At 43.4% G+C, this 144,179-nt stretch overlaps 2 protein-coding genes and 1 long non-coding RNA gene across 8 annotated transcripts in view; 2 read left to right on the top strand and 1 right to left on the bottom strand.

Moving 5' to 3' along the window:
* Positions 1-13,561: 13,561 nt before the first annotated feature.
* On the bottom strand, positions 13,562-91,280 carry TTLL7 (tubulin tyrosine ligase like 7). 4 transcript variants are annotated; one of them, XM_081914155.1, is made up of 21 exons: positions 91,164-91,280; positions 64,052-64,229; positions 63,104-63,235; positions 61,122-61,243; positions 59,161-59,228; positions 52,765-52,923; positions 50,760-50,976; positions 49,787-49,951; positions 49,153-49,311; positions 45,389-45,483; positions 43,004-43,151; positions 42,830-42,903; positions 40,231-40,366; positions 39,057-39,143; positions 37,037-37,226; positions 35,633-35,820; positions 32,383-32,511; positions 29,363-29,443; positions 24,497-24,657; positions 22,536-22,709; positions 13,562-13,871 (listed from the first exon to the last, which is right to left on the bottom strand). In XM_081914155.1, the coding sequence occupies exons 2-21, from the start codon at positions 64,074-64,076 to the stop codon at positions 13,757-13,759; spliced, it is 2,625 nt and encodes an 874-aa protein (XP_081770281.1). In that variant the 5' UTR covers positions 64,077-64,229; positions 91,164-91,280; the 3' UTR covers positions 13,562-13,756. The 4 variants fall into 4 exon arrangements, with proteins under 4 accessions (XP_081770281.1, XP_081770279.1, XP_081770280.1 ...); XM_081914153.1 differs by having other exon boundaries at positions 35,546-35,820; XM_081914154.1 differs by lacking the exon at positions 91,164-91,280 and adding an exon at positions 80,147-80,365 and having other exon boundaries at positions 35,546-35,820.
* LOC309371543 lies at positions 22,717-25,352 on the top strand. Its single transcript, XR_014169174.1, has 2 exons — positions 22,717-22,897; positions 25,140-25,352. It is a non-coding gene; the product is annotated as an uncharacterized lncRNA (long non-coding RNA).
* Positions 91,281-101,538: 10,258 nt separating the features above from the next.
* PRKACB (protein kinase cAMP-activated catalytic subunit beta) overlaps positions 101,539-144,179 on the top strand; it is a 51,302-nt gene continuing 8,661 nt past the window's right edge. Inside the window, exons 1-4 of one of the 3 annotated variants that reach the window (XM_081914259.1) lie at positions 101,539-101,976; positions 138,303-138,364; positions 139,829-139,957; positions 144,078-144,176. In XM_081914259.1, coding sequence (XP_081770385.1) covers positions 101,931-101,976; positions 138,303-138,364; positions 139,829-139,957; positions 144,078-144,176 — 336 coding nt within the window. In that variant the 5' untranslated portion in view covers positions 101,539-101,930. Of the gene's footprint in view, positions 101,977-122,877; positions 123,144-127,847; positions 128,162-138,302; positions 138,365-139,828; positions 139,958-144,077; positions 144,177-144,179 lie in introns of those variants that run through there. The other 2 variants (XM_081914258.1, XM_081914260.1) reach the window with 2 other exon arrangements.

A 144,179-nucleotide genomic window follows, 5' to 3' on the forward strand; every position in this document is an offset into this window, starting at 1 on the left:
TTTATTTCTTAGTGAATAGCTGGTGGTTAGCTTTCATCCTCTCTTCAAAGAATTGTTTTTTACTCCTTCCCCCTACCCTCTGTCAGCTTCTTTTCTGACCTAAAACACCCTTCTCCAATCTTTCCTCTTCTCTCCTTTCAATTCTTTTAAAAGAGCATCTTAGACTAAGAATCTCAAATTATAATGGGCATTCAGACCACTGCAATACACTATCAAAGTCCAGTGCTTTTGGGGGGGGTACGCAGGGGGTACACATACGCCTAAACATTTTGTGAATCTAAGTTTGGACTCATTGAGGAGCAGTATTTCAATATGAGTAGGAAAGTGAGAGCACCCCTAAACACTTTTTTAAAGTCCAATCAATCCCTTTATACAGATCTGTGGGGTCCTGCGTACATTTTGAGTCACCTCACCTCAAAAAGAATGCTGTAGATTTGGAAAGGGTTCCGAAAAGAGCAACCCAAAAACAGTCAAGGGGAAAGAGCTACAAACCCTATGAGAAGAAATTGGAACCATTTGGGGCTCTTTGGTTTTGAAAAAAGGCAGGCAAGAAAAGACACGAGAGAGATGCATGAAATTATGCATGGGAAAGTGGATAGAGAAATGTTTTTCTCCCTCACAACACCGTAACTCACAGACATCCACTGAACCTGAATGCAGGAAGATTCAGGACAGACAAAAGTACCCATTCACAAATACACAATATGCTACACAGCAGGCATTGCAAGTGCAGATTTCAGCATCACAAATTTCTTTAGAGGGCCTTGGCTATAGATGGTTGTGATGGGACGATGAGCTGCTTGTGCGTAAAATGCAAGTCCCTCAGAGTTTGATCAGGCTTTCAAACCTCTGCCTGTGACGGAGCCCCTCCAGCATGGCTGCGTCAATCACTAGTAGAATCCGAAAGTGGCTGCTTTCGGAAACGTTTCCAACATAAAAGCTCCTTAACGGAAACACGTCGTCTGGCCTCTCGGCGTGACAGTTTCCGTCGAGGTGTGGGTGTCCCTATAGGAGGTCCTGAGACCTCCCCACTGGTTTCGCTTGAAGCGTCTCTGAGCCATCCCTCCGACTCACTTTCCCTTGGAGTTCTTGCTCGCCCTCTACTGGTTCCCTCTTCCGCTGCTACTGCTCTCTCACCCTCAGTGAGCCTTTGCGCCTCCGGCGCTTTAGATGTCAGTTCCCTGACATCCACCTCCCCTCCAGGGCCCCCTTCACCCCCTCCCGTCTCCTCTCCTACTGGCGGTGAGGAGGTAAAACCCTTGAAAGAACCTCCCTCATCTTCCGACGTCGCGAACACTTCCTTCCACTTGTTGCTGTTCCTACTCTCTAGGTACTCTTCGTCATCAGAGTCCACTCCCTCTTCCAACTCCGACTCCGCGAACCCTTCCATTTCCTCTTCCTCATCGGTGGTGCCGAAATACTCCCTCCTAAACCTTGCTATCGGCTGAGGTTTCCTCGGGAACCTTTGATGGAACGTTTCTGTTAAAACCTCGTCATTGACTTCCTGCACACTTACCCAGGTGTTTTCTGACTCCGGTTCCCCTTCCCACGCCACTAAATACTCCACCTGATTTCCCTTCCACCTGGAATCGAGGATTTCCGCTACATGGTTGCGGCGTTCCCTCTCTTCCAAGGCTGGTCCCCTGACGTGCTCCCCTTCACCTCCTCCCCTGTATGGTGACAGTAACGACCTGTGGAACACTGGGTGCAATTTCATGTGATTGGGTAATCGGAGTTTGAAAGCTACCGGGTTGACCTGCTGAATCACCTCAAAGGGTCCCAATCTTCTGGGCCTCAGTTTCTTACAACCCCCTTTGAACGGCAACCCTTGGGTTGACAACCACACTTGATCCCCCACCCTTATGGTTTCACCTTCCCTTCTGTTCTTGTCTGCCTGCTTCTTATATTGTGCCTTAGCCCTTTCTAAGTTGAGCTGGAGCTGCTGATGGATGGCTTCCATCTCTTCTACAAAATGTTCAGCCGCTGGGACGCTCCATCTCTCCCCTCCTTCCCCTGGAAATGCCCTGGGGTGACACCCGTAATTAGCCAAAAAGGGACTCATCCCTGTGGACACATTCTCCGCATTATTGTAGGCAAATTCTGCCAACGCCAACTTTTCGACCCAATCGTTCTCTCTGTCATTGATATAACACCTAAGATATTGTTGAAGAATGCCATTTGCCCTTTCCGCCTGCCCGTTGGTTTCAGGGTGCCGGGCAGTTGAAAAATTGACTTCCACGTGTAACAAGCTCATGAGCTTCCTCCAGAACCTGGAAGTAAATTGTTTGCCTCGATCTGAGATCACCCTCGAGGGAGCCCCGTGCAACCTAAAGATATGTTCCACAAACAACTTCGCCGTTTCTTCCGCTGTGACTGCATGTGAGCATGCTACAAAGTGGCACATCTTAGTTAACAGGTCTACTACTACCATGATGGCTGTTTTCCCCTTGGACCTTGGCAGATCCGTCATAAAATCTATTGATATCGCTTCCCAAGGCCGTTCTGGTGTGGGTAAAGGTTCTAATAACCCTGCCGGCGCCCTTCTTTCCCCTTTGGCTCGCTGACATTGGTCACACCCTCTTACATACTCCCTTACATCTTCCCTCACCTTAGGCCACCAAAATTCCCTGGTAACCAACCACATGGTCTTGTGTTGCCCAAAATGTCCCGCCGTGGGGCTATCATGCAACTGCTTGAGTACTCTCCCCCTCAATTCACCTTCGGGTATATACAGTGCCCCTTTGTAATACAATGCCCCATTTCTTTCCTCAAAACCTCCGGGGCTCTCGCCCTCCCCCCTGAGACCTCTGAGCTTATCCTGGGCATATTCATCATTTTCCGTTTCCTCCACCAGTTCTCGTTGCCCCACCATCGCCGCCCCACACACCCAGCGGTCCTCCGGGATGACATGTCTCTCTTCGATCACCCCCTCCCCTTCCCAATATTCTGGTTTGCGTGAGAGCGCGTCCGCCCTGACGTTTTCTGGGCCTGGCACATAACAAATCTCAAAGTTAAATTTGGAGAATTCCTGTGCCCATCTCACTTGTCGTTGGTTGAGCACTCGAGCTGTTCTCCAATACTCTAAATTTTTGTGGTCGGTGCACACTTGCACCTTGTGTTGTGCCCCAATTAATAAATGTCTCCACCTCCGGAATGCTTCGTGAATGGCAAGTAGTTCCCTGTCATACACCGTGTAATTCCTCTCGGACTTATTCAGCTTCCGCGAGAAGAAGGCACACGGTCTCCACTCCGACGCACTCCTCCCCGGTTGAAGAAGGACCGCCCCTACCGCCCGGTCGGATGCATCTGTTTCCACTCTCATGGGTTTTCGTAAATCCACATGCAGAAGTTGTTCTTCCGAGGCGAAAGCCCTTTTCAGTTCTTCAAAGGCTCGATCCGCCTCTGCCGTCCAAACAAATTTCTTCTTGCTGCTGAGACAGTCGGTGATGGGCGCCGTCAAGTGGGCAAAGTTCTTGATGAACTTCCGATAAAAGTTCCCAAATCCCAAGAATCTTTGCACGTCCTTCTTGGTCTTCGGTGTCTTCCATTCCAGTACCGCTTGGACCTTGCCTGGATCCATGGCCAATCCCTTGTCTGACAAGCGGTACCCCAGGAATTCCACCTCCTTGGTATGAAACTGGCACTTCTCCAGTTTCACCCACAGCTGGTTGGCTTGCAGCCTGCCCAACACTTCTCGAACGTCCCTCACATGCTGTTCCTCATTTTCCGAATACACCAACACGTCGTCTAAAAAGGCCACACAATTCTTGTAGAGCAAAGGTCCCAGAACGTGGTTTATAAAAGCTTGAAAACACGCGGAGCCCCCTTGTAGACCGAAGGGCATAACGAGGTATTCAAAGGCTCCCAACGGGGTAAACATGGTGGTCTTCCATTCATCTCCCTTCCTTATGCGTATCAGATTGTACGCCCCCCGCAGGTCCAGTTTTGTAAAAATCTTTCCCTTCCTTATTCCGCCCTTCACTGGGATTTGAAACTGCGCGCGCCAGCGCTGTTCCAACTTCCATCGGCTCTGCCGGCGGGAAAGGTGGCTCTGGAATGTCTGGAATGCGGAACTCCCTCCAACGGTCTCCTTTCCCTTCCCGCTTTTCCATAGCCCTCGCCTCCTGGCGCGCTCCTATGGCCAGCGCAGATTTGGTTAACTGGTCCATAGACTCCGCCCTGGGGCCCCGGGAAAGCTCATCTTTGACGGTTGAAGAAAGCCCCTCTTCGAAAAGCATTTGGATGGGCTCCGCCGATAGGTCCCACCCCAATTTGTGAATCAACATGGTAAATTCAGTCCAGTACTCACGGACAGATCTGCTTCCTTGCTGGCAAGCCATTAACTGCCTTCGCACCACCCCCTGCTCAATATCGCTGGAAAACATCAGGTCCATGGCACGAAAAAACTTCCTCGTGTCCTTTAAGATCTCATTATTCGCTGCCATCAGGGGTCTAACCCAATCTTTCGCCCCGGATTCGAGATGGCCAATCACATACGCCACTCGCGATTCCTCATCGGGGAAGTCATCAAACTGCAAGTTTAGAGCGTATTGCATCTCTGTTCTAAAGGCATGATAGTTCCTGGGATCCCCCCCGAATTTCTGCACCAATCCTGGCACCTTTCTGGCGAGCGGGGTGGTTTTCTCCTTTCCCTTTTCTGCATCCTGAGCCCTCCTCTCCTCAAGCCTCGCCGTTTGCAGCGCCAACTGGATCTCCAACGCCCTGTACCTTTCTTCCAGGCTTGGACCTCCTCCAGCTGCTCCTGCTTCCCCGGTTCCGGCTGGATTGCTCATGATGCTTCTCCCTGCACAAGCTGGCTTTCGGAGACTTTCGGATTGCTGTGATGGGACGATGAGCTGCTTGTGCGTAAAATGCAAGTCCCTCAGAGTTTGATCAGGCTTTCAAACCTCTGCCTGTGACGGAGCCCCTCCAGCATGGCTGCGTCAATCACTAGTAGAATCCGAAAGTGGCTGCTTTCGGAAACGTTTCCAACATAAAAGCTCCTTAACGGAAACACGTCGTCTGGCCTCTCGGCGTGACAGTTTCCGTCGAGGTGTGGGTGTCCCTATAGGAGGTCCTGAGACCTCCCCACTGGTTTCGCTTGAAGCGTCTCTGAGCCATCCCTCCGACTCACTTTCCCTTGGAGTTCTTGCTCGCCCTCTACTGGTTCCCTCTTCCGCTGCTACTGCTCTCTCACCCTCAGTGAGCCTTTGCGCCTCCGGCGCTTTAGATGTCAGTTCCCTGACAATGGTATTGCTCAATAGCATGTACCATTGCCACATTAAAGTCTTCTGCATAGGGACATAGTGTCTGGCGCCAACTCTGTATATATTTAGAAGGCACGTAAAACCGTACTTTTTTTATTCAAGCTTTTGGGAACGCTGAATGGTGATTTATCCTTCTGTTTTGTAATTGTATACTGTCTATGGTTTCAGTGATTTAAATTGTTTTTCCATTATTATGAAATACGATATTGTTCTTCCCATTTTTTAATCCACCCTGGGACCTTTTAGTGAAGGGCGAGTAATAAATATATGTAATTAATAAATGAAACAGCATGCTTAGTTCCATAAACAGATATACCAAGCAGACGGCAGCCACAAGGCCCTGTTACCCCAGCAAAACCAATTTTATCCAACCAGCTAGAGACAACACCCAAAAAACATTTTGGGAGCTTTGCACAGATCTAACACTATCCTGGGCCCATGCAGGAGGCAGAACGTCCAGCTTAATAACTAGGGAGTATAGGTAACTATGGTGTGGTGTGGAAAAGGGCATGATATAAACGGACACAATTGCTGTGAATAAAAAACATTTCTAAACAGCTTCACAAAGCAAAGCTGATTGTAAAAGACAGTAACTGGTCAATGTGCCAGCCACAAAAGGCACCCAACCCAATTCTTCTTCCCCTGATTGCAGCAATAAGCGATCTCTTACAAATCTAGTTGTTCCGGGCACTTTAGTTTGCCATGAATGAGAAATGTAGCTGTTCTCCATCCTCTATATCGTGGGAACCCTTGCTTTTTGCCTGCAGTGAAATTCCACCTCTCTGCAAAGGATCAGCACAAAAGTGAGCCTAGTGTGTGTGTGTTCTAAAGTGGACTTGAAGCTGTTTTGGAGACCTTGGGGAATGTTTTCCAAAGGCACAAACAATACTTGAACGGCTCATCCTCTTTGGCATTTGCACTACCCATGGATTTTAGACTCCTTGGTTCTGGCATTACTTCTGTTCCCCATAAAACAAAGACATGTCAGTCAAACTTTTTAAGTTGTGAAGTGCCAATTCAAGCAGGAATAACATCTTACCAACAGGACAAATGCCAATATTTTTCTTGACAAGTAATAAATTGGCACTGCTTGTCGAAAGTCGGAAAATAAGCTTGAGCTAGCAGTGTAACGGTACCAAATAGATCGTTTAAAACCCCCACTGAGGAATGCTGCAGTGACAGAATGATTGTCTATCATCTAAATTGGCTGTGTTCACACATCATACGGAAACATGGTTTTTATCTTCCTTTTTCATTATCGTTACAAGAATGATGCATAGCGAGCCACAGGCTCACACACTCCCTGCCCCCTCCCAGTGCAGATACAAGGAGATTGGAAACTTCCACTTCTGTTTTGCTCAACCACAGTTTGGTGTACCTTATGAACCCTAAACTATGGTTTATTGTAACTAGGGATTTTTATCAGCCAGAGCTCAGCGCCCGCAACTCTCAGATGGGCACCATTGCCATTCTAAGAGAACAAGGGAGAAGTTCATGGTGAGCTTGGGCACCTCTTTTTTTCTAGAGAAATAGCACTGATTGTAACTATGTGAGCTTGTATCTCTGGAATTTATCTCTAATTTCTTAGAAAGTTGCAATGGCCACTGATGGAAAGCAAGGGAAACTTACTGCATTGCACAGCTATGGTTAGTGAAAACGGGCTAGTTTCATAAACCACAGCTGTGTCCTTGATAACAAAGTCCAAGGACTAAAATCTTTGTAGCAAAAAAATGTAGATTTTTCTCAATTTGGAATCATTGATGCTCATCCTCAGCATGCTGATTTCAATATAGATTGATTCTAGATCCTGCTTAACACAAGCATGGGTGGAGTTACTTGAAACGTATTTGAACTCCCTCTTAGTTAGGTTATTACTTTTCCTCTCTGTACATAACTCAGGTGAATGAAGGAAGTGGAGATAGTGATCTTGGTATATTTTCACCCACAACACCATTGGGAAGGTATGGATACATCTGCTCCATTGCCAAACCTGCCTGCATCTGTTTTCAAATAGACACACTGCTCCATCTTCAATGAGCTTTTATTAATTTATTTATTTTAGAATGGATCCATTTCTCAATAAGCATTTTTCAGGGGCCAAAAAAAAATAAATTGTCAACAGTTCTAGCCTCTGTATAGGTATGGTAAAGAGACCCCTGACCATTAGGTCCAGTCGTGACCGACTCTAGAGTTGCAGCGCTCATCTCGCTTTATTGGCCGAGGGAGCCGGCATTTGTCCACAGACAGCTTCTGGGTCATGTGGCCAGCATGAGCAAGCTGCTTCTGGTGAACCAGAGCAGTGCACAGAAACGCCGTTTACCTTCCCGCTGGAGTGGTACCTATTTATCTACTTGTACTTTGATGTGCTTTTGAACTGCTAGGTTGGCAGGAGCAGGGACTGAGCAACAGGAGCTCACCCTGTCATGGGGATTCGAACCGCCAACCTTCTGATTGGCAAGTCCTAGGCTCTGTGGTTTAACCCACAGCGCCACCCACGTCCCTATAGCCTGTGTATAGACTATGCATTAAAAACAAGTGTTCTAGTCTCCCTTGATTCTGAAACAAAACATGTGTACGTAGCCCAAGTTTCAATATCCATGCTGCTTCCAGGTTTGGTTAGTGTGTATATGCACGACTGAAGAGAGGAAGGGAAAGGCAGGGCAGAGTCACTGCTAATTGTATTGACCCCTTGCCTTGCAGAAAAATAGTGACTAGTTAGAAATGCAGTGTTCTACAATAGTAGAGGCAGCAAAATGAGTCAGAAGAACAGCTGTAGGTAGGAGGCGCCATTAAAAAAAAAAGTTCCCTCAGAAAAAAAAACCACCCAGAAAGTTAAAAGTAACAATAATGAATACCATCAGGGAGTTTCTAGCCAAGTTTGTTCTGATTACAATGAGTTTTTACAAAGAGAAACATTCAAAAACATGCAATCACATCTGCATTTTGAAACGATAACAGTCCGTTCTACCACCTCAAGGGTTGATTGTCGCATTATCCTGCAACTGGCCGGGCCTAAAAGGTGAGCAGGCATCATGAAAACAATTGCCTCCTCTCCCCCCTACAGCTATAAACCTTAGGAAAAGGTCATTCATAAAAGTACATCACACATTCGAGGGTGGGGGTGGGGAGAATGCAACACTTACTGAGAAGAGAAAATCGGAAATATGCATAAAAATGGAACATCGTATTTGTACGCTTCCTTCACCATAACAGCCATTAGTTGTTGACAACAGGACCCCGCTTTCGATTTGCAATACTGGTCAATCTCCCTTCTACTGTTGCCTCAGTTCCCCTAGTTATTTTCAAGACCTGTCACAAACTGGCAGGACGACAGGGAGGAGGAAGAGGATCCCAGCGAGGGGCATAGCCAGGACTGGGACACACTGGAGCAAGCTGGGGATGGAGAAGTACTCACAAGCTGACAGGGGATGGCGAGGGGGTGGAGGTCAGTGCACATGAAGCATGGCAGGAGGAACCATCACCAGAGCCAGAGAGGAGGCCTTGTCTCCACAAACACAGTGGGCTCTGAGGCCTAGGGAGCAACAGGAGTGGCGCTCTAGGAGGTTGAGGTAGGCAAAAGCCCCCAGCTCAGGCCAGGAGGGGCTCGCTAGCTCTGGGAGGAAGTGTGTGATTCTTCAGCTGGAGTAGGCTCAGCACAGGTGAGGGTCACCTGCCTCGTCAAGCCCAGGTGCTGCAATCAGCAGGCAAAGTACAAAGGGGAAGCAGAGATGAGGTGCTGGTTCTGCTCAACTGGTCCTTACCTTGGCTTGGATGCTCCTGGACCTTTACGGGACTGTGCTTTGGTTTGACTCTGGTCTGTATCCTGACTGCTGGACCTTCAGACTTGGCGACTTAGATTCACCCTGGACTGTTGTTTCCTGGACTTTGCTTGTATGACTTGGCCCCCGGACTTAGACAACTTTTTTGCTGCCAGGGGTTGAGGACAGTACTGCTTTGCTTCCCAATGTTCCAAACCCTCACACCAACACTTTACTTTCTCTGTAGAATGAGAATTTCTAGGCACATCTCCCTTTTTTTTTTTAAAAAAAAAAAAGAAAGTAAAATCTGATGTGATAATTTGACTTTGTTCACCTTTTTGTCCCTACTCCTGTCACGGGCAGATCTGAGAAAATGTTCCTGACTCTTTCACAGAGTGCTATATTCCCTAATATCAAGCAAGACCATGTTCCTCTGAACCCGCCCTAGTTTCTGGAAATGATTCACCACCACCTGGAAACCGCTGTATTTGTTTATCAAGCCCTCTAACATGCCATCTTTTAGGCAAGGGCAAGTAACATGGCAGTTTTCTTGACCCTGCACTGGAAAGACTAGGGTTGCACAGGAATGCAAGTTGCTTTAGACAGAGAGGTGCCATGTGGCAGTTTTCCCTCAGGTCCTTCTCCCATTATCACATTAGAATAGTTTGCTGTCCTTGTGGCTGGTAATGTCGCGTTTTATGTCTCCACAAACCAACTATGTGTTCTTTCCTCACGATGGCCACCATCTTCTGCTCATGAAGCTACTTTTCATTGGCATCTCCATGGCCAATATTAACACGTGACCTGACTCTGTCTGTATTATAAAACAGAGGTGAGCAACTTATGCTTCTTGGCCTAATTTCATGAGGCCGCCCCCAACCAAATGACATGTGGGCAGCAAGTCGGGGTGTGTGAGAGAGGGAAAGGGTGGCAGAGAGAAATAAATGTAGGTATTAATATAAACCATGCTTCTTTTAAACAGCTACGATTTCATATTTGGCTATGCTGACAGAGGCAAAACGTTCAAGAGATTTGGCAGAACTCCTGTGGATGATTTGCAAACTACCTCTTGTCATTTCTGCACGTTGTCACCTCTACCTTGTGTGTCACATTCAATTCCTTAACCCGTTTTCTCATCTGGAAAACCAATTCTTTCTAAGAGAGGGGGGAAAATAATCCACTAGACAATTACATTTCCAAAACCATTCTTCATAGTTTCTGCAAGAAAATGCCACGTCAGAGGATTTCTTCCACAACACAATGCAGCGCACCTCTTTGCACAAATACACAAATACACTGATTTAAAGAGGATGTTGTTGGCAGCAGCGTCATTCTGGAAGATGTCTGCTTTCTCAATTAGTCAGTAGATATTTTGCATGACTCCCAATGACATTGCAAATATCTACCTGCCCCGGGGAGAAACCAGAAAGCTCAAGACACACACAAAAAAGACAATAAGACATTAACCACTGTTGGCTGTTTTTATTACAAGGCTCCAGTTAGAAACTGTATGTCAGACCTCATGGTTTTGAATAATTTACCCAGTGGATTGTCTTCACTTAAGCTAAGAGATCTCAGCATGCCCTTACTGGGGGGAAATAAAATTACACATTTCTCATCATTCTCTTAACATTACAAAATATGCCAGAAAGTACACCAGTTTGTACCGGTTGTACCGGTTTCTCTTTAGGTAGAATCATAGAACTGTAGAACCGGAAGGGACCCCGTGGGTCATCTAGTCCAACCCTCTGGAATCAAAGAATCAGGAGTCAAGTAAGCAATGGGAAGTGCCATATTTAGTAATTAACCACTTCCCTCTCTCCCAGTCCTTTTATTTTATCCTGACAACACATGTGAAGACAAACAAGAGGCTTTACATAAATGTTTCCAGTCCAAAAGCATCATGACTATGAAATAATGTTATTGTAATAGGTTCCCCCCAAATCAATTCAACTGGGAAGAGCAATCCTATACTCAGCCGTACACCAAGACAAAAGAGATACCCCTCTGCTATGCCAGCAGAGCGGCCACCATATCCAATGCATGATCAGCCCAGGAGAGGCCAGGGAGAGAAATGGAGTAGGAAATACAAAAAGGCAGACAAAATAAGACCCACAAGCATCCCTGGAAACACTGCTGAAACCCACCACTCAGGTAGGGTGCTGGCAATGGGATCTGTGGAGGGAGCCAATCCTTACAGGCTATTTGTGAGGTCTCAGTTCAATTGGCTGGCATCCAGAGTACCCTGGATCAGAGGGACCGTTCTCCAACACCAGAGATGGTCACCCTGGCTGCTCCAGGCATGGAGGAACCATTGCTCCCCTCACCTCCACCCATGCAGATGACAATCCCGAGTCCTTGCCACTCCCTTTCTATATGGCTATTCTCCTTCCCGCCCTGACCCCCATCTCCTGCTCCTCCCTTCCCTCCAACCAGTTATTTCCTCCAGAAGCTCTCCTTCCCTCGCAGCCTGTGTCTGGTTCTTTCCTTGGCCCAATGGCTTGTCTGTGCTCCCGTTTCCCAGGGTGTGTGGCCTGCCTAGTCGGTAAAAGAAGCACCCCTTCTTTTACGGCGTGCTTCCCTACAGAGCCAGGTGAGGACGATTTGGAACCTTCATCTCGCCTGTGTAGCAAGTCTCCTCTGCTACAATGAGTTGCTGTTTGCGAGTAAATGCTACTGAAGTTCTCCCAACTCCTGTGTCCTGGCGCATCTCACACACCGAGTACATTCCCCAAACCCATGGGATGCTCTACAACCAGCTTCCCATACAGGTGAGGCAGGGTAGGTAATGGGCCCCTTGGGTGCAGTTCTTCCTGTGCCTTTTGCACCCCTTTGTGAGCCGCTCATAGTCCTCTGTTTACCCAGCCTGGATTGGCCATACTGCACCTGAAAAGAGGCCCAGCACCCCTTTTCCTGTCTCATACTGAGGCAGCAAGGGAACACTATCCACGGTCTGTTCCCCCTTAGCCCGGCTGTGTGACGTGATAATGGGGTTCCTTGCAAAACACCTTGGGTGGGGAGGTGGGGAGTCTGGGAATGTTATAGACTTTTTTTCACCTATAGCTAAGTGTGTGGGGCCTCCAGAGTTTTCCCATCCCCACGCTAAGGGGAGTGTGTGAAGGTGAGAAATGTTATGGGGGGCAGTCGCAGTAGTAGTTTGCACCATGTGCTCCCCCTTCCCTGGCTTGCTTACGTGAGTCCCAAGGAGCAGAGTGGAGTTTGGTGTTTGTGTCCAGTGCCCCAAGGCAAGTGACCTATCAGGGTTCGAAGCAGAGAAGAGCTAGCAAGGCGCTCAGCACCCTACAAGTGCTCTGGGGACAGGCTGTTTGCCAAGTGTTCCCTCTGCAGGTGAAGTGTCTGTTTCCCATCAACAAAGCTCCCCATTCTGGGATGTTAACTATGTGTGACTTGAGGCCAGAGAGCTATTGTTTGAATTGTGGGCTTCCTAGGTCCGGTCGATAGGCTGGTGGTGCTGTGCTGTGAAATGGACGCCGAGTTACACCCAATCTAGGACTCCAGAGTTTGTCAACATGGCACTCTCTGGACTGTGGGAAGTGTCAGGGTCCAGCTCAGCTTCCACTGTAGGCTGATGTACCTACATGAGAAAGGGTAGATAGAGAGGAAAACTTCCTAGACTGTCCAACTTGTGCTGGCGGGTTAATCTTCCTTCAGTGTTAGGCGGATAATCTTAGGTTTGCTGATGTCACATCCTACCTTCCTTCTTTGTCTCCATGCCTCCTCTTAGAGCAGGTATACTTGGAGCTCTCTCTCTCTCTCTCTCTTTCCTGTTGGCTCAGTGCATCTCCACCTTAGTTAGAGCTTTCCTACCAGCACAAATCCCCCAAAATAAACATTAGCTTTCCTATGCTCCTAGACCCAGAGTCTCTCTGCAATTGTATGCAGGGTAGAATGTGCCCCTCTCACAGGGATTCCGAATTCAGCTCAACGTCTGCTGAGCATTCCACTCCAAAGTAATACAGATGTTGTTGTCAACAACCCCCACCATCCTTTGACTATTTGGGGCTGTACTGGCTGGGACTTCTAGGAAATGGGAGTCCAACATCCATTTGGAGGGTACCGCATTGGCTCCCCTTACTATACTTTGCCATGGTTCTCAATATGGGAGAAGCTAGTTTTCCATTGTCCGCCTTCCATTAAAGCCAATGAGAGAAAAACTCCCTCTGCCGAGTCTGTGGCTGACGTGTGTTGCACTGTCGAAAGGAGCGTGGCAGTGGATTAAAGGAGTATATGATATAATGCTAAGTGTGCTCGCCCCCCTGAGCTGCCCATGCCCTGGCCACATCTTCTTCGCCAGTGAAATTACTCCATCAGTTCTGCCAACATATGAGGGGAGTTCAGCTGGTTTATCCGCCTGGCCAAGGGTGTATTTGGAGTTCCACCAGCATTTGGGGACGTCTTCCAGATCCTAAAGCTCCTTAAGCCGGTGGATCTTTCGTATAGGATTGCGTCCTTATAGTGACTCCACAGTAGGGAAGGAATTGCTAAGGAACCTACCAAGATCTGGGCATCCGTATCTCTCTGTAAACATTTTGAGAAGGTTTATTACATTTCCAGAAAGGTTAGGTGTTTACAGCAGGTTTTTGCGCTACATTTTTATATACTGTAATAAATATATAACAGTGCCTGGGTTCAGTTCCATCGCACATTTGAAATTGAGAAGAAAAAAATAAAATAAATTGCCCATTATATATAACAACATTCCCTTTCGCTTCATGAGTGGTCGTATCTAGGTGTAAACAAAACGGAGCGAGTCATTCCAGATGAGCTACATCCAAAACCGGTGGAGGGTTTCATGATGAACTGCAAAGGCCCTGGCAGTGAGTACCTGAAAGAAAGGAAGGAAAGCACGAGAATTCAATAAATATATTTATTTCAGTAACATGAAATCGCTGAACAAGGGCACAACCCAGTAGAGGGATGTGTGCTGGTTCATTGTAAGAACGCTTGCAGCATAGGTAAAATAATACCTTCATTTATTGGCTGGCTAAAATAAAGGTGTTAAGTTACTGGCACTGTGATTTTTAGGCACATCTAAGGGAAGAATGCTACCACATCCAAGCATGTGGAGATGAAGAGGTGTGGTGGGCACACGCTAGGTAGAATCCAATCATCTGTTTTTTTAAAAAACAAAACACAGAAGTTGATTTCCTGTTTCCCACCCTGGTGTGACCCCGATTTCGCAGCCTCTGCAACATGAGCACCTTGTCTTCAACTGTGAAGTGCTACTCCATCTACAGTCTTTGTAGACATTGCCAGGACATCGATTGCAGCTGCAACATGCTTCTTCTGCCCCAAAGAGACATGTCTTATTGAGGAGCTGATCAGTAACAAATCCCTATCTGTGAGAGGTATGCCTGCCATTTAGGAGATTCATCTCTTTGGGGAGGGTTTTCTTGCAGGATATGCGTATGCTGGGTCAGTAATGTTCAACTCTAGGATGGGGAACCTCTAAGCTTCCAGATGTTGCGGTACCTATTTATCTACTTGCACTTTGTGCTTTCGAACTGCTAGGTTGGCAGGAACAGGGACTGAGCAATGAGAGCTCACCCCGTCCAGGGATTTGAACCGCCGACCTTTGATCGGCAAGTCCTAGGGATGATGGGAATTGGAGTCTAATAAAATTTGGAGGCCGGGGAAGGCTGATATAACTATACACTTACATTTAACAGCTCTATTTCTTTGGCCTTGGGGAAGTGAAGCAGGCCAGATAGTCAACAGGGGATAAAGGGACTGGCGTGAAATGTTTAGGCTGCTGGATAGAAGCGTAATGTTTTGGAGTGTCGGCCGCCTTCTTGGTCTTTTGTCTAGGATAAGGGACAACAGGCGGTAATATATACGCTCTGTTTCTGTTTCCCATGTTGTTCTGATGCACAGCAGTGGCTATTTAGGAAAGTGAACTGGGCCTGGAATGCAAGCACAGGCCACGACCGACTTAGGCACGTCCAGAATGGAGCCTGCAGCAAAATCAGGATTGCCTTATGTTCTGCTGTATAATCATGGGATGTCTGCACTGAGCAGAGTGAGTGTATATTTCCCCTGGGGGAAATGGCTCTCCAGATGTTTCTCAACTGGCATGCTTGATGAGGCTGTTGGAAGTGGCAGTTCAGCAGTATCTGGAGGGCCAAAAGTTATCCGTACCTGATTTATACCATGCCCCCTGTACATACCATGGTTCGTCTGTGTGTTTCCCCTTCCCTGCTATATCTATACTTATGATCTACTGCAATTTCTTATTTCAAGGAGTTCAGGGTGGCATACATAGGGCCTACCCACACTCCCCCACCCTCATGAGGAGGATAGGTAGGTGAATATGAAAGGTAGCGATTTAATAGAGTTGGAAGGGGCCATGACAGTCACATACTCCAACCCCCTGCAATGCAGGAATCTTTTGCCCAACATGAGGCTCAAACCCATGACCTTAAGATTAAGAGTCTTGTGCTCTACGTGATCTACTAGGATACCAGGTAGGCTTCGGGGCCAAGAGGAGATGTAAACTGAGGTCTCCCCAATCCATAACCAAAGCTCTTGCTACTATATAATTCTGCTTCTGTAGGAGGCACAAAATGCCCTCGAGTCAAGGGGTTTAAGGGTACAGTCAAATGCTATACTTCCAATGATCCTAAGAGGACTCTAGCATGCCTACCTTTATCTGAGAGGCGCCCCAAATCCTGCATTTGCCGTATTGCCTTCATACCGCTGAAGAAATCATTGAAGGATAGAGCAGAACCAAATCTTTTTTTCAACAAAGTTGCATAATTTAAAACAATTTTTTTGCATTGCATTCATTTCAATGTAAAGTTTGCTTTACATTTGAAAAACTAGGCATTTGAAACTCAAAGAAGTCCTGGCCAATTTTTTATGATTCGCAATTGCAAGATTATGAACATTGTTGATCTAACTTGCATTCAATTTAACTTTGTTTCCATGCCGACATAGCAACACAGGGCAATGTGTATGTTACTATTATAAATAACTATTATACCTAAAAACTATTATACCAATCTGGGGAAAGAGGGGAGGATTTTTTACGTTTCACAAACCTCCCTCAACACAGAAAACTAGAAGGATGTTTACTTCTGCTACAATCCTATACCCGCTTATTGGGGAATAAGTCAATGAGGCCAGCTTCTGAAAAGACATATATAGAATTCAGCTGTTAAATCTCTCCCTGCTATGCTAATTTCCTAAGTATAAGGAATTTCAAATATGGCTGAGCATTCAAGTGGGCATTCCTCCCTTCTTTGAAGTTGTACCACCATATGCCTCTTCTCAACAGGTAGGTCTTTTTTCAGTCGAGGAGGATGGAGAAGAAAATCCGAATGGAAATAAGTCAGGAAATTTTGGAGACGGGTGAAGGCTTCAAAGTGTTAATCACTTTGAAGAAGGGAAGGTGGGAGATGGGACATTGATGAGTTGAGATTGAAGGGGAGATTTTTAAAACAACAACAACATCGTAGTGCAACGTATTTGTTGCCTGCAGAACCAAGTCATTCCACACCTGTCATCTAGGAGCATTCTCCACACTTAAGTGTGATAGATTCGCATGCAACCGTGTATATGAACGGAACCAGGAAATGATTAAATAATTCAATCCAAACCTGGAAATGGGGAAAGAGACCTGGAGAGTCTTTGTGCCTCATAAGGAGACCTTCCCCAGAGCCTGAAGGGCACGTCAGTGAAGAGGGAGGAAGCCCAAAGAGACCGGAGGCACAGCAGGGCTTCCCCGCCCCCACTGCTCAGCCTCCCCGCCTATCAGATGGCGAGGCAGCGCAGCAGCAGAGGTCGCCAATGCAATTCCCACACATCCTCCAGCCCCCTGCCAGCCCCAGAGCTTCAATTCTAGTTGTGGATATTTTTGGATACAGTCTTTTGGGTATGGATTGGAGAGAGAGTGACGGAGAGGACGTTTAGAGGGTGCTCCCCACTTTTCGCAATTTCACTTAGGCACATGGGGGCCCGGAAATGGGGTGATGCCTGTACTCCACAGCAAGAGCCAGTCTCACCAAATATTGCAAAGATGCATTCCTGGCAGCGTGAGAATGTTGGTGCCCATGCCATGAGCGTTGCCCGCTTGAAAAGGCCTCCTCTGGACCCCTCTGCACTTCGGAAATGCTAATCACACTTGGCAGTTTCAACACCTCAAAGACACGAGCAGCTTCTAGGAATCCACCCGGCACTTACACACACACACACTTTTTATTTTGAACAGGGAATGCTGAAAATATACTCCCCTCCAGGTCACATATCTCTCACGTGGAATTCACCTTTCCACCCCTGCGCTCAAACCACAAATTGTGGTTTCTGCGAAAAGGCCATCTTTAACCCCAGCTACTGCACTCAGTGTGGCTGTCCTTGTGTAGTGTCCAGCAACACTTAGGACAAGAGACACAAGACTTCCATCTGTACCAAATGCCTGCACAATTTTTGTACTGCTCTCTGAAGTTTAAAAAACAACCACCTTCTGCCACATCAGCCATATCTATATTGATCATCCATCCATCCCTCTTCCAATTCAAGAACCATTCCTCCAGTTTTGTCACACACTGAAATGCTTAACTCTCTTCTCTAATTTTATATAAAGGGGCAACCAGGCTTCTGCCTCCCTTTATCTTGCTGCAGCAGCAACAGGATCAGGTCAAGCAAGGGAAAGGACTAAGGATTAAGCAGTTCCCGTTACGAAAATAAACAAATGCCTGCACAAAGCCCTACAAGCCAGAAACGCCATTAACACATTTAGGTACATTAGACTAAACCGGACTGTTATTTAATGAAGTTGTGACATAACCACCACCTCATTATCATGATTTTAGCAAATTGCTAATTTACCATTCATCAACGACTACTCTGATTTATTTGCTTAAAAAGCAGGCAATAAGCAGAAGGGGAACTGGAATAAAATCATACAAACAATAATTTATCACGCATTGTCTAATGATCACCCTTTAATCTATTTCCCATTACGGATGTACTATAATTACGGGCAGTTATTAGATAAATGCGCCAAAAGTACATAAAAATAACACCTACACTAAGTGGAAGCTGCGTGACGAGCAATGCATTATGCTAGAATTGATTGCCATCACCGCACATAAATAGAGCCCACTGTTAGAAAAGGGTTACATCATGGAATGGGAGCCCTATTGATGAATGAATACTGAGCACACTCTGAAACAGTCGCAATGATTAATCCTACAAAATTACAGGGCAGCGCCGTGAGACTGTATGACGAAGTCAAGCCATTGCTTCCCAAGGCCTCTCGCGAATTTAATGCAAACAAAGACCCTGTTCTAGTGGGACGTTGTGCATGTTCAGGGTTTCCTTCCTACAAGACCAAATCCAACAAAGTGTGTAAAATGGCAGCGTTACTGCCTCAGGGTGCATTCAAAGACCATTAAATAGCCAATGGAAAGACCCTATTCTTTCTAATGTCACTAGGTTAGGGAGGAATTCTGAGTTACACCAAAAATGTGTGTGTGAGTTGGGGGAGCTCTGTAAAAAGTTGAAAAATAAAAGGGAGGGTTTTTTTTAGAAATCACACTGTCCTTACGAATGAAACAACCCTCTCTGTGGGGTTTCAGCAGACGAATGAAACAACCCTCTCTGTGGGGTTTCAATACAAGAGGTATCTTCATGCTTTTTGCGAATAGATGACGGTTAGCTACAGTGCGTAAGGCTGATCTGTTTGATCCGAGCACATAATTTCCATTAAAATAATTCCCTTTTACATTAATGATGAAAAGCAAGAACAATTTTTGGTCACAGCTGATCAAAATTAGATTACTTCTCTACTGTGATAGCATATTAATACCACACATGTTTTGTTTTGCCGCAGCTGAGTTCTCTCTGCCCTACCAAATACTTCTCTCTCTTATTTCCAGCTGAAATTAATTTACTTCCACGCTGGTGGAAAGAATTACACGATAAAACAGCAAGCAAACTTCGGATACCCGAGGAACAGGTCTGACACCTATTGTCTCGAATAATGCTAAAGCAGCCAGCTCAGCCTTAAAAAGGTTTTTGGATTTAGAACTCTGCAAATAGATGCAATCTGTAGGAATTGCAGGTATCGGTTACCTACAATAATTAAAATGGCTGCCCTGAATGCTCCCAAATAGCCTGGGCAAAGGTATTAAGCAGCATAAGCCATAACACTCCATGTCAATGCCTTTAGGTCACAACCACTGGTTAACCAGTGTTCCAGATGTCAAAAGGCTGAACTTCCCTTCAAAGCAGAAGCACTTTTATAGCTCCATGTTGATTCACTCCACCCCTGCTCAAAAACAGCGGACTTAAGAGCCGCCACACATAATGGGTGGTAGCCAACTAACATGTCCGGTCAGCTCAAGGATTTATGCTTGTGCAACAAAACTTTCCTCCTCTTGTCTCGTCCCCACCCCCACCCCACCCGTGCACACTCTGCACTTCCCCCCACCTGCTTCAGATGGTTGGGGAAACCCTGGAACAGATTTAAAGCATATACACCTGAAAGTGTACACTCATCAAGTGTGCACGCTATATTATAGGCATCCCTACAGGCAGCTGTGGTGACAACTGCCTACTGACTTTATGTGCAGTGTCTTGTAACATGGCCCTCAGCTGAACTGAACAGGTTGGAGAAAAGGGATTCTAAAAATAAAAATGAAAAAAGGCACCACACTTGGCATAAGAAAGACAAAGGGGAGTTCCTCAGGAGCAAGCCTAAACTCTGCTCCATTCAAGATTTTCATTAGTCCTTGTAGGCCAAGGGTGGCTCATGTAATCCGCAAAGAGACCAAGTTAGGAAGCATCTTTTTGAAGAGGGGGATCAAGATGCATAAATAAGGACAAGAATGGAGATGTCGTGCAGAATAAATTAGACGATCCCATGAGCTGAAATAACAGAAATGGATTAATAGGACAGTGCAAAGTGTAGCTCGGTGCAGGAGGGAGCCCGTGCCATTTTTAAAAGCCAGCTCTTCAGGCACTGCAGAAATGTTTTCTCTGCAAATTTTTTCACAAGATATATATGCCGCTTGTAATAAAACCTCAAAGCAGTTTTAGGGGAGGCCACTCGAGGACAGAGCAGAAAGTTCACCCTGTGCCTGCACACAGATGTGTCATTTGCACCAGCACAGATGGTTGGGTAGAAATTAAACTGGAGTCAAACTTATGCAAAGTGGTAGAGCAGTATGAAGTTCAGCAAAAACAAAACAAAAAACCTTCCTGAATTACATGTGGAGAACCCTGCATTTCGAAACCCTTAGATCAGGAATGGCCAAACTTGGCCCTGCAGATGTTTAAGGACTACAATTCCCACCATCCCTGACCACTGGCCCTGTTAGCTAGGGATGATGGGAGTTGTAGTCCTAAAACATCTGGAGGGCCAAGTTTGGCCATGCTTGCCTTAGATGAAAAAATAAATAAGGTACTTTATCCAGAGACAAACCACCGAGCCATATAGCCTAATCCTGTCTCTTTCAACAACCAGTAGCAATCCAACAGTCTCTTTTCACTGACGATGTCAGGAATTTATGATGCAAATAAATGCCTAGCACCAAAAAATGACAGCCCCTTTCCCAAATGCTCATTCGTCCATGAAGACATGCTCTTCCACATCCAAATCTGATTTTGGCCATTTCAAGTTTACGATCCGTGAGAGCTAAATTTGTCTTTTTGTGTAGTTTTGTTGTGCGTGGGGAAAAAAGGAGGTGGGGAGAGAAAGTAGACACATACTTTCCGTGCCCACTTGAAAAGCAGTTTGGCGAATGCACCTAGAAGACTATCTGTTTTCCCTTCAATAGGAGCAGAGGCAGCCACGCTAGAATCCAGTCTTGAGATCCAAGAGTCGACAAGTGACGATTAAAACTCATTTCCAATGGAAATGCTGGCGACTAAATGCATGGTTGGTTAACTGCCAGGAAGAAATGGAAAAGGGACATATAACACTAAAATTTCTGAGTACTTAAGGGTGGGGGGGCCATTTTGCAGATAGGAAGTTAAGGAGAGGAATCCAATGAGCAGATCTTAAAATGCTTTGGGTCTTATCACACGATAAGCAGGTTTGGAGCAACAGGAATTCCATTTCCTCTCCTCCTGTACCCCCTCAAAAACAAAAACCATGCAACAGAGGGTCCCCCAGCACTCTGGAACCTATTTTGAGGGCATTTGGGGAACTGAAAAGGACAGAAGAGGAAGCTGTGTTGCATTCATGGAAATCTGTTGTGCAAGAGGAGCTACAAGGCTGTTGCATACAGCTCTTGTAGGTCATCTATAAGATGGTGGAATTCTGATCCCAAGAGACCACTGCTCATCCCTGTTATCTTTCTTAAGGTAAATAAGAGTGTTTCTTTTAAAGCTAGGTTTTTCTGTGAATTACTAGTGGAGCTGCTCTTCCTCTCCTCAGTTTGTTTGGGGAATTATTATTATTTTAAAGTCAACGTGTGATATGGCATGGTCATTTCAAAATGCATGATGTTGCTACTTTATCCCTGCGTTGCGTCTTCTGCCAGTTTTAAACTTAGGCCTCATCCAAAAGAACCACAAGTTACAGCATTTTGTCAGGAAGCCAAGGGGCATGCACCAAACAAAGCAGTAGGACCGCAGGCGTAAACCCAACACCTTCATGAATACCATGCTGAATGCACAATAATGGGTTTTGTGGTGTTTTTTAAAAGATGTCTGGAGGGGCCCTCAATCTCACACACAAATGAAGCACCAGCTAAAGAAAAACAAACTCACGCTTCACATAGCCTGGAGTGGTTTTGCATCGAAAGGCTCCCTCATGTGGTGGAAGCACTCCATGACTTATGAGAAAATCTAGACAGGAGACTGGCAGAGTCCCACACTTGCTCCTGGCAGTTCTAGAATGGCTCTCTGGGACTCATGGTCCTTTCCGACCAGGCAAGACAGTGCTTCTAAGCCATCACTATGTGTGCTTCAGGGCTGATTTGTTGAGTGCGCAGAAGAACATATTCATTTAAAATCAGGGGTGGGGAACCTGTGGCCCTCTACAGACTTCAAGCCCCATCCTTCCTGACCACTGGCTGGGTGTGATGGAAGTGGGGAATCCAACATCTGATGGAGGGCCGCATATCCCTCACCCCATTTATATGGGCCTGTTGTTCCACAGTCTGTTTTCGTGAGGGAAGAAATGAGCAAGCTCCCTTGCAGTGGATTGACATATGCTAAACCAGGGTTTCCCAAACTTGGGTCTCCAGCAGTTTCTGGACTACAGCTCCCATCACCCCTAGCTAGCAGGGCCAGTGGTCAGGGATGATGGGAACTGTAGTCCAAAAAACAGCCAGAGACCTAAGTTCGGGAAACCCCGAAAGTATGCCCTGTAAATAACTGCTAGGCTGAAACATCTATTGATGTATTATTTGTGTGCTTTCCAACCTGAGATTGCAAAAAAAAAAAATTTAAAATACATAGAGCAACCTAATCAAATCCATGCCACCCTGCATTGTAATTGTTAGATTATACGAAGCCAAAATAAAGGAGGTGTGTATACCTTGTGTCATCCCAGTCTGGGTAAACTCCAGTGAGGGACCCTCTGGAATCGGCAGAGTATTTGTAAACCACTAGCAGGCACTGTTTACAAAGATCTACTATTCGTTGGCAACACTGGATCTGATCGTCAGTCACCGCTTCTGTGCTTCTACTGAATATCGTCTCCCAGGAGCTCCTGTTGGCATGGAAACAGACATGACCTCATGTTTTCTGTCACAAATGGCAATCTAAAAGCTTTACTGCTCTACAGGAGAGATTTAGCCATGGAAGAAGGAAGAGGAATAATGCACGACCTTGCCCGTTTACAGTAAAGAGCCTGCCCTATTTCACCAGCAGACGGTAGGAAATATAAAACACAAATGAGTAAGTTAACCTTCGGCTTTGGGGGCGGGGGGAGAAGCCCACAAGCCAGTTGTTCGGTGAGCGTCTCAAAGCTTCAATGGCAGAACCCTTTAGTGTCGGCATAAGATACGCCCCATTGACGTTGCTTTCATCAATGCAGGGCGCACGGATTAAGGGTTTGTGCAACCACCTGAAGTCTCCAACGGAGCATCATAACAGTTGCTAAACAAAACCATGACTGGAATATAGACCTTCATGTTGGACAGCCATTATATTAGCTTATAAAGGGAACAACAACAAAAGCAATGTTTTACTGGAATAAAACAACAACAACCCTAAAAGTGATGTGTCTGTAAAGGATCCTTGTTGCTGAGTTGGATTCTCAGGAGAATCATTCAACTGGATAAGCTTTGGTTGGTACATGCCAGACATAAGAGCGGATGGCCCAGGTTTGCTCAGCGAAGTCACAAAGCTTGCCCTTCTATTATTACCAATAGATTTCCCAATATATTGGTCTGATACGTGGACCAATAGATCCCAACTCTGGCTGCTTGGAAGCCTATTTTGGCATTGTTGTTTAGTCGTGTCCGACTCTTCATGACCCCCTGGACCAGAGCACGCCAGGCACTCCTGTCTTCCACTGCCTCCCGCAGTTTGGTCAAACTCATGCTGGTAGCTTCGAGAACACTATCCAACCATCTCGTCCTCTGTCGTCCCCTTCTCCTTGTGCCCTCCATCTTTCCCAACATCAGGGTCTTTTCCAGGGAGTCTTCTCTTCTCATGAGGTGGCCAAAGTATTGGAGCCTCAGCTTCAGGATCTGTCCTTCCAGTGAGCACTCAAGGCTGATTTCCTTAATGTTGGATCAGCCCTGAGTGCTCACTGGAAGGACAGATCCTGAAGCTGAGACTCCATTTTTTAAGCGCTGTTTAATAAATATGTGCATGAACTGATGTTTTCCAGAGAGAGTATTTGTGCAGACATGCTTAGGGTTTCACGGCCGATCTCTCCCAAAAGATAATGTACTCCACAGTTGCCTTTTCTTTGCCACTGGTGCTCTAATGGCCGGGGTGGGGGGTGGGGAGAAGCAACTCAAAAGTGGATTGAAGGAAGATTTGGATCCTGTATATTCCCTCAACACATCCCTAAGAAGGGAGGGGAAATAAATATGCCAGGCCCTGGAGCTGCCACACTCCTTTCCCATCCAGCCACACATACACATCCCTCTCTTGCCCTAGTCAACATCCACTCTGCCTGCCATAGGGACAGAGCAGCAGGGATTCTGGTTGCAAAAGTTAAGGCAGTAAAACACCCTAATCTGTGTGGTCTCAGCTCAGACCATTACATCAAACAGGACACAGATGCTGAGGAGTTCAAGGAGGTCCCATCCATCCTTATCAAAAATTCTAAACCATCACCATTCTAGGACCAGAAGGAAATTCTGAGAACATTTAAGATTTAGTAAGGAACTCACTATGAGAAAATAATAATAATAAATAATAATAATAATAATAATAATAATAATAATAATAATAAACCCTCAGCAGAGACAAGACAAAAAGAATGGTGCTTTTAAGTTAAGGAAAGCCATGACAGTTAAAAGGTAATATATTCCTTCTTACCCTGAATTGCAGAAACAGTTCCACAGACCTTGACCATGGCTCCATAGCAGGCGATTAAACACACGATTAAGGAGTCGGTACAAATGTAAACATTCAACATCTGAAACTCCCCAGACACGCTGCAGAACTGAGCGGGTGCTCGCTTTCACAATATCTAAAACCTGGGGAAAGAATTATAGTAAGCAGATAAATAAATAAATTAAGGAATACTTAAAAAACAAAAACTTGAAGACCAATGTTGTGCCAGCAAGCCTCTAGGAATAAATACTTAAAATACCGACGACAAAAAGACGACGATGAAAGGCTAGGTTTTAAAATTTGACACATGGTTATGGCAAGTGCCTGCAATCGAAACAAATGAGATCAGATCAAAATTTTATTAGGCGTGCGAAGAACATTTTATCTCACCCATTTGCGAAGAGAATAACAAAAGTACCTTTTGTGGATAAGAAAGGGATATTCATAAGGAGGATGAACAGGTTTCGACAAACTCTGCGTACACTTTGATTTCTCTGAATTGTGTATCAAAATTTTCTGCTAATCACAACTAATCACTCCCACAGGGGTGCTTCCAGACTTACATAATTTGAGTGGTGAGCCCATTTACCATGTTTTGCTGAGATGTGTTCGTTTTTTCTTAAAGGATCAACTTCAGAGAAACCCCATTCTTCCTGTTTTTCAGCCTAAAGCAGCTAAACCCAGCACTGAGAAGCCTGCAATGTCATGAGGCCAATGCCCCCTCCATCTCCATAGCAGGTTTTCAACTTTTACAAAACCTAAAATGCTTCTGTTGGCTGCATTTGCATGCATTCTTTGTTTTTGAATAAAGCAAGGAACGAACGTTCAGCTGAATAAATTTTGTGCTGCACTTTGTTGTTGTTTTTTAAAAAAAGGCAAACACACAGAGGAAGGAACGAGATGACCAAGCAATTAATTAGCGTTTAATTTGCTGAACATTATATCGCCGGCATTTTAAGCACAGGTGAAAATGGGCTCACCCCGTTGCAAAAATACATACTTCTGGTTCCTGTTTTCTGCTACTTGAGTACCTGGAGGAGGTCTCCTGGTGGGACAGAGCCACAGCAATAGCCCTCAAACAACAGCAGCACTGTTGCTTACTAGTAAGAGGAGGGAGAGGGAGGGACGAGAGGGAGGGGGGACATCAGGGCTGCTTGAATGAATGCACCACTGCAAGGACCAGATTGGCTCTGCCAAGGCATTCACACAGCCCCTACCTAACCCCATTTTCTCCTGGTAGGTGGCAGACGATGCTGCTGTCAGGAAACTATTGCTGTGGCTCGCCCCTCTGGGAGAACCACTCCTCTTCTGCACCTACCCTTAATTGCATTTTACAGACTAGCACTACAGTGCTTGTTTTCAAAGTTTCAATGCTGTCTTTCCACCTAAAATAGTGCCCACATCCAGTTTAACAGAAGGAAATGATGGTCTAATGTAGCCAAACCCTATACAGTGGTACCTTGGGTTAAGTACTTAATTCGTTCCGTTCTTAACCTGAAACTGTTCTTAACCTGAAGCACCACTTTAGCTAATGGGGCCTCCTGCTGCCACCGCGCCGCTGGAGCACAATTTCTGTTCTCATCCTGAAGCAAAGTTCTTAACCCGAGCTAATATTTCTGGGCTAGCGGAGTCCGTAACCTGAAGCGTATGTAACCCGAGGTACCACTGTATACTATTTTTTTAAAAAACAAACAAACTGAACTGGGAATTTCTTACCACTGTGTTCAGCTTATAAGAGAAGCTGGGGAGAAAAGAGCTGCAAGGTTCTCGCATAAACTCTAATTTGCCTTTCCTTTTTTGTGTGTGTGTTTCAACATGTACCACTCCGTCACCAAGCTCAATCCAATCTACCTCTTTTTCCACAACCCGGCTAATAACGTAACTGTGGGCCATAGGGCTGGTTTCTTGGACTAAGGTTGCAATGCCAAACCTGCTTACTTGGGAACAAGCACCAAAGAACTCAGTGGGACTTACTTCTGAGTAAACATCGATGGGATTGTTCCGTGAGTGGCAATAGCAAGGGGCTTTAAACGGCATGTGAACTTTTGCCACAGGAATCCACCCCGGGGATACATGCAGAGCTTGGGAAGATAAATCGAAACTCCCTTCACATGAAATCAACTCACTTTGCCTTAGGACACTAGCTTCCTCATTTCAATTCATTTCAGTGTGTTGACTACAAGTCACTGACTCAGTTCTTGGCACAATTAACTTATCAATTCCAATCTTCTGCAAACGAGGGTTAGAGGTTCATAGGCTAAACGCTGGACCAACAGCTTCCACTCAACATCAAAATGTGAAACCATAAGCATAAGATGATTGCAGGGACCGTTCTGTGCCTCTAAGGCTAATTGCATATGAATTTAACTAAAGATTCTGATTTCAAGAGGAACTTATTTAGGAAGGCATTCAGCCAAAAAAGCGGGGGGAGGGAAGCTGGCAGGGTGGGGAAGGTAAATTAGCACTTCTTAAACAGACAATATAGATGGATGTCAGGATGCACAGAAGCCTGAACATCCACAGGTAAGTTTATATACAAGGTATAGGAATTAAGATTCACAAGGGGAAAGGCCACTGCACCATTTCTGCAATTGTGTTTTCTATTGTGATCTCCACCTTCTGCAAAAAGAAAGGATATTTTGCCCCCCAAACATGAAAGATTGTAGAACAGCACGCATATGTGCTTTGTAACTACAATCTGCTGCCATTTATAAAAGAAAAAGAAGGAAATTGTCCTTTTTTTATTTAACTTTCCTGCAAATTGCAGATTACAGTCAAGCTGAAAGGTGCCGAAATCAGAATACAAAACCGCACTGTGAATCCTGCTGTGAACCTTCACAAGAACAATCTCTCCACATTTCAGCGCCTACACAAGGAAGCCTTGCCCTTTTGATCCATCTCTATTTTTTTACGGCAGGCAGATTGTGAGGCCTGCTTTGCACAGGCATTTTTACAGTACTAAACCGTGGCTGATATTAACGGCTCTGCTTGTGAGTGGAAGGGATACGAAAGTCCTGAGATTCGCTCCCACAACAATCACATGTACCTCCTGTGCGCAAGGACCAGGAGAAAACCTTCGCCTAACTATCCAAGCTTGCAAGATAACCTGCACATAGTTTTCTTGCTAAGGTGACCTGCTCAAGTAATGCAGCCGTTTATCCAACTATTAGTACTTTCCAATGTACTGCACCTTCTGGGCAATAATACATCGTCTCCAGCATTGCATCCTTGGGAAAATGTGCACAGGCACATTCTCAGATTATCCACGTTGCCCAGAAAATGTGCAAATGTCTGCTGGAGAATGCATGCGTTGAATCAGGAAATGTGCACAATGATCTGTCCATGGACAAACAATGTGCATATTCTCCTCAATAATATGTGCATATTAGTCATTCAGCTCACCTTACTCCTAACACATAAACCAGCAGGTGATGGACCATTTAGTGTATCTGCCAGATCACTCTGCAGCTACGCCCCTTAATTGAAATCTTTTAAAAAAGCCTTCGACTATATTTGTTACTGTCGCCTGTCCTTCTCCCCATCAGTTCCCTTCCCATATGGTGGCATATGGACAGGCCGAGCTTCTGTACTTTTGCGTCACGCTCAGAAAACCTTGGGCCTCAAGGTCAATGTGAAACCTTAAGCGATCTGTTTAACTGCATCCTTAAAAATGACTCTGATTGCTCAAAGAGGTTAGGATTAAACACACGGAGAAGCCTACGGCAAGGCACTGCTGCCAAAAGACGTCGAGAGCTCATCAGCGCTTCAGGTAATATTAGCCCCCTGAGTCATCAGGCATGTCTTTGCAAGCTGAACAAAGACATCCGCCATTTGCAGAAGTGCAATTTTTCTTCGTAATGACCTAGTATATCATCTTGACCCAGACTGTGTGCCTGGGGTACCACTTATACTTGTCAGAGGAAGAAAGCAGATACACTTACTGTTTGGGGGGAGGGTGTGTGTGTGTGTGTGTGTGTGTGTGTGTGTGTGTATTCATCCTACACGGAAAACACAGTCTACAGTGCTTTTAAGAACAGCTTTGCACTGGAGAAAACTGGATGGTTGAATATGCAATTCTGAAGAGCTATGCAAGAGGAAGCAGAACTACAGGAATCAGTGCAATCAGTGAAATACTTCTAACCTAGTAGTTCATAGAATAGTAGAGTTGGAAGGGACCCTGAGGATCATCTAGTTCAACCCTCTGCAATGCAGGAATATGCAGCTGTCCCATCAGGGGATCAAACCTGCAACCTTGCTGTTATCAGCACCACGATCTAACCAACTGAGCCATCTAGGCTGATCCCCCCACAAAAAACCCCCCTGCTGATTGTGACACTCCAGTTCCTTGGACCAGAGAACTACTTTTGGCTTCCATTACTATAAACCATGGTTTGTTTAAACTCTTGTTAATAAGAACAAGTCAAGATTAAACAGTGGTTTTGGGATCTAATTTGCTCACCAGCTAGAGTTGAAGCAAACCACAGTTTCCAGAGTTCAGGTGCCACAGGGAACAGTGTTGTAGAAATATGATTTTGTTTAAAATAAAAACAGTCTCCTCGTTGTAGGTGTGTCAGAGGAAGGAAAGGGAAAGGCCTGTGCTTATTGCGGATCATTCTTCTAGTGAGGCACCCTGGTTTCTTGCTACATCTGAACTGACCTATGGATTTGGCAACCTAAACGACCTTTAAAAATGGGCACAATACTTACTGCTTCTTACAAGAATACCAAATTTTTAAAAGTTCAACTGAGATAAGACATTACCAGATAAATGACCAATGCAGTTAAGAATTCATTAAAAGTGTTATTCCTAATGGCTAACACACTATGAGAGGAGTATGCACCACTCACCTTCCTCTGTTTTGCAGAGTCTAGTTTAATTAACCAATATGAGGCCACTTTTGATTTATGGAATTTCCAATTATCCATAATCTGTATAAAAGACAAAAAAAACACAATTAAAATGATGTTATTTCTGAAGAAATCAAGCTACTGCCATAGGTACAATGAGATGTTTCCCCATCGGTGCAACTGCTCTAATGGGGACAAATGCCAGCCACCATAAAGCTAGGGAAATGGCAGCCATGCACATTTGAAAATAGTCTGAAAATAAGCCCATACGGTTAGGGCCAAACTGCGTACCTCCTAATGCGTCCCACTTTTGAAACTGTTGCTTTGTAGCACACATTTGTGGACTGCAAGGTGGGTTTTTTTTTTAATGTATATAAAAAATACAGGGTGAGTCTTTTAAAAGAGGCCCTGTAGAACATGTGTATTCTGTATCCACAGGGCCTCTTTTAAAGGACTCACCCTGTACTTCGCAATACAGTGGTACCTCAGGTTAAGTACTTAATTCATTCCGGAGGTCCGTTCTTAACCTGAAACTGTTCTTAACCTGAAGCACCACTTTAGCTAATGGGGCCTCCTGCTGCCACCGCGCCGCTGGAGAACAATTTCTGTTCTCATCCTGAAGCAAAGTACTATTTCTGGGTTAGCAGGGTCTGTAACCTGAAGCGTCTGTAACCCGAGATACCACTGTACAGAAGCTTGCTAAGGATCTGTAGTTCTACCGAGTAGTATTTCAAGCGGTACCACCAGATGGTGCAAAGAGTAACTGAGAAAGATTGTGGGGGTGGTTTAAAAACTAGCCGTAAGGATGGTGGGTGAAGAAGGGAGGGGGATCGTTTGAAATGTCCCAGTTTACAGGTCAAAGGGACGGAAGAGCAAAAGGAAAAGGAAAACAATACTGTTAGGCTTATGGACCTTTTCTGCTGCTAAACAACAACAGGAGGAGTAAAAAGCCACTGGGTGAGAACAGCCTAGCAAGGTTCAGAACTAAACTTTTTCCCCCAGGTGTCAAAAAAAGGTTATTTATGTATGCCACTACAGTGGCCCGTGTCTCGTTAGCCCAAAAATGGAAAACAAGCAAGGTCCCAACCAAAGAAGAATGGTAACTTAAGTTGACGGAATTTGCGCAGCTTGCAGACTTAACATACAGAATAAGGGAACAAGAAGAACATATGTTTAGAGAAGATTAGAAAACGTTTATTGGATATATGGGATAGAATTGTGTACAGCTGAAAACGCAGGCAGCATTAAGATAAATTCAACAGTGTAAATAAGTTTTGACGGATGCAATAATGGAATACTGAATGGTATAGTTTTTGTAAAATATGCAGGGCTTTATGGTATGTAAAATGAACCATGGAAAGAGAAGAAGGGAAATCAGAGATATTTTAAAGATGTAAAAATGAGTACTTTAAAGTGTAAAACAGAAAATTCAATAAAGATTATAGACAAAAAAAGGGAACTAAACTTTCAAAAAGATGACAACGTCAGAAGAAGTGAAACGCAGGGGAGTATATTTGGCATTTTGCAGAAGGTCAAATCAATAGCCTGGAGCCTGTTTTGTCAAAGGTATTAAGAAGTCTGGGAAGAGTGGCTGGTCTGATCAACTTGGTACCATCCTGTTAGCTCTCACTGCAATTTCTCCAGCATGTCAGCTGCCCAAACCCTGCCTTCCGTACAATCTTATGGGTAACATAGAGTGCCCATGGGTATGGCCATAGCGGTTGCTGTTAAGGGTGGCACCGAGAGAAAAGTTCTCGCGGTCAGCTGTGAGTGTGGAAACAGCTGCATGTGTGCATGCAGCATGCACGCATGGTTTGATAGCCGGCAAGGCTAAGGAAATGGCGCAGCTGCTGCTTCCACATGGAGGGAACTATGTTGAACTGGCTTTTGGAGGGGCGGGTGCATCTACGAGTCATTGTCTAACCACTGGCCCAAAGTCAGGATCTTCTTCTGCCAAAATCTCAAGAGGAAAAACCTTACATGATCCAGATTTCCAAAGGTGCTTGAAGAACCAACCACGAAACATGGGAGGCTGCTTTATACCAGGTCAGGCTATCTGTCCATCTATGGGAGGCCAACGTTTTGTTCTCCTGATGGTGTTGGACGCAAACTCCTATCAGTCCAGTTAGTGTGGCCAATGGCCAGGGATAATGGGAGGACTAACTAACCTACACTGGTCAGTTCAAATGTTAAAAATGTGTTATAAAAATGTGACACCAGAGGGCACTGTAGAGCAGTGATCCGTCGTCAATGGGAAATTGCATTGAGAGATACATTACAGGTTTTTTAAAGTGTTTTTTTTCAAATCAGTGTAGAGCCAGCTGTAGTCCAGTAATTATCTGGAGAGCACCACATTGGCTAAAATGAATCTGGCTCAGTGTTGTCTACTCTGACGGGCAGCCTCTCAAGCAAAGAAAAGTCTTACCCATCCACTGATCCTCCCCCCGCCCCAAGAGATGTGCCTAGCTTCGAAGTTACAGAGTTCCATATGACTCAGGCAAGTAAGCCAAGCCGCGTGGCCCAAGAAGAAGTTTATTAGGATTATTTTATTGTTTTGCTGTGCGTATTCTTATGCTATGTGCTATGTTTTCATTATTATGCTGTGTGAATTATGTTCTTAATACCCTGGGTGTCTTTGGATAAAGGGCAGGATATAAACTGTACCAAAAAAAAATGTCCTGGAGAAAATTCCTTTCCAACATCAAATCGTGATTTCAGCAAAACTCATCAAGCAGGATAAGTAAGGGCTGGAACAAAGGTTGCTTGGGGATGCTAAAGCCATTCGTTTCTCTGACCATGTTTACTGTGCGAATGTTTTTCACGGTTACATTACACATATGCAGTGATGGCTATGGAGACAGTGTGGTGCAGAGAAAGAGGATTCTGCTACTGAGTGGGAACCCGGGGTGTGGGTAGGGAACATGCCCTCATTAAAGAGTGTCACCTCGTCCATCACCTTTGTAGCCTCGTCGTCAAATAAACACCCGGTTGCTTATAATTTTTCCTTCTCCGATACTCACGTCTTCGAGTATTAATTCTGCGTCTTCATTATTTTTCCCTGGGTATCGGATCTTCATACTAGTGAAAATGACCAGTGTCTCCTTTGTGAGGGCCTCTTCTTGCTCTTTGGCTCTCTGTTGTCTTTCCGTCTGCCAAGAGAGGAGAGGGTTATCTGGCTGTGTGGCGGGGTGGGATTTCAGAGTCACGCGAGAAGCAGAGGTGAGGAACGCTTTTCTTGATATTTTTCTGGTTAGAAGAACTGAGCAGGGAAATTTAAAACCAAAATATGTAAACAAAATTTTGGGATTGCAGGGAGTATGCTACTGAATTCAATGGATCTTGGATTTCACTGCCTTTTGTGGAAAAGAACCTTTGCAAAAACACATACATATTCCAGGGGGAGGTGGAGGAGACCTGAGGCAAGGGCATGTTTGTATTGATCAGTACATTATAGTGCATAAAATGATTAATAACTTGGAAGATCTCTTTGTGTGTGTGTGTGCTGTTTTTATGGATCTTAAAAGGGACCTTTGATACCGTAAATGAAACATATAGAATCGACAGTATATGATGCATCTGCAAGATTTCTAATGCTGAAGAAAGAGATCGTAACGAAGCAATATATAATACTGGACTTAACAACATGTTTTGTAGGATGTGTGTACAGTAAAACGGCTCTGAAAATGGTGCAGAATGTATTGCTTTGACATTAGCGTCTGCTTCGCTGGCATTTATATATTCCTCAATATTTATAGCAGTGCCCTAACCACTTTTCTTCGGAGGTAAATCCAATTGATTTAACTGACACGTGTTTCCAGCTAAGTGTGTTTGGGATCATCACCTCAGTTTCTGCTGATCTGTGGAAGGGGTATTTAATCTAACAGCAACGACTCACTAAATCTATTTTATCTCACAATTCACAACAAACATTTTATCTTTACCAAATGATTAGTTTTCCAGCAATCTAAAAAATAAAAAAAAAATCGATTTTTTTTCATGCTGTTGGCCAGCTGCAGTACATTATTCTTAATTACACAACAATAACGTAAAACTATAAGCTCGCTGTCAGTATTTAGCCCTCCTACTCTGCAAGTGATTTTGTTCACATTATTAAAAGAAATACGTCTCTTGCACTGTCAGATAAATAACACGGGCCTTAAGCAGGATCTCTCTACCAGAAGATGTAGCACTCCATTTTTTAAAAAAAGAAGAGTCACTAAATATTCATTTAAATGGGCATCACATTTTCAGTACATCGTTACAATGACAGAAGGGTTCCATATAGGTGACAGACTTCATTTTAAAGCCTTGTTATACTCTCACCTAGAACCACATTAACTCATATGAAAAACCTCGGCTGGCTTAAAGATCGCTTTGGGTTACTTTTAACTTTCAATTTTCCATAACAGAAGGGTTGTTCTATTTTATTGTTGGTTACGTTTATTTGCTGCAGTTGCTGCAGTCCTCTGATTATCGCAGGAACCAATTTCTGTTTTTATCCTATCCTACAAGCCTCCATTGGGGTCCCATAGAACCATGAGGTCATAATAAAAATGCCAACGTACATACACGGCCACACAGAATGATTCAGTCACCTCACACATTTGCTCCCTCACCACAGCAATTAGGAAGCCAGCCTCTGGAGAGAACAACCTGCAAAACCTGGAGCTATAGATAGAATCACAGAATCTTAGAGCTGGAAGGGACCCAAGGCTCATCTAGTCCAACCCTCTGCAATGCAAGGATCTCAGCTAAAGCATTCAGCTTTAAGTGATGATTCCCATCCCCGCTGCAGTCCCAAATCTGGGTTGAGTACCAAAGCTCCACACTCGCTGGCCTCCAGCTCCACAATTTCATGTCCCTGTGGAGGAAGCCTATGGAGCAAGGCAGGCTGTTCATTGCAGCACCACGGAGAGCTACTGGTGAGCAACTTGCTCCAGCTAAGGTTGGCAGCAAAGCAATCCCCTTTGACCTTCTGCCTCCAATCCACCTCTCCTAGCCTCTGTCCTCTTGTGGAAAAGATAAGTCTCTTCAAGGTCCAACCCTCTGGTCTGAAGATGTCTCCTACATTCCATGGCCTCTATCCTGGTGCACTCCTTGTGGGAGTGTGGGAGACATGTGGTTCCTCGGGCCCACTGGTAGGTACCCATGGGGCTCTGGCTCAAAAGGTTCCAGTGCTCTGGCAGCTGGTTCAGTGGGCTCCTGCCTGCCAGCTTCAGGGTCAGTGGCCCCCTGATTACCAGTGTCCTCGTTATTGCTGGGCTCTAGAACCTGAACATTCCCTATAGCTTCTTCACAGAACACTCTGGTAAAAGATTGCTTGAAGGAAGCTTGTGGGTGAGGGAGGTAAGAACATTTCTTTGCATGCAAATATCATTCATCTTGCCTCATCCAACCTCCACCCCAGTGTGGTTGTGCAGCCATTGAACAATTGAGTATGTTTATATGTACTGGTGTAAGAAACCACAAGAAAATATTCTGCCACATATATTATTAGGAAATCTGTAGAACACTGGGCTGTAAAACACATATAATGGTTGTTGGGAAGATTTGAACGGATAAATGTGTCTTCTCATTCTCCTATCAATAACAACAACAACATCTATATAATCATCATGATCTGTATTTGGTCATTTGGCTGTGCCTGAATTTCTGGCTTCCTTTGATTAAATTCTGTAATTTACTGTAGTAGCCTAAACAACATCATTTTTCAATGTTCTAATGCTGTACATATAAAAGTAGCAATTGAGAAGCAAGGTTAGTTGTAATCACCAGTGCTACAGAACAAATCTATGCTGATTTGGAATCAGGTCAACAGATTTTTCAAAATAAACCATAACCAACATCACTTGAAAAATATTTGGGAAAACATCACCAAAATAACATTCAGACACAATAAAATCCCACACCCATTATCCAAACCGTGGCTGTGTGAATTAACCAAATTCAGCATATCTGAGTAACACCTTTTGAGTTTCCAAAATGGATTGGATATATCTCATTTGGTGTGTATAATAGGATGCTTAAATAATCTTTAGTTAACAGTTATGAATCTTAAACTCGTTTGGGTTAAGTTACCTGTGAATTGCTGGTTGCAGAACTAGAAATTTTAGGCTTGGATAATAAGAGGACACCACACCAAATCCCAAACAATTCACCTCCAGGTGTGATTTGCTAACTTACCACAGGAGAATGTACAGTACCCAGGTTGGCAGTATGAGACATTTTGCCCGCAGATGAACCTCTGTTTAAAGAGTGTGACCTACTCACAGAAGACGGGCGAGAAAGCTGCACCAAATTCTTGGCTGAGAAAGGGCGGTTTTCGGCGCCTTGCATTTGCATAGACAAGACTGAAATGGAGCGAGGGCAGCTCACAGAACGCCTCATAGGACCTGACAACGGCGTGGGCGATACGTAAGAAGGGACTTTCTTAAGAGGCCGCTTCCAATGCATTCTGCCTGCAAAGAGATACAACGCAGTAAATGAAAAGCGAAACACCCCTTTTCCCCTTTCTCAAACCAATGTGTTTTTTGTGTGTTTTTTTAAACAGGGATTCCCAACCTCTTCACCTGTCCAGGACATTTCTGGGATCCCTCTTTTCCCTTACAGAGTCCCAGTTCTGCTTGGGTGCCTTGTCTACACACACTTCTCCTACTGACATGTGCCAGGCAAGAGCCAAGATGCGCTACACTGCTGAGGAAGAGCCAATCAGAGGCAGGTTCGCTCCCTTCCTGACATCCTTCCCCCTTCTTCTAATGCCCCAGTTCTTTGCCTCGGAAGGAAGCACTGAGCAGCGGGGATGGGTGAAGGAAAACTGAGAAGCCAAAGTTTCTGGTCCTTACACAAAGAATTTGTTATCGCCTCTAAAGTCCGAAATGGCTTAGGGCCAGAAGACTGCCTCTTCCAACCTCCCAATCAATCCCCAGCAATATAGTGATAATATATTGGTGAGGTCCTTCTCTGCATCCCACTGGCTTGTGAGATACAGGTGGCAGTGTTGTCCAACAGAGCCTTTTCTGCTGAGGCCCCCACAACATGGAAACTTCCTACCCTAGGAGGTTCACTTGGCCCTCTATTTACCAGTGTGCCACTGTAGACTCAAAACATTGTTACTTGAGAAAGCTTTTGGTGTGACTAGAGCTTGAATTTCTTTGTTTACTGTCTCTTTATCGTTCTGTTGCATTCTTTCTTTCTTTTTTTCCCTGCTGCCTTTTGGCTGTTTCATCATTGACTGTTAGATTGGTTTTTACTGATATGAGTCACCCCAAGCGTTTCCTTAGAAATGGAAAAAAGCAAAATAGGTTTTCTAACGAAAAGACACATACAGGCAGCAAAGAGAAAGACGTGACTTTTCGTGACACTGAAAGCAGGCAGAGCTGAAACTGTGAGACTCTCAAATTATAATGGGGCTGTACTCCATAGATATTTTGAGAAGCGCTAAAATGATTCAGGATGCATTTTTGTGTTATACACGTGGAAAGAGGTGGGGACACAGAAGAGATAGTTGAGTAAGGGGGTAGTTCAGAAGACCTCACATTCTCAGTATCTCAGATCCATAAATGGTCCCCAGTGGCTTTTTCAGATCCAGCAACCATGTGCACACATTTTGAAAAATAGTAATAATAATGCATGCTTTCTGCAAAACTTCATTAGCATTGTATTTATCTAACTTACTGGATCGTTCTATTAATTTCCTGTCTTCAACATCAAATGAGACATTCCTCTCTTTCTTTGCATTTTCATATTCTTTTTCGGGTTCCTCCTCCCATTCAGATAGATCACTGCTGCTTTCACAGCTACTGCCGCTGCTGTTGTTCTTGGTCTTTTTCAAGAACTGCGCACTCTCTGGCATGGAATACAAGGGCTGGAGAGAAAGATGGAGAGGGGGGAGGGAAAAAAATGTATTAACATTTCTCTCCCGCCCCCTTCACTGTAACCTACTTCAGTCTGGGGGGCTGGGAGCCTCTGTGACACTGCAAGGGACCGGGTCAGGCCCAATACATTTTGCTTGCTGCACTGGAGAAGCAAATGGTGCCCCCTCCCCCACCCAAGCGAAGGTGCATAATTTTGTCACCTGAGGCAGAAAATCTCGCAAGTGTGGCTTCCCTGCCAGTAAAAATACTTTGGTAACAAATAATGACACACAAATTCAGCTGCCTTAGACCACCACCTTTCTCTGCCTAACAATAGGGCCGGCCCCAATGGGATTGCAGCATGGAAAAGTAAATAATCTCCTATATGTGGGAACTGAATCTCTGTATCGTTCTCATATACACACACACTTTTACACACACACTGATTTGTTTTTAAAGTTTGGTAATAATTGAAAGATTCAATAAATAGACCCAAACAATACCAAGAGGGCTGGAAATCCCCCAAAACTGCCTGTCAGTGTAATATTGGTGAGAGAAAGTTAATACATGTCCACTAGAACTAGACCTCTTTTAGGAAAAGGGATTTCACATGCTTAGTTCTTTAAGCCACACTCATTCATATAATGTTTCCAATGTAGGTGCAACACAAGGTTTTATAAAGCAGGTTTGGAAATAAAATAAAACAAACCAGCCAGCCAGCACTGTGGGATAAAACCCTAAGCAATGAAAACAAGACTTGGTCCGGTAAGCCTCACTGTAATCCCATATGCACACGGGATGCTATATCCAGTCAGGGTCATTTATCTTTCAAAATATGAGAGAGAGAGAGAGACAAAACAGCCACAGGAACCACTGACAAGGTCGGATAATTGTCCTCCCTCCCTCCATAAAGCAGATGCAAAACAGAACATCAGCACAAACAATCCTCTGGAAATGTATCATTTGTTGCAAGAAGACTGCCCCACTGGCCTTCGCAGCCATGGCGGTTAATCTCTTTACCAGCTGAGCTGTTGGGTTTTTATTTGCCTGTATTTGGATGATTTCTAAGTGAAAAGTAGGTCACTCGAGATAAAAACGAGCAATTTATCTTTGCAGAGCTGTGCTGCACGTTCAGCTGAGGGTGGTGATGTACCCAGCTGTCCTTCAGAGAATCCTTAAGCCTCGGTCCTTAACCGGGTGCCCCAAAAGGGGTCACTGGGGGAGGCAAAATTAATGGGTGACTAAAAGCCCCAGCTTTACTACTGAGGCAAAACCTGCCCTAAAATGTCCTAGTTATTACTAGTAGCTGCCACCACCTACTGAATTAACAGAACTATATAGGACTCGGAGGCGAAACAGAGAGGAAGAGAATGCACTGGGGGGAAACGAGCCACAGCACTGTCAGCCTGGGAGTTTGTGTGTCTGTTATATATAATGTGCATGTGCCTTATTTGACATCACATTAACATGCAGTTTCTAAAAGAGATGCAATGCAAGGGAGTATATAAACAGATACAGCTGGCTTAGCATAAAAGTACTTCCTGTAAGAAAGTGAAAATGTGCCATCTAGAGGACATAAACGGCCAGTTCAGCGCAAAAATCAAAATAGGGAGGAAGGGAAAACGGAATAAACATTCTGCTTGCAATCCATGTAGTTTTGGGGTGTCTTTTGTTTTAGCAAAAGGGAAAGGGAAGTATTAGAGCCTTATTGCAATTCTTCTCCAAGGGCAGGGCACCCTCCTCTCAGTCTGTGGCATTAACCTTCTTGCCTGCAGCATGGCAGTGATATCCTGATTTTACCAGTCCCAAACTTCAGAGGTGTTTAGAATGCAGTGACATACCTTTGGGCCACGTGGCCGGACAGATTTGCCCATTAGCTTCTCATCATCCAGTTCACATTGTTCCAGAAGATCCAATATGTCTTCTTCCTAAAAAAGGGGGGGGGTTAAATCTCTGGATTAATATAAAAAGCCAGAGTGCACACAAAATTATGAACATGGCATCTTGCTTCTCATCAAGCAGAGGCTAGATTCCAAAAAGAAGGCATCATATATTACTGTAGGCTTGCTGGAGCCTAATTAGGTTGGTACAGCTAACACAGATGCCCAATTGATGCCCAAAGAATCTTCTCGCACACATGCCTTTCAAGGTGGTAAGCAGGAAATTATGCCAGTGGATGTACACTAGGAGCAGGAATGATGGCACAGGGATTCCAGCACAGCTTTTCATCTGAATGCTATCAAAAAGTTCTACATGGGATGAGGGTAAAACTGCAGATTTGCGGTTGCTTCAAAGGACCGCTGCCAAGTTTGGAGACCAGGATGTCGGGAGATGTTTCTTCCATCTCCCAAAACGTCTCCCTGAAGCTTTCAAAGACACATCATTACACAACCTCTCTCTTCTAGGAGCCATTTGAAAATGGACAGACACTCACAGAAAAGGCACATTGCTGGAGATAATGCTTAGCCAATGGAATGTCTAGTTTTGGCAGATGTGTTGGAACATCTGGATGAATGGAAACTATCTCAGAGACACTTCCTCTCACACACCGGCCTTGAACACTGTCAGTTCATTGCCATAAGCTGGAGGAATTGTGTGCTGGAGGGAACCCTACTGAAAAACTCTACCGTGCTTATGGGAAGGCTTGGCACCACACAACGTCATGAAACAAAAGAAGGGTGAAGAACCTCTGGCCATCCAGGTATTCATAGAATCATAGAATTGCAGAGTTGGGTCACCTGGTCCAACCCACTACAATGCAGAAATCTCAACACACAGTCCCCCATCCAATTTGAAACCATACCATTTGCTTAGCTTTGCAAATGTACCAGCTTAGCTTTGCAAATGTACCAGCTTTGCAAATGTACCAGCAGTTTTATTGCCGCACCACTGTTTGTCACATGACAACTCTTGCCATCCCTACTGGCCATTCTGCCTGAAACCGATGGGAGTTGAGGTCCAATAACATCACCCATCCCTGGAACAGAAATGCAAGTTGGGTGAATCAGTGGTCACCTTCATTCTTTTGAGGGGGTTGTTCATCTCTCGCTGAAGTGAAGCTGCTCTACCGGCAAGGAACGTCTGAAAGGCAGCGGCTAACAAGCCCTCATATTTTTCAAGTAGCAGCTTATCGTCAGGAGGGTAAATACGCCTACGGTTTAAACAGAAGGAGGAGAGGGGAAAGTATGAAGTGTAGCCACAATCCAACAAGGTCACCACACACTGCAAAGAAATGAACAGGAGTCATGTTAGAGTGGGAAAGTGAGCTTCCATTCATACCACGGAGATGTGCATATTAGTTTGATCCCAGAGGCTTATGCGCAAAACCTCCGGAGGTACGATTTGTTCAGTGTTTACCAGCAACGTGAAGCATACACTGGTGGGGACGGGGCACTAATTCTAGTCCAATTACTCTATGTGTGGTTTAACAGGGGTGTGGGTAGGTGTTGCGAGCTATAAAAAGCAAAGAAAAAAAACGGGACAGTGCTAGATCTTCTATGGATAAAGAGGAAGGTTTGAAACGTTGAATACTCACTGAACTGTCAACGTCAGGTATGCGCAAGGCATGAAACATTAACAAAATATTGCATTCATAATTCAGAAGTGTCAAGGCTGAGTTTAAGGGGCAGGGGGTGCTGCAAAAAGGAGTGGGAGATCCCATTGCTATCCTTGGAAAACAATAATCCGTCCTGAGCCATCTCTTTCTTTCTATAAGGCTGGGAGAAGGGAATGCCAGCCACCCTTCTTGCCTTGTCTAGCACCTGTGCTATACCATCCAATGGCCCAAGACTGCCATAGACAGCTGGGGAGGTCAGAGGAAGAGAACTCATCCAGACTTTGGGGGCTCTCTTAATTTGGGGGCAGGGGCTTGTTGTTGTTCACAAAACTCTCGAAAGAGCAATGGCCCCATATAAATAAATGTACAAAGGACTGCTGGAATCCTGTGGACCCACCGTTGAAGTGCCATGTCTACTGGACATTTCATTGCCCTAAATGAGCAGGGAGAGCACCCAAGGATGCTCAACACCTCCCTGTGGCTGTGCTTTTCAAGGCAAGATTGACCACGGGGCAAGTTTCAGCTTGGGGGCAGAACCCATGCTTGGGGACAGAAGGATGCAGGTTCAATCCCTGCCAAGTTTACTTAAAAGATCCAGGTAAGATGATAAAGAAGGTTATTTGGATGAAACCCTTAGATGATAAAAAAGATTCTTTGGGAGAAACCCTTGAGAGCGGCAGGCCAGTTGGAGTAAAAAAATAATGGGCTAGATGGATAAATATTCTGTCTTGGCGCAAGTCAACTTCCTATGTTCCTATGACTGGAAAGCTGCCTTTCAAAGATGGTTGTCCACCAATACCAATCTTCTGACTGTAAAAAGCTCCTGATAAGCTTTCCAGGCAACGTTGGGGTCTCTGGAATACAGTTTGAAACTGGACTGGGAAAGGCTCCTGCCTCTTCTGAGATTTATATATTCAATCCTAAGCATGACTGAGAATAAGCTCCATTAAAACACACCTTACTTCATCAGATGCACTTTCAATTAATAGCAAAGCATAACATTATCTGTCTCATTAAAAAAAAAAACAGTAATATTTTGCTTTCATAATTCAACCCTATTGTTCTGAGTTTGCAAAAGAAAAGAGAAGAGAAGAGAAGAGAAGAAAAGAAAAGAAAAGAAAAGAAAAGAAAAGAAAAGAAAAGAAAAGAAAAGAAAAGAAAAGAAAAGAAAAGAAAAGAAAAGAAATATATTCAGGGATGGAAATCACCAGAGCACCCAATGGATGTTTTCACTGTAGTGTCTGGAAATAAATAATTTTATATTTCACAGTTAATTAGAGGGGTAATCCGGAGTCTTATGTTTGTGTTAGTTAGTTAGTTAGTTAGTTAGTTAGTTAGTTAGTTAGTTAGTTATTGCAAGTATTTTTCTATCTACCTATCAAGTTCCTAACAAAATTTACGAAAAGACAATTTAAAAGAATCATAATGTAAATGCCAAAACAAAAGCAAACCTGACTGACATTATTTGCTGAGTATTATAAACTAACAATTCATTAAAACAATAACTTTTTCATCTCTAAGGCTGGGGGTGCAAGCTTCCTGAATTTAATAGTTTGCAAATATGGAACCAGTCATGGCAGCACATGGTTCCTTCCTCGCCCTCCTCTCTAACCCACAGCAAATTCCCCCATGCTACTTATTACTTTTGATCATAGCTTTAGAATAATACACACACTGTCAATAATTATGGTCGATAACCTCTCATCTTGACCAAGATTTAAAACCAGGGCAGGTGGGCAGAGAAAGAAATTCACTCTGGACAAAGGAAGGACAAGGAATGTCTGTCTCCAAGGACACTTCCTGATTCTGCCAAATCGCAATTTGCGGCGAAACAGCACTGCACCTGCCCTCTACACCAGATGTAAATCTTGCTGCTGGTGGTAAATATTTTTAAATTCAATAACTCGCAGCACTTCCTAGTCATATCCATGCCATCCCTTTCAGCCACTGACAGAAAAGCACCTTTGCACAAATGGGATTGAGACACCACGCTCACCTGCTACAAAGCAACGGTACCCAAGATTTATTCCTGATAGGAAACCCAGATGACATAGCTACCTGTAATTCCCCATGTGCCTGTTTTCATGCTCTTCTTTAGAGATCTGCTTGCGCACTTGTGCCAGTCTCTCCTTCTGAAAATCAAGAACATTTTAGAAATGATCAAACATGTTCCTTGAGGAAGGACACAAAACAGAGGCTTGCTTTTTCGTTTATTTGAGAAAAGCAATCTACCAGTTCCTCTCTCCTCCTTTCTAGGGAACGGCGCTGTTTCTCCCAGTCGGAAGACACCGGCGACAGCCTTTTCATGGAGCCTTGGCCATAAAGCCTCTTCTGAGCTTCTGCTTTCTGCTTGGCTAGGTTTTTTCTTTTATCGCTTGTCCTGAAACAGAAAAGCACAGCGATGAAAGAGAAGCAATATATCTAGTGTGGTGTAGTGGTTAAGAGCAGTAGACTCGTAATCTGGTGAACCGGGTTCGCATCCCCGCTTCTCCACATGCAGCTGCTGGGTGACCTTGGGCCAGTCAGACTTCTTTGAAGTCTCTCAGCCCCACTCACCTCACAGAGTGTTTGTTATGGGGGAGGAAGGGAAAGGATATTGTTAGCCGCTTTGAGATTCCTTAGGGTAGTGATAAAGCGGGATATCAAGTCCAAACTCTTCTTCTTCCATTAAAGAGGGGTGCCATCTGGTCTCACCTTCTCCTAGGCCTTTAAAACATTGGCGCATAGGAGCCACTGGGCAAAATAATTCATGGCATAGGGGCCTGTCGGTGAGTTTGCAGTGGCAACTCACCTGCTGAGAGGCAAGGGAAGTGTCTTCCCCTCCCCCCACCCGACATCCACAGTCACAGTCACCGTCAGGGATGGTTCAAGGTTTCAGAGGCCTCTGAGAAAGGTGCCCTCCATGAGCTCCCTCAGAGCAGGGAAAGCTCCTTTCCTCAACTCCCGTTGCCTGAGAATGAAGAGCGGAAGCATCGCAAGGAACTGACTGGCAGTGTGAGCAGCAGCTGCCTGCCCTCCCTTTCAATAGCAGCCACTCTTTGCTGCTTGCTTGCCCACTCTAATAAATAATAATAATAATAATAATAATAATAATTGTGTTATGTATTCAGTGGTCTGTGTTTGCCTGACCTTGAGTCTGGACTAAGGATTCTGAGCTCCTGTGTTCTGATTTGATACATGATATCCAATCGCAGAACATTTCAAGATTTGGGCCTCTGCCATTGGCCCTTAAACTCTGAGTCATGATTAGCAGCTTGGAAGTTTAGACTGCCAATCACGTTGGGAGTGGGAGTGGCCCAGGCCTTCAGAAATATATATAAGCAGTTGCCGTGTCCCTGTTGTTCAGTTATGTAGTTCAATAAAGGTCCTTGCTGTTATCACTGTGTCTTGCCTTGTGGAAACCCACCTACACTTCAATTTGTACCCTACCCATCTGGCTGGGTTGCCCCAGCCACTCTGAGCAGCTTCCAAAGAAATATAAAAGGATAATAAAACATCAAACATTAAAAACTTCCCTATACTGGGCTGCCTTCAGATGTCTTCAAAAAGGTGCACAGTTATCTCCTTAACATCTGATAGAAGGGCGCTCCACAGGGTGGGTTACACTACTGAGAAGGCCCTCTGTCTGGTTCCCTATAACTTCACTTCTTACGGAGAGGGAACCACCAGAAGGCTCTCAGTGCTGGACCTCCGTGTCCGGACCAAACAGTGGGGGGTGGAGACGCTCCTTCAAGTATACAGGGTCAAGGCTGTTTAGGGCTTTAAAGGTCAGCACCAACACTTTGAATTGTCGGCCACATGTTCTGGTGTTCCCAAGAGCTCAGATACATACTGGAAATACATCAGCAGGAGACCAGCCTTGCTTTCCTGAAGCACAGCTCTTTCCACTGCCAACGGATTGCTGGGACAGCCAGAAAAGGCAAGCCGCCATCCAAGAAAGTGGGAAGGACACTGAGGATCAGCTGCAGGCCAGGAGAATGCAGGGCAGGGGGGGGGAGCAATGGCGTTTATCTACATGCCCTTGGGGACGAACAGGCAAGCAGCCAGCAGCAGAGGCAGGAATAGAAGCTGCCACTTCAGCCCATCTCCTCTGTGAACGGCAGTTCAGGAAAAGGCGGAGGAAGGTATTCAGGGCCAGGTACAGGGGAAGGGGGGGGACGCAATTCATCAAAAGTCTGTAGTACTGTGTACTACAAGGAAGCAGAATTTGGGAGATAAGGGTGTGCTCCCTTTGATGACAGGAAAAGAGCAAGGCTTTTCCTTTACCATCTTTATGGTCACTATATACCCATCTTTACTCCCTCTCATGACTTAACTTAGCCCCAACATGAGATCTTCCTCCTACTGTGGGTAGCAAATTTAAATCAGAGTGCTGTCTGAAGAAGTTGCCTGGGCCTTCTACAGCTCCCACATCAAACAAAAGATTTAACTAACATATCTTCTGATGAGAGAATGATGTTAAATTTGGCTCAGAAGAATTTAACATAAAACACAAGTTTCCTATGAAGCATTTACAATGACTTTGGTACATCATGATGTAAATGTATCTCTATTCCCTCCCCCCTCCAAAAAAAAAAACAACTAACGAAAAGAACAACAGGGGAAATGTAATTTTACCTTATATTGAGCAGCTTTAATGCATTCAGCAGGACACCTTTTTTCACATCATAGTCTATTTTTTGGTCAGTACCAAAGCTCGGGGCTCGGTTAATCTGAAAAAATTATAGAGGACAGAACATCTCCAGGAATGTCTTAATCCACAAAATATCCATGAGGTATGCTCTCACACAGGGGACACGGGTGGCGCTGTGAGTAAAACCTCAGTGCCTAGGACTTGCCAATCGTATGGTCGGCAGTTCGAATCCCTGCTGCGGGGTGAGCTCCTGTCTTTCGGTCCCAGCTCCTGCCCACCTAGCAGTTCGAAAGTACGCCTAAGTGCAAGTAGATAAATAGGTACCGCTTTATAGCAGGAAGGTAAACGCCGTTTCCGTGTGCTGCGCTGGTGCTGGCTCGCCAGAGCAGCTTCGTCACGCTGGCCACGTGACCCGGAAGTGTCTCCGGACAGCGCTGGCCCACGGCCTCTTAAGTGAGATGGGCGCACAACCCTAGAGTCGGACACGACTGGCCTGTATGGGCAGGGGTACCTTTACCTTTACCTATGCTCTCACACAGACATAACACCCAGTTTTCAAATGCCAAACACCCACACTCTCAAGCATTATTTCAAACTATTTGGCAATAATTGGGGGGTGCATGCATGCAGACCCCAACATCCCCACCCCACCCCCCGCAGCTTCACTCCCAAGGTCTGAATGGGGATTCTTCATGTGTTCACCAAAAACACACTTTGAATCATCCCCATGAGTGCAAACACTGACGAATCAGATTTCTTGATTATTGAGGGTTCTTAGCCCATGAATAATGCCTTCCTGCTCAACTTGGGAAATTCACAGTTTTAGCATCACTGCGAAGAGGGCCCTCTCTCTTGTGTCTGTCCACCCAGGGACACAAGGGCATCTGAAGATTATCTGGGTAGTTTGGATAGATCTGAACTGTGTCATTCAAACTGTCCGGAAGATTGAAGTCAAAAGGGACACATTCAGTTTTTTGGCTTTTTTGTGTGGAAAACAGTAAAAAAAAAAGGTAAAGGACCCCAGATGGTTAAGTTCAGTCAAAGGCAACTATGGGGTTGCGGTGCTCATCTCGCTTTCAGGCTGAGGGAGCCGGCATTTGTCCACAGACAGCTTTCCGGGTCATGTGGCCAGCATGACTAAACCACTTCTGGGGCAACAGAACACCTTGACAGAAACCAGAGAGCACGGAAATGCCATTTACCTTCCCGCCGCAGCTGCATCTATTTATCTACTTGCACTGGTGTGCTTTTGAACTGCTAAGCAGGAGCTGGGACAGAGCAACAGGAGCTCACCCTGTAACAGATTCAAACTGCCGACCTTCTGATCAGCAACCCCAAGAGGCTCAGTAGTTTGGACCACAGCACCACCCGCGTGGAAACCAGTGCATATGATGTAATATTAGGACTGTAGGTTTAACTCTTCCAGCTTCAGTTAACAGTGTGGCAGCTGCATTCCAGAGCAAAAGAAGCTTTCAAACCTGTGTAGGGCATGTTAACAATCCCACTGGGACAAGACTATCACATACATTATAAGCTCTTCGAAGAAAGGACGTGTGAATGGTGGACGTAGATGAGCACTCCTAGTCACTGCTTCCACCTGTCCATCTAGGATCAAGGCTGTATTTAGAATCTGCTTCCAACCTGCCATGTTCATCATCCAGTTTTCAGCTGCACACTCTTCCTTCTCTTGCCCTTACCCTCCTCTGTCTTCTTCCTCTATGGACTTGCCATTTTGCAAATCCTCGACTTTTGCATATCCTCCTTTGACAGCACACCATATCATTCTCTTCAATCTAGTCCTGTATGAGCCAGCTAGGACAATTTCTTGTGTTGACAATGGTGTTCTCTCTCCCACTTACAAACGAAAGACGTCATGCAACCACTGCTCTCGCAAGGAAGCTCTAGACAGCTTAAACTGGAGGACCGGTTCGTTGATTTCATGTAGGACATTTCTGTCCCACTCTTATGTACTACACAGTGTTCGCATGAAACATTGCGGCCGATCAAAAATACAAAAATAAAAATAAATCAATGCTTGAACCAAAGTTCAGTTCAGAAACAACGGGGAATCTGAAGAGGCATGTTGAAATGCGTTCAACACATAAACAAAAGGACTGTGTCTCTGAAGAAATGCAGCTATTGATGTATTAGGCTCTGTATATATTAACAGCTTTAAACTAGGTTTTCTCATTTCAGATCAAAGGTGGTTTTGGGGTAAATGCATCAAAACACAGTATTTCATAAGAAACTACAGGATAGGCATGGATGGTGACCAATGTGTGAAAACTGCTTCCCAAGCCAGTGGTTAATAAAATTAGTTAATAGAAATGAACTAGCTAATAAAATGAATGTTCCAAATGAGACACTATTGCTCTGCTTGCAGGATAATCTTCCATGTTTCTTCCACTAGATGGTGCAAGCACTTCCATCTTTAAAACAAGACACAAGGCCAGGACAAACAGGGAGCAAATATTTGACTTGTCTACACTTGCTCCCTCTGAAAGTGGGGGATGTTTTGTGAAAAGGGAGTTCCCGAGCATTGATAAAACCCATTCATATTTTAAATCACCACCTCTCTTCCAGGAAGGCCTTCTATGGTTAGTTCTACTGGGTATATGCTGGCTTTGAGACACGGCCAGCCTTTTGAGAATGTCAGAAGATCCACCAAGTCCAGCATCCAAACAGATGAGAACAACCCTCTGCACTCTTCTCCTGTTCTCTGCTCCCAGCAAATAAAATGCAGGGCTGCCAAAATCCATCAATTATGATCTGGGTTAGCTTTGCTCAATGACCTGGCTGTTTTCGCACACAGTTCAGAGATTTCGCATTGCATCCTTTTCGTAACACTTACAAACTGTTAAGAATGTCTGGTCTCTAATGGAGCAGACCAACAGCCATCTATTTTACTTTATTTCTGGTAATTTTTATTACATTTGTCTGTTAAAATATCAATGACTTCCCTTCTTCTCTTTCCATGGTTCATTTTGCATATCATAAATCCCTGCAGATTTTACATAAACTAAACCATTCAGCATTCCATCAAATCTTATTTACACTGCTGAATTGATCTTAATGCTGCCAACATTTTCAAGTGTACACAATTTCCCCCCATATATTCAATAAGCGTTTTCCAATCTTCTCTAAACATATGTTCTCTTAGTTCTCTTATTCTATATGTTAAGTCTGCAAGCAGCGCATATTCCATCAGCTGAAGTTGCCATTCTTCTTGAGTTGGGACCTTGCTCGGTTTTCCATTTTTGGGCTAACGAAACATGGGCCGCAGTAGTGGCGTACATAAACAACCTTTTTTGACACCTGGGAATTTCCGTCTGAATTATCACCCAACAAAAAGGACTCTGGTGTGTATTTTTTTAAACATACTTTTAAACATTTTTTTCCCAATTCATTGTGGATTATTTCCCAATACTCTTTACCATTTTACAGGTCCACCACATATGAAAGAACGTTCCCTCAACCTCATTGCATCTTCAGGCCAATGGTCCATCTAGTCCAGCACAACGATCTCACTGTGGCCAACCAAAGCAAGACCTGAGTGCAGCAGAGCTTTCTCCAAATGTGATTGATTCCTAGCAACTGGTGTTCTACAGTGGAGGTAGAACATAGCCATCATGGCTAGTGGCTGATGATAGTCTTCTCCTCCAGGTCTAGCCCTCTTTTAAAGACCTCCAAATGGGCTTTAAGTATCAAGCCCTTGTCTTGTTATTGTTACTATTTTAAAGCAGCTTACCTCTAGGAGCCATGGCTTGAGTTTTCTGTCCAGCAGGATATCAAACCCCAGAACTTCAAAGCAAACACTGTCACTTCCTGGAGACTGTCCTGGCCTACACATACGGTAAGCGTGAAGGACATGGGGCTCTGCTACTATGAGTGTCTTCACCACTAGTTCCTGGGGGATTGTGCAGAGAAGAGAGATATGGGGGAAGCAGCATCGTTATTTATCTAGGTGTTATTTTGTTTTGTTTCATTTCAGATCACCAAAAGGCATTAAGCAACACACATTCAAATACAAGAGACAAGACTGTGCAAAATTAAGGAATCTAATCAACAGCTGGTTTCACTCTAAATCACAAGGGCACATAAACAAACTGAATTTTGTTTAATGCGTTTGTCACTCGGCTGAAACAATCTGATTCTTGTGTCAATTTCCCAGCCTCAAGCCTTGAAAGAAGGCTTTGTATGAAACATCATCGGGTTTGCACTCTGCCAAATAATTTAGCTATATAAAAATGTGCATCCAAAGAAGAACCTGCAATGAGTCAAAAACCAGATTGCGTCCCAGTCCAAGTCAAGAAGTGAGGAGCACTCGTAATAGGCCAACATAAACATTGAAAACAGCTATTGCATTATTAGTTTTCTCTTACTGAAATATCATTCCAGAATTTGGAAACGTCAAGGTGATTTGTTTGCAGAAACTCAGTAAACCACTTTATAGAGCGCTTACTGCCTTTATCTTCTGTTTCGTCCCGCTCAAAACGCTCATTGTGCTTATTCACAGAGTAGTTGGTCAGGTGCATAAACAGCTGGCTCTAAAAGGAAGGGAAGATAGGAAAGGGTCGCTACTGAGCTACAGGTACAAAGACAGTTCACGGACATTAACATGACATTAATCTATTGGGATTGCAACAAGAAAATGAGGCAAGGCCTTTCCACTGCAACATGCAAGTATGTAGCTTAACTGTCCTTTTCAAGGCACAATTTGTATTTTCTGTATCGTTGCAACTATCCCAAGGCCAGAGAGATGTCAACAACATAGGATTCTCTTGTGCTGGAGTTTCCAGGGCAGCGGGAACATCTGGAAATTCTTCCAAGGACAAGTGTCTCTTCCAGTTTGATATTCTCTCTCTGAATTTACAGCCACGAGGGTGAAAAGTTAGAGCTGAAGGTCATGACACACTCGTGTTGTCCACAGACTGGAAAAAGGCTTGAAGGGGGGAATCTGTTCTACTTGCATGGTTCCAAGTCACAATAGAGATTACACATTCAGAGAAAGTTCCCCACCTCCCATTTCAGACCTTCCCAGTACATAGATGGTTAGGAGGTTAGCAGGGATGGTTAGGGGGTGGAGTCCGCAGGCATAGCCTTGTTTCCACACACAACAAAATGTTAAACGTGTGATCCTGAAGGGAGACGTGAACAGCGTTTTCCGAGTCTGTATCTTATTAGCTAGCTGATGTGCATCACAGGCTCCAACACAAGGTGGCCCGGGTGAACAAGGACTAACTAAATTGTGCACTGTTTTTTTGCTCAAAATGTCATTTCCTTTTCCTCTTCTGGCACCTAAACTATTTTGTGCTGCACTCAGAAGTGTTTCATTTGATCCTAACAACCACTTACCAGATTTGAATCGTTGGGGGGATGATACAACTCTGTGCCCATCCTCACTAGCCCGTCATGATATAAAAATATTTTTAAGGGATCACAGGAAGTCACCAGAATGTACACTCTGAGATCAAATTTGTAGCCTTCAATAAGAAAGGGCTTGTCAAGATATTCCTGGACTATGAGGTGTTCCTGAGAATGCAGCTTCTCTGCATTTCTTGTGAGGGAGATCCTGGTTAAAAGGCACAAAGATAAGTTTTAAACACAGAAAGTTAAGTAAACCCTCAGAAATACAATTACAGCTCTGACAGATCATTTGACGCCATCAGTTCAGAAGCTGAGGTTTGTAACTTGCTTTAACAAGACATCAACTTGGTGCTCTCCAGATGCTGTAGTCCGGTAATGTCTAGAGGGCACTAAGCTAGCAAAGAGTGCCTAAGGCCATACACAACTAACAACAACAACTTATTTATATGCTGCCCATCTGACTGGGTTACCCCAGCCACTCTGGGCTGCTTCCAACAAATTAAAACACAATACGACAAACAGAAAACTTCCCTATACAGGGCTGCCTTCAGGTGTCTTCTAAAAGTCAGATAGTTCTTTATCTCCTTGACATCTGATGGGAGGGAGTTCAACATGGCGGGTGCCATTATCGAGAAGGCCCTCAACCTGGTTCCCTGTAACCTCACTTCTCTCAGTGAGAGATGCTCCTTCAGGTATACAGGGCCAAAGCCACTTAGGGATTTAAAGGTCAGCACTAACACTTTGAATTGTCGGCCACATGTTCTGGTGTTCCCAAGAGCTAGGATAAATCCCCTTGCTTTTGAAGCCTGGTTTTACACTAAAGCAATGCAAAATGATCTCCAACACATTTGGGACCAAGGGTGCTATGGTGATCCCTTCATGTGTGGCTTTATTGTCACCACTGGAGATTGTGCTCATTGACTGCAGTAAAATCAACAAGTTAAGGAATTAAATCAGCTTTTTAAGTCATAAGGTTCGCCAGAGAGCTGCTTTGTTATGAGTGCCATCAATTACGTTTCTATGGCCTCTCACATAAAAAGGTAAAGGTAAAGGGACCCCTGACCATTAGGTCCAGTTGTGACCGACTCTGGGGTTGCGGCACTCATCTCGCTTTATTGGCCAAGGGAGCTGGTGTACAGCTTCCGGGTCATGTGGCCAGCATGACTAAGCCGCTTCTGGCGAACCAGAGCAGCGCACAGAATCGCCGTTTACCTTCCCGCTGGAGCGGTACCTATTTATCTACTTACACTTTCATGTGCTTTTGAACTGCTAGGTTGGCAGGAGCTGGGACCGAGCAACGGGAGCTCACCCCGTCACGGGGATTCGAACCGCGAACCTTCTGATCGGCAAGTCCTGGGCTCTGTGGTTTAACCCACAGCGCCACCCGCGTCCCTTTGGCCTCTTACATATTTACCTTTAAAAAAATCCTACCCTGGAAAATGGTTGAAGCTTTATTTAAAAGAAACCATGCTGTAAACAAGCATGAATTATTTCGCCCTATTACACCATTTCATGCTAAAAAATGACTAAAAATCATTTATTGCTGCTAAGCCTGGGCAAACAACTTTAACTATGTTGGGTATTCTTGTAAGATAAAGAATTGACCTGAGCTGCGTATTTGTCATATTCGAAAAGAGAAAAAGAAAAAGCAATGAAAAAAAGCAAATGAAAACGAATGTGTGTCACCGTTTTTACTACTGTATGAAAAATCTGATTTACATCATTGTTGTTATTTCTAAATCCATGGGTCATATTTACAAAGAACAATATAATCTATATTCAGTGCAATTCACAGTAACAGTAACAGCAGGTGACACACAAGATTGAAGAACCTGTAAGCAGCCTTCCCATGAGCCCCAGCCTCTACCTCCCATCAGCCCCAGCCAAGGCATCCAATGATCATGGACAATGGGAGTTGTAGTCCAGCAACATCCGGCAGGCATCAGGTTGGAGGAGGCTGACTTAAAGAAGCATCTTTAAACCCTGCACATACCCATGCCCCATTGCACCGTTAGCTGGTTTGACGATGAATGTTTTCTGTCTACGTTTTCTCTTGAGTTCTTTTACATAATTCTGGAATTGTGTGTACTCTGCTGGGAAGATCCACGTCCGAGGAATAAAGCTGTACTCCTGAGGCTGAGATTTGATCATTCTGGGGGAAAGAAGAAGAATTGCCAAAATGGCAAAACTTACCGGAACAATAAGAAACCAAGAAAGAAAGAAATTTTTATTAAAGAATGGGGGGGAAATCTGTGGAACACTGAACAAGTTTTTGTAAACATGCAAGTTCGTTAGCAGGATTAACGTAAAAACAAGCAGTTAGATGCAGTGCTTTTTTCTATTAAACAAATGTTTATGGGTGCTCTCATTTTCCTACTCCTATTGAAATACTGCCCCTCAGTGAGGCCAAACTTAGATTCACAAAATGTTTAGGGGTATGTGTACCCCTGCGTACCCCCCCCCCCGAAAAAACGCACTGGTTAAATGTAATGCTAAAGATAAATCAAGGAGTAGGTAATAAACAGAACAATGCAGGAAATGCAGTGTTAAAAAATTATTACTATAAGAAACTGCAAAAGGGGTGGAAGAAAGTCAAGGCGTATGTGTTTGTTGGGAAATTATCAGATCTGTATGTCTGTAAAACTTTTAAATAAAAAAAAATAGAAGAAGAAGAGGAAGAAGAAAGAAAGAAAGAAAGAAAGAAAGAAAGAAAGAAAGAAAGAAAGAAAGAAAGAAAGAAAGAAAGAAAGGAGAGTTTTCATATTTTGTGGCTTAAGCCTGCTATGTTTCAGTATCAGATACTAACAGACTGGGCCTCCAACTGTTCCACTAGAGCAAATGGGTTGTATTTAACACAGTCTGCGTGAGAGTGAAATGGACTTCTGCTTGCACAATAGCCTTGACTTACCTCTCCTCCCCACAGCGCCCTCAAAATCTGCTCTAGAGAATTAGGAACCTTCCAGAGCAGATTCTGGGAGGTGAACAGGCTGCAGGGGAGTGAGGAGGAAGAGGAAGTCCCATTGTATGAGAGGAGATCGCTTACACAACATCGTATTCCACCCAAGGTCATCAATATGAACAGGGTACGTACCAAAACGACACAAAAACTACCTGTAACGTGTAGTATCACCACAAAGGTTTGCCGACGTAACAGAGACTTATTAACTTAACGACAGCAGGATTACAGAAAAGTCAAGAGGGGATTTGCTATTTAATATTTGGATGCATGGATTTCTCTCTTTTCCTGAGTTCAATTATGTATTGCACAGTCTGAAACTTCCTCCCACAACTCACAGGGAAACCCTTAAGGGATAGAATTTTCATTTGTACCATTTACACTATTTGCAGTTTATTCCTTCATTTACAGGGGACTAAGGCAGGAACACATTCATGGGAATTATCGCTCATTCCATTCACTGATACTTCTGATGTAAAGGGGAACCTTAATATGTCCAATGTTTCAGGTATTTAAAGAGTTGTTTGTGTAGGGAAACATCAGAAGAAAGATGTACAGTACCAGTATGCCACCCCGTGCGGCATGTAGACAGCAAACAAAAACCTAAGAGCTTTGGATGCAATGTATTAATTCCACAAGGAGATTACACAGGACTGCCATTGGAAAGAAGGTCTGTGCTTCAGATTTCTTGCCTCATTACGAAAGTTGAAAAAACTGACAAGCACATCTGCAAAACCAGGACTGCAGCCAAGAACATCAAGGCTTCAGTACAATAGATAGCCTGTCACAAAAACTACTCGCTAACGGCGCAACAAAACACAATTGCCAATGTAGTTTTTTTTATTGCTGTGCTCAGGATCATTATAGATCCAAATACTGGCACTGCAGTGACTCAGATTACAACCGAGGTATCACACACAAAATTGTATTAGTCTCGTTTAGCAGCTCAGCTAGGTTTTTTGATGTTTGTACTTCTACAAAAGCGACAACGGGACTTATTCTTTCATTCAAACGAAATGCCAATTCATCTCACTCAATCCGGGATGTCCATCCATTGAAAGGCATTCCACATGAGGCGATATGAACCCTCTTCGTGATTGAGCGTGATTTGTGACGTCTTTTGTGCATGCTGGTCATCAGGTGATAAACACGGTTGTAGGAACGGGGCCAATGGCTCAGTATTGTATCATCCAAAGTATGCCATCTAACAGATTAGACTCACATACACTTGGTGGTTGTTTCAGTAATTCAGAGCTCAGGGATGCTGATGCACACAGCTGATCCTCTTTCCCACTTACTAATCCACAAGACAAAAGATGGGGAAATCTCATTAGCAGCAAAAGTGACAATAATCCACAGAAAGAAAGAAACCCACATATGGGAGCTTTCTTTTTCCTAGGAACAACTCCTTCCACCAGTGAGCTGAAATACTTTCAATCTTTGCCTGGGCCTCAGGCCACTTACGTAAGTCCCTTTTGAATGAAAGCTAATGGAGCTCATGCCAGAGAACTTTCCTCTGTTCCACCTTTCTTTCTTGCCAAGAAATTAACTTGCAAATGTGAACATTTCCCTCTCCTATTCTGGACCAAGTTTAAACTCAGGATACCTCTCTGCACAGAACAACAAGACTCATCAAAAGAGGACTTACACCTTTCAAAATCAAGGTGAGCATACTACGAGCACCTAAAATGGAAAGATGTGATCCTGTTCTTATTCCCATTTGAACCAAGAGGATGGCCGTTTCACATGTGTAAAATATAAAGATGTGCTCAGAAGGGGGCTATGTTATATTTAGGCCCAGATTTCCTACCCAGGGCTCAGTGGTAGACCACATGCTTTGAACGAAGAACGTCAAGGAGTTCATAGAATCATAGAGTCGGAAGAAACCCTGATGATTTGTCTAGTCCAGTGGTGGCTAAACTTGGCCCTCCAGCTGTTTTGGGACTACAACTCCCATCATCCCTAGCTAACAGGACCAGTGGTCAGGGATGATGGGAAATGTAGTCCCCAAACAGTTGGAGAGCCGAGATTGGCCACCACTGAATTAGTCCAACCCCCTGCAATGCAGGAATCTCAACTAAAGCATCTAGGGTTAGGAAAGATCCCTACTGTATCCTTCAGAAAGCTACTTCCAGGGTAGTTGATATTGGACCAGATGTACCAATAGTTTGTCTCAGTATAAGGCCACTTCCTATGTTCCTTCTGGAGCTGCTTCTGATCCTCTTTTCTTGCACTTCCATATTACTGGCCTCATGAGTCTTGGCAGCCAGTGGCATAGCGTGGGTTGTCAGCACCCAGGGCAAGGCAAGTAATCTGCACCCCCTAACCCATGGATTTTAGCAGGGAGCAGAAAGCTGCGAGCGCGAGCGCAGTCCCCCCCCCAGATGTTGCGCCCGGTGCTGCCGGCCCCCCTGCACCTCCCACGCTACACCACTGTTGGCAGCCCTTTCTAATATAATAGAGATATGAAAAAGCAAGTGACTCTTTATCAAGAGCGGCTCTAAGGCCTTGTAGATTAGACGGGATGCCCTATATAGCAATAGAAGGCATTCATTCTTTCTCTCTCTCTGTCTCTCTCCCTCCCTGCAAAAGGCAAAATGGAAGCAGGTACCTTAAACCCAAACGCCGACTGCAACAGACGACAAAAGTCTAAGCACATCTACTTCCTTATTTTATAATAGCTCTGAATTGCACATCAGAATGTATTAACTTTTTGAAGCCAAGGCGGGGATGAGAAGATAAGAGATGAAAATATGGGGCAATGGGGCTTGTTGCCGAATCCAATTTTCTCAGCTGGTGTCCTCAGATCCATTGTCATGCCTGTCACTGTTCCCTTTTTTTTCCCATTCACACAGTTGCCTCTAGACATCCTCTTTAGAACAAAAGCGAGGAGATTTGTTTTGCCACTTCTACAGCATGCTTTCTTAAAATGAACTCCCAGCTACGCTATAATTAATGGGTATGATTCAATGTCGCACAAACGTCGTATCTGCATGAGCATTTCAGCCTGCCAGACAGAACAATCCCCCGCCTCTCGCTGCATGCTGTTCGGGGGGGGGGGAATCGCCCAACCCGCCTGACCCTATTTTGAGGGGCACAAGGCAAGGAAAGGGGGGTGAGCTCTGTTGAGAGATTGAAAGCCCATGATTCAAAATTGTTCAATCTGCCCAAGTTGTTTTTTTTTTGTTCTAGGGCTAAGCTAAATGCCAAGGTGGCAGACCCATGTTTTAAACTGTCCCACCCTCATATAAATGAGGGTGAGTGGTCCAATTTTAAGAGAAAAAGGAACACGCAGTGGAGGAATGCTAACCACCTGCAAGCAACCTATGCCATATCCCCTCCTCAGAATTCTTTTCCCCAATAGTACTTTTTCTCTGAGTTGGGCTCCAGAATCAAAAATGATCTGTGTAACTGGATGGAGCCATAATTCCACACCCCTAGCCTGTTTTCCTCTCTCCCCCCAAGAATTTTAATTTCTTTCTGCAGATCTGCATTAAGCTACATGGCCTTTAATTTGAAAAGCTCAGATTCTCGGGAATCTAACCAATACACACAGTTCACACAAAACAATTTAGGTGACCATAAGGAGCTAGATAGCAGGTGTTGCATTGGTCTATATCTTTGTTCAAAATCCTAATTCTTCACACACAGACACAAACACAGACAAAGGGACCTGATCTCATAACCTTCACTTTATGCAGGGAGCTCTCATCAAGACCACACAAAGGACTCTGTGCAGAAAATTGCCTTTTGGCAATATCCCAACAACAGCAGGGACCAGGGCCGCTCAAAGCTCCAGACATTGGTCCAAGAACCAAACAGGCATTTTGCCCTAGCTGAGGAACACATGCACTAAGACATCCCTGGGGAAATGGTTATGTACAAAACCCATCTTTTTATTTCTTGTCTGCTGCTTGGAAAGATTTCCCTACTTCTTTGGAGGTAAAGCTAGTGGAATATATATATATATATATATATATATATATATATATATATATATATATGCAGGTTTTGGTGTCCTCGGGTGTCTTCCCGTGTAAAAGTTGGGGTGTCTAGGCGACGTTTCGACGAGGTCTCACTCGTCATCTTCAGGCTGGTGCTCAGTGTTTGAGTTCTTATAAATACTGTTGAGGGGGTGTGGTGTATAGCCTCCAATGTTCTGGGCAGAGAGGAAGTTCCCAGGCTAGTGTGCCTTTTCTTCTTTTGTTCCTTAATTACTTGAGGGATATCTTGAGTGATTTCTTGAGTGATATCCTGAGTACCACTTAGGTGGGTCATTAGGTGTGGATTAGTTGCTAAAGTCTTTGTGTCTTGACCTCTTGAACTTTGTGAAGAGTTTTTCTGAGAAGATGGCTGTACTGCACTTAGTACAGCCTAACTTAGTTAGGCTGTACTGCACTTAGTCAAGAAATCACTCAAGATATCCCTCAAGTAATTAAGGAACAAAAGAAGAAAAGGCACACTAGCCTGGGAACTTCCTCTCTGCCCAGAACATTGGAGGCTATACACCACACCCCCTCAACAGTATTTATAAGAACTCAAACACTGAGATCCTGCTCTGTTCCAGTAACAAGAAGCCGAAAGCACCAGCCTGAAGATGACAAGTGAGACCTCGTCGAAACGTCGCCTAGACACCCCAACTTTTACACGGGAAGACACCCGAGGACACCAAAACCTGCATATATATATATATATATATATATATATTCCCTTCTTCTCTTCCATGGTTCATTTTGCATATCATAAATCCCTGCATGTTTTACATAAACTAAACCATTCAGTATTCCATTATTACATCCATCAAAACCTCTTTACACTATTGAATTTATCTTAATGCTGCCAACGTTTTCAAGTGTACACAATTTCCCCCGTGTATTCAATAAACATTTTCCAATCTTCTCTAAACGTATGTTCTTCTTGTTCTCTTATTCTGTATGTTAAGTCTGCAAGCTGCGCATATTCCGTCAGCTGAAGTTACCACTCTTATTTGTTGGGACCTCACTCGTTTTCCATTTTGGGGCTAATCAGCTATTGGAAGCTTTTTACCACTCTAATAAGAGTGTGCAGAGCAGTTCCCTAACCAGTCAAGCCAGAGGATCGGGCCACAGTAATAACAACATAAGGAAAGTCCATCAAAAAAAGAGACCATAAGAAGGCCCATCTTCTTCATAGTAGGTCATGGAATGAACAGTCCTCCCTTTCTGTATCTCCCATTCAAATGATATTCTAGAGAACTGATGATTCTAAATCAGAGCGTTCCACATAACTATTGTAACTACACAGCCATCTGTTACAACAGGGTCTTGATAAAACTCGGGGGCTAAAACTGACCCACAAGGTCCCTAGATGTCAGAAAACAATGCTACATTACAAAAAAAAAAAGAGTTTATTAACCTGCATTCCTTTACACACAAAAATTAAAAAGGAAATTACTTGGTCATGTTTCTTGCTAAGAAATCCTTCCTACAGATCTCGCCCATTCCTGGAAAGTGGTTGATTCTCTGGCGGGAGAAAAGAGGGAAAGACATACGTTAGGGAAGGGTCAGCAATTGAACTTACTAGAATTTATTTTAGACTTGTAACGAAATCAGTACCTACAAGAGACCGCTATTAATTATGCTAGGTAGATGCTGGAAATCTATTAGACAGCATGGACCTGTTTAATTATTACAGTGGTACCTTGGTTCTCAAACTTAATCTGTTCCGGAAGTCTGTTCCAAAACCAAAGCGTTCCAAAACCAAGGCATGCTTTCCCATAGAAAGTAATGCAAAATGGATCAATCTGTTCCAGACTTTTAAAAACAACTCCTAAAACAGCCATTTAACATGAATTTTACTATCTAATGAGACCACTGATCCATAAAATGAAAGCAATAAATAATGTACTGCAGTCACACAATCAATCAACCAATCAGTAGCTGAACTGGGTTCCATACACTCACAAAAACAAAACAAAAAAGCCGCAAAAAAATCCAAAACAAAATAAATAGCAAAAACAGACAGACCTCAGTTTAACACTCAAATCGGAAGTGTGGCACTCAAAACAGAGCACTTTTGGCATCCGGAAGAAGTTCGCAAACTGGAACACTTACTTCCGGGTTTGCAGTGTTTGGGTTCCAAGTTATTTGAGTACCAAGGCATTTGAGAACCAAGGTACCACTGTACTGGGTTTCAGGCACTCACTCTCCACCCCACCCCACCCTGCCAAGCACTGAAAGACCATATAAGAGAGCTATGGGGCTGCATGAGCTGCTCCTAACTTCTGCTGCATGCAAGAGCCATATCCCCACGTTCCACTGCTGTGTCAAAAGGAGGAATAAGATTAGGCGTGTAGTGGAGATGCAGCTAGCCTTCACAGCTCCACAACCGCCCTCACACGAACTTTTGAACTGTGCAGTGATGTGACCCCCCTCCTACTTATAGCAATGTATGGGGCCTTATCGTTCCTACCCCCTTTAATCTTACAGCAATCGCACGTGGAGGATTATCAACATTTTCCCTTTAAATGAAGCAGCATGAGAAGCAAAGGGGCACCATGTTGGGTTCACGGCCGTGCCAGGATCTAGACTTGGGGTAGCCGACATGGGCCGCAAGGTGTGGGAAACAATTCTCATCAGCTCCAGGGGCAATGGCCAGGGAGGATGGGAACTGGAGTCCTCAACTTCTGGGGAGAACCATGGTGACTACCCCTGATCTCCCAGACTTACATCCAAGCACACTAGTTACTGGGACCTCTTTGTGGAACTCCATTAACTAAGTTCTGGGCAATCAGATTTCCTTTTAGGAAAACTGAAGCAAAAACAGAAGAGCAAAGGCACATTGATAAACACAGAGGAAAGGGTGAATCAGTGGGCTGCTCTTCAGGTGGGCATATCTGGGTAAACTCATCTACATAGAAGTAGTGACTGACTTATAGGCACGCAGATCGGGCGAGGGCCTATTTGAATGAAGACATATAATCAGCATGCCAACACTTTCACTTGCTTACTGTATTTAACCAATGAACAGAAGCCTGAGAGTGCTTTTCTCATGTTGCCAGCTTTTGGTTTGGGAACAAGAAAAGCTGTCCATCAGCTTCAGGTGGTGCAGCAGTAGCAAAAAGGTATTTTTGTGTGTGTGTGGAGAGAAATGTGCAACCACCAAATGCAGAATCAGTTGCACATCACCGCGCCCCCCCCCCCATGAAATCCAGCAGACCTCTACAAACAAGAAAGTCAGCTCTTGCTTCCCATTATGTCAGTAGAAGCATGAATGCACAATCATGAATGCACAATCAAATATACAGATTTCTCCACACACACACACACAAAGGTTGAGCAATACAGAAATGTTATTATTTTTTCTACTGTCCTGATCAAGGTGCCCAAGGCTACCTGGTTATTTCTTCTTTGTACCTGGTAGTTTCGGAGCTCGGCAATCTTTTCCTGCTGCACGGCGCAATCACTCCAGATGAGATTTGCAGTCTCATCGTCGTCCCGAGTCTTTACATAGCCCATTTCTTCAATTACTACACGTACTGCAAGAGAGGAATAGGTACATGGGGGGGGAATCAAACTAGACTCCGAGGGAAAGTACACATAATTTAGTCATACAGCAGTACTAGCACACAGGCTATTATTGGTTTTTTTTAAAAAAAAACTTGTGCTGCTCACCTCGCGATATTTAATTTTGCAAATCTAATCCTGCCGATTGCATAGTTTTAATCATTGTGCTGCTGGGGCTGGGAGCAAACATTAGCTTGCTAAAGGAACCGACAAGAGCTTGTCGCTCAACCAAAAATGATTGAGGAATAACCTATTTAGTTCTCAGCCGCATCTCTGACATGAGATCGGCAGCAGCATGTTGGCTTGAAACGGGATGAGAAGGTTGACCTCACAAGCAAGGGTGATTTCTTATCTAGGCATAAATAATCAAACAGAAATCTGTTGGTGTGCACACAAGAGGTTGGTAGGGCGATTGCTCGTGCCTGACATACCAAAGCAGGGGGAGAGGTCACAGCTGTAAAACGAGCAAAGGGGAATCACAGAACTGTAGAGTTGGAAGGGCCATGTAACCCCCTGCAATGCAGGAATATGCAGCAGTCCCATATGGGGATCAAACCTGGAAGAGCCATAGCTCAAGGTCAGAACGTCTGCATGGCATGCAGATCCAATCCCCAGCATTGCCAGGTAGATCTGGGAGAGAGCCAAGCCTGAACCCCTGGAGGGCCGCTGCAAGTCAGGGTAGACAATACTGAGGTCTGCTTGGGCTGCTTCCTGTTGTTTCTTCCTATGTTTCTAAAGGCAACAGAGCGAAGCTTGAGTCTTATGATGAAACAGAGGGGATATCAGAAGACCCAGTTGCATTTCTACGAGTATGGAAATCTTTTTATGGAAAGGGCAGCTGGAGACCTGCCATACAACCCCCTCCAGAGAATGGTGTTCTGAATGGTAATTACAGGAAGACTATTCCAATGACAGCGCCCTCGTCATAAGCCCCCAAGACCTAATTTCCTGTGACTAAACTCAGAAGGTAAAAAGCCAACCTCCGGCCCAGCAAGAAATGCGCTCTCTGCTCTTTTGCAAGCCATGTGTAAAATTAATGTGAAATGGGTGAGGCGTTGAGCTTAATGCACTGTGAGTAGTCCTGTTAAACGTTAGACGCTGGGGTGGTTTAATAGAAGGCACTTAACGCACACATTCCAGCAAATGTGCGAGCTCTTACAGAACTGGGACTGAGCCTTTAAGCAGCTATTCTCTCTCAGGTGACATTTCAACCAAGCATAAATAAACCAGAGTTTTAGGGCGCTAAGACTGGCTGCTGACTCTGCATCCAAAACATCTGGAAGTGCGACTCATACAGCAAAGGTTGATGCAGGCTGTAGGCCTGATCAGTGCCTGGGTGGGGAAATATTAGGAGTTTCATAAAGGCAGTCTGGGTTTATAGAATCATAGAGTTGGAAGGAGACTCTGAGAATCATCTAGTCCAACCCCCTGCAATTCAGTTAATACTCAAGTGTCCCATGTGGGGATCAAACCTACAACCTTGGCATTATCAGCACCATGCTCTAACCAACTGAGCTATTCTCTCAGTGGCTACTTATAATAGTTTTTTTAACTTAAATTTGTATATTTCATCCGAAGATCCCAGGGTGGTTCATCAATTCCCTAAGAACATAATAAGATCAGACCAGAAATTCGGGTAGCCCGGTTATTTCTCGCAGTAGCCAACAAGATGCCCATGGCAACCCACAAGCCACAATAGCAATAGTATCACGTTCTATCATACTTTGACCTGGAAGCTTTTTTAGCTATGTAACTGTCCTTGCTCCATCCACTTTTCTTTATTCTTATCACATAATTTAATTGTAAGGTAAGCAGAATATGTAGCTTGCTACCAATCTCATATTTTGTGCCAGCGACATTCGCAGTGATTGCTCCGTGTTTTTTCTTCTCTCTGACTTTCCTCCTTATTGTGCTTTGGTAAGGCAGCTCCGAGCTCAAAGTCAGAGAAGAGGTCCCTTGGTTATCTGTTTAAAAATAGGGAGGGGGGGGATAAAATTCTATAATACCATCACAAAGTTCTTGCACGTAGTTACAAAAGATGAACTGAACACATAGGTACGTTTCTTTGTCGCCTGGTCTTAGGAGGCATAACAAAAGTACAAAAACCAAATTAAAAAGGGAGGACTTCCCTTTGGTTTAGGTCGATAAGGTATTGCAAACATCTTGGAGCAATTTACAGCTCACTCAGTCTCAGTCCTGCTCCAACGAGATGCAGGCGCAGGGCTATTTTGTATTTTTAGGTGCATGCACAAGACTATTTCAGGTGCCCAGGCCTTTTCTGAATGGCATTTTAAAATTACTGTCCGCAGCTCACCTTCCAGTCTTGTACCCTTAATTTTATTTTATTCTTTTGGGTAAACATATTGCACTTTCGTTTTTCTACACACCTCTTCTCTGAATTAATATAATGTGAGCATTTTATAAAATCTCTTAAAATACAAATTAGAATACACCTTGGTCATATGAAGGAACAGTGAGACCGTGTGTGGTTCTCCCACTTTGTATACACAGCATAAGCATGGGAACACGGTTTATATGCATGTACATCAGGAAGCACATAATTCAGGTAACCCTGGAACTAGCCACTCCCACCCCCCTTTTAATATGAAAGAATGGCAGGGATCAGAAATATGCTTCGTGCCATGAGTTATGGCATATGCAGTAGAGGTGGTGCATGTGCGCTGCCCAATCCCGTACATAGCATTGGCAGGCCTTGGAATTTTGCAACGTCTGTCTTTGACCAAATATAACCAAGATACTTTTGCAAGGTGGAAGCCTACCTCCTTCATTGGGCAAGGATGGCATGGTCACTGGTAAGGTGCAATAGCTGAGCCCAAATCCTGCTGCACGCACTCAGGAAACTTCAAAGGCCCTCCAAGCCAGTTCTCTGAAAGCTCTTGTCATACCATGTCAGTTCAAGACTGTGGCGAAACTCAGTTCCAAAAAAGAAACAGGTGCCTGCATTTAATAAAGACATGAACCCATTACGAATAACTTTGGACAAAGTAAAATGCAAGGTTAGAAAGCAGTGGGTTTTGGTTTTTTTTTTAAAGGTACAGATTAAGAATCGGATTCTAGCGTCAAAGGAAGAGAACCTTCAGATCCAACCCATAAACTTCAAGATGGAATTTTCCAAAACATGTTCCAGTATTTATTGCGTTAAAATTTGATCTCACATATTGTTTTAGAAAAGACATGCAGAATAATCATTACAGCCACTAAATTCTCCGGATGTTGCCCAGCATAGTTGAAGGTTGGGTGTCTGAGGTGAGTCTGAACCAGCCGAAGACCATTGATCTACTCTTGAGTAAAACTTAGCTGACTGTCACCCATGGGCATTCTCTTTATTCCAAAGTTACATCAAGTAGCATTGTGGAAAAATGTAGCTATGATGTAAAAGTACCAAACCTGTCAAATTCAAGCCACAACCAATTTAAACTTGCTACATGGTCACAGGAAGGGAGGGGAAACCACATAACTATCAGGAAAGAAACCACTTTTTTGCTAACATGACAGATTAATACTGATGACAGAAGCTCTACTATGCTCCTGACTGATGCATAATATATTACAGTTTTAAAAGGGTAGGAGGAATGCCATGTCTTGAGTGCATTACAAACCACAGTGCTTTTCTGGCCAGTTATAGACTTGACTGCACATACTGCACTCCCAATAGCTTATTCTGGACTATAAACAAAAAAGCTTGCAGATGACAAGGAACAGGCACTCCAAGAACAGCTACAGAATGGCATTAATGTAAATGATGAGCAGGAAAAACTTGGCCTCTTGCACTGAAGTGCATGGGACGCCATCGACACAGCCTATTTTGTTCATTCAGGAGGATTAAAAATATACAATGGGTAGATGAACATAATGCTCATCAGTACTGGGGCAGAAAGCTCCATTCTCTATTAAATCTTCAGCTCTCTGAAAAAGCTTCCAGAAAAAGAACTGAGTCTTTTAAGATTCCCACTCATGATACAGTGGTACCTCGGGTTAAGAACTTAATTCGTTCTGGAGGTCCGTTTGTGACCTGAAACTGTTCTTAACCTGAAGCACCCACCACTTTAGCTAATGGGGCCTCCTGCTGCCGCCGCGCCACCAGAGCACGATTTCTGTTCTCATCCTGAAGCAAAGTTCCTAACCCTAGGTAATATTTCTGGGTTACCGGAGTCTGTAACCTGAAGTGTATGTAACCTGAAGCGTATGTAACCCGAGGTACCACTGTACATGTACTTGACTCACTTTTGCCTCTGGTAAAAGGCTTTTGAATTTGTTTCAGAAGCCCACAGATGATAGAGGGACAAAAGTAACATGTGTGTTGTTTGCCACAGAAAACCATGATGCTGCTCTCTTGCCACTTCCAACTCTCTTTTAAAAACATTGCCTGCCTCCAGTCTTAATCAGCATGCAACAGTGCCAAGGTAGGCACTGTTGGCTTGGTCTCTGGATATTCATGTTGGATTATTAAGCTGCGATGTGCAGAAGCCTTGTGCCACTCCTTACCACCACCATAGTATGCCATGGTTGAATACTTCCTATAATAAATTACCATATCTTCCCATTATGTCCAAACCGGAACACTGTGGTTACCAGAACTGAAGTAAAGCAGGATTTGAAACCATCATTTCAGATCACAATTTGCTCCAAAACAGTTTGGACATAATGGGCAACCAAGGTTAATTAACCCAGGAACTCTTCGACCATGGAGTACCAAAAAGAGAGGGTGAAAGCAGTGATGTGAAAAGGGAGTATGCAAGCACTGGGCTCATGCATATCTTGGCTTACTAGGCAAAGATAGATCTCCAAGCTGGGTCAACTTCAAACAAACCATGGTTAGCTGGGTCAGAGTCAGAAGTAAAACAAATGAACTAACCCAGTTAAACAAACCATGGCTTATACAGAGTGAGAGAAAAGGTATGACTTTGGGCCAATACATTATCTTGCCTCCCTCTACAAGTTGCTAGAACCAAGCGAAGGCCAGAGAATGTCTCTCCAGAGCATCTCTGATAAGGTCTTGGGCTGGGCCAAATTATTTGATTGTTGAGATCTGGGCTTGTCCACTTCCAGGGCCAAGCCCACCCAAAATGTAATAACATGGCATATGCAATATCAGGCTAATCTGAGAAAGGATTTCAACAATGCATATTTGGAAGGGAATCCAGTAACAACTGGCGTTTCAACTGATTAGTTTTAATGGAACACATTGCAAATCAGCCAGCCATTCTTAGAACATCACCTTGGCTATTTTTGCAAAAGGGTTTCATGTTTTCAGTTGCTGCCAGCAGATTGCAGGAACAACATAATCGTTGCGATTCAACTCGTTAGTTCAAAAAGTGTTGATTATGTAACAAAAGAAGAAAAATCAGAACAGCTGCTAACAAGCAGCCTTTCCTTGTCCTTGGAGACATAGTTCCTACACCCAACTGCAATAAGGTCCTAGCTAGAAAAAATATTGGTGAGCCATTTTCAGATGGCCCATTCCTTTAACTCCACCCAGCCCCCAATGCAGCCAAGTGAATTGGATTGGGACAGCAGGACTAGGAGGGGTGGGGTTATAATTTCCCCTTATATTGTTTTCCTACAGTGTAGGGCTGGACTAGGACTTTGAAGACCAGCATCTTTAAGATATCAATCTTCCCTTCTTCTCTTTCCATGGTTCATTTTACATATCATAAATCCCTGCATATTTTACAAAAACTATACCACTCATTATTCCATTATTGCATCCATCAAAACTTGTTTACAGTGTTTTCAGCTGTACACAATTACTTCCCAATATTCAACAAACATTTTCCAATCTTCTTTAAATGTATGTTCTTCTAGTGCTCTTATTCTATATGTTAAGTCTGCAAGCTGTGCATATTCTGTCAACTTAAGCTTCCATTATTCTTTAGCTGGGACCTCACTCGTTTTCCATTTGGGGGCTAACAAAACACGGGCCGCAGTAGTAGCATACATAAATAACCTGGGAATTTCAGTCGGAATTATCCCCAACAGAAAGGACTCTGGGTTTTTTGGGAAAGTAAAGGACTCTGGGTTTTTTGGGAGAGGACTTTTAAACATTTCTTCAAGTCATTATGGATCATTTCCCAATACTCTTTTACAAGTCCAGAATCAGAGGTAAACTTTAGAGACACAGGAACACACACATCATATTTATTATTATTATTATTATTATTACTACTACTATTATTATTATTACTGCTACTACTACTACCACCACCGCCACCCACCCACCCTTCACCAGAAGGTACCAGGGCGGGTCACACCAATGTAAAAAAAATGGTTCAGTTTCAGCTCCTGAGTTGTCTTTAATGACAGGCCCATTTAGAGCACATAGCACTAGACCAATTTGGAAGCAACCAGAGCATAGAGTACCATAGACAAGTCATCTATGTCCAAAAGGTCTGTAGCTGGCCAGAGCTGGAAAAAGGAACTCCTAGTCACCAAAGCTACCTGAGCCTCCAGGGATAAGGTTGGATCCAGTCCCCAAACTATGGACCTGCTCCTTTCAGAGGACTGCAACCCCACCCAGAGCAGGGCATCTTACCACTTCACAGATTTGAGAACTCAGCACGCATAACACCTCTGTCTTTTCAGGAGTCAGCTTCAATTTATGAAGCTAAGGAGGTTCCTGTTCTGTGCTGGATCACAGTGGTCTTTCCTAGCCCTCCCGAGAGATAATAGACACTGAACCTGGAATCACCTGAAAACAGACAGGCCACACCTGGAAGCCCACATTGTCAAACCAGACTCCAAACATAATATGGCACCTTAACTGCAAAACAAATGGGAGGGTCAGGCAAGGAATTAACTCCCTTCCCTGCATTAATGGAAATGGAGGGTCTGTGTATTCAGAAACACGTGTTTCTCGACCTCAATTACCCCAAAGCAAAGCCATGAAAAACCCAGCTCAATTTACAAGCTAACTTTCTGCTGCCTCCAAGCGACAAGCATGACGACATTGCAAGGTCCACTGGATCTGTAATTCCAAGTCACTGCAAACCCTGACCTCAGGGTGCCCAGTCTTCATCCTGCCTTGAAATGCTGGCGCCAGAACTCAGCACCACGCAGGAAGAGCCGCTCGCGAAGTTAGCAGGAAAGCTTTGTGCTCATGTCATTACTAAAACCAGCATTTAAGAACAAACGTGATCTGGTGACCGTGTATTTTTATGCTTGGAAGAGAGAGAAATATCTCGCAATATGCCGCAAATGTCTTCCATTTCAGAGAAGTCTGACAACTTTTCTTTTAAATAGATGGGAAACTGCAGTACAGTGGTACCTCAGGTTAAGTACTTAATTCATTCCGGAGGTCCATTCTTAACCTGAAACTGTACTTAACCTGAAGCACCACTTTAGCTAATGGGGCCTCCTGCTGCCGCCACGCCGCCAGAGCACGATTTCTGTTCTCATCCTGAAGCTCTTAACCCGAGGTACTATTTCTTATTTCTTAGTTCTTAACCCGAGGTACTATTTCTGGGTTAGCGGAGTCTGTATCCTGAAGCGTATGTAACGTGAAGCGTATGTAACCCGAGGTACCACTATACAACGGAAGATTTAGAGCTGAGCCGAACATGCCTCTTCCACCAACACAATTTCTCCACTGCTGATTAGGAGGCAAATTCAGAGAAGCCATTTCAAAGCATGAGCACCTGCAAGAGTTCCCCAAAGTTTAGAGGGGTGCTTAGCATTTAGCAATTGTATTGTAGCCTGACTTGCTCTGTCACAAAGAGCTCTGCTGTTTATCACTTGCAGGAAAGAAAAAAAGCAGGATGGAAGGGGAACCACCCAGAAAATGGCACATCTAAACCTTTCAGGAACTTTTGTGCCTCTCTCACCCAAACACCACCCCAGACTCGGGGTCCCTTCTTCCTTCTCTTTTCCATCCAATTTAGAACCAAAATGTCACCACAGAAACACAATATAAATATGCATTTTAAAAGGTAAAGGGACCCCTGACCGTTAGGTCCAGTTGTGACCGACTCTGGGGTTGGGGCGCTCATCTCGCTTTATTGGCCGAGGGAGCTGGTGTACAGCTTCCAGGTCATGTGGCCAGCATGACTAAGCCACTTCTGGTGAACCAGAGCAGCACACAGAAACTCTGTTTACCTTCCCGCCGGAGCGGTACCTATTTATTTACTTGCACTTTGATGGGCTTTTGAACTGCTAGGTTGGCAGGAGCAGGGACTGAGCAACGGGAGCTCACCCCATCACGGGAATTTGAACCGCCAACCTTCTGATTGGCAAGTCCTAGGCTCTGTGCTTTAACCCACAGCACCACCCGCATCCTGCTAATGTATTCTCTGAAGGTGAGAGTGGCTCAGTTGGTACAGCACAAGACGCTTAATCTCAGGCTCATGAGTTCGAGCCCCACGTTGGGCAAAATATTCCTGCACTGTGGAGTGTTGGACTAGATGACCCTTGTGGTCCCTTCCAACTCTACAATTCTCCAAATCAAAACTTGCATATGCTTTGCTACGTTTGGCACAGCATTACAATCTGGGAAATGCATAAATGCCTGCCTCAACTTGCAGCTGGACCATGTTTACACAGAAGGCAGGTCCCTTCAGGCAAGCCTCTCCTAATCAGCCACAGGCATCTGCATGGCAATGTGGCAACAACAACACAAGATTGTCACAAGGATTACTGACACAGTATTCGTGAAACACTCTGCACGGTCAAAAGGAAGTAGTGAATCATTTAGGATGAGGGTTCAACCATGCTCCATCTCAGACGATTCCAGCCCAGAAGCCCCAGGAAGACCAGATTTTCCCCAGCTCCAATAAAGTAAAAAGACTGTCGGTGTGGACTGGTCCCCTTTAACTGGAAAGTCCCCTTTCAGGGAAGGCACAGCTTGCGATTGGGACACAACTGCTCAGTCCAAGTTTGACTGCCGCTGAAGCAACATCAGAGCTCTGCCCCATGTTAGTATTCAGCCTGAACTCTGCACAAGGTAGCCTTGCCGGAGTGTAAAATAGATGCAATGCTGGTAAGACAAGTAAATGGGTGCCCAAAGGATCCTTTTTAATGACCCAAAGGGGCTGGATTGACATTTTAGATGAAACGTCCTCTTCTCCCCTCCATCAAGCCTTAATTATGATGATTAGCACTGGCCGCTGTACAGAATGAAAGCCATAATGGCAGCCCAACGCGGGATCCTCGGAAATTATAATCTTTAAATCGCACACCATGTAGGCATAGTCAAAATCAGGCCATGGGAGTGAAATGCATTTCGTAGAATTAGGAGGAGGAGGAGAAGGAGGAGGAGGAGGAGGAGGAGGAGGAGGAGGAGGAGGAGGAGGAGGAGGAGAAGAAGAAGAAGAAGAAGAAGAAGAAGAAGAAGAAGAAGAAGAAGAAGAAGAAGTAGTAGTAGTAGAAGTAATAGTCACGCATCACCACTGCCTAGGAATCTTGGTCACATGTTTAAAAATCCCTGTATTCATAAAGAAGATCTCTGAGAAGGATTTAGCTGTCAAAAACAGAGTTATTCAAACAGCCTTGCTCTCTACTGGCAAAGGATGAAAGATCTGAAGGTGAATGTGCTTTATCTTCAAAATGTGCTCACTGGTGTTGGCTGTACTGCTGCCCCAGCATTTACTTCAGAGTCTAGCAGATCGATTTTTCTAAGAACAGAATTTCTTCTTCTCCCTGGTACAACCACTTAAGAGAGCACTGCAGATACATCAAGGAGAAAGAGCACCAGCAATAACTTCTCTCTTTCTCTCCCTCCCTCCCCCTCCCTCCTTCTCTTTTAAACTAGGTCACTTTAACACACACACACACCCCTCTACCAGTTTTGCGCTTTTGTCCTATTCTGCTTTCAACTTTGGAAGGAAGTAGTGCACCGTGTTCGCAGGGTCAGTAAAAGGAAACCTTTTTATTAGAAGGCTCACAATGAAGCACATCAGCTTGTGTGTTGCACAGAGAGGGATACCATGTGGCATTGTATGAGCTACTAGAGCACACTTCTCTAACATACCCTCCAACATTTCTCTGATGAAAATAGGGACATCCTAAGGAAGAGCGAGTTGGGACGCGAGTGGCACTGTGGGTTAAACCACAGAGCCGAGGACTTGCCAATAAGAAGGTTGGCGGTTCGAATCCCAGGGTGAGCTCCCGTTGCTCGGTCCCTGCTCCTGCCAACCTAGCAGTTCGAAAGCACGTCAAAGTGCAAGTAGATAAATAGGTACCGCTCTGGCAGGAAGGTAAATGGTGTTTCCGTGTGCTGCTCTGGTTCGCCAGAAGCGGCTTAGTCATGCTGGCCACATGACCCGGAAGCTGTATGCCGGTTCCCTCGGCCAATAAAGCGAGATGAGCGCCGCAACCCCAGAGTCGGTCACGACTGGACCTCATGGTCAGGGGTCCCTTTACCTTTAAGGAAGAGCCGGACATTCCAGCTTATGGAAATCCAGGACCGTCCCTGGAAAATAGGGAAACTTGGAGGGTCTGCTCTAATTGTGTGCTGCAAACACCTGCAGCCCTGCTACCTCCCTCCTCCTCCTCCTCTTCCTCCTCCCTCTCTATCTTCATGTTTCAACATTGCTCCAGAAATGTGGAAAGAGAAAGAGGTGGAAAGATGGAAGAGAGAGAAAGTGATTCCTGAACACACAGAAATGACGCTACTGTTGGAAACTCAGACGAGTGTTGACAGGTTCCTAATGCATCTTGTGGGCGTCTGAAAACTGACAAGTTTTCCCATGTGAGGGAGAAGCCACTATTAATACCGAAACTTGCCATCGTCCCCCTGCCTTTGGGGACATTCACAAAATACATCCAAGACAGGCAATATCCTTGCGTGGATACTTCTGGTATCAGCCACACATCAGGTGGAAAATTAGAAGTGGATCCCATATTTCCAGGTGGGATTAAAAGTTGGGCCTCCAAGTCACTAATAACCATTGAAGACCATTTTATAAGCTCCATTTGCATATTTTAAGTCCCCTCTGTACTCTGATGGTTCATACTCATTTAAAAGCTGCAGGCCATGGAGAAAGGGAAACCTATTCCATCCCTGCGATCAAAATAAGAGCATGTACCAGCAAACTAGGCCATAGGTGCTTTTCAAAACAAAATGAAAACCTTCACAATGAAGCATGTAGCTATGCTTCTTAGCAGCTAAAAATAGAAGCAAATGTCAGTCCAAGGACAAATTTGGAAGTAAACACAGACTAATATGAGCATAAAAGAATACAGCTAGTATCCTCCACACACACAGCAAATGTAAAAATAACTTGGTTGACACATGGCTAAATTTGTGTTACATATGTCTTCCTTCCGGGCTGGTTCATCTTCCAAAGTGTGTATTCCAAATTGTCTCAGAACACAACCCAAAAAAACAAAACAATTAAGAACTCTCTCGCGGGGAGGCAGTTTCCACTGGGTCACAATCCTGCCCTTGTCTTAGTACCACCTCCCAAGGAAGCTCAGCACCGGCAGCAATGTAAGAAGCAGGAAATGAAAGCCAATTCGGGGGGGGGGGGTGAGACTTCCCTGCATGGAGAAATAAGCTTGAAAATTGCATTTAGAGTGTCTGTGAGGAAAAAAGACTGACAGTCACAGCTCTCGGCAGCATATATTTGCAGGTGAAATAAATGTATGCTTCCACTTCAAACACTAGTTTTAGAACATATGCAAAGCAGATCTATAGTGTGTACCCATTAAAACATAACTTGTCATCGAAGCCTAAGGCTGCAATCCTACGCACCACTGAACTCTCGCTGAACTCAGTCGGATTTGTTTTCAAACAAGCATGCATATAGGTTGGGCTGTAAGCAGCTGAAGCACTGAAGGATGTCTCAGGCCAATGCTTATAGAAAGGGTTGTTTTTCATTTGAGGTGGGGCGTTGTTTTAAATTTATTAGGTTTATTGTCTTCCCTTCACCATAATGTCCCAGAAAGGGTCACAATGATTCAAAATACATTATTGGGGTTTTTTGTTTTAAATCATTTCCCCTTCTGATACATACGCAAGGAAAAGCCAGAAACAACTAAGTTGTGAGGCCGGCTGAAAACATCGTATTAAAGTTGTCAACTGTATTATTTTTCACAGCTCTGGGTATTTTAGCCAATTGCGAAAATCTCCGTCCTCAAAACAGTCTAATCGTAATGACTGCAGATCGAAAGTCTGAAATGAAGACAGATTCATTCTCTAAGTGTTCAAAACTAAAAAATTGTGCTTAGTTCATCACTAAGCCCGTGATTATTGGGTAGGGTGGGTACATAAGCTGCACTCAGCCCACCAAAATCTTTCCCCTGGAAAAGCTTATTGTAGATGGCGATGGAGATGCATAACTCAATGGTCGCCTGTGCAGTTCTCCCTTGTTTGACACGACTGAATGCCTATGGCCTGGTTCACACAAAATGATAAGCCATGGCTTGTCTAGCCCACTAATGGTTTGTTTGAATGTGTGTATGCAGTCCCGCAAAATAACCATGGTTTGTTTTCTGCCAACAAGCCACAATGTTTGTTGTTCCATATCTATACATTAGCTATTATGTCTGAGCCTAAAGCCTTTCTTCATCCCATGATCTGTTTGACCACCCAACACCAAGATGCTCACCAGCCTGCAAAGGCCTTTGAAACTGGCGCAATTGGAAAACAAAACAAAGCATGGTTTAAACAAACTATACCCAACAGCAGAGAAATGAGAAATGCACCAGGAAATGCAGACACAGCAACAGAAGGAACACTAAAGGAGAATTATAAATTGAACAGCATTTCATAGGCCCATTGTTCCAGACAATGCTGCAAGCAGCAAACAGAGCTGCTGGGGGATCTGGAAGTGAAGAAAACTCAGCACTAATAAGGTTTACACTGGCCCACCAGATTTAATTTTTAGCCAAAATCCTACGGTCAGTTCATACAAAGCATTTCTGCACTCCATTGTGCATGCTCAAACGCTGCGGAAAGTGTAAATGTATGTGTGCATTACTACGCCTGTTCCGCTGTAAAAAGGATGCAACCAACCTTTATCTCATGCACCTGTGTTACAAGAAGGCAGGTATGAGTTACATTTGATACCTCAAACTCGCATTCTGCAAGTATTCACACCCAAGTACAAACACTGCATGGAAATCAATACTCTGGTGATAAAAATATGCTGCTCAAGTAGCCAACTTCTTATGAAGCGTACATCAACATATCTGCAGAAAGCAAAAGGAACTCTTCTTTCCCATTATATACTGCTGAATTCAGGAGGTGGCTTTTCAGGGGAGGGCAACATGTTAATGTACCGCCAGCCCATTCTGATGACAATCCGTGTTGAAAAACACAACAAAGGGCAGAAACTGCACAGCTAAAAGTAGATTAAAGAGAAATGGCAGGACATATGCTGACTATCCTGACACCAGTTTCCATAGCCTTGGGCAAACTGCAGAAATATCGTTGCTGTTTTGCTCATGCTGCTGAATTTCAGAAAGATGTCAGGGATGTACAGTGGGGAAAACAAAGAGATGCCTTTTGACAAAGTTAAAACTATGGGTGTCAAAGAAACAAATGGATCAACTGTCGATGCCAATTCATTTTCTTGCCAACATTCTCAGTTCCCAGCACCGATGGCAATGCTTAAGCGTTAAAGTAGAGGCGGTCACCATGACCTGGATATCCAGAAATCAAACATCGACCATATGAAATACCATATATTTCAGAACTTTAAGAAGTATGCATTGTATGCCAGCGCAGCGGTGCTTGGTTTTGTTTGTTTGTTTGTTTTGTTTTTGAGGTTACACTGCTGAATTTGTTGAGATCATTTTAAGCATGGCCAGAGACTGCCAAGTATATAATACATGGATCTAGACAGCAGCAGGCTTTTCTGCAGATAAAAGAAATGTATTTGGACATTCATTCAGAAATCAATTGGCAATTGACAAAATAGGAAAGCGTGCTTCCCTTTCTTCAGTCTAGCACTCCTATCCAGGAAACTACTGACCCTGTACAGTGGTACCTCGGGTTACATACGCTTCAGGTTACAGATTCCGCTAACCCAGAAATAGTACCTCGGGTTAAGAACTTTGCTTCAGGATGAGAACAGAAATCGTGCTCTGGCAGCGCGGCGGCAGCAAGAGGCCCCATTAGCTAAAGTGGTGCTTCAGGTTAAGAATAGTTTCAGGTTAAGAACGGACCTCTGGAACAAATTAAGTTCTAAACCCGAGGTACCACTGTACAGTATAAGTTTGCACCCTACACTGCTGTGCATATGGAGCTCTTTCCCCACCAAATGCCATCTGTACTGCTGCCACCATGCAGCCTTCCTCCCACTGGTTGGTGCCCTCCAGATGCTGCTGGACTTCAACTCCCATTAGCCCCAGCTAGCATGGCCAATGGTCAGGTGTGAGGAGAGCTGTAGTCCAACATCTGGAGGGCACCCGGTTGGGGAAGGCTGGTGCAAGGCAAGGGGAGCCCAGGCCAAGTGGCTTGAAAGCAACAGTAGTGGAAACCTTCTGCTTCAAAATTACTGTGCATCCAAGAGCACAGAAGCCCCTGATGAAGAGGGTTCACTCAGAAAACACTGGATCTCCTGAATCTACACATGTCTAGTTCACCTTGGAGATTTCTTCTTCTTCTCCTTCTCCTTCTCCTTCTCCTTCTCCTATCAATTTGGTACAAGTGCCTTTCCTTCCTCTTCCCCAAGTGGCTTGAACCGTTTCACAACTGGGGGAGCTTACTATTGTTGATATCATTTATTATCGCTATTGTTATGCCTACTGGCGTGGTTGCTTGAGAGCGAACAGGCAAGATCCTTACTGGTCTTTTCAAAAGGCTTTATTATCGGTGCAAAAACTTTTACAGTGCAGAACGTCTCAATTCCATGTCTTGCTCAGTCACTAGTAGAATCTGGGAGTGGGCGGTCCTTAAACCTTCCCCAGCAGAGTAGTCTCTTGACCCCCATCCGACGCCTCCCCTCTCTGCCCGTAAACCTACCGCGCAGAGAGGGCGTGGGTAAAGGGGGACCTCCCTCCTCCCCGCTTTGCTCATGCACGGTGTCTTGGCTCTCTCTTGCATCCTCCGAGCCCTGCATCTCTTCCCCACTAGAGGCGGGACTTCCCTCCTCCGCAGAGGAAGTGCTGCTTCTCACGATCTTTGGAGGTTCCCTGTAACCCAGCTGCCCTTCCACCTCTCGCCTCTGAGCTGATGGCAGTTCCCTGACAGCTATAAAGTCATGATGCCACCCAAACAACAGGTTTCTTAGGTCTTTGCCCAGAAGAGGCGTACAATCAGTGTTTGAAATTAGCCAGGCACATTTTGCACTTGGCTATCAGCCACTTGCAACCGTGGCACCTGACATCTCCTTCATCTGGAGGTGCATACCTGGGGGTCATTGGCTCCTGACTCTTTTCACAGACTAATACCACATCCTGTAGAATTCTACCTTTTATATTTCATCTGCACCATCAGAATGAATTTCAGGAACCAAAGTGCCTTTTCTGTGTGGCCTGAGCAAGAGCAATAAACAACGTTATAGCTAATTGCTGCCGCTCATCTTCACTTCCCCCACCCTACTGCCCTGCTCACAGTTGTGAAGGATATTCTTACATTATGACTGGTCTGTGTCACCATTAAGAAAAAGAGGTAGGACTGTCCCTGGATAAAGTGACTTTTCTTCTTTAAGTTCACAAAGCTCTTAACCTAGCCGGAGGTTGTCATCTGAACTTGCCAGATGTTTAATTGAGGATCAATCACAGTCAGTCCATCATTGATAAAAAGACTTTAGAGACGTCTTGCCTCAAAATGGCGACTAGACATTCCATTTTGGCGACTGTAACCTTTGTTTAAGGAGCCATTTGCCCCCTAGCTTATATATCTGAGTTTCTAACACTGCTTACAATCAAAAAACGGAAAGAGAGACAGGAGTAAACAGGGGAGGCTATGCAATTGTTTTGATGATGCAGACTTTGGCTTAGTTACAACAAGCCAGTGTTCCCCAGTCAGATGTTGATGGACTACAACTCCCAACATCCTTGACTCAGGCTGGAGTTGGAATCCAACAACATATGGAGGGCACATTAGGTTAGGGGCAGCTGCAATAGGCTACTGAGACCAGGGGAGACAGGACACTTTTCTCTCGCACAAAGGCACTGTTCTTTGGCAGGTAGACAGCCTTACGCCTGAAGCATAAAAAATAAGAGATCGCTACTCTTCAGCACAAGGAATAGCATGGTAGGAAAAGAAGGAGGCTTGTGCAACAGAAACATCAGGACCTGGCCAGAGCGACGTAACAAAACTACAGAAATCAGTATCTAGAAGATCTTGCATCCGGAGACACTGACTGCTATAATCACATATGATGTGGGACCAAGCATAAGCTTCTCAAACTGTATTCTACAGAAAACCCTGGGGTTCTGCAAAGCAATTCAAGGAGCTCTGCTAAGAAAAAACTGCAAAGGCAGATTTTTGTATGATTTCTACTGAGCTGCATCCTGGGGATTAAACGCGACTACTCAAGCAATTGCCCTAGGAAGGAATCCCTGCCTCTCCTTTCCCCTTGTTGTACTTTCCAGAGTTTAAATTTCAGTAGTGGCCAGCAGGGCAGCCAGAGGGAGCATCATGGTCTGTTTCCAAGAGAGGAGGGGCAAGCAGTGGGGAATCTGGTGGGGTGCCGATCCACTGCTCACTGCTGTACAATGCTGGGAAGTCGGGTAAACAATGCTTCCCTGCCCACTAAGGTCGCTGCTTTTAAAAGTTGCCACTCTGGCTGGCTCTCCCAATAACCAACACCCTCCCCTGCTTTTATTTTATTTTTAATCATGGTAAAAGAAAGTTCTGTTTAAAGTGAAGGGTTCTGCCACTGGAAATGGTTCTAGACAAAAGCTGATGGGTAGCCCTGCAGCCCAATGAGAGAGTGCTTTAAATTCTACCCAGTCTACAACACCAGGGGTTTTACAAAGACTGTTCAATAGACCTAAAAATGATCTACCTTACATGGCTGTTGTAAGGATGAAGACAACCCAAAAGTACTTTTGCATATTAGCATAGGATGGAGAAAGTGAGAATAATCATGGATTGTGTCATAGTTGTACAAATTGATAACAGGGTGTCATCTGCCCCTCTCCCATTATTTACATTCACTTTCTCAGGCACATTCTGCACTTGAATTCTGCATTTTCCAAGACCGGCCGTGCAATCGGATACATGTCCAACCAGAACTATGTCCCAGTGGTGGTTTCTCCTGGGTAGTAAGTGTATGTAGGGCTGCAGCGGGGGGGGGGGGGTTAGGGGCTGCACTCCCCACTGAATTCAATAGGACTGACTTAGGACTGCAATGTAATCTCCCTTTTTGCCTACAAGATTGGGCCCTGGCACTACAGCAACCACAATTTCTCTGAAAGAAAGAAAATGCATTTCTTCCCCTTGAAACTGAGCCCATTAGCACTTTTCTCCCTTATCTGAAAGCCCCATAGAATCTTCTCAAAATAACTGTATTTCTCAGCTCTTTTAAAATAGCACATCATTGCCCTAAAGTTTCCACCTCCTAAAATAACCCCATCACATTCTGCTGTGTAATCAGGGTGACAGCATCCTTGCTCAGAACATGGAAGTCGTAACAAACCCATTTGTCCTCTAAAGGATTATTTGGCTTCCGCACGATGGAGGTCACTTTAACCATTTTTTTCTTTCCCGCACAACAGCTTAATATTTCTCCTAACCTAATATTACACTTAACATTTGCATACCTAATTGAAATCCCCACAACCACAGTCCGTGCTATTATCACCCATATCACAAATATTTTCTTCTGAATGAAGGGCAGCTTTTTCCATATGGTGCTTCTCATTTTTTATTGTCAACAACCTGAGTTAGCACAGCCACATTATCCTAGGGAATTTTTTTGCATGCTTATACTTCAGAAAAGAAAGCAAAAAGCCATAAACATTCATTTTCTATACAGCGGGAAGACCGAGGGGGGTGGGAAGTCCAAAGCTAATAAATTGGCCCTCTTTCTATCCTACTCCATTTCTGCAGGCATAAGCCAAGCAGTTCATTTCTAGTTTCTATCACACAGGTGCCTCCGTCTTATCAAAATGAAGACACCATCGTACATGCAAGCACACTGTACCAAAGCTGAAAACTTCCAGTCATTGTGGTTTAAAATAAAAAAATAAGAAATGTCTTGATCTGACTTAACACGTTCAGAAAGATTCAGACGACATTTATCCAAATGCATTTCATCATTTAGGCCCAACACATTCTTGATTTAGGCTCTCCTCCCTGCAACCTCCCATTTCCCTGACACGGGAAAAGAAAACCTCTCCAGAATTATTATGCCTTTCTTTCTTTCTCTTTCTTTTTTCCCCCAGCAAAACATCTTTGTCAGCAACGGTGCCACAAAGCCCTTGGGCACAGTTAAGCCAGTGCAAATCAGAGCAGCACCCCTCTCTCCCCCAACAGCAGGGGAAGGAGAACAAGAAAATAATAATAATAATGGCAATAATCAGAAAGAGCAGAGCGCAGCTGAGCTCTGGGCGCACATGACAAAGCAAGGTGAGCGACCACTGCAGATCTTCAGATGGCTTAGAGGCATCACCTTCCACTGGGTCTTTTCCTGCAACTGGGGAGAAGGGCTCTCCTGGGGTCCTTTTCCATGGGGCTCCCTTCTTCAGCTCCTCTTTGCAAAAAAGGATGCTGAATCATCAGCGGTTTCAGCCCCATCTCTCCCCTTCCCTGACACCCGCCCCTATTTGTTGCAGTTTCACCCATGCAGCCCCCCCCCAGCTCTTCTTTCTTTCCTTTTTGCAGGACACAGATATGGAGAGAAGGGGCGTTGGAGCTATATAGCTATTGTGCTTAGAATATGCCCAGGTTGGCTGGCTGGCTGGCGGCGAGGGACCGGGAAAGCTATGATCCCTAAATGATGCAACGGCTCGCTGTCATTTACCTGCAATGGGTGGCGGGTCCCTTCAACCTACCGCCCCCCCCGGGCCGTTGTGGTCCCGGGCACCGCCGAGATCCGGCAGGCTCCTCCTCGCTCGGGGCTGCCCGGTGCCAACGGCCAAGGAGACTGGCGGGTGCGCCTCGCGTCCCAGCTCGCTCCCCCGGCAGCGGCGGCAGCATCTGCTCCGGAGCCTGCCAGGGCTGGACACGCTCGCGAGGAGGGATGTTGCTGCAGAGCGGGGAGGCCGGAGCGAACCATTCCTCAACCGCGGGGGAGATGGAGCAGAGGGGGAGAGAGAGCCATGCGACACCCGCTGCCCGACCAGGGAACTGCAGGGCTACTGTGCACTAAAAGGGGCGGGAGGCGGATTGCTGGAGAAATCAGATACTTAGACAGCATCTCAAAAAACAGACAAATCACCTTGCCAACAAAGGCACGTATAGTTAAAGCTATGGTTTCCCCAGTAGTGATGTATGGAAGTGGGACCTGGACCATAAAGAAGGCTGATCGCCGAAGAATTGATGCTTTTGAATTATGGTGCTGGAGGAGACTCTTGAGAGTCCCATGGACTGCAAGAAGATCAAACCTCTCCATTCGTAAGGAAATCAGCCCTGAGTGCTCACTGGAAGGACAGATCCTGAAGCTGAGACTCCAATACTTTGGCCACCACATGAGAAGAGAAGACTCCCTGGAAAAGACCCTGATGTTGGGAAAGATGGAGGGCACAAGGAGAAGGGGAAGACAAAGGACGAGATAGTTGGACAGTGTTCTCAAGGCTACGAACATGAGTCTGACCAAACTGTGGGAGGCAGTGGAAGACAGAAGTGCCTGGTGTGCTCTGGTCCATGGGGTCACGAAGAGTCAGACATGGCTAAGTGACTAAACAACAACAACAACAACTGTACATACAGTATATATGTATATGTGGTACCAAGGCAGCAGGAGAGAAGATCCCACCCACCTACCCCTCTCCTGCCATGAAAATGTAAAGGCCCGCCTCCGCTACCTCTGAATTGCAAACAGATGGGATGTAGCAACCTGAAAAGCAGAGATTCTGGTCTCTGCAGCCGGTGCATCGGCTGCCCATCTTCTTTGGCTGCAGCAGCAGCAGGGCTGACTCAGTTTCCCCGCAAGCAACAGCAACAAGGTGCATCGGGGAAAGGTTTCACTTTCCTGGGATTCATGCACCGTGTCATCAGGGCTCCAGTGAGCAGATGGCATAGGGAAACTCCAGCCCTCCAGATGTTTGGGACTACAATTCCCATTATCCCTGACCTGACCACTGGTCCTGTTAGCTAGGGATGATGGGAATTGTAGTCCAAAACAATTTCAGGGGGTCCTGAGTTTGCCTATGCCTGTGCAAGATAGCTTTACTTGGAACAGGGTTTCCCAAGCTTGAGTCTCCAGCTGTTTTTGGACTACAACTCCCATCATAACCTAGCTAGCAGGACCAGTGGTCAGGGATGAGGGTAACTGTCGTCCAAAACCAGCTGGAGACCCAAGCCTGGGAAACCGTGTTTTGGAAGTAAAGCCTGCTAGTTTCTAAAGGATTTGCACCCAAGTAAGAGCATGGCACTGTGGGTTAAACCACAGAGCCTAGGACTTGCTGATCAGAAGGTCAGCGGTTCGAATCCCCGTGGCGGGGGTGAGCTCCCGTTGCTTGGTCCCTGCTCCTGCCAACTTAGCAGTTCAAAAGCACGTCAACGTGCAAGTAGATCAATAGGTACCATTCTGGCGGGAAGGTAAACGGTGTTTCCGTGTGCTGCTCTGGTTTGCCAGAAGCGGCTTAGTCATGCTGGCCACAAGACCCGGAAGCTGTACGCTGGCTCCCTCGGCCAATAAAGCGAGATGAGCGCTGCAACCCCAGAGTCGGCCACGACTGGACCTAATGGTCAGGGTTCCCTTTACCTTTACCTTTTTAAGAGCATGTAATAAGGATCGCAACACTGCCCTGTTCCCGATTATAATCATGCAGCCTCACACGCACAAATAGGCTGCTTTTCCTTGCTGTTCTCCTGCTAATATTACTTCTCCAATTCCCTTCTCTCTCCCTGGAGAGTTGCACCCAAACAAGCACCATACTTGCCCCGGATTTCCTATAGCCTTCCTAGCTCCTTCCAGATGTTTTGGACTACAACTCCCATTGACCTTGTCCATTAGCTGTGCTGGCTGGGGGCTGATGGGAGTTGTAGTTCAATAAGCTTTCACGAAGCTGGCTACCCCTGCTCTACATACTTAGGAACATCCCATTGAACTCAATGGGGCTGGATTCAGAGTGGGCGCATATAGAATTGCATTGTTAACAGGCCATTATAAGGAGGGCAAAATGCTATCCCTTGCTCGTCTCTTTTCCAAGGCCTGACAGATAAAAGATTCTAATTTGCATTTGAGAAATCATGGCTTACACCACCCAGACTAAAATGGCACACCCCTATTTATTTATTTATTAAAACCACTTAATGTTTTGGGGTTGTTTTTTTTAAATCTGTAAGTAGTGCGCTGCGCTGGTTGTCGATTTGCTACCACACCAGGTTCAAGGTATTTGTATTAATTCACAAAGCCCTAGACCAGTGTTTCTCAACCATCAATCTCCGAGTAATGCAAGATTCCAGGGGGTTCCATGTTTCCTTTTGAAAATGAGGCACAGCGGAGACTGTGGTATCTTTATGATATTTTGTTTATTTACACACATATATAACACCTGAGCCTACAATGGAGGGGTTCACAGCATCCACATCCCAAAAAGGCTGTGTTTCTCTTATAGCCGCAGCTTTAGATTCAAGCAGAAATCACCCATGGCTGGCTCTCTCTTTCTCTCTCTCTCTGCCTTTACAGCCTGCTGTTCTTTTCTAGATCACATCATACACACACTTTTCAACTCTAAACTCTGGGTTTTGTCCGTCTAACTATCTAAGAGCTGGAGTAGGCACCCCACTCATTTACTATCCGGCACAAATCCCCCTTTCTTTTGTTCTTTTAATGTCCCACCACCTTTCCTTTCTTTTCTTAATGACCCGTCACCCCAGGCAGTTACCGCAACACAGGAAGATAGCCTGGTTTATTTAGATTTTAATGCTTGCTGGATCCAGGGATTAAAGAGGTCCAGCACCCAGTTTAACACCCAAAGCCTTGATTCAATTCAAACACTTACTGGGTCCAGGGATTATAGGTGTCTGGCACCCACAAACTGTTGGAGATAAGCAGTGTCCAGTGCACAGCGGAATGATGAAAAGTATGAGCCAACATGCTCTATACTACTTTATTTACAGTTCAAAGCTGGTAAGTTACAGAAAAACATTTTCCCTCTGCCGGAGCAGAGAAAGCGTCATCTCTCCTCTAAGGCACGGAGAGAATCACAAACTGAAACTGCAAAGAACAGTGAAAAACAGGAAACCAGTGTACGTCATATCCAGTCTCCCGTTCCCGTGAGAAAACCTCCAACAGTACAGACTCTGTGGAATGTAAACAACCTGTCTCGTGACAAGCACTTCGCTGCACAGAGAAGAAAGCAGAAACCAACATCCTCCCCCTTTCTGTGAACATCACTGGGCAGCGTGTTCGTACAATATCAGTACAAACCCAACTTCTGCACATAGGTACAGTGTTGATCCCTTGATACAATCTTGGACAATACATCAGCAGGAATTTCATTACCTGGCATATAGGACACCGTTACGAGTCCCTTCTGAATACGTTCCCTAGCATGTTGCAACTTCAATTGCAAGTGCTTCGTGCTTTGCTTACAACCTTCAGAATTTAGCAAAGCCAAACATGCTTTGTTGTCCTGGTAAACCTGGATTGGACATTTGACAGGAATTTTCATGTCTTTGCACAATTGTAACAACCATTCACAATCTTTAAGTGAATAAGACAGTGCATTCAGTTCAGCTTCACAAGTACTTAAGCTAACTGTTGTTTGCTTCTTGCACGACCAATCAAATAGACCCTGATTGTACTTATAGCAAACTCCAGACGTACTTTTCCTGTCTGTAGTGTCACTTCCAAAACTTGCATCTGCAAATATCTCAAGACCACCAGACTTCTGATTGTTAAATCTCAGTCTGTAATGCATAGTGCCTTTCAAATACCGCGCTATGCGTTTCAGAGCTTTCCAATCCTTAACAGTAGGATTGTTGACTTGTCTGCTTAGCAAATTACAGCTAACAGCAATGTCTGGTCTTGAACATCTGGCAATGAAGTTTAGCTTGCCTAGCACACTTCTGTACAGTGTAGTGTCAGAAAATGCTTCTTCAGTGTCATCTACCTGATAACCTGTTGTCATCGGAGTGTCTACAGGGTTAGCATCCATCAGGTTTAGCTTGCTTAACACATCAGCAATTTTCCGTGACTGGTGTACTAGAATGTTACCATCTTGATCTCTCTCTATTTCCAGAGATAGGTAGTTGTTTACCTCACCAAGATCTTTCATGTCAAAGTGCTCTTTCAGTTGAGCTAGGGCGTTATTGTACATTGTGACATCTTTCCAAAAGAATAAAAGATCATCAACATAAAACAAACAATACAGTTTCTCTTGCCCCTCCTCTTTGACAAATACACATGGATCAGCTTTCCCTTGCTTAAAACCTAGAGAAAACAATACTTCAGTGAGTTTTGTGTGCCAACACCGTGCACTTTGTTTGAGACCATAAATTGACTTTTTCAGAGCACAAACAAATCCCTGTTTTACCTGTACGCCATCAGGTGGAAGCATATAAAGTGATTCATTTAGAGATCCGTACAGAAAAGCTGTATTCACATCATGGTGACTAATGTGTAGATTTTCCTCTGCAGCTAGCTTGAGCATAAGCCTAATGCTCTCATACCTCACTGTAGGTGAGTAGGTCTCGTGATAGTCTTCACCTGGTACCTGTGCAAATCCTCTGGCTACCAATCTGGCTTTGTGTCTGACTATCTTGCCATTTTGATCAGTCTTCGCTTTGAAGACCCATTTGCTTCCAAGCAATTTCATTCCTGGAACTATTGGAACTAGGTCCCATGTTTTGTTCCTTTCCAAGGAATCAAGCTCAGCCTTCATGGCATTTAACCATGGCTCAGCTTCCTTTGAATCCAAATCCTGGATTTCTTGGAAACTTGAAGGTTCAAAAACCTTCTTGGAGCTTTTAACAGCTGTTACTGCTATCTTAGCAAATTCATCAGCAAATCTCTTTGGAGGTCTGCCTTTTGTGGCTCTCTGTGACCTGCGAATTAGCCTTAAGTCTTCAACACTCTCCTCTTCCTTCTTAGGAGAAAAGTGACCTATTGTGAACAATGGTTCCTCCAATTCTTGATCAGAGCTTTCAGAGGGTCGCATAGAGGCTTTCGCACTCTTGAAATCCTCTGAATCATCTGATTCAGTTTCAGACTCAGAATCAGAACCTTCATCAGTGGGTGTGGGTTGTTGCGGTTGCTTTTGCTGTTGACTATCCTCAGTCTCATCACTGTCATCAGGATAACATTGGAAAATTCCCACATTCTCCCCCCACTTGGCATTGTACTCAACACTTCTTGTGAGCTTAATTTCCTTAGAGTCAGTCATCATTATTCTGTAAGACCCTTTCTGATAACCTAGAAAGATACCATGCAATCCACGCTTGTCTAACTTGGAGTGTTGTGGTGAGTGAACCCACATGTCCGAACCAAAAATTTTCATGTGTTTGATGTATGGCTTCTTGCCAAACATCTTCTCATAGGGGGTACAACCAATCGCTGAAGATAACCTGCGATTATAACTGTAAGTGAAACATGAGAGAGCTTCGGCCCAATAACTCTCTGGAAGATTTGCATCATGCAGCAAGGTTTTTAACCCTTGAAGCAATGTTTGATTTGCTCGTTCCGCAAGCCCATTCTGCCATGGCGAGCGAGGACTAGACAAATCGTGTTGAATTCCTTTCTCAGCCAGAAAAGCTTCAAACTGCTGAGAAGTGAACTCTCCCCCCCGGTCGGTGAAAAGAATCTGTATCTTCTTACCATGCACATTTCCCAACCAAGCACAGAATTCCTTGAACCTAGGAAAAGCCTCTGATTTCTGCTTGAGATTGTACACAAAAATATACCTGGAAAATGCATCAATGAGAACCATGAAGTACCTATTCCCACCCAAAGAGGGCGCTAGTGGTCCAACCAAATCAGCATGAACAACCTGGTATGGTTCTGTAGCTTGCCTACTAGACACCTTACCTTTCGCAGCCATTTTCACCTTGTTTGCTGCGCATGCCTTGCACTTCATGTGGTACCTGCAGGGTTTAATAGTCATACCTTCAACCAAGGCAGGCATTTTAGATACTGCCTCAAAATGCAAATGACCAAATTTCCTGTGAAAAGCATGAATACAATCTGCATGCAAACTTTTGTTAGAACTTGCAATGCAACAAGTGTCATCCTGCACAACATCATCATAATACAAAAGAAACAAACGATCAACAAATTCAGCATACAATTGATAATCATTTTTCTTAGTGATGATGCACCTATTGTTCGTAAAGGAAACGTCTATTTTCCGCTCCATCAGCTGTCCAACGCTAAGCAGATTATGTTTCGCGTCCAGCACATAAAGAACATCCTGTATCGATAAGTCCAAACTGTGAAGAACAACAGTTCCGTAGCCTTTACTGGGAATGGTGTGGTCATCTGCCTGGTGAATCGCACCTTCCTGCGGTGTAAAAGACACGAACAGTCGCTTATCGTTGCACATGTGATGCGTTGCAGCTGAATCAACAACGAAGAAAGATCTAGACGTCTTCTGGACCTCTGCAACCTCTGCAACCTCTGTAACCTTTGGAGCGTAGCGTGAGACCATTGCCTTGTGCTGCGTTGTCCTGGACACCGGACCTTTGCCTTTGCCTCGGCCTTTTCCACGCGATGAGCTTTCGCTGCGCTGCTCTGTCTTGGCCCTGGGATATTTGCATTCCCTCTTCATATGGCCTAGACGTCCACACGAGTAGCATTTCACTGCCTTCAAAGCTTTGGCGCCATCTGGTGGTTCCACTGCACTATGGGATGACGTCTGTGAAGTCTCCCCCTTTCCCATGCAGCCAGCACCTCGGCGATCTGCTTCATGCTGAATCATGGCAGTATCACAGGCTACTGTGAGTTGAGCATTTGGCTGATCAGTGGTATCAAATTCCCCACTTGCCTCATCCAGCCTTCTGCAGCTAGCCATCATTACTGTGGCAATTGCCTCCTGCATCATCACTGCTGCTTTAAATCAAGCTGCTGTATACATGCTGCTTCTGTGTACAGCTGCTTCAATCCAAAGGCAATTTCAAAACAGCCTCTGCCTTTGAGCCTGCGCCTTTCTGTATGCTGCCTTGCTTATCTGCAGCTGTTTCAAACTGCATTCCAAAAGCAAGTTCAAAAGTGAAAGTCCCCAAGTGCTTTCTCTATTTTGTGCTAAATTCTTGCTGCGTCATAGAGCTGCAGCTGTTTACTTTCGATTTCCCCCAGCATAGCGTCCCTTTTTAGCCTTCTAGCCTTTTGCCTGTGGCACGGCAAAAACCGGCTATAAAAGTTCAAAGTCCAGCCATAAAGCCATTAATTAGAAGCTGGCAGGCTGCCCGGAGCAGTAGCACATACCTTCATCAATCATTTTGACGCGCAGAGCAGATAGCGTTGCGATCCGTCTCTCTGCTGCTTTCCGATGCTTTGCCGGCACTTCGTCTCTGTGCTCCTTTGTTCCTTTGCCAGGAGCCCGACTTCTGAAGCCCAATCTCAAAACACTGCATTTTTCTGGGCCCGGAACCAAATGTTGGAGATAAGCAGTGTCCAGTGCACAGCGGAATGATGAAAAGTATGAGCCAACATGCTCTATACTACTTTATTTACAGTTCAAAGCTGGTAAGTTACAGAAAAACATTTTCCCTCTGCCGGAGCAGAGAAAGCGTCATCTCTCCTCTAAGGCACGGAGAGAATCACAAACTGAAACTGCAAAGAACAGTGAAAAACAGGAAACCAGTGTACGTCATATCCAGTCTCCCGTTCCCGTGAGAAAACCTCCAACAGTACAGACTCTGTGGAATGTAAACAACCTGTCTCGTGACAAGCACTTCGCTGCACAGAGAAGAAAGCAGAAACCAACACAAACTCATAACAGTACCTTGTGTAGGTGACACAAGCAATGTGTGCATGACTCAACTTGTACAGACAAACTGTTATTTCTTCCCTTTCCGCTGCACGGATGCCTAGCAATATATGATGACTGAGTTTTCTCCACCAGTTTCCACCTCCTTTACATGCAAGGAACAAGAGTAAAGCACTCCTCTTAGCACTAGGCAGTGGACATTCCTTGTATTTCATCCTATGGTTATCACCACGCTCCCTGTGGCATCACAATGCATCCCACCATGGTTCCAGATCAACCCTGCTCCTCATCCCAGCAATGATCAAAGTATGCCAAGCGCAACCTGAATGCTATGGCCAACCTTCTATTAGAACACAAATAGCTGTTATATAACTTTGCCAGTCATCCTGCTATGCTTAAAATGATATGGAATAGATAGTTTAAGCAAGCAGGTGCCACCAGCATGAATAATATTTATTCTGCTCTTCTATTTAATCTATATCTTGAACAGTGGATGGTGCAAGTGTAAAACCACATACGATAAAGTTTAACACCAAACCCATCTGAATCAGAAGGAAAACGCTGAGCAGGCAACTGTTGAAAGAGTACTTAAACTAGCCCATAACCCGTTTTTCACAGTCAGATGCTTATGAGACGCATGCAAGGCATCTGGACGCAGCAGCCCTCAAGTTAGGGAGAGTTGTTTTGTATACTGCATTGTTTTGACTTTTATGTAGTTTTTCTTCTTTAAATTAGATATGTTGTAAGTCACCTAGAAGGGGACGCGAGTGGCGCTGTGGGTTAAACCACAGAGCCTAGGACTTGCCAATCAGAAGGTTGGCAGTTCGAATCCCCCGCGACGGGGTGAGCTCCCGTTGCTCGGTCCCTGCTCCTGTCAACCTAGCAGTTCGAAAGAACGTCAAAGTGCAAGTAGATAAATAGGTACCGCTCTGGCGAGAAGGTAAACGGCGTTTCTGTGCACTGCTCTGGTTCACCAGAAGCAGCTTAGTCATGCTGGCCACATGACTTGGAAGCTGTCTGCAGACAAATGCCGGTTCCCTCGGCCTATAGAGCGAGATGAGCACCGCAACCCCAGAGTCAGCCACAACTGGACCTAATGGTCAGGGGTCCCCTTTACCTTTACCTTAAGTCACCTAGAGAGCACCAAACAAGCAGCAAGTATGCCATAATATAAATATGACTGCTCTACTGATGCAACACTTGATGAAGGTTTTAGGCAGTTTAAATGGGACATTTGTGAATGATGTGCGAATTGCAAAACAGACATACATCACTCTAGTTACAGGTAGGTAGCTGTGTTGGTCTGCCATAGTCGAAACAAACTTTAAAAATTCCTTCCAGTAGCACCTTAGAGACCAACTAAGTTTGTTATTGGTATGAGCTTTTGTGTGCATGCACACTTCTCCAGATATCTGAAGAAGTGTGCATGCTCATGAAAGCTCATACCAATAACAAACTTAGTTGGTCTCTAAGGTGCTACTGGGAGGAATTTTTTTATACATCACTCTAAATATTGATATAAAATTGAAATTTGGCTATGATGGTCTTATTACAAGAATTTGTTAGTGCTTGGTTTAAAAAGTTATTATTATTAATGTTTTTATTTATTCTTTCTTGTAAGATACTCTGAGTACTTGTAAAAAGAGCAGGATATAAATACTAAATAGCAGCAAAATAACAGAATAGATTATGGAAACAGAAAGTAGAGGATTCTCATTTATTTTAGGACTCTGTTTATGCTGCAAATTTTAACGCAATATGGCAGAACAGTTCACTGCAGGGTTCCAACTTGTCTTGCATTCTGAAGAATTTGTGTTAGCTCACAAAAAGCCTAAACAATGTGGGCCCAAAGTACTTTACAGACTGTCTAATTCCTTATTGCAGCACCTTGAACACTGAGATCTTCTGATGGGGGGATTTTGGTGGTCCCCTATACTCCTGAGTTTGTGTCCTGTCTCCTTAGATTGTATGCATGACAGCAGGGACTATCTGCACACTACCATGACAGCCCATTTTGGCTGCAGAGTGGGATAAAAAAATATTTACATAAATAAATGTATTCTATTTATTTATTCATCCATTTAACAACATTTATATACCAACTGGTTGTAACAAAACCTCCAAACAGTTTAGATGAGATTTGGTCATGTTTATTATTGAATGATACTTCTACATCGACTGCTGTTTAATATTTATAAAGCACTTGCTAGAACTGTTCTAAAAACTAGTTAAGATTCATGCCTGGTTATCAGTGATGCGGAATGGCATCCTCAGAGCAAGTGATATGCAAAAAGTGAGGCAAGCTAGAGTCTTATAAAAGGATATGGTGGCGTTTGTTTCTGCTTTGCAGAAGAAACCTCAAGGAATACACACCCACTTGGATACACAACATTTTCTTTGTTTCCTTTTTCTCTTTAATAAAGGAAGCAATCACATTTTCTAACTTTGTAAAATAAAATAAACCCAAGAGGAGGAACCCAAAGATTTTTCCCAAGTACAAATCACATTTGAACCCTTCTTCCTAGTATCTGTTGTTCTTCGGCTAACCAAATCTGCCTATTCTATCGTGAGTTCACAAATGCCTGGCAAAGGAATGGTTTATTTATTGTCTTGGCTGCCATTACAGAAGCCACAATAATATGTGAAGAGTCTCGCCTAAACCTCTTTTCTCTCTGTATATCCTTCTCAGAAGTGTACACACTTCAAATGGACGGGGGAACTGTAATTTCCTACAGCAATACATTTTATATTATTTCCTGAGGTGAATGTCTTTCTTCCCAGTGCTCTCTAAACACTCTGTTTAGCAGATATTATGTAGAAAAAGTCAGCGTACTCTAAAGGTATTTTTCTCTCTCTGCTGAGTACTTTGAAAGTAAAATTCGTAAACATAAAGCAAATCACACAAAGCAAAGCTGCTGCCTCCTACAGTAAGGGAGTACTCACAGTCTGATTCAAGCAGCTCTGAAATGACCTAAACTTTCCCATCAGCTTCAGGCCCCAGCTTTTTTCAAAGGCCACATGTAGGTTCACTGATGTTTACAAGAGTTGTCCTGGGCAACCAAATGGAACACAGAGATTTAAAGGGACAACTTCCAGACTAGATACTATCTTCTCCAAATATTATTTTACTGCTTGTCCCATTCTTGAAAAAGAGAGTTATGGGAAGCCGTTGATGTGAAGAGAAACAAAACGAACTACAATTTTTTCTGTATCTCCTCCCATGTATCTCCTCCCCTTTAAGAGGGAAGAAAAGTTGCCCCGTTTTCAATGAGTATGTGGAATTTCTTAGCACGATGAAGGTATTTAATCATTCAGAAATAATTAGAAAGTCACACCCTTCCCTCTTTGTACTTCACAATATATTTCATGCTTCACCTGCATTTGGATAGCAAGATCAGCTCCCTCTAGTGACAAACATATAATGTATTTGTCCATACAGAGGTCGTATCAGGATAACATAACCAATTACAGGTTGTATGCTGTTTGTGAACAGACTCCTCCACCTGCTCCAAGGACTATTAATGTCAACAACAGGTTGCCAGAGAAGAGGCAGATGGGACTGAAAGCAAAAGTGCTGCAGCTCCTTGAATGCAATCCTATACCAACTTACAGGGAAGTAAGCCCAGTTAAACTCAGTGGGACTTACTTCTCAGTAAACATACTTAAGAATGCAGCGTTATGATCTCCTCAAACAACGACTGGGCTCAAAGCAATGCAACAGCAAACAAACGCTCACACATTTAATGTATTTATTTATCAAGGCTATTTCTAATCTGCCCTTTATTTCACAATGGATCTACAGGTGAGGTAGAATACACAACCATAACACATAAAAACTACTCAAAAGTAACCAACATAAACCATAAAAGCAGCAAATAATAAGAACAACGGCTCAAAAGTTTGCACGCATTTGCTTCTAACTGGAGTTGAAGTTGTCTAGTGGAAATTGATATTTTACATATAAAATCCAGTACTGCTAAAGCCAAGTCCTTGAAAATAACAAGTATAGTGGTACCTTGGGTTACATATGCCTCAGGTTACATACACTTCAGGATACATACGCTTCAGGTTACAGACTCCGCTAACCCATAAATAGTACCTCGGGTTAAGAACTTTGCTTCAGGATGAGAACAGAAATCTTAACCCGAGGTACCACTGTACTCAGATCTGAAAAGTCAACAAACTTCAAAGCATGATTTAAATAGTAACAACAACAATTATTGTTTCCTGTTAACCCCACCATGCAGATTTCCAACTATGACCCTATGGGTTTCATCTTAGGTCCACCCTTTCCGCCCCCCCCCCCCAGATCCTGCCCTGGCTCTGCCCCTAAGCACATATATTTTAACCCCACCCAGAAGGTCAGGGTTTTTCCAATCAAGAGTGGACAACCCAGTTCTTCACCATGATAATAAACTGTGTGCACCTATCCCCAGGCACATGATTCATCAGGGAAGCTTTGTTTATTTTGTAGGGCAGTGTCCAAGCTGAAATCTCCAAATGGCACACAAGTGCACACAGAACAGCTCGCCATTGGCTTGGAGCCAACAAAGCCCCCTCCTATGGTGTCTGGGGTATCAGCTTCATTTCCCCCACAGAATAGCAAGCAGAAGCCCAAACTTCACTCAAGCAAGCAGGACGATATTGACATCAGCCCCCCTGCTGGCAGGATCTAACACAGGGACCAACAATTCAGCAGGGCAGAGCTGGGCCAGCCACTGATCCACTGGATCCTATACCAGTCCATCTCTCAGAGAGTGATTCAACCTAGGCTTCTAAGCTGTGCCAGCCTGGTCCTGGTACAGCACACCCACACCCACCCCACTGCAAAAAGATCAGTCTCCACACCACCATTCTGACCTGTAGAAGGAAGTAAGCCTGTGGGTGTTCTAATGCAGCAGTGGCACTGCCACTCCAATTATCCCTTCAATTGTCCCCTGATTTGTGATCCAGTCTTTTTATGGAATAATAATTGCACAGTTCTAGAAATGGTTTCCCTGCCTTTACTTTATGGAGTTTGCAGCTTTTTTCTGTTTTATATTCTATCTTATTTTCTTCTAATATATGCCATTTCCATAAATTTTGTTTGCAAAGTGGTTTGTTGTTGTTTAGTCATGTCCGACTCTTCGTGACCCCATGGACCAGAGCACACCAGGCACTCCTGTCTTCCACTGCCTCCCGCAGTTTGGTCAAACTCATGCTGGTAGCTTCGACAACACTGTATCTCATCCTCTGTCGTCCCCTTCTCCTTGGGCCCTCAATCTTTCCCATCATCAGGGTCTTTTCCAGGGAGTCTTCCCTTCTCGTTAGGTGGCCAAAGTATTGAAGCCTCAATTTCAAGATCTGTCCTTCCAGTGAGCACTCAGGGCTGATTTCCTTAAAAATGGATAGGTTTGATCTTCTTGCAGTCCATGGGACTCTCCAGAGTCTCCTCCAGCACCATAATTCAAGAGCATCAATTATTCGGCGATCAACCTTCTTTATGGTCCAGCTCTCTTTATAAAGTGGTTTATAAATCTGCAAATATGTAGCTTGTTGTTTGGCTTTTGAGATATCTGGATATCTGTTTCAATTATAGCAAAAGGCAGCAACATAGAGGCAAAGGATGTGATGGCCCGCACTGCTTCTTAACACCAAGAGCGAGTGGGAAAGCATGAGATGTTTGTACAAGGATGCCCTCTGTTGTGCTGCACTGTCTAAACTCTGACCATAAACAGATTTATCTTTCAGAATTCCTCAGTCCATTAACAACCACAAGGCTCCTTTAGAAGTGTTTGTGGCTGCGGTCTAATTCTCTGCATTTCTTGCATGTGTGGGGTATGGCAAAGTGGCCAATGAACCTTAGCCTGTCCTCTGCAGATTTCCTCTCTCCGTGTCCATAGAAGGTGGAAGAACATCTGTTGCTTTTACTATGGTTTTGAATGGGAAATTTCCTTCCTCTTTGGGGCTGAGCATGCATTGGATAAAAAAAGGTAAAGGATACAGCACCTTATTTGAAAGCACAGCAGTGGCGTATCCTCTGATGCATGGGTAAGAATGCTTCACTCGAGCCCAGACTGAAAACAGGCATAAAGGTTGAATAATTGGTTCACGGTCCCCAGAGACCAGGAGATTTGTGAGAGCTGCTGTGTGCTTTGAGCAGAGGTTAACCTTTCTCATATTCCAATCTAAATAATTTACCCTCTTCCATTTCCCCCATCATTTGGAGCCCTCTACTTATTTGTTGATTCCTCTCTCTCTCTCTTTCTCTCTCGCCATCATCCTTATGTGAAATATGAAATGATTGATTGATATGCCTAATGAGTGGCTAAAGAAGATGATGGTTTCTGAGTATTTCAAAACAAGCCCTTAGAGCACTGAGGGAACATTGAAAAATCTTACCAGTTGACTATTCTTTCTGGGATCTTGTTGTGGTTTTTTTGTTGGTTTCCCTACTTCTGGGTTTTCAGAGCAGCGCTTCTGTTTAAATGCATTAACACACCATCCAATATTTCTCTGATGAAAATAGAGGTGTCCTATTCTAAATAATAATAATGATGATGATGATGATGATGATGATACCCCACTCATCTGACTGGGTTGCCCCAGCCACTCTGGGCTTCCAGCATTTATAAAAACATAATACAGCATTAAACATTTTTTTAAAAAAAATTCCTATGAAGGGCTGCCTTCAGATGGTTGTACTGTATCTTATTTTATTGGCCCAGGGGTCACATAACTCCATACCCTCCAAAATTTCTCCAATGAAAATAGAGACATCCTAAAGAAAAGCAGGACATTCTGGGATCAAATCAGAAACCGGGACAGCTTCTGTAAATCTAGGACTGTCAGAGGATCTGCATTAAAGGCGTTGCCTAAATCCTACTACGATGACTCTGAAAAACAGCCATCGTCCCCCAGTTCTGCTCTTGTAATGTGAAACTCCAGGCAATGAGGAAGAAATATTGCCTCAGTGTGAGTCCTGTTAAATGCCGCTTGCTCAGGCCATGGCTTGAAGCGAAAACAGGCATCCATTTTCCTAGCAAATGAGACTAAGTGGCAGAATTCATTCATAATTTATACGCTTAGCCCATCGATTTTGACTCTCGTCTCCAGCAGGTTGTCCCATATTGCGTGTCAGGAAGAATCAGTTTTGCCCCTTAAGGTACATGCATGCCTGCAATTTGTCTCCTGCATTGTTTCTCTAAAAGGAAAATTGTGGGGGTTTTTTAAAATAAAATAATAATTACTCAGGATAATCTACATGGCAAATAAAACAAAGCAGAGAGCAAATCCGGTGAGATGAGTTCTTTCTCTGTAACAGAAGCCATACAGGGAAAAAAAATGTTAATTTATTATCTCTGGGATAGCTCAGTCAGTAGAGTATGAGGGCTGGGCTAAATCTCAGGGTTGCAGGTTCGAGTCCCACATTGGGCAAAAGATTCCTGCATTGCAGGGGCTGAACCAGATGACCCTCTCAGAGGTACCTAAATCACTGAAGATGTATTTTGACTGTCATTATGAAGTACAAGGGAAGCAGAATTGGCAAAAGGAATTTTTCTGGGGAAGATGCAGCAAAGCAGGAAGGGGAATCCCAGCCCATTCACATAAAATTCTCAGTCTCCAGTTTAAGGAATAAAATATAAAGGTAAAGGGACCCCTGACCATTAGGTCCAGTCATGGCCGACTCTGGGGTTGCGGAGCTCATCTCGCTTTATTGGCCGAGGGAGCCGGCGTACAGCTTCCGGGTCATGTGGCCAGCATGACTAAGCCGCTTCTGGCAAACCAGAGCAGCGCACGGAAACACTGTTTACCTTCCCGCTGGAGCGGTACCTATTTATCTACTTGCACTTTGATGTGCTTTCGAACTTCTAGGTTGGCAGGAGCAGGGACCGAGCAACGAGAGCTCACCCCGTCGGGGGGATTCGAACTGCCGACCTTCTGATTGGCAAGTCCTAGGCTCTGTGGTTTAACCCACAGCGCTACCCGCGTCCCTTATATGACTCATAATATCCCATTAATAGATTAAATAATATCCCCCCCCCCGCAAGAAGCTGAGGTTGCAATCTAATGGACACTTACTTGGGAAACAACCCCCATTGTAGTCAGTAGCACTTACTTTAGATCTAAGCATGCTTAAATCATGCTACCATTTTAAGAACCACAGAATTGTAGAGTTGGAAGCGACCACGAGGGTCATCTAGTGCAACCCCCTGCAATGCAGGATTTTTTTGCCCAACATGGGGCTTGAATGGGGGGAGGGGGCAAGGCGCACGGGGCACCACACTGCAGAGGTGGCACTTACCGTGGGGCCTGCAGCGCTCCCAAGCCACGCATCTCTCCTGGGAGTGACGTGGTGGCTCGGGCACCGGCTGGCTCCACGCTGCCCAAAAAAGCAACATGGACCTGCAGACCACCAGAGCGCAATGCGGCTCAGGCACTGGGATTCCGGCGTGCCCTGCCCCGCCTCACCCCAGGCACCTAAGCAGCTAGCTACGCCGCTCCCTCGAACCCACAACCCTGAAATTAAGCCACAGTCAGCACAGTGGGAATCGTTTCTGAATTAACATGTCTAAGATCAGACTGTAAGAAATTCCAAAGAAAGCCTGTCGAAATAAGCCAACAATTACGAGCTCTCTAGGGAATGGCTGGATACTTCTCTGGGGGGTTACTTAGAGTGACTCATTATTTGGAAGTGAGCTCCCAAGGATTTGATGCCAAAGTGTTAAGAGCAATCAGTTTTCGCCTGTGCAAGTGCCCTTTGCTTGTGTCTCTAATCTACCTCATTTAAGGCTATTCCATTAATTTCCTTAAACACATATTTTAAAAAAGGAACCTTTTAATGTACTTTACACTGCTTGGCTTAAGTAGAAGTGAACTGTAAACTATCTAATTAGACTGGCCTAGGAGCAAATTATGCTACATGCAAATGCATATAATGAAGCCCCAGGTTTTCATTTTCTTTCAGTACTGTAATTAAAACACCTTCTAAATACTGGTGGCACAGAAAGGATTTTTTTCTGCTTAAAAAATGCCCCCGGTTGCTTTTCCCTCTGAAAGGTACCAGATTTAAGAAGTCAGTGAATTTTAAATACTTCTGCAAGAGTTTAACCAAAGAACTCCAACCAGCATATCTGGCTACCAAAGGAAACAGAATGTTCACATACAGTCTTCAGTTTTGCTTCCCCATATCTAGTCTCCCTCAACTGATTTCTCAGTCAATTTTCTAATAAAATATGAAAACCAATAATTGGTCTAAAAGAATATATATCTTATCCTTCCAACGTTATAGGATAAGAAGAATCTGTACTCCTGGTGTTTTCACAAAGCATCTTTCTTGAAGAGACCTAGAGAAATCTAGCCTGTTCTGTTATTTTTAATATGCAATATTAATAGAACAGAGACTACATTACTTTTATACTTTATATAGGAATGAAGACACAGTAAGGACTTACTTCTTAAACATGTCTAGTAGGATTGTCCTGCAAGGCACACCTGTCATTTCAATTTCTCATGTTTCAGTCTTCAGTTCTCCACAGAAGTTTGTTATTTTCTTTTAAAGGTTCTCATGAAAATTCATCAGCACTTTATTGTGAATATATCCTAATGTGCACATTTTTGCAAAGCCATTTTCCCTTCCGTGATGGATTTTTGTATGTTATTTTCATGAATATATGCAATTTTATGCAGACTTTTATACACATAATTTGGCTGGAGAACTGCACTGTAAAATTGTGAGAAGTGCCAATTTATAAAGCTGTATTTTGTCTTGCATATTGTTTTGAAAAGTGCAAATCAGGCAGGTTTGTTTTCAGCTGAGAATTGAATTAAACTTCTCCCCATCCCTAAAACCCAGGCATACCAATTTGCATCCTTTAGATACTTTGACAGTAATACAGAAATCACTTTTCCATGACTTCATAATAGAATACAGTACTTTTTATAACATCAGCATACAACAATGTAACAGGTCAGGTGGTTGAGAACTGCTTTTAAAATATTCCAGTGCCACTACTGCACTATAACATCTAATGTCTAACACCCAAGTGAACACAGGAGGGGACTATGTGCCTATTCGGAAAGTATAAGACGGACCTGCAATAAACTGTTGTGGAGTACAGTGCTCTTGTTCAGAATGCCTGCCAGCTTTTCCAAATGTCCCCTTCTAGTTTTCTGTCTCTCTCATCAAACATAAAGAGACAGAGACAGAGAGCATTCCATGACCACTGAGCATGCTCAGTTATCATTGTGCTTTTTGCTCCCCTCCCCTAATCCCCCCATATATATATATATATATATATATATATATATATATATATATATATTTGCTTTCGTAGATTTTCACGGGTACAGGAATGCAGGTTTTGGTGTCCTCGGGTGTCTTCCCGTGTAAAAGTTGGGGTGTCTAGGCGACGTTTCGACGAGGTCTCACTCGTCATCTTCAGGCTGGTGCTTTCGGCTTCTTGTTACTGGAACAGAGCAGGATCTCAGTGTTTGAGTTCCTATAAATACTGTTGAGGGGGTGTGGTGTATAGCCTCCAATGTTCTGGGCAGAGAGGAAGTTCCCAGGCTAGTGTGCCTTTTCTTCTTTTGTTCCTTAATTACTTGAGGGATATCTTGAGTGATTTCTTGAGTGATATCCTGAGTACCACTTAGGTGGGTCATTAGGTGTGGATTAGTTGCTCAAACACTGGATTAGAACTCAAACACTGAGATCCTGCTCTGTTCCAGTAACAAGAAGCCGAAAGCACCAGCCTGAAGATGACGAGTGAGACCTCGTCGAAACGTCGCCTAGACACCCCAACTTTTACACGGGAAGACACCCGAGGACACCAAAACCTGCATATATATATATATATATATATATATATATATATATATAACACTTCTACAACTTTTGGAGTTTCTCAGAGTTTGCTCCCTCTTGGGCATGGATACTGCTGCATTTGCTTTGTAAGGATCCACACTCGGAGAATGAGTTTGCTCTTAAAATACAGGAAAGAGCATTTTCAAGTTTGACACTTATGTCTTTAACCATCTTCTAGAATAGATGACAGGCAGCCTCATGGATAAACAGCACACTTCTGAAACTGGAATGGAATGCACCACCCAACCCCAAGGAACAAAACCTCTCTCAATTTGAGGACAAAAGAGGAAAAAAGCAACCCTGAGACACAATAAAGGTTGCCAGCCATTGCATAATGATCATGGTACAATATTTTATAGTGGAACTGGGAAAATGTAATAAAAAACACATCAGATTAAATATTTAAAAGCCTGCCTCCTATCATACATTTTTTTCTGAGTGGTTTAGATCAGCAAAAACTGAAATTTCACCAACTATATCATAATGTCACAAAATTCACAATCATCCAAATATTAATTTAAAGGTGATGGTATAGCAGTGTGCATCAAAATTATTTTTTGAAAGATGTAGAAAAGGCAGTATACTGAGGAAAGTTGCAATGAAAGTCACCTAGCTGTGAGTGCAACTACAAGGCTACTAAACCATACTTATGTTGCAGTCCAGTACCCATGGGCCTCTCAACACAGTGCAACTTAATTCTAGCTATAGAATTGCACGTACTGTTAATTTCCAAAATTCGAAGTGTATCTGCTCAAGTTCACAAGTGTATCTACAAATTCGAGGCGCCAATCACAAATACACTATCAGTGCAATTCCAATCATATCTCCTCAAAAGTCAGTCCTATTTATTGCATGGAGTTTTCTCTCAGGTAAATGTGATTAGGATAGCAGCCTAATTGAACTTGTTTCTGGGTACTGTAGTTTGTTAAGGGTTGATAGAAATAGTAACTCTGAGGGGTAAACTACAGTGCCCATAATTCTTGGAGTAAAAGAGTGTGCTTAAAAGTTATGGTATGTACACAACCAAAATAGAATTCCTCATAAGAATAAAACCTTGATCTCTAATATCAGATTACTAGAGAGCAAAAGGGTATAATTACTTAGCAATTTAAAAAATGTACTCTGAATGTGTTCAAAGCCACTTTTTTTTACCACAATAAATAATTATCATAATCATAACAGTATTCATGTGTCTTAAAACTTTAGCAACCTTCATAGCCACAGATGTAAATCGTGACTTTCATCATTGCAAACCATACTAAAAAAGAAAGGTTTAATTGCCTAGTTTATTTATATTTATATTTATATAAACCACCCCTCGTCCCATAGGATCCTAAAACGGGGAACATATAATAAAATCCATATATCAACGTAAACATTTTAAAAAATCACATTTAATCAAGCAATTCAAAACCATTCAATTTGCCAACTTCCCACAAATGCTTGTGCGCAAGTGTGTCTAAAGCCATTGTTTGAACAGTGTCAGTGAGGGAGACAGCTGCATCTCCATAGGCCGGGAGTTCCACAAATGGGGGCCACCACAAGGAAGACCCTACCCCTAGCTGATTTTTTTTTGTGGCAAGATGTTAAATAGCCTGTACACTAAAAGAAAGAAGATCTTGTTCCTTGCACCCTCAGATGAAAATAGCATCCATAGCAAGGCCTCCTCTGAAGACCAAAGTGTGTGGGCAGATTCAGATGGGCAGAAGCAGTAGCCCTCCAACTTCCAAACTGTCCAGGCCTGGAAAAAGGGATAACAACAACCACACTTTGAAAGGAATAAATCCAAAACTGGCGAAGAATGCACAGTATTGGTGTGGCATGACTGCTGCATTTTGCATCAACTGAAAAGCTTCTGGGCACTTTTCAGAACCGTTCCGCCACATACTGCACATACCATGGCCTAAATATGAAAGGCAAACAAGAAACCTGTAACTGCAGCAAGGTCCATCTTCAGAAAACGGCCAGTTGGTGCATTTGTTGGAATCTGGAGCAAAGCTGAGTCCAAAAAACAACTGCACCCAGTGTGTCCAACAGAAATATCTCCCAAAGTGTCTTGTCTGGATTACACCTTTCCCCAACCCCCCTTTTGCCCCATAACCCATCTCTCACTGGCTTCAGCATTCACAGTATACATATAAGACTCAAGCACAGGATGGGGCATCCCAAGCCAAGGCGCGTTTATCCATAAACCAAACTCCCACAAACTTCCATGGGTTTATCTATTCAGGAGTCGCAGCGGCGCGTTAGATCCGCTCCTGAAATAAGTGCGGACTTGGGAGTACTGCTGCAGCCGCTTGCAAGTGCGGGTGAAGAAGGCAAGAGCTGAGGGGGGGGGGGAAGGCTGGTCCCTCCGGGTGAATTATTTACTCGAGGGCAAAAGGAGGTGCGTTGTGGGGAAGAAGAGTCTGAGGGGGAAAGCGGAAAGCGAGGCCGGCAGGGGGCCTCCTCCTCCGCAAAGAGCGTAGTCCCGCCAGGCCGCCGGGCAGGCGAAGCCGGAGCCCTTGCGAGCGTGAGGAGGAACGGCTGAGGAGAAGGAGGAGGCGCTTCAGCGGCCGTCATTTCCGCCGTGTATGTGTGTGTGTGGAGTCGGGGAGGGCAGGCGGACAAGCGGAAAGAAAGGAGGCAGGACCCGGAGGAGCCCTCGCCGCCTCCGACTTAGAGGCCGCCCGGAGCCCCCTTCCTAGAGCGAGGGGGAGAGGAGCCGAAGGCCGAGCGCTGAGGGGAAAGACCGAAGCGGCGACGCCACACTCCTCCTTCCTTCTTCGCTTCTTGCCGGCTCCACAGAAGCCGCTCGGGACTCCCGCCCTTCTCCCTCCCTCCCCCCCGCTGGACGGACGGAGCAGCCCGCCGGCCTCCCGGCCATGGGGAACGCCGCCACCGCCAAGAAGGGCAACGAGATCGAGAGCGGTGAGTTGCAAGCGGGCGACAAAGACCGCGGGGGGGGGGGGAGGCAGGCCGGCTCTCCGCCGCCGCCGCCCCGCTGCTGCTGCTCCTCCTCTCGCCAAGGTGCACCGGGACGGGCCGTGGCAGCAGCAAGGCCCTGCGGCCTAGTCTGGCGGGCTGCGGCACTGGCGGCAACCGGTGCGGCAGGCAGGCAGGCCGGCCCGCTCGCTGTGCCCCTTTGGCGCGGGGGTTCTGGAGGAACTGCTGCAGCCACGTCCCGCTCCGGGGGCTTAGGAGTAAGCGGGTTAACCGGTCCCCTCGCAAGGCTCAGGGGCAGATGCAGAGCCCCCTTCCCCCGGGGGGGGTGCAGAGGAGCTCCGTGGACGCCCCCCACCCGGAGGCCGCTGCTGCTGCTGCTGCGTGTCCCCGGCTTCCCCACCTAGGGGCATCCCTCTGCTTAGGCCGGCCTAGTCCCATTCCGGAGGAGGGCAATGAATGGGAGCGGGTGGGGTCTTCTCCTCCCGCCCCAATCGCTCTTGGTAAAACTCTTGGCCCTCGTCGTCGGAAGAAAAGCTTTTCTCTCGGCAACCTTGGGGTGAGGGGTGGGGGTCGGGGCAAAGCTCGGGTGCAAACTGTGATTTGTTTGGCGCTTGTGTGTTTTCTCCTCTTCTTTTCCCTCCGCCTCTTCCTTCCTTACCCTCTCCCCCCCCCCACACACACACAACAGAAAAAAAGGCTGCTGTAGAAAACTCCCTAACCTTTCCCTCTTATAGTTTTTGTTCTTTGCTGTTGTGGAAACAGTTTATTCCGAGCTCCTCCTGCTTTGGAGAAGCAGTCTTCTGTTGCAGCATGTTAATGTGTTGTGAAACCTCTCTCTACAGAAAGCGAAAGAGACCTAACGCTAGTAAAGCGATTATTATTATTATTATTATTATTATTATTATTATTATTATTATTATTATTTTGTCGTGCAGGATCTTGGTAAGCTGCATTTTGTTTGGGATTGAGAACATAGCATAAAAGAACACAAGCAAAGTGTTTAAGCAATTGCTGGCACTTCTCATTGGAGATTAAAGGCCTCGCTAATACACTTACTTGGGAGTAAGTCCCATTGAATTCAATCAGGCTTTTGAGTACATGTGTTTAAGATTATGAGGTGGATTACTAATATGAACTCTTGAGGTTTTGAGTGTTTATTTCTATTTGCTTGTCTGCAGTAGAAATGATTGAGTGTTTTTGATCCTCAGCAATTTTTGAGATGGGCAACTTTTATTCATTAGCATCTTGTCTCCTTTTGTAGATAGACAATTTTACATAAAGATTGTTTTGGTTTCATAAAATACGGTTCCTCAGAATAAAGCCCTAAATGTTACTTAGTCTAGAGATGGGGAACCTATGACCCTCCAGATGTTGAACTAAAACTCCCATCAGCCCCAGTCAACATGACCAATGGCCAGGGATAATGGTAGTTGTAGTCTAACACCTGCAGGGCCACTGTTGCCCACCCTGATGTAGTCAAATAAAATAAAATCCTTTCTGTTGAATAATCAAAAGCTTAAACCAATTTTAAAAATAAGCAAATCTAGAGAGAGAGATGCATGCTTAAAATGTAGAGTCCTGTGCATGCACCATTAAATTCAGTTGAACTAACTTCTGGTTAACTGTGTACAGTGCTGAAGCTTTCATCCTAACTTTGAGGCCTTGAGGCCTTCATTGTGTTTGATTTCAGTGGTATTTAAGTTGCCTCCACCAGTTAATAGCATCTCCAGAAGGTGCTTGTTCGGCTGTAACACCTTGCAAAAGTGGGGTGGGAGAAAAGTAGCTTGTTGGGTACTACTGGTCTGAGAATGCCACACTGTGTTCCGAATGGGCTGTCATGTTGATGCAGTGTAAACTGATAGTATGCATGGGAATAGTTTTCTTGTCAATTGGTGGTTTCTGGTATGCTGAATCAATGCATGCCTGACATTTGAAAAAGCCTCTGGCTTCAAACCTGTTTCCTGGGAGGAGAGACTCCCTTTGGGGCTTTAGTCTAAAACTACTTTCCCTGCCATGCTGCCTCTTCGTGTGGCATCAGTGATGGTCCTGGTGAACTGTGGTTCCACAGGCCCTTAATTTTACTTTGACAGCAGGGGTACAAAGTGTTGTCATTTTGTTGGACTATGACTTCCCTGACAATTGATCGTGCTGGTTGAGGCTGATGGGAATTGTAGTCCAAATACCTTTGGCGGGTACCATCTTGGCTATCCCTGCATTTGTGAATCAAGCAGCATATTCTTGCTCAACCCTCTGGGCAAAGTTTTGCTTCTGCTGAGGATATTCTGTGTGTTGTGGGTGGGTGACATTCACTTTGCCTTCAAGTGAATCACCTGCAGCATTGTAGTATGTTTGGGACAGCTCTAGGCTGTTGCATGTGTACTCTATAGGGAGTTAGGCATCCTTTTAAATACGCTTGGTCCCTATTCTCTCCTCTATCCATGCATGTGGTGTGCAGGTCTGTGATTTCTGGAACATTTTCTAACACATGCCCAAATCTAGCATGGATTTCACTTGTTCTGCATCACAACACACCCCTTTCATATTAACGGTGTCAAATTGTAGTAAAAATGCACATGTCAGATTTCTTAACTTGTCAGATCTGTACCAACTGTCAGGAATGCAAAATAAGGCAGTGGTAGCAATATTGTGCTGTCTCAAAGACGCTTTCTAGAATTGTGAATTTGTAGAGGGTTGAGAACAAAAGGAAGTACCACTGCAGCGAGAGGGGTTGAGGGATTCTCAGAATATGAAGACTTGTGAATGCTTTGCAAGCGTTGAAACAGAGGTTTTTCTGCTATCTGATACAGTGACTGTTGCAGTTTGCATTGTATAGAACTACTCATCCTTGTCAAAATAGCTGCCTAAGGAAACAAATCTTACAAATTTTTGTTATAAGTTTACACAACATGTTAGAAAAGCTACAAGTTTTGAATAAGTTCTGTAAACTGACAGTGGAAGCGGGGGAGGGCAGTGATTACTTTTAATCCATGTCCTTTACATATTAACATCTACTGAAAGCTGTGATTGTAAAGATCAAGGCCATGCTACAGTATCCGAAAGACAATGAACAGTGACTTGATTTGTAGTCTATATTTGCACATAAAGTGTTTGAGAGCTCTTACTGCAACTGTGGTCAATGTAAACGGAAACAATATAACTGTAGCACTTAGTAGTAAAGCTTCATATAATGGTATCTTACTGTGTATTGCTGAACTTTTATCACCCATGGTGCATTTAGTATGGCTCTGAAATATTTTTAGTAGTGTTGGTTATTTATTTATTTCTTCAAACTTTATAGCATTAGTAGAAGAATGCAATCCTTTTTTTACTTTAGTTCTGGATATGGATCCATGTTCTATGTTGTGTAAGGTAATGTCTATTACATATTGTACTTGAACACAGAAAAATAATTTCCATGTATTTCTTTGCTAAACAGTCTTAAAGCAATATTGCCATTATGCATCTGAACAAAGTTCCAATTAAGTTCAATTGATATTGGTGGGACCTGATTCAGCACTTCTAAAAAGGGGGCTTTGCCTTTGAGGTCTAGGATGTTGGGTCTGAGCAAAAACTACATTTACAAATACTATTTAAAGGAAAACTTTCTGCAACTCAGTGAATACTTTTTAAAAAGAGTGATCCTACCAGAATTAGAAATGTCATTGCCTTTAAAATACTGTCCAGCTAAGTAGCAGTATTAGTCTATGGCATCAAAAAGCATAGCTACGCATTGTTAGAAACTCAGATATATAAGCTAGACACCAAATGGCTCCTTAAACTAGGAGTAAAGTTTTCAAAACAATGCCTAGTTGTCATTTTTGGGCCAGACAGCTTGAAATTTGTATTTTTCAATGGAACTTTTTAGTTCTTGAAATTCATTCTGATTTTGCAGATAAAATCTAGCAGATAGAATTCTACCGGATGTTTTGCTAGTGTGTGAAAACAGTCAAGACCCAAGGCATGCACCTCCAGATGGTGGAGACGTCAGGGGCCATCCTGGCACCTGGGCATCCTCTCTTGGTCGCAAGTGGCCAGTAGTCAGGTGCAAAATGTGCCTGGCACTTGGTGAATTTCAAATGCTGGTTACATGGTTCTTTTGAAAGTAACACATTTATTATAGCACAAGCTTCTCTGAATTACAGTCCACTCCATGCAATTGATGAAGTAGACTGTAGTCCATAGAAGCTTATACCAACATAATTTTGTTAGTCTTTAAGGTACCAGAAGACTGTTGTTTAAAAATACTGGATGCTTCTTAAAAGAAAATGAGATAGAATCATAGAGTAATTGAATTGTAGAGTTGGAAGGGACCCTTAGGGTAATCTAGTCCAACCTTTTGCAGTGTTTAATTGATAGATGAATTGGAACATATAGAGTTATCGTTTTGAGATAATGAACTAGATCTTATTCCAGAAGACACCTTTCCTGTTCTAGAATTGCTTTCTTGATGCACACAGTGCTTACATTTTTTGTTATATCATTGCCATTATGCATCTGAACAAAGTTCCAATTAAGTTCAATTGAGTTCAATTAAGTTCAATTTTTATTTCACACAAAATAAAAATTATATAGGACTACAAGTGAGGACAGCAAGAAAACTTGATGGGTGAAGGGAGTGAATCAAATACTGTACCAGAAGAATTCATCACTCCCAGTACTTTTCATTTTCCCGCCCCACACTGGCCTTCTGAATACTAGGAGCAGAGTAGGAAGTATATTGAAAGTGCTGCAAAACAAACCAGTATTGTTAGAGTGAATTGTATCCTACTACTCCAGGAAGCCTATCCTGCACTATCCAGAAGGTGTTTTTCCTTGTGCCATCAAAGGAAGTAGCCAGACTCCTGGATAGCTCATGGTGCTGATAATGCCAAGGTTGCAGACTTGATCCCTGTATGGAGCAGCTACATATTCCTGCATTGCAGAAGGTTGGGGTAGATGATCCTTAGGGTCCCTTCCAATTCTGTGATTCTATTATCTATGCACCTTGAGAGGAGGGGAGAAGGGACCTAATAAAGAAACTAGAGAAGGACTAGGAAAGTGTTGGTAGCTGATTATGCTTTCTCTCTAGCCTATGTTCTTATTTGCTCTCTCATTCTTCTAGTGCTGCTGGGATAGCTCTAGAGCTGTTGTGTATTCATGATCACATGCATGCTAACTTTGGCCTCTTTGAGGAAGGATAAAGTTGGGAAGTTTATTCTCATCACATGTTTTGGCACAACTCTAAAGTTTGTGCAAGTAGGGCATAACTACCGGTAGTGGTGATCTCTTCATAGTTTGATTTGGAATTGGCTCAGTAGTTATCTATTTTCAAGTAACCTTTTCTAATTTTTTGTGGGGCAGAAAGTTCACCTGTTTTTGACCATTTTTATCTGTTTAGGTTAGTGAATATTTTCTGATTGCTCTATGCACAAAGGAAGAAATCATTGACTTGCCTTTGTAACCTCCCTACCCCAGTATACAGGACCTCTGGCATGAATGGTTGCACATGTTCCTGAACTACACAAACAGATCCAGGGACCATATTTCTCAACTGGAATATTGCATAGATTTGGAAAAGCTTGCACTTTACTTATTCTAGTTGTTAGCCTTCTAACGATTTGGGAAATGCTTAAAACAAATTTTATTTTTGTTGTTCTTGAAGAATGAGCCTGGAAAGCAGCTTTATACATATTCTCACAGATAGCCTTAAGCATGGTCATCTTCAAAACCACTGGGTGATAGCCAGCTAAGCCATACTCACTGAAATAAATTGGTTTATTTCAGTGGATCTGCTCTGAGTATGACTAACATTGGATATCACTTTCTGCCTTGTTCTAATCTATCTCTCTATCATTATTTCCTGATACATCTAGTTCTTCCTCCAACACTGCCACCACCAGTAGCCCAAATCCCTTAAACATCTCTGCATTTTTTTCCATTGCTGTGCCTGGAATTTGTTTCCAGAACAAATATTTTCAAGTAATTCTCCAGAGCTCACCAATTCATGGAAGTCCTTGCTTAACCCATTTGTCTCCATCCCTCAACTGTGCTTGCTCACATTTCATCCCTTGTTACTCTTGGTTCTTCCTCTGAACTCTCCCTAGTCTCAAAATCTAGATTATAATTTATTTGGGGACAAGGATCTGTGAGTGCATGACCTGGCAGAGAGGAAATAATCTTGGTCTAATAAATGATGTTTTATTAAAGAACAAATCTAGTCCCCACATTTTGGCTTTGTACCTGCCATGACCCAGCTTTGGCACATCTTCTGTGGTTTATTTCTGTTACAACTGAACCACTAAAACTGGTTTGATCTGTTTGCAAGCCAGGCTTTACTAGATCTTGGTTTCATCTTATGGCAGTGATTAAACCAAGTTTTCCAGCTGAATGTAATGGGAAACTGGCTTAGCAAACCCTGGAAGTGTTGTATTATGGTGTGAGAGGGGAGAATGTGCAGACACAACTTGATCTAACAAACTTTGGCTTATTAGACCAGGATCATTATATCTGAACCAGGCCTCTGTGTTTCCTTTTTTTCTTTTTCTTCAAAGTAGACTAGTACATGATTCTTACACTTACACCCAAGATTATTTGGAATCTCCAAGGGACCAAATTGTGAAGTTGTACAAAAAATTACATTACCTTTTTTAAAACAACAACAATGTAACTTAAACACTATAGCAAAAGAAAGTTCTGGCTTGTATTTTCAGGCTGCTATAACCTAAGATGCTGTGGCATGTAGTCAACTACGGTAAATTATACTCACAGTTGACCCATTGAAATTAATGGACCTAAATTAGTCAGGACCATTAATTTCAAAGGGTCTTCTCTGAGTATGACTAATGTTGTATACAACTCTGCAAAAATAATAGTGTTTTTTAAATGTTAATAAGCATGTAAATAGCCACTTGTCTGTGGTAAGAATCTCTTTCAGATGACCAGTCAGAGAAACTGCTTTAAAATGGAAAATTGCTTTTGCTCCATCTGTTGATGGTTCCACAAATAAGTAACATGGTATGTGTGAGTAAAGTGCTTCTTACTGTACAGCCCCAAACAACTTAGTACCAAGTTAATTAGCATCACCTTCCCTTATGTAAATGTACCCATCCTTTAAGATTAGATGTTGAACCCCTCCTGCATTTGGTGTTGCTGGCTAAGGCTAGGTGCGTGGTAACAGATGAGAGAGACTGCTTTATCTGTGGTAGTGTGGAACTCTCTGCCCCCTTGCTCTTTATATTATCTTGGCACTAAGAAAGCTTTTATTTTTAAACATGCTCTTGATTCTGTTGCTACTTAATGCATTGATTGGTGCTGCTGTTGCTGCTTTTGTGTTTTTGTTTTGCTTCTCTGTTTAATGTAATATGTGTTTTTATTGGTTGTGTCATTGTTGCTTTTCTGCAACAATGTGCAAGTCACTGAGCAACTCCTTTGTGGGGAAAAGTGGGGCTTTAATTTAAAAATAATAATAACAACAACTTCTGTGGGATAGTAACTTTGGCGGACTTATTGCCAAGGCTGCCCTTGGAGTAAAGGTAAAGGTACCCCTGTCCGTACGGGCCAGTCGTGTCCGACTCTAGGTTTGTGTGCCCATCTCACTTAAGAGGCCGGGGGCCAGCGCTGTCCGGAGACACTTCCGGGTCACGTGGCCAGCGTGATGAAGCTGCTCTGGCGAGCCAGCACCAGCGCAGCACACGAAAACGCCGTTTACCTTCCCGCTATAAAGTGGTACCTATTTATCTACTTGCACTTAAGGGTGCTTTCGAACTGCTAGGTGGGCAGGAGCTGGGACCGAAAGACGGGAGCTCACCCCGCTGCGGGGATTCAAACCGCCGACCATGCGATCGGCAAGCCCTAGGCACTGAGGTTTTACCCACAACGCCACCCCTTGGAATACAAATAACAAAAAAAGTGTAGTGTAAGCAAGAACAAATATTCTAGAACATGAAAACCTTTGCATTGTATTCAGTACACAACAGCAGATTTTTGAAACAGGAAATGCATCTAAAACCTCAGTTCATCAGAGCATTAGATTAAGCATGTATCCTATACATTTCAGTAATAAAAAGATACATTTCACCATGCAGACAATGGCTGGGTTATAAAATAATGACTTAAAAGTTAAGTGTATAATTCTGAGAGGAAGTAACTATAGTACCCAATACTGAAGTTAGACAAATTCAGGTTCCATGCTCATGCATCCTGCTAGATTAGGGAATTTCTGTGTAGGAATTGTGGTCACTGGTAACTTTTCTGTGCATCTGTGAACTCTGAACAGCTATGAACTTTCTAAAAGCACAGGGACCAAGTGCCTAAGGATGGCATCCACAGATACCGGATGAGCTTTCAAATGTATTCACTGAATGTATTCCAAGCTTCTTTTGGAGTTCTTTTGTAATGGTGTCTTGGATTGAAATATTGCTTGTGCTTCTGTTGTTCCACTTGTGTGGAACATGCTGATTCCTAAATGTTATCATGTGCAGGCCTTGGACTGTCCATAAGATTCAAATTCCTAAGCTGCAGTAGCAATTGACTTGGTGTGCAGGCTACTGGAAGTTTTTCAGGCTTTGTTTTAGTGTTTTGTTGAAGCATTACTCTTAGCTGCAGTTCAACACCAGATGCATGGAATGAAAGCTGTACCCTACCAATGAACCACAGTGGACTGCTATACTGGGACCTCTCAATTCTGACAAAGATCTGTTTGCTTTCCATTCTGTGTATGTTTGTGTATCCTGTAATAACTGGTGATTGTGTGTGAATATCAAAGGAATAAGTGTGTCCTAAAGGCAATTGTGTGAAATACGTGATTGCATGAGAATTTTAAAGACTGACATACCCAGATTTCTTGATGGTCATCCTGCTAACATAATGCTGTTAGTTAGGACAGTTGGAACTTTACCTCCACAGTTATCATATACCTTTCAGACTCGAGGTGGCTTTCAGCATAGTTAAAACATTAAAACACAGCATTATGGAAGCATTTTATCATTTTCCATTCACAAAATTTACACTGAGCTTTTCTTGAAATGGACGGGTCTTCTAAGCATATGTGTTTAAGATTAGGGTGTAAGATTTTGTAAAAAACAAAACAACCTTTCTGTTTTGCCACAGGCCATAGATTTGATTGCAGCGTCAGTCTAACATAAAGCCAGTGGGTGCAGAAAGTAACTTGTGGCTCTGGAAGAAGCTGTGCACAAACATTTGCCTTGGGATATATGTACAGTATGGTCAGTCACAAAATTCATACTGAGAAATCAGAAATAGTATATGAACTTGCACACTAATATAATCAATCTGTCTGAGCACAAGACATTATGTGTTGAGAACTATATTGTTGTCTACGTAAAGGTAAAGGGACCCCTGACCATTAGGTCCAGTCGTGACCGACTCTGGGGTTGCAGCGTTCATCTCGCTTTATTGGCCGAGGGAGCCGGCATACAGCTTCCGGGTCATGTGGCCAGCAGGACTAAGCTGCTTCGGGTGAACCAGAGCAGCACATGAAACGCCGTTTACCTTCCCACCAGAGCGGTTCCTATTTATCTACTTGCACTTTTGACGTGCTTTCGAACTGCTAGGTTGGCAGGAGCTGGGACCGAGCAATGGGAGCTCACCCTGTGGTGGGGATTCGAACCACCGACCTTCTGATCGGCAAGTCCTAGGCTCTGTGGTTTAACCCACAGCGCCACCCGCATCCCGTAGTCTACATACCTTATAGCAAATGTACAAAATTGCAGCTGTTATGAGTCCTGAAGTAACCTCATCATTGCATACTAAAGAATGAAAGCAACAACTAGGATATCTGATGGTACTACTGTAATTGATTAGTTTACTTTACTCCAAAGATGTATAATTTGCACATGTGTGTTCTGGTGCAACCAAGTACCTTTCACTTTGGAAGTAATATAATACCATCATGTTCAAACTCTGGCACGTTGAACAAATTCTGTATATCATAGATGGTTTTTAGATGGTTTGTAAAAGACAATTTAAATTGGAACAAATCTCTTGAGGTTATATGCCCTGCTGCATTATTGCAGAATTTGAGTTCATGTGATTTTAATACTTGGCCTCGCTGTGGTCTCTGTCTAAGGCAGATAGGAATCATGTAGCCCTTGAGTTACAAAACTCAGAAGAGTGATCTGGATTTTTAAAGTTCTAAGCAGTTCTGTTTCACTTTAGTGTCCAATAGAGTGACAAGTTACAAAACCAGAGGTGTGGTTTTTCCAGGAAATTCTGAATTGGAAAAATCTCTTATGCACATTATGGCAATTTGCAGCAGCAGATTTTCAATTTGTAGCAGAAAAGTGTCTGGTTCCCTTGAGAGCAGTCTAATTTAGCTTGTTTATTTTATTTGTATTTAGCAAACAAAGTCAAAAATTTGGAAACTGCCCAGCTTCCCTGTACGTACGCATGTATTTATTTATTATATGCACTAGGCATACTTTCCTTGTAACTAATGAATTTATGAAATATAAAAAAAAAATGAAAAAATAAAGCGGTGGAAAATCTTCTAGAAATTTTTCTGCCCACACCACTGACGGTTCAGAAGTCCCTCAGTAAATCTAGAGAGTCTGCCTTGATAGCTACCGTAGATTCCGGCGTATTAGGCTACTGGGCGAATTAGATGACCCCCCCAAATTGGCAGCTGCAATTTGGGTGTTCGTCTTATAAGCCCAGTTGCCTAATACACTGGGCAGCTCCGCGCCGGGAGAAAGCTGCCCGGCATGGAGCAGAGCTCGCACCCCCTGCTGCTGCTTCCGAAGCAGCCGTGGGCGGGCTCCGCGCCTGGCGGCTCTCTCCCAGTGCACAGCGGAGCCCACTGCTGGTGCGGCTGCATCGGAGCCGCTGCCGCAGCAAGGGGGAGCAGATACCTGGCATATAAGACGACCCCTGACTTTTTAACCTCTTCGGGGGTTAAAAAGTCGTTTTATACGCCGGAATTTACGGTATTTGGTTTGTTCTTGTGCCTTCCTTCTACTGTTTATGTGCTTTGCCTATTCCATACTATTTCAATATAAGGCGAGCTTAACTATAGGAGCAATCATCATATAGTTAGAACTGGCTGTGTGAGTTGCTCTTGTAATGTGCTAATGATTTATCAAGATCAGGAATGGGTGGGTGCAGAGGTTTAGCCACTGTGCACACTGCAGCACCTGATCGAAGTGTAAATTACACCCCACCCTGGTCATCAGGTTGATCATTTAATGATTGGTAGAGGGGTGATATTCCTCTATCCTCGGCTAGTTACATGCACAACATGGGTCTGTGTGCATGTAAGAGCATGGTGTGGGCACACCCACTCAGTTCTGCATGAACATGGCTACCAGTTAACGTGGTGCAGTGGTCAGCCATATTGTACCTAGCGACTTACACCATTTCTTCTAAGATGCTGTTTTGTACATCAGTATCAACTTTTCAGATAAGACAAAAAAAAGTTCAGATACCTGAGTTGGGCATTTTGAACACTGACAACCTGAAAGAAAAAAGCAGCAGCTTGCTTTCTGTTTATACAAAAATAGTTTCCTAGCTGTCTGATCAGGCAAAGTAGCTTTGTAAAAGCCTGCACAGTATGCCAGTTCACTTCTTATTTGTCTTTACTGCTTACTGATTTTCAATATAGATAGAACTGCCTGTATGTGATTGCCATTTTCTAATGATAGTGTCTATTTTTAAATTATATAGACTCTGGAAATAGTGGGACGTGCTCTCTAAATTATTGGCTTCTCTTGTTGAGTAGCTTTTCTTTTTAAATTTCAAGTTAGAGTAGTTTGAAAAAGGTCATTAATTATCCATTGGTCTGGAGTACAAATCTACTGTACTTGGGTGAGTTTCTGTGCTATGATATGCACCCATCTTAAAAGTGATTTGTATCAAATCTGTATTTGAAAGCAAGAAAGCAGACATTCTGTAACTTGAATAGGAAGATCTGAGAGGTTTAATATAATCAGAATAATTGCAAACACATTAGGTACAGCTGTGAGAATTGTCTACATTTTCATTTTTACCAGGGTTGCCAACTAGTTTAAAATAATTTTTATTTATCTGTCTCATCATTGATTGTTTGCTTAAACTGTTAAATTAATTATTTTGTTCTATTTATAATTTTCCATTGCACTGCTTCACATTTCATATAATATAACCGTACATTCAATCATTGACTTTTCTTCTCCCCCCTCCCTTTCCAGGTTTCATTTATCCATTAAGACTGCATATTCAAATTTCTCCTTACATTCATATTTCTCTCTTACCCCATATCTTCAGTGTTTTAAACTAAAATATAAGTGTGCTTATTGCATGAGTGTGAAATATGCACACTTATTTTAACAGCAAAGTACAGTAAGCTGTTAAATTAAAATAAGTGTGCATATATCAAAATTTCATTACTGCTAACGTGACCCTATCCTATTCTAACATTGGTGCCTTATTGGTACCTTATTGTACAAGCCTAATCCTATGCATACTCTGTTATCCTAGCTACAGATGCTTCTGCATATTTCATACGAATAAATAGTAGTGAACTGACTAGCTCATATTGCAAACAGCTTCTGATCTGGTCAGTTTTACTGCTTTTAACAGAAAAGCAAAGAGAGATGAGCAACCTCACAAGTGATAGTTTTGCTCATCTGCTCAGAAGGAGTATTGCTAATGTTAGCTCAGTGTTTTCTAGAGCAGTGGTTCCCCAACTTTTTCCCACGGACCACTTAAAAAGCACTGGAGATCTTTGCAGACCACTTAATCTGCCTGTTGTAGAGTTGTAATGTGCTGTGCTAGTTGTTGTTTGATTTTTAAATGTATTTTTACAGGCACATTGTGGACCAAGAAGGTGGTCTACAGACCACAGTTTGGGAACTACTGTTCTAGAAGATGCTCAGCTTGGGCCTGGTGAATCTCATGGGTGTTTGAGAAATCTGTGATATTTAAGCAACATTTGAGGGCATCTCCATGCCCTCAACTTGAAAACTTTCTACATAGTTGGAATAATTGCTCTTGGATCTTAATACGATTAAGAGATGGCCTTCTGGTTAACATTGAGTTATTGTTATTGGGGGCTTTGGGAATTCCAGCCGATGTATGTTGTAACTGTCATGCTGCATCCTTCAAGGGCAATACAAAAAGTATCTTTTGCTACTTCTACCTTTCAGTTTCTAAGCGGGTGGGTATGAATGATAGCTATCTTGTCAGGGTCTAAATGTATCTCTCCAGATGAAAATAGTGGGAAGCACACATGGCCATAGTACAGTCTAAAGTTCCAGGTGCAATCCAACCTTGAAAAAGGTAAAGGACCCCTGACATTTAAGTCCAGTCACAAACGACTCTGGGGTTGCGGCACCCATCTTGTCCACAGACAGCTTCCGGGTCATGTGGCCAGCATGACTAAGCTGCTTCTGGTGAGCCAGAGCAGCGCACGGAAACACCATTTACCTTCCCGCCGGAGCAGTACCTATTTATCTACTTGCACTGCCTGCTTTCGAACTGCTAGATGGGCAGGAGCTGGGACCGAGCAATGTGAGCTCACCCCGTCACAGGGATTCGATCCGCCGACCTTCCGATCGGCAAGCCCAAGGCTCAGTGGTTTGGACCACAGCGCCACCCGCGTCCCATGGCACACATGGCCATAGTACAGTCTAAAGTTCCAGGTGCAATCCAACTGTAGCTAGCTACAAAAGAAGAGAAATTTCTGAAGCCCAAGATAAAAGAAAACACTTAATGAACATAAGAAGTATTATATTTCCATCTCATGGCATCATAGTTGAATATTATTCAAACAATCTTAAAATCTGTCTAAATCAAACATTGCTTATGGTTGGTTGGTTGGTTTTTTTAAAAAATATCTGGGTACTCTAGCCTAAAAAAAATCATCTTATGCTTTTATGCTTGCAACTGTTTTGAAGAGCTTCTAGGCTAATAAAATATATTTTGTCTAGCTGTATCTTTTTTCCCCCAGATCATCTTCTGATTGACAACATGCTTTGCATTTTATTGTGCTTTGATAAAAAAGATTTAAAACTGTTACTAGGGTGCTGGATGTCTAGTGAGTAACCATAATGTGATACTCAATCGTTTCCATAGGGGGTTTTTTTGCCCATAACTCTCCAATATGCAGAAATACAGGTTTTCTTAAGTGTGCTGCAGGTAATATCTCGAAACCACTATGCTGCTTATGACCCTGAGGTCATCTCAGATAAACAAAGCAAAAGTTGGACTCAAGAGGTTCTTGAAGGAAAGGGCTAGTCCCTATGAAGTTTTCTAAAAACAAAAAAAAAGTCACTCAATTTGAGAAACCAGAACACTCCTAATTATAATCGTTCACCAGAATGGGTTAAGAATTAAACAACTTCAGGATCTGTCAGTACTGTGGAAGATCCAGACTGATTTTACATACGCACTGTCTGCTTTCGTTTCCTTTGATTCTAATTGTTAGACGAACACCTATTGTAGTTTTACCACGAAAGGCAAATAGTGTTCTAGCTATGGATACAGAGTAGAAGTAGCGGCTGTTTCTCTTTCATCTAGTAAGGTGCAGAGAATAGCATCAGAGACTTCCAGAGCACTTTTTAATTTATGACGAAAGCCTTAGGTGACTGATTTTACTAGATTAAATACTGGAACCATAAACGTTACTTATTCCAAGGTAGCGACTTGCCTTGCACTGTAGCTGTCGAGGTGTCAGTTTTAGGGCTTGTCCATTTCACCATGGCTGGACACTGTGTACATCATAATTCAAAGATTGTTTGGCTGGGGGGACTGTGAAAACTATATAGGCCAGTGAAGCTGTAATATTCCTATCATTTTAACCATGGCTAACAGAGCCAGATCAGACTGCAAGATTGTGCGTTCTTTCCTATACAACTCTTTTATGTAAATTATATCACCTTCTTACTCCTGCTCTTAACCATGGTTAGTACTAACCAGAGTTTGTATAAAACTTGGATTTCATACCAAGATCTGAAACTAGTTAGCAGTCCTTGCGAACTCTTGTTACTGTTAACCAGGGTTAATTCCAGTGCACATGAATTGTAGTTAAAACTCAGGACAAATTAACATATGGTAAGGAAGGAGCTATTCAAATGAGCTGTCTACAGGAGGGAGAGGGAAAGCTTCCACTTTTGATTTTAAGCTAGCCATATTTCTAGAGTTGGGAGACCATGGCTTAAGAACAAGCCAGGTTTAGAACCCTGATTATGTCCACATGATCAAATCAGTATTTTCAGGTGCCTTCTGCACCTTCATACAGCCACTTCACTCCTCTCTTTGGGTAAGTGATGAAACAAGCTAGGAAACAGCAGCTAGCCATAGTTTTCTGTTACCTAGAACTAGGAACTTGGGTTAATGGCTTTGAAATAAGGCATGGTCTGTGAATCAGCTTTAAATCTTGGCTTTGTACGGTGGCTTTTTAAAGAAAAGTGATTAGCCATAGTTCCAGTACAGACCTAATGGAAAGCTGCATCCACAAAAGATAAAAGGGAGTGTATGTGAAAGTCCATGACTCAACACATCATTTTCATAGCTATAAACCATAGTTTTCCAATGTGTGAAACAATGACAACCTGAAGTATCTCTGTGACTCTCTGTTGTAAACACAAAGTAGATTTAGGGTTTTCTGCACTTGCTAAAATTTGTGTAACAGTAAACCTTCCCCATGTGCATTTTGAGAAGTTATGGCAGTTTAAAAAATTGTTTTAAAATAAACTTTAGTTCAAATGTATGCAGTTGTATCCAGCAGTGTTCCATTCACACAACAGGGTGCAGAGCAAGGCCAAAATCTGATGCGCTCCCCCAGACCCCAGCCCTCATGCCGCCTTCCCAAAGCTGGGTAAGCGAGGCATGGGCTTTGAGAAAGAGGCATGAAGTTCTGGCTGGGTCCTGGAGTCCTTGCTTTGAGTCCTTGCAGGAGTGGAAAGAAATGGGAGGAAGCTGAATGTTGGCTGGAGACCTCTCCTTTCTGCCCTGACTCCAGCTGCTTCAGAAGAAGGAGCAGGATGCTTGCTCTCCCCCCCCCCACCTTTCTGCAGAGGACAGGGCCTTGGCGGAGGCCGAGGGAGGAGGTGGAACAGGAGGTGGCAGTGACTGAACAGGAGTCTGACAAGGAGGTGTGCAGTCTTGCTGCCTAGAATCAGTTGCTGCCTTTGTGGATGGGAGGAGACCCACCCATCCAATAGATTGGGCATTTGCAACCCCAACATTCATGCAAGGCAAGTGAGTCTCATGAGTGAGTACACCACACTTTGTCTTTAAAATCTTGGTGGGTGAAACTTGTTGGGACATCTTCATTGTTTCCTTCAAGTGGTGAATGTGTTACCCTGGTCCCAAGCCCTGTGTTTGTTAGAGCCTATATTGTTACTTGCCAGAATAAAGATCTTGTTCTTACTTAAAAGTAAGAGCTTCTGTTTGCAAGTTTGGGGGCAGGAACTAGCACATACAACCCAGGAAGCTGCAGCAGGAATCCCCCAAATCTCAGATGGCCTTTCCTCCCCTTGAAAGGAAGTGCAACACTTTCTGGATTCATGCCTAGACACAATTTCTTGGGGCAGCATTTGTCTCCTCTGGCATCAATGTGTTTACATTATATCACTAGTGGCTGCATTTTTAACTTTCGGACAGTAGATGCCAGTAGATAGCTTTTGAATTAAAATAGAAATGTGGCGAGCGCTGCCATAGCAACAACTTCCTCTTGGCGATGTTATTTATAGAAATGCTGCTGCCTCATCTTTACATTGCTCTCATGCTAAAGAGAGACTTTCTGAGATGCTTTAAAAAGCTCTTCTGGCAAGATGTAGGATATCTGTTTGTTCTAGGCTGATATATATATACTGTATCTCCCATATATTAACTGTTCTGTTTAAATGGCTATATTCATTATACAGCAGATATCTACTTTAAGCACCCTAGGGACTTGGACACATTTGGTGAGATTCCCCACCCCCACCCCTTTTCTGCCTTTAAGCCTCCCTATGCTATATCACAAACTGATTTGAGAGACCCCTCATTTGTAAAAGTGTTTGGCATGAGTGGGGGTAGGGGCTGGCCCTGGTATTTCCAGAACATGAATTCAAGTCCCTCTGGGCACATGTAACTAGTTGAGCAGTTCTTTGGATTCTAGGTATAGTCAGGTTTGTTCATTTAGCTTGATGGATGACTCTGGCAGTGTTCACTACAGATTAGCTAATTAGGTATGTATGTATATATATATTAGCTAATTGGGTATGTATGCATACTAGCATACAGAATTAAAGGAGTATTTCACGTTACAGGCCAGTTCAGTATATTTTTCTCCATAAGTAAGTACCATTGAATTCAGTGGGATTTACCCTCAGGTAAGTGTGCGTAACTGCAGAGTACATTTTACCCCCTATACAGGCTAAACTAAAAAATGGTGCTTTCCTGAGATTTGTTTGTTCTTGCAGTGTAAAATTAACGGTCATAACCCTTTCAATCCATGTCTGATTCCCTTCCCTGAAAGTCCACCTTCCCTGAACACTGGTGATCCTTTTCAGAAAAGATTAAGCTCTTGCTTAAGTTTTTGAAAGTAACTAATGGGAGTTTTATGTTGGGAGATGCTTAAATATGCTGGTACTGCATATATGTCACAATGTAGGGACGTGGGTGGCGCTGTGGGTTAAACCACAGAGCCTAGGACTTGCTGATCAGAAGGTCGGCGGTTTGAATCCCCGCAATGGGGTAAGCTCCCATTGCTCGGTCCCTGCTCCTGCCAACCTAGCAGTTCGAAAGCACGTCAAAGTGCAAATAGATAAATAGGTGCCACTCTGGCGGGAAGGTAAACGGCGTTTCCGTGCACTGCTCTGGTTCTCCAGAAGTGGCTTAGTCATGCTGGCCACATGACCTGGAAGCTGTACGCCGGCTCCCTCAGCCAATAAAGCGAGATGAGTGCTGCAACCCCAGAGTCAGTCACGACTGGACCTAATGGTCAGGGGCCCCTTTACCTTTACCTTATATGTCACAACATATAAAGTGCACATCCTTTAACATGCACTTTCTTCATTTTTTAAAAATAAAAAGAATGCACATGAACGCCACCTGTAATATGTTGAAACTTTTCTAGCGGCATGTGTAGGTTCTAAAATCAAGATTTATGTTTTTAAAATTCATTTTGTGAACCTAAAATCTTTCTACAAATCTCTTCTTAAAATTATACGGAAATCAATATTAATATTACCTTTATAACATCTTTTATCATTTACTAGGAGAGCAGCCTAACAGTCACTCAAACAGCTTTCAGTGTAAATACATGCTTTTCTCTTCTTTCGTTTTATGCAAGCTTGTAGTGTCACAAGCAGCAATCCTGTGAAGGGATACATATGCTCATGCCCAAGGCAATATTGTAAATGACTCTTTAACAATACTGTAGAAGTTCAGAAATTTGTGGTAGGGTTGTTGTTGTATTGTCCTTTAGGTAAGGTTTTCATGATTAATGAGATAATAAAAATGAACAGCAAGTAATATTTTTGCAAGATGGGGTAGCTATTGCTGTTAGCTACATTGCCTTCTCCCATCTGTTCTGGTCTTTCTGAGATGGGCAATGGAGAAGAATAAAGGCAATGGACAATAATTAGGCCAGTACCTTGTAATGGGGTGGGGTGAGTGCGAGTGAACAGGCAAAAACATCTTGTGTGCAGGTGGGAGGGAGAGGGGAGGCCTGCGCCCAGTTGTGCGTGGCGAAGGAAGGTGCACTCTGCAGAAGTGCAGGGAGAGAGGCAAGGGGATATGTAACATTTCAGGGACTGGCTAAGTCACCAGACTTAGAATGATTTGTCAACTCCACAGGTTTTCACAAGTGAGGGACCATATTCTTAAATCTGTCTGAAAACAAAAAGTTAAGAATGGTCACAGCAAGGTGTCAGGGAAGGGAAACATATAGTGTATGTCCTAAGGTCTGCTTGCCTAAGAGGCAATCTCTATGCATTTTTGCCTCCCCCTCTTATCTCAGCATTGATAAGGAAGATGGGAGGTAATCAGGCACAGGTGATTGTACAGTGGATCCTCGAGTACATAATCTTAGGGTTGCGAACGTGGCAAGCCTGGAAGTGAGTTTGCCGTGTGTGCGGCGGCGTGCACAAAAGCGGTCCTCCAGTTATGAAATTTTCGGGATATGGCCAGGCCTCCAGAACGGATCCTGTTTATCACCAGAGGTACCACTGTAATAGCACCAATAGGCTCCCACTAACCCTGGTTTTCACACCTCGTGAGTCTTGCCAGATCTACTAGGTAAGAGCCCTGGATGTTCTTCAACCATATGCCCAGAAACTACGTGGAATATCTTGACCCTCCATGGTTCTTCCAGTAAAGACCTTTTCCTCTTCTTGAGGGAAAGACAGCAGCCAGGCCCTTGCGGGGTTGAATATGGGTGGGTGCACAGCTTCCATCTAAGGTACCGTATTTTTTGCCCTATAGGGCGCACCTTTTTTTGGGGGGGAATAAAGAACAAAACTTATTCCCCCCCCGAGCCCCAAAGAGCAAAGAAGCCATGACAGCGAGGGGATGGATCCCGCTAGCTGTCCTGGCTTCATTTTTAGCCTCGGGGCTGGGGGTCTGGGAGCAAAGGCGAGGTTGCGCAACCTCGCCATCGCTCCCGGAGCTTGCGGGGCGGGGGGTGGGGGAAGCCCGAGCTTCCCCCGACCCCAGCCCCCAGAACAGGCTGTTATCCACAAGCCTTGGGAGCCCGGCGAGAAGTCGCGCCGGGCTCCCAAGGCTTGCAGAGAGCTGCCCGAAGCCCGGGGTGCGCCCCGCTGCGCTCCCCAGGTTTCGGGCTGCAGGCTGCTGTCCGTAAGCCTTGGGAGCCCGGCGGGAACTCCCACCGGGCTCCCAAGGCTTGCGGATAGCTTCCTGAAGCCTGGAGAGCTTCCTTTCGCTCTCCAGGCTTCAGCAAAAGCCTGCATTCGCCCCATAGGACGCACACACATTTCCCTTTCATTTTTGGAGGGGAAAAGGTGCATCCTATAGGGCGAAAAATACAGCACTTTTTCCAGGGGCATCTCCGGTGTTAATTGTTTTCCTTCAAATGAGTAAAAGTTGCTAACTAGTTTTTTTGTAGGGTTGTTGGTTTTCCTCTTCTCAACGTTTTTCTGATGCTCTTTTTAAAATTATTGTTTTGATCCACACATACAAACACAAATTATTTTGTGTGTGTGGAATTTTTACATCTGTGGCTTAGGAGTCATACTTATTTGCCTCGGTGTATGAAACCAAAAGTAATCAAATATGTTGCGGGGGGGGGGGATCTCGCTATTAGGTTCTTTTCAATTATTTTTCTTGTAATTGCAAAGCCCTTGGATGAACGTAGCCACTGAGTAGGACCTTAGGTGACCCCGTAACACTGCGCAGCATTGCTCAGCAGCAAGTGCAGCTATTTAATTAGTTCTTTAGAAGTTGGGAAGAGGCTTCCTGCCAAGGTTTTTGGATCCTGACCACATATTTACTGTGTGTACATGCCCTGCAGCATGTAAACACATTTTCTTTTTTAGCATGGATATGACCTGCACATTATAGGAATCTAATGACTATGTGCAGTATACAGATATACCGTCAAGTTTTCTAAACAGGAAATGTTTTGAAATTTTCTCTTAATCTGCAGTAGTAAACTATAATATCTAACACTGCTAATAAACTAAAAGCAAATTATGCTTTCTGGATCCTGGCTTCTGTTATCCCTTTTCAATATAACAAAACACATGCTTGTTCTCATCTCCCTGAGGTGGTTCTCTCCCCCCCCCCCCCCCAAGTGGAGAGTTAACATACAAACAGTACAGGGTTTTTTCCCCCTCTAGTCACCACCCTGAGCTGATATCAAGAGCCTTTTGCTGAGAATAGCTCTTGAAGCTTGGTTTTATATTAACAGGAAGCAGAACAGCAGTTGCGGCTTTAGCACACTGCATACAGGAAGTCTGACACATTCTTAGTCCTCAGCTTCTGTGCTAAGTTCTTAAGTTGAGAATTGTTTCTTGCCTCTAACGTACACCTTAAATGTACTTAGATGGCAGCCCAGAAGGAGTTACAGGGCAGTCAGAGCGTGGGGACTGCTAATGCTTTGCAGAGACTGGAAGGGTTTGCCAACAGACTTTTTCACAGGCACTCCAAAGGTTCTACAAGTGAACTGAAAGTGGCTCTGGAAAATGAGTCTTCTCGTTCCTCTGAACCCGCTGCACTGTGGGACAGATCAAGTAAGTGTGTGAGTTGGGGAGGGGTATTACTTGGTATGTAATGGCAAACTGTAACATGTTGCACACTAAATATAGGAAAATGCTGACAGCCAAACTGGTGAATTAAATGATCAGCAAGTGGATTCAAATCTGTAGTTTTGTTTCTTAAAGCATATGTGATCAGGTCACAGAGTATTATTATCAGTCAGCTTACTTTAGTAATTTCATTGCCTTGCATATTTTCCTGCCTGCGTTAAATGTCTACTTCTTCATTATTTGAAGTTGTGTTTTTGAAGCGCTAAGGCTGCCTACTAATTGTTGGCTGTCCTTAAGCTTGAATGATTGAAGAGAAGGGCATGCAAGGGTGCTGCAAAGGTGATTTACACAACAAAACAGGCTGCAGTATGGAGACTCTCTTGCAGTTTAGGCCCCATGGACACAGGACTGGCGCAGTGTGGTGAAGAGATTGACAGACACATCAGCATGTGCAGTGCCTCTAGCTGTATCAGAGCTGGGAAATATTCTATTATATGAGAAGATCTTGTGTACACAACCTGTAGTCACACATTAAAATGGATGGGGCTACCACCCTCTTGTCAAGCAAAGTTGGAAATATAAGTAGTATAAGCTTCGTGGAAGAAGGTAAAATACTGCATGTATATCAGATCATGGTGTTTGTAAATCATTCTTCTTTATAGTTCGAACAGAGCAGCATTTTCACTTCAGTAGTAACCATGTGGTTGGTGTAGCTTAGGTTGCCTAGTGGGTGGGGAGTTTGCCAGTGAGCGCCATAGCTGACCATGCTAGCTATTTAACAAGATACTGACAAATATGCAGTTAGCCTATTGGGAGTTCAAATATGAGACTATAAATACTTTCATATTTACTAAGCAGCTATATGTATTCTAATACATTTTCATACATTTCATTAATTTTGTATAATCAATAGGGCTCCCACTTCTCTGGGCAAAGGCATAGAAAATTCAGGATATTTTCTTTATTTGCCTCTTGGAGTGGAGGCTATTGAGTCTGGTTTTCAAAGTAGCATTCATACTTATTTTAAGGGGAATAATAGATAAATTTGTATATTGAAACTCACAGTTTTAAATCATGGTCTTGATTATTTACTAATTTACATTAATCTCATGTTGTGGAAATTGATCCCTAAGTTTATTGGAAACAGCAAGTATTAGCTAAATGCTATACCATAATTTTAATCAGGGTTGAAACTCTTAATGTAATAGTGCATTGTCTCCCTGATAGATGGCCTATGCAGAGAATGGGACAAGGGGAGTGCAACCTTGCTCCTGCTTCTCAAGTCTCTTTGAGACTTTTGATGCCATTCACCATGGTATCCACCCAGACCAGATCCATGAAATGGGAGCTGGAGTCACTGTGTTACAGTGGTTTCAGACCCACCTACATGACCGTGTCCAGAGAGAAGCATCGGGAGGTGCTTCTTGGTTCACTGGAGTGCTGCAGGCTACTATTCCATACTCAATGCTATGAAGCCACTGGGAGCAGTCATTAGGAGTTTTGTGGTCAGGTGCCATCAGCTGTATTTCTCCATAATATATGTATCAGGAGAAGCCATGCAGGCCCCTCAAACAGTCCTTGGATGCAGTGGTGGGATGGATGAGAGAAAATAACCTGAGCTTGAATCCTGGGAAGATGGAGGCATTGTGGATGAGTGGTTCCTGTGTCCGTTTATTGAATGGGTCAATGGTCTGCCCTGAATGGGGTTGCAGTCCCTCTGAAGATGTTGGTACCCAGCTTGAGGGTTCTTCTGGATCCAGCTGTGTCACTGGAGGCTCAGGTAGCCTCAGTGGCCAGATGTATGTACTTTCAGCAGCTGTGACTGGTGAAACAACTGTAGCTGTACCTGGACTGAGAGAGATCAATTAGAGTAGTTCAGGTTTGGGTGAATCAGAGTGGTTTAAAGCAATCCACTCTTTATGTCTGACTTCCCTTGCAACCGATCCGGAAGCTGTAGTTAGTGCAGAATGCTGCAGCTTGGTTGCTTGGCAGGAGTTAACCCCTGTCAGCATAAAGCACCTCAGCTTGCAAATCTACACTGGTTGCTCATTTTCTACCAGGCCATGTTCATTTCGTTATTATTAGTATATAAAACCCTTAACAGCTTGAGACCAGTTTATCTTGCACGATCACCTTAACCCATATGTGCCCACTCAACTTCTTTGATCTGCAGAACTAGCACTGTGCTAGTGTAACATAACATTAATCCCACATTCATTTATTACATATCTATATATACCACCTTTTCTGGGTGGTGCTGTAGGTTAAACCACAGAGCCTAGGACTTGCTGATCAGAAGGTCGGTGGTTCGAATCCCTGCAACGGGGTTAGCTTCTGTTGCTCGGTCCCTGCTCCTGCCAACCTAGCAGTTTGAAAGCACGAAGTGCAAGTTGATAAATAGGTAGGGAAGATAAATGGCGTTTCCGTGCGCTGCTCTGGTTCACCAGAAACAGCTTAGTCATGCTGGCCACATGCTGTACGCTGGCTCCCTTGGCCAGTAAAGTGAGATGAGTGCCGCAACCCCAGAGTTGTCCGCAACTGGACCTAATGGTCAGGGGTCCCTTTACCTTTACCACCTTTTATCTTCCAAGGATCTCATAAAAAAATCATTCTTTTAGTTTGGCAGTTTTTTGACATCAGGCAAGCACCTTCACGATTCTCTTTTGGGCATCTGTTTAAAACATTTTTGTTCAGACAAGCCTATCTAGACATGTAGAAGTTACATCTCTGGGTTACGGTATTTGTGGGGCATAGGAATTCATTCATCCCCCAAAATAGATAGATAGATAGATAGATAGATAGATAGATAGATAGATAGATAGTCCGGCCTGTCACAAGGTCTGAGGGACAGTGGACCGGCCCCCTGCTGAAAAGGTTTGCTGACCCCTGGTCTATTGCTTCAACATATCCTCTTTGCAAAACATCTTGTTATGCAGTTATAGTCCTCAAAGAGGAAGCTGTATCTCTGTGGGTTGTTAGCTTCTTGTGGTTTAATAATGTGAGCAGAATAGTTCTCTCTCTCCCTACCCTGAGTTAAGCTGCTCATACTAAGTTTTTATGCATTCTGCGACAGGTTATTGGGAAGCTGTATTGCCTCCATTCAGGTTTTTGGGGATCAGATGGACATTAGTGTGTGAAGCACATACTATGAAGTGTTTTAAGTTACACACTGATTTTCTGGCTGCATTTTTTGGCTTAAAAGCACTTACTTATTTCCAATGGCTTTTTACTACTGACAAGAATTGTTACTTTTGTTCTCCATTTTTAGAAAATAGGGTCTTTCACATAGTTTTAAAAAACCCCGTTGATTCTTTATTTAAGCTTCTAAATATCATGGAGACATTATGTATAAGGTTTAGCCATTGTTTGTTTTCCTTAATTGTGGTGAAGCATTTCTGAATAGCATTATGGTTGAACTAGGTTTTCAAGTGTCTACCTATATACACTTGGTAAGCTTATACCATGGCTTTGTGTTTGAGGTTCTAAACAGTCAATACATGACACAATGGTTTTTCTTGTTTCTAGCTCTCCAGTTTTTGCTGGACAACAAATTCCATCATATCTAGCCATTGGACATGCTGATTGGGAGTGATGGGAGCTGGAGTCCAGTTACAGATTATTAGGTGTCTCTGGTTTTCTGGCTTGACCAGGCCAGGGAGTTAACACATTGAATGCTACAAATTTGAGTTCCAGATCAACTGTGATTTTATTGTGGGCGACTTTGGAGAAATCATTCTGCTCTGGTTATGTGTGTATGGGATGGACATAGCAACATATTTTATAGGATTATTAAAGAGAACTGCATAAAAATATAAAGCACAGTGTGCAAATTAACCTTTACATGCAACACCTGTTTTGCCCTGGCGTCTGATAAATTTCTGGGGTCAATCACAGTGATGGTGTTGACTATGAAGTCTTACATAGTTGGGAACCTGTTGCCTTACAGAACATCTCTCTCATTATCAACCTACATGGGCCCTTGTCCAAGGATCCTTCCAACAGAAATGTGATGAGTGGTTACAAGAGAGAGGCCCTTCACTGTAAAGACCCTCGGTTGGAATGCTTTTCCAATGGAAGCTTACCTAGCACCAAGATCCACCATTTTTCAGAACCAGGTTCAGACTTTCCTCTACATCTGGCATATGGTTGTTAATTGTATTTCTCTGTGGCTTGATGGTTTTTCTTTTTTTTTCTTTTTTAATAGCTGTTTTAGTGGTGATCTTGTTGATGTATTTATTGTTGGGAATGGTGTATGATTGCTTTTGGTTTGAAGCACATGTGATGGTAATAATGGTGCACCAGCAATCTAGATAGTACTGTATAGGTTGTACTGTGTGTGGAATGAGTTAATTCCAAGGATGTTGGTTGGTTGTGCTGCATGATGTAACATGACAGTACGTTATAATAGGCGGCGGGGGGGGGGAGTTATGCTTTGAGCACTTTCCAGGTATTTCCTAATATCCTATAGAGCATCTGCTAGACTATCTTGAGTTTTGTGCCTGTGAATAAATGCTTTTTTAAAAAAAAAGTCATATTAATAAAAAACATAGAAATATGTTGCTTATGTGGATAAATTAAAGCTTTAAGAGAAACTACTGGTTGGGTACAAGCAGACCGATAATTCTCCTCTAAGGTTGCTATGGAAACAAGCAGTGCTTGATATAATTGAGAACATCTTAAAACATCCTGGCGTTTTTGCTTTTTCCCCCTCTGCCATTTTGAGTCGCTTTATCTGTGTATAGGTAATGCTGGCTCAAAACAAGACATTAATGAGCATCGCTATTTGAATATGGATCTGCTATCAACTGCTGGTATTTTTATTGGATAGTTTGCATATCTCAAGCTGGCCGGATGAAGACAAGCTCTCTGGATTTGTTTGTCTTCCAGTTCTAGTGGCCGTATGTGAGAGCATCAATGCTTTTACTTTAGAGATTAAATAACTCATTTACTGGGCAAGCATTACTAGCAATATGTTTCCAAAAACCAGCCTTTCAACATGAATGGTAAGTCACTTCCATGTTTCTAATGTTATAGTTTCGTTGGAACGATAAATTTATCTGCTTTTAAAGGAAGTGTACAGAATTATCCCCGTGTTACGTTAATTTATTGTGAGCTGTTTTCTTTTTCATCTAGTTATTATAGAGTTGCTCTAACAAGAAAAAAAGACCAGTAGTAAATTGTTTAGTATTCTATAATGTATCGGAATGCAGCATTTAATAGAATATAAATTATAACAGACCTAATGCTTTCTTTGTAAGTTTATATTTTTAGCTATGTATAATTAAAGTTTAACAATCGTAAGTGAAGACTTGTAGAAGCATCCTAGCTTTTATTTTAATTAGTTTTCTTTTAGCATCTTTCATGTCACCATTTGTAGAAATTTACATAAATATCTGAGTCAAATGTTTGTCTCATCATTTGCAGATGGGGATTTTTTTAGCTTTCTGTGTGTGGTAGATTTTGCTGCATTTATTAATCTCAAGGAATTATGGAGAAAGAGAATTTTGTGTGTGTGGTGGAGAATACATTTAAATTAAGGTGCTGGCATTTTAAATTGAAGCTGATCTGGTGAGGTATTAAGGCAGTTGCTGTGATCAGATTACCAAATTGATTTTTGTCAACATTTCTGTCAAACAAATTTGATTTTGAGATCACTTATATAGCAGGCAGAAGCAGAATATAGATTATCTGCCCCAAACTTCAGTGAAATAGGCAAAGGACCAAATAACTGTACATACCATTTCGTTTTAAGCATATAGTTTTGTATTTAAGCTTATTTTTAGAAAAAGGTTTTATCAAATGGCATCATGCTTCCTGAACTTCCAAAAAAATATTTTTTTTTCAAAATAAATGTTGCAAGCATTTCACTAGTGTGAAAAATGCAATTTTAATAGCAATGCTGCTTTTAATGTGTTGAAATGATTTAAAATAAAAGGCAAGATCAGTACAGAGGATAATAAAAAAGATGCTTATCTGCAGGGCTGCAATCATGGGTTTTTTTCTTTTTGTTTTTTAAGAATACAGCAAAAAATAAATTGCCTTTCTATTGCTCCAGTCTCATAATCATGGAACAAACATGATGTGTGACCTGACTTTTGGGGAGGCTAGTGTATATGCAAAAACAGAATCTGATTCAGGCAGCGGCCTATTTCAGACATGGTAACTACTTATGCAGGTGCATAAGTAAAATCTGACCCATAGGAAATGTAGGCCGATAGATTTATCTTCCCTTGACCCCCCCCTCTCCCCCCGCTTTTATTGCAAAAAATAGATGGAAGAAGTCTGGTTCTTTTTCTGTTTGTGAACTATATACTGACACAATGTACATGTAGTCTTTAGTAGAGTTTGCCATATTACAAGCAAAGCAAATAACATGCAGAATCAGATTTCTATACAGTGATCTCCATGCAGGTTCAGATCATTTGCATATAAAGGGTGTCTTACTGGGTATAAAATTGCATTTGGCACTTGGAATTGCATCCACAAATATACGTGCAATCTTTTGTATAGCCTTTAATGGCTACTTGGTGGAGTCAGCTTTAATTGATAGCCAGATCAGATAGCATGATTAACTTTTCTCATGATGTGGGAGAGACAGTATGTCCTGTTCTGCATATGCATGCTTACCCCAGCACTGCATGGTTGATATCCCAGATAAAGTCAGGAAATTATCACAGTCAGGGACACTTGCATATTTTATGTTACATGTGTATGTCAAGCTAACCAACATGGTGTCCTCCAGAGGTTGCTGAAGACTATCATGTTAGCTGCCCTGCTGTATGCTTTATGGAAATGTGATGCCCCGTCATGGACATAAGGGGCAGGGTAGGAATGCTGAATCCAGTGCTGTCTTTAGAAGGGTGTGGACTTGCCACCGGATCAGCAGTCCACACAGACGAATGCCTTGGTGGGCTTGCGTGTCCAAATTTGTTGACCAGGGCCATGATTGGGAGAGGTAAGCTGGTTAGATATGCAGCATCTGACTGACATCCCACCTCACCCAGTCCCTGTGTATCTAGTTTAGAAGAAATCTTTTAGCATATTCCTTTGAAGAGCATACCATAAATTCCTTTGCTTCCACTTGCACTTATGGCATCTCCCTGCAGGACAGAAAGAACTTCAGCATAGTAGGTGCTGGGGACTTGCTCCTTTCATTCTGAGTAAAGGACCATAGCTCATTGTGAACAGAGCACATGCTTTGAACGCAAAAGAACCCAGATTCAATCCCTGACATCTCCAAGTAGTGGGGAAACTCCTGCCTGCAACCCAGGAGAGCCACTGTTTAACAGTGTTGACAATACTGATGGGCCAGTGGTCTTCCTGCAAGGCAGCTTCCTGTACATTCTTATCTAAGACAAACTGAAGAGCATGCGCACATTTTATTATTATTAAAGCTCTCTGGCTGTGTTTACAGGCTGTGTACTTATTCAATCCCATCCCCCACCCCTTGTGGGCTGCCTTCAGATGTCATGTTTCCAATCAACTGGGAACAGGCCATATGCCCGTCTGTTCTCTTCTTCCCTTCATGCCATGCACTTAAACTGCTTAGTTTGATCAAACCATAGTTTGCCATTGTGCCTAAACTCTGCACGCTGTAGTTTAGAACAAGCCCCCCAAATGAGGAACTCAGGGAGGCTTGCATTTCTGATTTGGAGGGCTTTCTCTGAACCACATTCTGCTGGGGCTGGGTGTAATGGCCAACTTCCTGGGTGCATTGGAGTGGCGGGAGCTTGCAGGCAGGCAGTATTCCAATATGCAAACAATGGTTTGAGGGTTCAGAAATGGGATACCTGAGTGCATCTTTGGTGTACACTTACATAGCTCTTAATTTCTCCTACATTAGTTGAAGCACATTATTGGAACTAGTATCACTAGAGCTGTTGTAGTTGTGCAGTTACTCCAGATTTTATGACAACATTCAAAGGAAGAAGCTCTGCATAGTCTGCGGAAACACTGGTGATCAGCTGAAAACAATGTAGAAGTGAATGTGCAAGAGCTCATACATGTGTGTGTGTGTTAAATGAGACTGAAAACGTGAGACGTGTGAGTGGTACTCACTTGCACAACAGGGCTCTCTTGGCTCCTTCTCACTGGAGAAATTGTCAAAATTCAGGAGGGAGGCTGTCTTACACAACTTAAAGTGCCTTTTCATTCTCACAATACACCCTTTTAATCCAAGCACACAAACACATGCACATGGTTTTTTTAAACTATGCCTCTAGCTGTCTATACATGCAATATTAGACTTAATGTTATTTGTTTAACATAAGTTAATTACTTAAATGCATCTGTTTTCATTGCAGATCTTTCATATAAAGAATTCTTCAGGTTAGATAAAACCATCCTAGAAACTAAGGTTGGTCACAGCAGCTAATTGACCTCAGTACTGCAATGAATAAAATAACTCCTGACAAATGTAAACATTGAAGTTTCCCTTGATTTGAAAGCTAATACGATAACAACTCTGTTAATGAAAGACCTTGGGCTTATTAGTTTTAGATTTTCAAATTAAGCGATTTACTTCCAAGAGTCCTGATTGTTTTAAAGCTGAACAAATGCTACTTTATAAGGTGATGATTTGGGGCGGGTGAATGATGCTTCACCTCTTCTCCTTCTGCATGCTCTCAGGCAGGCATGCACACCAGAATTGTTTAAATACCTGAAAACGTAATTTTAATTTGAACACTTTATGGATGTGTCACATTCAAAACCCATGCTTCTAAATCTCTTCCTCTCCTTTTCGCCTGTTTTCCCAGAAGCTAAGCTAAACTATGGTGAAAAACAAGAGTGGGAGGGGGGGACCATTTTCCTGGAAAAGGGAAGACTATAATATTTTATTGCAGTCTATCTACATAATAAATCCTTTTGATGTTTCTTAATACCTGATACATGGCAACCAAATTAATCACTTGACTTTCTGTCACCTGGATCTATACTGACAGTCATATTTGCACACTGTGGGTCTTTATTTATTCGGAAATGACTACATTGGATCTTTGATTCCAACCTGATACCCTTCAGCTGTTTTGTTCTGCAACTCCTACCATTCCGGTTATGGTCGAAAACAGCTGGGGAGTACCAGGTTGGTGAAGACTGTCCTATGCAGTTACTGTGGAACTTCCCTCTAGACAGGTGTTTTCAGCTCTTAAAGGAATAGCAGAGCAGTCTAAAACGTCCAAGTACTGTGTTTCAGAGAGAGTTGCTTCAATGATACAATTATTTTGGGTTTCTACAGGGTATGTAGAACTAGCACAAACCAAATAGTTGTTTTCATATACTTTTACTATAGAGTTCCCTCCTAAGAGTTTATAAGCCCTACCAAGGCATATATGAATGTGATATGCAATCCTTGGAATTGAGGGGATAATTTGTCTCTCCTCTGCCCCGTCACTTTTCACCCTGCTCTCTTGCTTTTAACCCAGAGGCACCCAGAGCCAAGGTAACGCACCACAGCACTCAATCACTATGTGGACTGGTGAACACAAGGACCAATTTCCTGTCACTGCTGTTTTCCTCATTCCTGTTTCATAGAAACCAGCTGTGTGATTACCAGTTCCTGTGCATTCTGCAACACACTCTGGTGGTGAGGAGGTGGGTGGGGGGAGTGGTAATCTCCGCAGCTGCCTCAAAAACACAGCAGAATATCATGGGCAGCTCTGTCTCTGCTTAGGTCCACTCACTGAGTAGTGGGCCCCACCAGTCATGGTTGCTGGGAAGGAATTGCTGTTCACCACCACAGAGAATCTAAACTGTAAGGCTAGCTTCAGATTAAGAGCAGGAACAAGGTGCAACAAAGGGGGAATTACGGTAGTTTGCCTGCCCAGAGCTGTATGTAGATGGAATCTTAAAGTGTTTTTATTAAACTTTAGCTGTTGTGAACAAATTGTTATGAGGCTGATAACTTTGAGGTACTTCATAAGGCGGTTTTAAAGCACGCTTCTGACATAGAGAAACTGAAAACATGTCTGCCGGGTTTTAACCTGAAGCTGCCCGCTTCTCCTCCACCTCTCATCTCAAGTCTGACTCATTTATTTCCATGGTAGTAAAGTTTGTACATTGTAAATATAGACTCTAATGTTCACATAAGATGCTTTTGTCTACAATATCCCTCTTGAAAAGAAGTTCCAGAATTGGCACGCTGGAGAAATGTGCTCATGAGCAAGTATTTTGGCCATATTGTTAATCTGACCTGTAAACTGCTAGCTTCTCAGTTATACTCAACTGTATCATTTGTTATGATGATCCCGAATTTTCTTTTAATCTCTTGAGCCCTGTTGACTGCATTCTAGCTGTGAAATATTATGTGCTGTAAATGAAAGGTGGGGTGGGGGGAGGTTGCTGTTAACTGAAGGCTTACTATAAAAAGACACACAGCCCTAGTTAGAAGCAAATAGCAAGATCCAAAATGTGTTATGGAAACGTAGCTCTAGGTGTGGACACTGCCACACCTTTAGTAAAATTTTGATGGCTGTATTGTGTTTGTGTATAAATAAACTGAAGTAGACAGGGTGTTCTCTGTTCAGAAATGACCTCTGTTTAGGTAGGATTGCTATCTGTTTTGTGCCCAGGCTTGTTTCAATGACTTCCTGATTGTTATCCCTTTTACAGTAATGTGGTTACTGTGGAAACGCTTGCTTTGGAAAAATAGAATATTTGTGATAACATAAAAGGTTGGTTTCTCGCTCTCCCCCCACCCCCAAATAATAATATGTGAGGGTTGTAAAAGCTGCTGGAGAATAAGCATTTCTCATGGATGTTTGACAATAGTTGTTAATCCTGCAGCTGCAATGTGTTAAGCCCATAGGTCTTTATTGCTCTCGATTCTACTTGCTACTAACCAGTCTGACCAGGCCAGAAACTGTTGGACTTTCCTGTCCTGCAGCAGTCCTGTAGGGCTTGGGGTCTGTTGCCCATGAGGTCACTGGAATTTTTGGAGTCTCAAGTCTTAAAATAACTTCTGAGCCTAAATAGCATCTGAGCCAAAGACAGAATGAAGGCACGTTCACAAACTGCAAGATGTCTGCCCTTTACTTCTGTGACTTTTGGGGGATTACTCTCATATACCACGGTGCATGTTTTGCTAGCACACATTAGGGTCATGCGTAAGGTGGAAAGCAAAGTCCATAGCTGCAGAACACATGTTCTCTCTGTGTTCTCACACATGCAGAAGCCTGCAATTGTTGAAGTAGCTTTATTCCAAGGGCGAAGGAAGGGGGGAGGGAAAGGAGTCCTTTCGTATTACAATATGTTTTCAGACCCATGAAGGTTCCGTATTGCTGGTTTGCCACAGGAGAAGCTGGGAGAGGACAATTTCATTAAGTTCACATACTTAGTTATCTTAGACTTTGAAAATGCAAGGGCAGGTGTGTGTGTGTGTGTGTGTAAAACAAGTAAGAGAACAAGAAGCAAGGTTTCTTTCCTCACCATCTGCCCAGGTAGCAGGAGTGAGGGAAGTCAGTAACATAAATACCTAAAACAATATAGGTGCTTTCATTGCTATTAAATTCGAGTCCAGCTGTGTTTTTCACGTCGTCTGTGTTAGGTATTCTGCTTCTAGTGGAGACAGAGGTGCCCACCATGTGTGGACTCCAGGAGCTGGCATGGTCCTTAAGGACTTTTGCATAAAACTCTGAATTCTCTGTGTACATGAGAGCCAAAAGGAGGAAGAGTCCAGGTAATTACTTCATAGCTCTTACCTCGGACTTGTGCAAATATGGGTGTGTCTTTTTCTCATGGATTTTTTTACTTCTTTGTTGCCTTATTGGGGTTGACTCTTCAGTATGAAATTATTTTCACAGTAACAAGGGAGCATGTCAAACCACTGCCAGTATATAATTAGCTGGTGCATGTTTCTATATTTAAAATTACAGAAATCTAAATTATTGCCATATACTTCCAGAATTTAGAAAATATGTCCCAGATATGTCTAAACTTAGTTGTTGTTTTTAAAGTAAATGCTCTTCCAAGTTTTACATATTTGTATAGCTAAAGGTTTTATTTCCATTATGATCAAATTATTCACTCATTTGAGTTGGGCTAAATTCACCATACATAATAAGCATAAAGATGGCAGTTGTGGAATGGTTTTACCTATAACTTGAAAGGAAACATTAAGAAGCTCTTTCCAGAAATCTTTAAAACATATCTACTATCTAGGAATTACATCCATGTTATGAGTTCACATGTCAAATATTCACCAGTGCAGTACTTGCCGAATTCTTAAAAATTCTAATTGAAATAAGTTAACTGTACAGATTTTTCTTAAAAAGCTTTTCACAGGAGAATTATTTAGAACCGTGCTAAAAAACTTGTTTTCATTATTTATTCGAATATTGCACATTTCCCATGTACTTACTTTCTTATGCCACTTGGACTTGCAATCTGCTCTTAGACTTTGCAGCTGGAGGATAGAAACTATGTTAATTTAGCCCTTTCCCACATATACAGTTATCTGATATGATTAATAAACAACAAACAATACGATTACAATGAGAGTTTCCATATATATATGAATGAATGAATGAATGAATGAACTAGCTTCTTTTTTATCCCAAATTTTTACATGGGGAAAAAAGTGTGTGATTCATAGAGGATGAAGGAGATATGCACCCAAAAATATTTGTTCCTATCTTGTGATTTTTTTTTTTACAAAACAGTGCTATCTCATAATTGAGTAATGTGGCAAAGCAAATTATATCTTCCATCCTATCCCACTATGATCCTGTTCAGACCATCATATTATTTGGATTACTGTATAGCAAACAAGCTGTAGCAAGCATCCTTTTCTTTCCCATGCAAAAGCAGGAGAGTGAATACTTCTACTTTCACTTTTGACTGAAACACTTTCCACTTTCACATGAACTCAAGGAGCTATAGTTACTAGACAGTTATCAAACCAGGATATCAAATCGTGGTTTAGGTGGTCATCTGAACCAAGACCAAAAACAATGGGTTCATTATATTTTGGCTGTGGGTGTTGTATTCTAAATTTATTCAGTTGAATGTTCTGAAGTGTGTTATAGTCTGTGGGCAAATAGAAGTGTTGGAAAAGGAAGTAGCTACTTTGAAATCATTCAAGAAGACAGTATTACAGTTTCAGACACTCCAGAAAACTGCAATTGGAATTTTGAGCAGCTAGTGTTATTTTCCATTATCATTCTGTGTAAAGATGTCTCTGATTTTTTGATAGATTTAACATTTGTGGGTGTGCTAACCAAGGGATGGAATGTGGGTGTGAAGTTCAAGGCCATGATGTAGTCTGGTTATAAGTGTATGGGGGGGGGGCGGACACAACTGCACATGTAGCATTTTTGTGTATTTCCTCTTCCGGCACTTATGTTGCTGAACAAGCAAGTTGCTTTTCTGTTCAGAATATGGCATGCCAGCTCAAAAGTGCTTGGTTGTTGTGGAGATGTCAAATCTTGGGCTGCACATGCAGGTGTCCCGCCCCCCCCCCCCCGTTACATATATCTTTATTGGTTTGCAGCCAATGAAATTTCATCTTAATATTCATGACTAAATATGCAGTTTGGGGGGCAAGTGGTAAGTCTTTTCAATCAGCACAACTGCTATATATATGGCATACTTGGTTTCTTCTAAGATTTTAGCATATAATATATTATATCTGTATTGTTATCCCTGGGCACCTGCTGCTTTAAATTATTACTGAAGTCCTCTTCCCAAGATAACTCATGTACCCTTTTTTTCAGTGTACAGTACAATACTTTACAATTCTTACCTGTTGGTTCTTTAAGTGAAAATGTGTGTGTTCATTTGGTTGCTTTTTATACAGTAACATTTGTGGTGTAGTCTGCTTTGACAACATGGGAGGTATGATGTATACTGGTGCCCATTTCCTAGGGAAGAGAAGGGTGGGAAGGGAGCTGGGTTGGGATGAATTTGATTTCTGTGTGCCTCATATGGAAAATACGTAAACCCTTTTTCTCTTTCTTTCTTTCTTTTCATCACATCTATGCGGGTGAATGTTTCTACAAATCCTTGGTGAAACCTTTAGAAACCTTTGGTATGCTCATTCTTTCATTAGAGCCCAAAGTCATTGACTATACTATAAAATTAGGAAAAGGAGAACAATCCAATTATAAAACTAAGATATTACTAAAATGTGCACTTGGGGTGGAAGGCTAGTGGTAGATCATCTTCACGTTTGAAAAGTCTTCACATATTTTACACAATTTTCTTCTTTTCACACACTCAAACTCATTTAGATCCCTAATACTATGCAACATTTAACGTTCTTTCACTTGAATTGGAGTGGAATTTCAAAGGGAGCAATTTTCTTAAATTGTGATGTAGGCCAGGATCTACTGAATTCCACAACTAGTTCATTAATCTCCTTTCCCCACCAGCGCCACACTACAATGTGTCCACTGCAGGTGGATCTAACCAGACAATAATCTTCCAAAACAGAGGATGAGGTTACTCCTGTTCTGGCCACCTCAGACCAGGATTCCCTAACTGCTCTGCCCTGAGATAAGTAACCCTCACTTAGGAATACAGAGTTTTTACAGAATAGCCTGCTGTGGTTTGGCTAATAATAATGTTCAAATGCTTAAAATGTAGAAGTAATTGACTTTTTATTTTTGTGCACATTTTACATGGGGTGTACAGAATATCACCTGAAATGCAAAATTAGTACTTTAAGATAGTCTCTGACTGTGGGCATCTCTAATGTGCAATTTTGTAACCCTATGTTTTGCCTTTGCTTGCAGTAATGCTGTGCACTTGATTCTTCAGCTTGCAAACAGCCTTTAAGCAAAAGTGATGCATTCTATTAAGGAGAACTGTTTGCTCTCCAAATACCAACAGGGCACTTTTGTTAACTTTACAATCTGCCGCCAGTTCATCTAAGAGGGATCTGCATCACCTTAAAGCCTGCTCGCGTGTCCAGTGGTGTGGCCTGTTAGATTTTAAACTAGTTTAAGCAAACGTGTGCTGAAATTGTAATTCATAAGCTTTAGAGAGCTGTTAGATCTCCTGTAGAAATCTTGCTTCTTATTTAGCGTGTGAGTTGAAGAGTTATGAGTTTTCATTGGCACTTCGTAAAGCAGCCTTAAAATAATTTCAGATCGCTTTCGATACTTTACTGACTTGTTCTAAACATCACATTTTCGTTTTTGCTTACAGTGAAAGAGTTCCTAGCCAAAGCCAAAGAAGACTTTTTAAGAAAATGGGAAAGCCCCCCTCAGGTAACAAAACCCAATTGAACTACCATTTTCTTGCAATTTAGTCTTTCATGTTTGGGAATAAAGGAAGGCACTCTTATATGTGATACAGTTGTGATAATTCCTGGGGGAAAAAAATTAGGTTCTGTGAAGGATACTTTTAATGATGTCTTCATCCCATGCGCCTGTTTTTGTGTGTACTTAAAAGTGGCAAACAGTTGTTCAGTAGTGAATGTGCAGAGTGACTGTTTAACCAAATAAATGGTCTTCATTGGTTACTTAGTTTCCTCACAGAGACCTTACTAGCTATGTTTTTATGTGACAATAAGCTGGGCTTTCTGATTCATCACAATTTATATTAAACACTGGTTGGTTATTTCCTAACAACAACAAAACATGGCTTATGACATCAGAACATGGCCACAGGTAACCTAGTGGTGATATTTGAGCTTTCTTGTGGAGCTCTGTTTGTTGCATTGTCATAGATGGAACAGGAGGCCTGTTCAGATTGGGGCCTAATACTAATAAACCCTCTATCACCATAGCTCTTAACTTCTGTTCAACTGTATTGTTTGGACTTCAATCCCACATGACTCTTGTCTACCATTTGTTATAGGCTGCATGAGAGTTTTTGTGTCTCCTAGATCCATCAGCTCTTTGAGAAAAGTTTAATATATTAAACCTCTTTTAACCGTGATTGGGGAAGTGTCAAGATGTCTTTCAACTGTAACAGGCTCCAGATTCTAGCCCCTTAAATGTCTTAAGTCAATGGGAGGTATTTAATTCTGTGCGAGAAGAAAACATAGCAGGTCAGAACTGGGGTGGAGGGAAGCCAGCTCATCTCTGTACACTCCATTCCTCCCCAGTCATACTGGAACTGTAGTGTGTCCTTGTCCCTAACAGGAAATAAGGGTGCTGGCCCTCAGAAACATGGTTGTGACCGAGAAAAAGGCCAAGTTGGTGCTTTTTAAAAAAATAGTTAAATACTTAATTGTGTGCAACCAGCCTCTGCTGCTGCCTAGTAAGAATTAATATTGCTATTTTGTAAAGGGTATTTTCCACTTTACAAAATACATTGTATTTTTCCCCTCTAGTACTAATACTGTTAACAAATATATGGTGAATTACATGAAATCCAGCCAGTAGCTATTTCACATTTTTCATTTATGATTACAACAGAAGATGGTTGACATCCTTCTTGATGAATTAACACACTTTGTGTCCAGAGGGTGTATGAGCAGAAGGTGGCTTGCACAATGATCTTTCTTTTCTCCTCCTGTAGCCTCCTTCCCCTGGGGGGGCTACAGGGGTTCCTGACTTTTTGGATAATATTTCTCAAGAAGGGAGAAAGGAGCTATAGGAGAGAGATGGAGAACAGAAAGATCATATGACCTTTTATGGCTGCTGTTATATTTATAATTGAAGTTACAAAAACGTTTATCTTTTTATACTTGGAATATCTCAGTATCTTGTTTTGTGTTCATGTAGAATACTGCTGGTTTAGATGACTTTGAAAGGCTAAAAACACTTGGAACCGGATCATTTGGCAGAGTCATGCTGGTGAAACACAAATCCACAGAGCAGTATTATGCCATGAAGATACTGGATAAACAAAAAGTTGGTATATTTTTTATTATAATAATCTACTGTGTTTTTAAACACTAGTATTTGTGTTCTGTTTCATTAGGGTGGAGTACTTGCAACATCTATTAATACTGTTTTGTGCTAGTTATGACCCTGGTGAAAAAAGAGGTAGATTGCTGCTCAAGAGTTTTCCTGAAGTTTGCCTTACGGAAGTAATAGTCATTTACTGACAGTGGAAGCCAATTTGGGCACTTTACCTTTTGTTTTGTTTTGAAATACTTAATGGATATCATAACTGCAAACTGCCTGTGAAGTTTTTTATTGGCAATTATTTTTAAAGAACACTATTTCTAAGTTAAGATTTTTGCACTCAAAGTGGATACTAAAAGTGATACAAAAATAGAATGCAGTATTTTAGTGTCCTTAATCTTAGCATGCATATCCTGTTATGCATATGATTTTTTTGCTCATGCAGATTACTTAATTTCAACTGGATATATTCTACTATCTTTTGTACTCTCACAGTAAATAGCTTGATCCTTCATTCTCTCCCAGGAATAAAGATTATGCAAATGTATATATATTCTACCTTTCTGTAATATTGGGCAGTGAAGTCGTCTTCCTACTTACTAAATATGAAGGGGATATATATATATATACACACACACACACACACACACACACACACACACACACACACACACATTCTTGCTTTTTGCTGCTTAATATTTGCATGGGCCTACCTAAAATCTTTTAAAAGAAGTAAGCAATTCTCTTAAATGAGCATTGGAAAATAGCTGGCTGATACAGTGTGATCCACTTTTTAAGCTAGCCATTGCTACTCATTTGACTACATTGATAGCTTACGTTCTATTCACAAGCATCTTGCATTTCTCCAGTTATCTTGTATCAGGGAGCAGTACTAGATAAGAAGGGAGTATTTTTAGTTTGGTGTTTTAATATAGTCTAGCAGCTGCAAATTTGGAAGGGAGTTGGCATGTGGCAAATCAACACCCCACAGGCTAGTTTCAATAATATAGACAGACATTAATACACAAATTATGAATACCAGCATGAAATCTCAAGCAATGTACATGTTTTCCGTACCAGATTGTTATTTTTATTGTACTTTTATGGTTCAAAAATAGACCCATCTGTTTTGAGTTTCATTTTGCCCAAAGTTAAGAACTGGGTTCTCAAAATTAAAAACCTCAGCTAACATTCACATTTCCATATGTAGTGGAATAATTATTCATCAGAGCTATACTTTTGTAATCCATGTTGCAGGCAGCTTGCCCAGCCTTTGGGGAGATCCAGGTCCTTTCAGACATTTCGGGTGCCCATTTGGGCTTACAGTAGTGGTTTTCAACCAGAATGCCATGGCACCCTGGGGTGTCTTGAATGATGGTCAAGGGTGCCGTAGGCAACAATGGCCCCTGTCCCTCTTTCCTTCCCTCCCTCCTCTGATGTCCTTTTGGGTCTCTGCCTCCCAAAGGCTTGCACAGCTGTTTGTTGCAGCAGCCCTGGCTACAAGCCCCCCTAGGTGAGCAAGGGGGTGCTTCCAAGGCCCCCGTGGGGCAATGTAAGGAGGCACCTCTCTTTGGGGATGTGGGGGTGGGGCAGCTCAGAGACCAGGGGCGGAAGCTGCAGCTGCTCAGAGGACTCCCAAGGAGACAGGAGACGAGACTGAAGGGGTGACATAACTGGGTTCCTGAGCCCCCAGGGGGTGCTGGAGAAAGAATGTAGTTGGTCAAGAGAGCCGTGGACTCAAAAAGCACGAAAACCTCTGGCTTACAGTGATTTCAGATCAATGCCCAAACCTCTGCACTTCTAACAGTGGCATGTGTAGAGTGAATGCACAACTGTGTGTCCCCCATGTTCTTCTGCTAAGGCGCCTGATAACAGTAGAGCCTTGCTGGTATCTCCTGTGCTATGCTTGCCTCTCTTCCTTTCCCCCATGGCCCCTCCTCTTTTCCATTGCTGCCTGCTTGCCATGGATCAAGTTAATCTTTAATTGGAAAGCGATCTTATGTGCAAGCAAGTCATGTCCTTACTTTTTCAGGCACAGTTCTCTTGAGCCCCTTGCCGGTGGTTAATATTAGTGCTGAGTAACACACAGTGTTTACGGTCTGCACTAAGCTCCTTTGCCACCACCCGTCACTTTTCCTTTTGCCCCCAAGGAGCTGCAAAATGCTCCTTGTGAAGCAGGGAAACTGCTGCTCCTGTGGAAGCTGCCTGGGCATTTTAGAATCCTGGTTTCCTATGGAAGATTGCCCTCTAGCTTGCAGATGGCATTCCAAATGGTGACAAGAGGCTGTTATCCCACACCTACTCCTTGCATATTGACATTGATTTTGAACAGCTGGAGAAGGAAGGCTACGTAAGGGGAGGAATGAGGCGGCCTCCGGGCCCCTTCTCCACACAGTTGTGACACTTCTCACTACGTCCTTGCTGCCTGTCCTTTGCTGCAGTTTACAGATCTGTCCTGAAAATTACTATGCACCAGTTTGCCACAAGTTTGAATTTCTATCAGTTATCTTATGCACACGTAAGACTTTGCCCCAGGACCATCATTTGTAGCCATGCATGTGCAAGAAAATGGTTCCCAAAATTTATAGACGTTGGACATTATTCAGTAACGTGCAGAGAGGTGACATCTGATTATATAAAAGCTTGCATTAGGCTGTTTGTGTTAGGGCTTGGCTTGGATGTTCTCCGAGCCTCTGGCAGCTGCTTATCCATGAGGAGATCTTGTACATCTGCAAGGAAAAAAGGCATTCCTTCAGAAAGACACTGATCAGGCCCTAGCCACATAGCCATTTCAGCCAGCTGCATGGGAACTGCTAGCTCAGCTGGAAAACATCTAAAGGGTGCTGTGGCAATTGTATTCTTTGCCAGTTAGTTATTCTGGGTGGCGCTGTGGGTAAAACCTCAGTACCTAGGACTTGCTGATTGCATGGACAGCGGTTCAAATCCCCGCGGCGGGGTGAGCTCCCGTCTTTCGGTCCCAGCTTCTGCCCACCTAGCAGTTTGAAAGCACCCTTAAGTGCAAGTAGATAAATAGGTACCGCTTTATAGAGGGAAGGTAAAAGGTGTTTCTGTGTGCTGCGCTGGTGCCGGCTCGCCAGAGCAGCTTCGTCACGCTGGCCACGTGACCCGGAAGTGTCTCCGGACAGCGCTGGCCCCCGGCCTCTTAAGTGAGATGGGCGCACAATCCTAGAGTCGGACACGACTGGCCCGTACAGGCAGGGGTACCTTTACCTTTACCTTTATTCTGCTCCCATAGTAACGTGTAAGAGAGTGAGTCTCCTTTTCCTGGTTCCTGGGAAAATGTTTGAACTTCCTGACATCTCGCCAGTTGCCAGTCTGCTGCTTTCACTCTCTCCTTCTGTAGCTCTCAAAATGCATTCAGAATAGGGAAGTAAGGAAATTATAGTGGTCTGTGGCTGTTAAGAACAGGTGGAATATTGGGTATTAGCAGACTTCTGACAGGCTCTGTTGAGCACAAGCATTATTATTATTTTTAAAAAAACTAGCTTAGTATGCAAACAGACAAAAGTAGGAGAGCTACTTTTTTTGTTTTGCCGTGATTAAGCAGTTTTCACAGAAGGAAATCATGCCTAGTCAGGAAGGAAGCTACAGAGTATATGAGAACGCTTCTAAGCAGCAAATGTTTTTAATAGGCTATATGAAAGTAAAAAAAATGGACCCCCAGATATCTGTGTGTAGATAAGCTTTATGCCCTGAAAACCCAACTTTGTGTGCCAAGTGAACTGAGCTTTTAGACTCTTGTAGTATTTGAACTGCATGTGCACACAGACCATATTTGTTAGAATTCCTCTTACTACTCCTTTGACAGCGTCAGCAGAAAGGCCAGCGTTGAAAAAGGTATAGTGTGCCATGCCATTCTTCTTCAGATGTAGCATCTTCTAAAAGGTAAAAAAGGATAACTGCCTTGCTACCTAAATTTGCTGTATTAACGTGGGTGTAGCAATCCGTGCTTTCAGAGCTATATGTAGCACTCGCCACCATCTTTTAGAAGCGCTGTTCTTAAGTTGTTATTTTTTCCTCTTTCCACTAAGAAGACCTTCACTTGTTTGAATTCTCTTAATGTTTAGACTCAAGCGTTTAATAAAAAATGCTTTGTTCCTAGGTGGTTAAGCTGAAGCAAATAGAACACACACTTAATGAAAAGAGAATATTACAAGCAGTGAACTTCCCTTTCCTTGTAAGACTGGAGTATTCTTTTAAGGTA

This window comes from Podarcis melisellensis (genome assembly GCF_964234715.1).
Source record: "Podarcis melisellensis genome assembly, chromosome: 6".
Taxonomy (NCBI): Eukaryota; Metazoa; Chordata; class Lepidosauria; order Squamata; family Lacertidae; genus Podarcis; species Podarcis melisellensis.

Excerpts from the sequence above, each read along its gene's own strand:
- TTLL7 (XM_081914153.1), bottom strand. The coding sequence starts at position 64,076 with ATGCCATCCTTGCCCAATGAAGGAG. Across the intron at positions 40,367-42,829 it reads AGGCACATGGGGAATTACAG|GCGTATTTACCCTCCTGACG; the intron begins GTAGCTATGTCA and ends TTTAAACCGTAG. Across the intron at positions 13,872-22,535 it reads CCAGACTGGGATGACACAAG|GTACTCACTGCCAGGGCCTT; the intron begins GTATACACACCT and ends CCTTTCTTTCAG.